Source organism: Hevea brasiliensis, chromosome 4, assembly GCF_030052815.1.
Source record: "Hevea brasiliensis isolate MT/VB/25A 57/8 chromosome 4, ASM3005281v1, whole genome shotgun sequence".
Lineage (NCBI taxonomy): Eukaryota > Viridiplantae > Streptophyta > Magnoliopsida > Malpighiales > Euphorbiaceae > Hevea > Hevea brasiliensis.
This window is the reverse complement of record NC_079496.1, coordinates 245890-382577: the sequence shown is the minus strand read 5'-3', so window position 1 is coordinate 382577 and position 136688 is coordinate 245890. Positions and strand designations below refer to the sequence as shown.

General features: G+C 35.0%; 10 protein-coding genes and 1 non-coding gene across 27 annotated transcripts; 6 read left to right on the top strand and 5 right to left on the bottom strand.

The window, feature by feature from the left end:
* Positions 1 to 15645: 15645 nt before the first annotated feature.
* On the top strand, positions 15646 to 18294 carry LOC110635243 (uncharacterized). The gene is made up of 6 exons (XM_021784490.2): positions 15646 to 15870; positions 15952 to 16060; positions 16962 to 17101; positions 17181 to 17543; positions 17758 to 17820; positions 17953 to 18294. The coding sequence occupies exons 1-6, from the start codon at positions 15793 to 15795 to the stop codon at positions 18187 to 18189; spliced, it is 990 nt and encodes a 329-aa protein (XP_021640182.2). The 5' UTR covers positions 15646 to 15792; the 3' UTR covers positions 18190 to 18294.
* A 463-nt stretch (positions 18295 to 18757) lies between these two features.
* Positions 18758 to 21712, bottom strand: LOC110635272 (protein TRIGALACTOSYLDIACYLGLYCEROL 4, chloroplastic). Its single transcript, XM_021784551.2, has 5 exons — positions 21213 to 21712; positions 20827 to 21073; positions 20379 to 20733; positions 19602 to 19936; positions 18758 to 19108 (listed from the first exon to the last, which is right to left on the bottom strand). Exons 1-5 carry the CDS (start codon positions 21488 to 21490, stop codon positions 18911 to 18913), a joined length of 1413 nt encoding a protein of 470 aa, XP_021640243.2. The 5' UTR covers positions 21491 to 21712; the 3' UTR covers positions 18758 to 18910.
* Positions 21713 to 22145: 433 nt separating this feature from the next.
* Positions 22146 to 26901, bottom strand: LOC110635269 (G-protein coupled receptor 1). Of its 4 annotated transcripts, none has more exons than XM_021784539.2 (9): positions 26472 to 26901; positions 25815 to 25846; positions 25536 to 25705; positions 25206 to 25300; positions 24836 to 24865; positions 24693 to 24749; positions 24031 to 24174; positions 23292 to 23362; positions 22146 to 22684 (listed from the first exon to the last, which is right to left on the bottom strand). In XM_021784539.2, the coding sequence occupies exons 1-9, from the start codon at positions 26649 to 26651 to the stop codon at positions 22579 to 22581; spliced, it is 885 nt and encodes a 294-aa protein (XP_021640231.1). In that variant the 5' UTR covers positions 26652 to 26901; the 3' UTR covers positions 22146 to 22578. The 4 variants fall into 4 exon arrangements, with proteins under 4 accessions (XP_021640231.1, XP_021640229.1, XP_021640233.1 ...); XM_021784537.2 differs by having other exon boundaries at positions 24836 to 24937; positions 26472 to 26900; XM_021784541.2 differs by lacking the exon at positions 24836 to 24865.
* Positions 26902 to 27455: 554 nt separating this feature from the next.
* Positions 27456 to 33964, bottom strand: LOC110635271 (uncharacterized). Its single transcript, XM_021784549.2, has 16 exons — positions 33176 to 33964; positions 32972 to 33069; positions 32142 to 32261; positions 31855 to 32060; positions 31444 to 31543; positions 30906 to 30977; positions 30772 to 30819; positions 30612 to 30689; positions 30412 to 30531; positions 29946 to 30051; positions 29431 to 29594; positions 28911 to 29045; positions 28481 to 28611; positions 27959 to 28021; positions 27764 to 27842; positions 27456 to 27668 (listed from the first exon to the last, which is right to left on the bottom strand). The coding sequence occupies exons 1-16, from the start codon at positions 33471 to 33473 to the stop codon at positions 27591 to 27593; spliced, it is 1896 nt and encodes a 631-aa protein (XP_021640241.1). The 5' UTR covers positions 33474 to 33964; the 3' UTR covers positions 27456 to 27590.
* A 919-nt stretch (positions 33965 to 34883) lies between these two features.
* On the top strand, positions 34884 to 41369 carry LOC110635245 (ABC transporter B family member 21). 2 transcript variants are annotated; one of them, XM_021784492.2, is made up of 13 exons: positions 34884 to 35558; positions 35843 to 35897; positions 36057 to 36232; positions 36359 to 36580; positions 36667 to 36905; positions 37105 to 37630; positions 37747 to 38020; positions 38349 to 39148; positions 39380 to 39646; positions 39752 to 40015; positions 40120 to 40413; positions 40504 to 40875; positions 40969 to 41369. In XM_021784492.2, exons 1-12 carry the CDS (start codon positions 35277 to 35279, stop codon positions 40858 to 40860), a joined length of 3756 nt encoding a protein of 1251 aa, XP_021640184.2. In that variant the 5' UTR covers positions 34884 to 35276; the 3' UTR covers positions 40861 to 40875; positions 40969 to 41369. The 2 variants fall into 2 exon arrangements, with proteins under 2 accessions (XP_021640184.2, XP_058000815.1); XM_058144832.1 differs by having other exon boundaries at positions 39380 to 40015.
* A 2248-nt stretch (positions 41370 to 43617) lies between these two features.
* Positions 43618 to 49554, top strand: LOC110635246 (ABC transporter B family member 11). The gene is made up of 12 exons (XM_021784494.2): positions 43618 to 43935; positions 44165 to 44219; positions 44310 to 44485; positions 44592 to 44813; positions 44899 to 45137; positions 45320 to 45845; positions 46054 to 46327; positions 46705 to 47594; positions 47760 to 48026; positions 48171 to 48434; positions 48538 to 48831; positions 48920 to 49554. The coding sequence occupies exons 1-12, from the start codon at positions 43618 to 43620 to the stop codon at positions 49310 to 49312; spliced, it is 3918 nt and encodes a 1305-aa protein (XP_021640186.2). The 3' UTR covers positions 49313 to 49554.
* Positions 49555 to 50107: 553 nt separating this feature from the next.
* Positions 50108 to 59711, top strand: LOC110635270 (protein CHUP1, chloroplastic). 6 transcript variants are annotated; one of them, XM_021784546.2, is made up of 9 exons: positions 50108 to 50252; positions 52503 to 52661; positions 52828 to 53460; positions 53625 to 54047; positions 54147 to 54278; positions 58445 to 58626; positions 58732 to 58843; positions 59076 to 59219; positions 59298 to 59711. In XM_021784546.2, the coding sequence occupies exons 3-9, from the start codon at positions 52927 to 52929 to the stop codon at positions 59415 to 59417; spliced, it is 1647 nt and encodes a 548-aa protein (XP_021640238.2). In that variant the 5' UTR covers positions 50108 to 50252; positions 52503 to 52661; positions 52828 to 52926; the 3' UTR covers positions 59418 to 59711. The 6 variants fall into 6 exon arrangements, with proteins under 6 accessions (XP_021640238.2, XP_021640234.2, XP_021640240.2 ...); XM_021784547.2 differs by having other exon boundaries at positions 50119 to 50252; positions 52585 to 52661; XM_021784542.2 differs by having other exon boundaries at positions 52503 to 53460.
* A 3527-nt stretch (positions 59712 to 63238) lies between these two features.
* LOC110669091 (diacylglycerol O-acyltransferase 3) lies at positions 63239 to 64870 on the top strand. The gene is made up of 2 exons (XM_021830582.2): positions 63239 to 63690; positions 64093 to 64870. The coding sequence occupies exons 1-2, from the start codon at positions 63364 to 63366 to the stop codon at positions 64753 to 64755; spliced, it is 990 nt and encodes a 329-aa protein (XP_021686274.2). The 5' UTR covers positions 63239 to 63363; the 3' UTR covers positions 64756 to 64870.
* Positions 64871 to 65308: 438 nt separating this feature from the next.
* LOC110669090 (uncharacterized) lies at positions 65309 to 77090 on the bottom strand. 5 transcript variants are annotated; one of them, XM_058144829.1, is made up of 26 exons: positions 76595 to 77083; positions 76295 to 76358; positions 75969 to 76057; positions 75791 to 75846; positions 75585 to 75660; positions 75263 to 75329; positions 74801 to 74867; positions 74589 to 74655; positions 73811 to 73894; positions 73688 to 73729; positions 73465 to 73498; positions 73343 to 73383; positions 72447 to 72524; positions 71957 to 72025; positions 71795 to 71860; positions 71581 to 71709; positions 70961 to 71017; positions 70757 to 70846; positions 70328 to 70393; positions 69526 to 69594; positions 69350 to 69454; positions 69083 to 69208; positions 67220 to 67278; positions 67031 to 67067; positions 66162 to 66339; positions 65309 to 65634 (listed from the first exon to the last, which is right to left on the bottom strand). In XM_058144829.1, exons 1-25 carry the CDS (start codon positions 76775 to 76777, stop codon positions 66187 to 66189), a joined length of 1974 nt encoding a protein of 657 aa, XP_058000812.1. In that variant the 5' UTR covers positions 76778 to 77083; the 3' UTR covers positions 65309 to 65634; positions 66162 to 66186. The 5 variants fall into 5 exon arrangements, 2 of the variants coding, with proteins under 2 accessions (XP_058000812.1, XP_021686271.2); XM_021830579.2 differs by having other exon boundaries at positions 73343 to 73498; positions 76595 to 77080; XR_002497627.2 differs by lacking the exon at positions 65309 to 65634 and adding an exon at positions 68642 to 68809 and having other exon boundaries at positions 66321 to 66339; positions 69083 to 69197; positions 73343 to 73498; positions 76595 to 77090.
* Positions 77091 to 83999: 6909 nt separating this feature from the next.
* LOC110669099 (aspartic proteinase) lies at positions 84000 to 88034 on the top strand. Of its 4 annotated transcripts, none has more exons than XM_021830593.2 (14): positions 84000 to 84391; positions 84620 to 85038; positions 85126 to 85186; positions 85286 to 85380; positions 85470 to 85582; positions 85720 to 85888; positions 85966 to 86005; positions 86427 to 86491; positions 86595 to 86708; positions 86807 to 86865; positions 86941 to 87112; positions 87252 to 87371; positions 87684 to 87772; positions 87857 to 88034. In XM_021830593.2, the coding sequence occupies exons 1-14, from the start codon at positions 84247 to 84249 to the stop codon at positions 87942 to 87944; spliced, it is 1749 nt and encodes a 582-aa protein (XP_021686285.2). In that variant the 5' UTR covers positions 84000 to 84246; the 3' UTR covers positions 87945 to 88034. The 4 variants fall into 4 exon arrangements, with proteins under 4 accessions (XP_021686285.2, XP_021686287.2, XP_021686286.2 ...); XM_021830595.2 differs by having other exon boundaries at positions 84003 to 84391; positions 84620 to 85023; XM_021830594.2 differs by having other exon boundaries at positions 84004 to 84391; positions 86956 to 87112.
* Positions 88035 to 134350: 46316 nt separating this feature from the next.
* LOC131179600 (small nucleolar RNA R71) lies at positions 134351 to 134457 on the bottom strand. Its single transcript, XR_009148491.1, has one exon. It is a non-coding gene; the product is annotated as a small nucleolar RNA R71 (small nucleolar RNA).
* Between the last annotated feature and the right edge of the window lie 2231 nt (positions 134458 to 136688).

Genomic DNA, 136688 nt, shown 5'->3' with positions numbered 1-136688 from the left:
TCTAGGCAAAAGGAGAGATGAGAGAAGATCTGGATGGAAAACCTGAAAAGGCCATTCAGCAGGTTATAAAACTTACTTCTAACTTTGGAAGGTTAGAAATTTAGCAAAACTAAATGTAAGAGGGAGTAATGGTGTACCTGAATAAATAAAGAAGTTTTTATTGCATTAACTAGGAATGGATTTTATTTAATTATGATTGAGCATGTTTGTGTCTTGAGAGATACATCAAATGATTAAGTACTTGAACTGCATTGTTTTTATTTAATCTATGTCTTCTGAGTATGACAAGATAGGTGCTTGATATGAATGCCCTGGCAATTGTCCAATTTCAAAAAAAAAAAAGAGAAAAAAAAAAGAGCTCGCTAGGTGGAAAACCCAAAAGGCCCGCTTAGGCAAAAGTTAGAGCAAGCCCGCTGAGATGAAAATCCAAAAGGACATTTCAGGCAAAAGTTAGGGCACAGAGAATAGAGTTCATGGAAGAGAAATGAGTCAAGGCAGAGCAGAAACCATGGGGGAAGAAAAAAAAAAAAAAAGAGAAAAATCAGAGGGCAATTGTATTGTGACCTTAAGGAAGTCTTTTCGGTGAATAATTTTCCTCAAAAATTTTGAGGCTAAAAGAAAGTTTTTGCAAAAAGAGGTCCCTCAGAGGACTAAGTTTTTTTTTAGAATCTCTAACAAAATCAGCATGCCCATGATAGGAAGTAGCATACAGGAAACATAAAAATCAGAGAGAATTTTGAGACCCAGTCATCCCAATTTTTTCAAATCATGAATTAGATATTTTTTGGTAAGTCCTTAGACGTTGTTTAGGGCGCATGACATAGTTGTGTAAGGCATAGAAGAACATGCATCAACATGTCACCTGTAAGTGTGTAAGGCGTAGCATAACATGCATCACCACAGTTTCAAGTGTCGAACTACGAGGGGGTCTGATTCTTCCTTAGGATAGCGAGGGGGATACGTAGGTAGTTTAGGACTGCGGTCCTAAATACGAACCCACAATATTTCATGACAAATGTTTTTTGGTAAGTCCTTAGACGTTGTTTAGGGCACATGGCATAGTTGTGTAAGGCGTAGAAGAACACGCATCAACATGTCACCTGTAGGTGTGTAAGGCGTAGAAGAACATGCATCACCACAGTTTCAAGTGTCGAACTACGAGTGGATCTGATTCTTCCTCAGGATAATGAGGGGGATACGTAGGTAGTTTAGGACTGCGGTCCTAAATACGAATCCACAACATTTAAAATCACACAGTTGCTATTGTCATGAGACCGTAGCTAGTCTCATGACACAGAGTGTATCGACAGAGCAAGATGCACTCAATTTTTACATGACACAGTTATCACTGTTATGAGACCGTAGCTAGTCTCATGATGCAGAATGTATCGACAGAGCAAGATACACTCATTTTTCACATGACACAGTTATTACTGTTATGAGACTGTAGCTAGTCTCATAACATAGAGTATATCGACCAAGCAAGATATACTTAATCCTCATAGCCAATGTTTCATAGTTATTAGAAATTTGAGTTTCACTTTGACGAAACTTGAGCAATGCTTTCGCATTGATTTCAACTTTTGCCAAAGTGGGGGGCAAACTGTAGACCCTTATTTTGTGATGAGTATGTGCATTGAGGTCGTGGGAAACCCGATGATGAAAAATTATATGACTGTAAGATGTAATTGGAGGCATAGAGCTGAATTATTAATTCCGTGGCATGATCTTGAAAAAATAAAAATAATAATAAAGTTTTGGGGAAATCAATTTAATTAAATTTAAATAAAATTTTATTTTGTTTAAATTTAATATGGGTAGTTCTTAAATGGATCTAATTAAGTTTAATTGGGCTCCATGGGCCTAAGAAAGCCTAGTTAGGAATTTTAAATGGGACACATTTAGTTATTTTCTAAAAATTAAAATAACAAAATATCTCTCTCCTCCTTGGCCCCACTCTCTTCCTCACTCCCTATTGGTGTCACTCCTTTTCCCTCTCTTGCTATTGGTTGGAACACCTCACCCGTATTCCAGTCTCATCCAAATTCATCAATCCTAGTCATTTAAGTTATCTGAACTTTATCACACTAGGACTCCAAACCCTACCACACCTCTTTGTCACTCCCTATTGGTGCCTTCCATTTTTTCCTGTCTTCCTATTGGTTGAAACACCTCACCCATATCCCAGTCTTATTCGAATTTTGCAATCGTAGTTATTTAAGTCATCTAAACTTTATCACCCTAAGACTCCAAACCCTATCACACTTCTCTCCCAAAACCCTAAAAATACCCTACTAGAGAAGGGAAGAAAGAGATGATGGGAGGAAAGAGGTAGAGAAAATTCAGAGCTATAAGAAATGTCGCAAGGGATTTTGCGGTCGCTTGGACGATCACTCACCGAAGTGGGAAAGAGTGAGGAGTCGCCACCTTAGTTTTGAGGGTAACTAAAGAAAACCATTTGTGAAGATGAATTGAAATAAAACCACTTCAAAACAGAGATTCTAGGTTTGGGGTCCGTAAACGGGTGGGGAAGGTGTTAGGCACCCCACCTCGTTCCTTAATAAGGGTAAGTAGATTTAACTTTGCATTAGTTAGAAGGGCTTGAATGGACATGTTGATCCTTTTGACTAAAGGAGCATTTGATTTTTCACTAAATTTGGATCACCCAGATACATAAGTAAATGAGACAACCTTAGTGAGTTACTGTTGCAGGTTAATCTTATCTAAAAGAACTATTTTATTAAAATTTAATTTAAGAGTTGTATAAGAACTCCTCTCCGAACTCTTTAATATTTATTAAAATTTTGAGTTGAGATCGGATAAGAACTCTCCTCCAATCTCTATTAAATCATTATTAAAATTTTGATTTGAGACCGGATAAGAACTCTCCTCCGATCTCTATTAAGTATTTATTTAAAATTTCGTTTTGAGACCGGATAAGAACTCTCCTCCGATCTCTTATTTAATTAAAGTTTTGGCTCAGGGATTGGTAAGAATTTTCCTCCAATTTCTATTTAATATTTATTAAAATTTGGAGTTGAGACTGGATAAGAACTCTCTTCCGATCTCTATTAGGTATTTATTTAAATTTTGATTTGAGACCGGATAAGAACTCTCCTCCAATCTCTTATTTGATTAAAGTTTTGAGTTGAGAATCGGATAAGAACCCTCTTCCGATCTCTTTTTAAATTAACAGGAACCTTAATGGGATTTTTCCGATCTCCAAATTTTAATTTCAACTACATGTCATAAGGTCCTAAAGCTAAGGATTCTGACGTTCTAAGGTGTTGGGGGGGGGGGGGGGGGGTAAGGCTTCCAATTAATAATTTTTGACTGAATAAGAGAAGCTGGACTGAATTTTGCTGACTTCCCCTAAGGTCACTTTACCAGTACCTATTAATGTCCGATCTATTCTGTTTCGTTTACTTTGGTTTTATTCCACTTTATGGCATCTTGCCGGATTGCCATTTACGTCAGCCTAATAGTTTGGCTATTTTTCTGACGTGTTATTCAGGCTCTCTCTCTTAAAAGAGGCCCTTAAGTTGTAGTTACCTACGTTTTACCCAATCACTTATACGCTACTAGGAGATAGAAAACTTGCATTCAGAAATGACGAAGATTAATAAAACGATGGACTGATCACTAAAGAAATAAACTCGAGAGTAACATTCTTTAAGGTTCTTTGGCACTAAATGAACTTGGAGAAAATCACATACATAAAAAGAACAAAGAAAATGCGGAAAGTAAACGTAAATACTTAATAAAACGGCAATATGAGCTCTTACTTGTAAGGAGCCAAATCTATTGAAATAACTACGGGGGGACAAATAGTAATAAGACAGCGGACTGATTAGCTTGAGGGCTGATGTTCGTTGTGAAATGAAGGGTGCTTAGCTAAAATGCAATCAGATTAAGATAAAAACCGAGTGAAATGAAGTTGAGCTTGGACAATGGGAATGAAGACAGAGATGATAAAGGGTTGAAAGTGAGAGTGTGACCAGATAATGAACAAACTGAAAATGTAGAGTTCCAGTATTCAGAATCCTTTTCAAGAAAACACTTCAGAAAACTAGTTTCAAAAGTCTTTCTAATCAAAACTTCAAAGTAGCAGAGTAACAAACTGAATCAAGTTTCAGAGTTCTTCCGCTATAATAACTACCTCTCTTTTTTGCCCCTCCCTTGAACAGTTTTTCATGCAGGTATTTATAGGAATCGGGTGCTCCCCATGAAGGGTCAGGATTTATTTTGAGGGAGATGGAGGGTCAAGATTTCGAAGGACATGATCGGATGTTCAGGAATTAAAGAGAATCAAAATGAATGGCTGAGATCACTCTTCAGAATATTTATCCTTTTCTTCTTTCAATCTGACGGTCCCAAATCTTCTCGTCCGAAACGATCTGAGGGCTAAGAGCGAAAGACGCTGGTATTGTCGTCTTCTCTCTTGATCCAAGGGTTCCGGGTTTGTCCTTACCAGTGAGATCAACGGTGGGGATTGGGATGTACAGGACTGTCATGACATACCGCACTGTCATTGCGAGCGATTCTTAGGCGTGCGGTGGAGATCTCATCTGCAACGCTTTAACTACCTCGGCTCTGATTCTGATGACGGTTATTAGGATTTGTCTTATTCTTTTTGCCTTTCGATCTTCCCTCTTTCTGATCTCTTTTACTTGCTCTTTTCCGATCTTTCATGCTGGTCTCCCATCTTCCGATCTATTATTCCGATCTTTCCCTTTCTCAGGTCCGGTCTGGTCAAAGCATTAATATCCCCTCGATTCGGCGTTAAGCCGTTTTCGATAAATGCCCGTTTTCCCCTATATATACCCCTGACGACAGAGACATTTCCTTCATTTGATTTTCCTCTCTTCCTTCTTTCTTTTCCAGTTCTAGCTGCTCCGGCGGTCGTTCCGGCCATGATTGTGGTTTTTGATCCCTCTCCGATGGACTTCCTTATTCCTCGACTGAAAATTTACGACCCCGGTGATCGCATAACCTTGTCTGATGATGGTGAGAGGACTGGGTTAATTGACCGATCTGGATTGCGGACCTCGACCGCGCCGATCCCGAGTTGTTCAACTGGCATGATCGACAAACTGATTTTGGCTGAGCAAATTGCTGATGCTCCGCTGACCCTTGGCGGTTGCTTCCTCAAGTTCATTCGGCTTCTCACCACATTGAGTGTTCCGACAGCGGTTTCCTTCCACATTGGGTGTTCCGACAGCGGATTAAGCTCCGATCGGCGACACCCTTGGGATCAGTTATAAACCTGGGACTCTTTAGATAGGATGTTCCACCGGTCTCTAGAGATCGCCCAAATGATGTAATCCTTCAATGTAATCAGATCTCTAGAGATCGCCCAAATGATGTAGTTAGACCTTCATTGTAATCCCTAGAGATCGCCCAAATGATGTAATCCGATCTTTTGGAAATAAAAATTTTATTTCGTCAATTATCATTTTATCACATTGATTACTTTCCGAGCTTTGATGTGCTTATCGGATCTGGTTCCTAACTGAACAAACCTTAACTGATCCGCAATTCGAAATATTTATCTTGATAATGCCGATCTCTAGTTAGCCGATCTCTTTATGGAATTTTGGAATATTTGAGAGAAGTGTCAGAACAGCTGGCGAGTCCCACCAATCGATGCGTTGCCTAGAACCTCGTGAGCATTAAATGCTCGGACAAGTATAAATAGGGGTGAGGGGGTTAGCCAGTTGTTCTCTCATTCCATTTTCAGTCTCCTGCTCACAACTTCGAAGTTCTCTCATTTTCTCAAGTTCTTCCGACGCCGATCAGACTCCGGTAAGGGCTTTGATCTTCTTTTTAGTTTAAGTTCTTTATTTCTTTTGAAAATGAGCGGTGCCGAAGGTCAAAGAGCGGCGAGTCCTCCTTCCATTCAGTTCTTGTGGTCGTCTGACGAAGAAGAGGTGGTCGGGCCAAGCGCGCAAACAGAACCTCCTAGGGCCTCTGTTCCAGCTCGGGGGCGGATCGGACCATCAAGGCACGTACCTTCTTCAGGGAGGGAGAATCTCCCTATGGACGAGCTGCCATCGATCTTGCAAGAGTCCGATCTGCAATCGTTCAGCCAGGAGTACAATATTCGTCCCGATTAAATGCGAACTTATCCGGTGTCACGGCGATCACCGAGCCGATCACTTCTTTGAAGAGAATGACCTGGTTATGGTATACGAGGAACAGTTAAAGGCCGGTCTTCGGTTCCCTCTGGATGACTTCTTCAAGGAGGTCCTAAAACTTCACCGGGTGTGCATTACTCAAGTTCACCCTAACTCGTGGCGGATCTTAGTAGCCTTCCGAGGCCTATGCCGAGCTAAGGGAATCAGACCTACGGCTGAGGTGTTCGCCGAATCGCTAACTTCGCCAAAGGACGGCGAGCAGTTCTTTCAGGCGAAGCCTCATTGCGGGCTCTTCACCGATCTGCCCTCCTCCCTTAAAAATTGGAAAAACCGCTTCTTCATTCTGAGGAGCAAAAATCCGACCTGCTTTGAGGACTTCCCCCGTAGCTGGTGGCACCAGGGGCCCTTGCTTCCGAAGCGCATTAACCTGAACCAGGAGGAAAGCTTAATAGTGATGGATCTGAAGAATCAGGCTGCCACTCAAAAGTATTCTTGTTTAGACGCGGTGACCGCCGAGCTGCACCATTGGACCATACAGCTGCTCACCGGCCAAGATCGCGATCTTCCGCTCTCTGACCTCGGCACTGGTATTTTCTACATCTCAGATCTCAGGACCTTAGCGATCTCACTGACCTCTTCTTTGTGCATGTATGGCGGGTGATGAGGGTTCTAGGAAGCGGAAAAAAGAAAGAGAGATCTCCCGGAAAGTAAAGGAGATGAAGCGTTCGGAAAAGCTTCGAACTCCCGGCCATGAACCAGGGGAGACGCAAGGAGGCCCGTCCCGACCTTCGGGTCCGCCGATCAGTCCGATCTCCTCCTCAACAGAAGAGCGGCTCCACCCCTCCAGTTGCTCCAAGCACAGAAAGGGGTCCTTCTCAATCTTCTGTGAGATCCTCTTCTCGTGGCGCTCAAACGTTGATCGAGTCCCTGAAGAATAACCGGACTGTTAGGGAGAACCCCGGTTTTGCCAAAGTCTTGGGGTCTTCCATCTGTCTTTGGGAGGATCGGGACAGGCTATCCCCGGACAGCCTTGACGATATCTTGACTCGCTCCATGAGCCTGAACGTGGAGTGCCTGGTGAACCAGACCATAGTTCGGGAAAAGGCTCATCACCTGGGCAAGGAGGTCGAGAAGAAGAATCAGGAAATGGCTTCCCTCCGATCCCAACTCGCATCTGCTCAGGATTACATATCTCAAGTTGAGGGGCAGGCGAAGTTCTATGAAGACAGAGTGGCCGAACAGAATCATGTTCTGGCTGAAAGGGATCGTGCTCTCAGGGAAGTCGAGGCGCTCCGGGCCAACGAAGCTTCTCAGGTCACCCAACTTATTGAGGAGCTTAAGGCGAAAGACGAAGAAATGGTGACAGGGATAGCTGGTGCCTATGTGAATGCTCACAAGGACCTCTTGGCGAACTCGAGCGTTACCCAGAAGAGGACTTCTCTTGGATGGCCGACCTGGCTCCCGGGGGCGAGGGTAAGGATAGTGAAGAGGAAGGAGAGGATGAGCAAAATGTAGATCAGGCTGGGGGTGATCCCCCAGCCGAATAACTTGTACAAATTTTGCAATGAAAGGAAATAGAATGCCCTTTTGTTTGATGAATGGTTGTGATCGAAAAATTTCTAAACCCTTGTTTGTCTGAGTATATTGAAATAACTGGAAGCGATTATTATCCTAACTGTGAGAGATCGGAAAATACAACATGCATGAGATCGCTAAACGGAACTTAATTGAAAATTTTGGCTTGAACATCTAAGATCGGGATCTTCATTAAACCGGATTAGAACCTTGGCTTGGTTATTTCTAAACTTTTAAAAGAGAGGTCGATTATAAATATTGGCAGCAAGGTTCTGGTGTTAATTCAATCTTGTCTGACAAGAGAGATCGGGAATACAGTTAACTGGTCAGGATATTCGACAATTGGCTTGAGAGATCGGTGAATGATTTGAGAGACCGACAAGGCTTTAACGGATACGAGAGCTTAGCATTGACTCAACTCTCTGTGAAGAGAGATCGGAACTGTGATTAGATGGCAAGAAGAGACTTAGTGCTAGGGATCGGTTTCGAAGTTTATTGATTCTGGGGATCGGTTTCAAGGTTTATTGATTCCGGGGATCGGCCAAAATATGGTGTCGACAAGAAATTTAGAGATATTTAAGACTCTTTGAGTTCTTCCTTATTTTTTTTTCTTCAAGAAGATTTTCATACAAGATTTCTGGAAGGTCAGTTTTTATTGTTTTTTTTTCAAGATCTATGCCACACAATATTTTAATTCTATGCTCTTTGTTTTCAATTTATTTTATATGTTCATATAGATCATGTAATCATGTTTAATTTGAGGGGATACACAACTCTGCACATGTTTAGTTTCTGTCTCTCGTACTTTTATTATTTTTTTTATTTTCTTTATTTTTTATTACAAACAAAATTGGTAAGTAGCCCTAAGGTAAGTACCAAAGAGGGCATTTGCGCGGAGCTTATATGGAGCTAAACGAGAGTAAGTCAGGGATATCATTGCCATACTAGAAGAGAAGACCCTTTTTTATGGGTAGCTTGCCCCAATGGCAACTGCATTTACCAACAGGTAAGTAACTCTAAACTTATCGAATAACCATTGGCATGAAATTGTAGTAATAATAGAACTTTTATTTGGTAAATTAAAATTAACCTTGTTTTTAATTTAACTAACTTTTGCATGTAATTAATTTAAATAAATACTTTGTAAATTAAAATTAATCTTGTTTGTAAATTAAACTAACATTGGCATGTAAATAAATTTAATTTAATATTTGATAATTGTAAAATAAATTTGCATGTTAGAAATCTTTATTAGGTTGTGATTGTTTGGGCCTTATGTGATATTAGAATAACTTACACATGTACATAATTAACTTTGTTCAATCCTTAGGGTAACTTGGTGAAAATTAATTAATTAGATTAAATAGAAACATAGGGTTATTTGAAATTGAATTTATTTGTAAATTAAATTCTCAATAATAAATTAATTTTAGTCATCTGGTAAATATCATTTAAATAATTAGCAACCCCATAGATAGGAATTACTTGTGCATGAAAATTGTGTGTAAACAACAATCCTTTTGTGAATTACTTGTATGTGTAGGATTAGAATTGCATTTTTTAGGATAAAGTTTAATAAAGGAATAATAAACAAGACTTCTAGAAACATTAGTAGAGGACTGGCACTCGAATCAACGAGGTTAGACCAGGCGTAAGGGGTGCCTAACACCTTCCCCTTACATACCCACTATCCCGAATCTAGACATTGGGCTATGGTAATGACGGTTGTGGAAACTCTGCAAGGAGTAAGTTGCCATCCATGACCCTCGGAAGAAACACTGAATATGTCCCGGTTATTACCCGGGTGGCGACTCCTGTCTATTTATGCCTTCGTGGCATAAATCCTTAGTACCGTGGTAGTGTTATGGGAAGACGGTACTTACCAGTGGTTTGATTCTATTAGGATTGTATGAAGTGCATGTCTAGGAAATACTGTCTAAGGAGGTGGTATTTAAGTGAGACCATTGTGACTCCACCATCTTTCCTGGGCATTACCTGGTGCATTTTATATAATTCCAATGGATGATATTTCGCCTCACGCCCCCCTTGCCCTACAATACCAAAATGTTATTTATGAAACAATAACAAAGCGATCCAAGAATGGCCTAAACACCCTATTTATTAGATCCATAAAGGCCGCTGGTGCATTAGTGAGTCCAAAAAGACATCACCAAGAACTCATAATGATCACACCTAGTCCTGAATGCTGTTTTTGGCACATCCTTACTCCTGATCCTCAGTTAGTGATAGCCCAACTGTAAATCTATTTTTGAGAAGTGCCTTGCTCCTTGCAGTTGATCAAATAGGTCATCAATCTGAGGGAGCATATATTTATTCTTAATTATCACATTGTTTAGCTATTTGTAGTCAATACGTAATCTCAATGACCCATATTTCTTCCTCATAAACAAAATGGGAGCACCCCCAAGGTGAAGTACTTCTCTTGCAGCTGCTCCTTTAGTTATTTCAGCTTCGCTGGTGCTATCCTATAGGGTCGTATAGAAATGGACTCTGTATGTAGCACAATATCTATGCAGAACTCTATCTCCCTATCCAGTGGCAACCTAGGAAGCTCCTTAAGAAACACATCCATAAATTCCCTGACAACAGGTACATTTTCTATATCAGTACCTTCAATAGACGTGTCCCTCACTAGTGCCAAATAACCTTGACAACTATGCCTTAACATCTTTCTGGCACTTATGGCTGATACTAGGTTATATGAAGCTATACTTCTATCACCATCAAAGCTGAACTCTTCTATAGTTACAGACAGGGGACACTCTAAAGCCATAGGATTTTTATCCAATCTCAGAGCAAACACAGGGGAAACAAACAAGTGCGTAGCACTCAGGCCTATTAAAACACGTGCCTTAAAAGAGCAGACTAGAAGAATACATGCTACCACTGTATTCGAAGCCTGAGCATCCTGATGTATCAAGGTGAAGACCCGAGCCTGTCCTCTGCCATGAAATGCAGAATCCTGAAACTGATTCCTTCCACTAGATCTGCCTCCAAAACTACGTGCCCCTTGACCACAGTCTTGCTGACCACTAAATTGGCTGCCTGCCATATTAGAAGGACCAAGGAGTAGCTGACGGGGTGTATTGGCAATAAAACCCTGAGACCCCTTCTGATGCTCACTAAACATAGGGCATTCCTTGGTAAAGTGACCAGGCTGGCCACACCTAAAGCATCCTCCTGTACTCATCAAGCAAAGTTCTGAATGCACTCTCCCACATTGAGTGCAGGGTGCAAAAAAGGATGCTGAACTAGATCCAGAACTACTGTAGCCCGAGCTCTGCCCACTGCTGGAACCATAACCTGATCTGAACCCCCTAGATCTGTGTCTGAGGCCACCTTTCTTATTACCTCTGGCTTTACCACTATAGTGACTGTGGTTGCCACCACCCATGGTACTCATATAGGGCGTACCAGATGACCTTTTAGCTTTATTCTTCTTTGTTCTACCTCCATCATCACTCATATAGCTGATCTCCATTTATCGAGCCCTATCTACTACCACATCAAAAGGCTAGTCTGATAACATAGCCAGGTTTGCATATTTATTGTTTAGTCCTTTCAAAAATCTTTTCACCTTCATATTTTCAATGGCCATGACAGTTGGAGCATATTTGCTCAATTCCAAAAACTCAGAGGCATACTCATCTACTGATCTCCCATTCTGTTTTAAAGCCTTAAAGGCCCACTGTTTCTGATCCCTGAACCTCTCTAACACAAACTTGTTTATAAATAGCTTTACAAACTGTGCTCAAGATAGCCTCTCAATCTAAGAGAGCACATAATCAGTCATCCATTGCCCCAGCACAGGTCTCAACACATATTGGACACACTTAATTAGTCTCCTATCTGTCAGTTGTAGCTTCACTGCCTGTTTACAAGAGCCCAAAAACTAATATGCATCCTCTAAAGTATCATAAATTTCAAGCACTTTCTTAAAATTAATTATCTGTTTATATGGTTTGGCTCGCTGAACTATGGGCTACTATTGTAGAGGGTGAATCATATATTAGGCCAACATATCTATGGTCCTTTGCAGACTTGCTAGGGTGGCTGCCATTGGATCTATAAGACCCTGGGCCATAAATGACAATTCTTGAGATTATGGCTACTCTTCCTCCTGAGCAGCCTTGGGTCTCCCACCATGCTTTCTTGAGGCAGGTGCCTCATCTGTGTTGATATCTCATCCAGCACTTCTAACTTTGGTGCCGTGGCGGCTCTTTTACCTCTATGAATTTTTCCTGAAATTCAGCAGTATTAGCCCACAACACCAAACTAGCATACTATACATAACTACATATACATAAACACATATAGGTACACAAGGTAGAAACTAGATGCAAGGATAAACAAATAAGGATGAATAGGGACCCTATACTCTGCATGTGACCTCCTAAAAAAGACTCCCTTTAAAACCTTAGATGTACACTTTCTCATGAATCTGCAGCCTAAGCTCTTATACCATATTATAATGCCCCTCTTAGAACTAGATAGTATTGTTCGCTTTGGCCCAACGGACCTCACGACTTTATCCTTTAGACCTCCTTCTTTGAGGCCCAAAAGCGCTCTATCCAAGTTAGAGGTTTGCCACCTTATAAGGCCCTTCACTTTCCTCTCCCTTTTCGATGCGGGCCTTATCCCTCCTAGAGGATCGCTCCAGCTAAGATCTTCCTTTCCGCACGGGATGTTATAGGCCCACCAGCTTCCACCTAGTTCATCCCTAAACCACACTGTACTAAGGGAGGTCAGCTCTTATACCATACTTTATCACTACTTAAATTCTGGGCTGGACCAGCAGTAGGACTTGGGTCAGCATAAGGCTCCCAGAGCTCATAATAAGCCTAACTATTCCTAACCCAACCATAAAGCCTATAACTATAGTCTAATTTCAAGAAAACAAACGGACATAGTTCGACCATAAATTGGACTATCCAACAGGGAGTTTTAACTCACTCGACTTGTAAACACAAAATAACTCAATTTGGATAACTCATCTCAGTATCACAATCCTTAAACAGATAAATAATTAAATGGCAGCTCAGCTCCCTCATCTAAAGAAAAACTCATCCCATGCATCCAAGCACATCCATATAATAAGTTTACAACACTCAAAAGATTAAGTTATTACAATCTCGGACAAGATTAATATATTACTGGTACATGCAGAGTTCTAGAATATAAATCAAGGAAAATGAAATACAAATAACCTGCTATTGTAAACTTGCGAGAAATGAAGCAAGTTATTCACAAAAATCCACCAGACACTTGAGGAAAAATAGTTAAACAGGAGTGAGCATTCAACTCATAGAGTAAGATATTGATTTTAAATATAATTTCTATAACTATCTAAGCCTAATGCACTCCTATGTATGAAATGCAACATACACATATATTTTTAAACAATTCAAATAATATTTGTACAAAAGATAATTTGAAATACTCACACACCCGTGTATCACATCAAAGTGTACATACATATGGGAGCTGATCTCATATATAACTATCTTAATTCCAACACTTGCCTAATGCACTCCTATGTATGAAATGCAACATACACATATATTTTCAAACAATTCAAACAATATTTGCACAAAAGATAATTTGAAACACTCATACACCCATGTGTCACATCAAAGTGTACATACATATGGGAGCTGATCCCGTATACAACTATCTTCATTCCAACACTTGTCAGCGAGATCAACTCAAGTTGGACTTTCTCTTAAGAATCCAAATGCAAAGGTCAGTGAGATTAACTCAAAATTGTACTCACCCCAACTTATCCCTATATAAGGATTGGGTCTCAGCAAGTCAAGCTCCAGCCGCGACTACTCGTCTTAACCATATCCATAATCACACCACAAATACGCCGACACACGCACACAACTTCAAATTACCTTAAGGCAATATTCACAACAATATTATTAAATAAGAATGCAATACAAGGCGTGCCTATTATTAACTACATAAATATATTAATAAGTGAATGCATGGGCATGCCTTGAATATATAATAATATTGAAATTATAAATAAAATCAATATCTACTCACAGATTATTCAAATGTCACAAGGGCGGCTGAGAGGATGAGGAAGGTTGACTCGGATCGCCTAAACAATCATATTCAAGAAATTTGTCAATATTAACTCCAATCAAAGAACTAAAGAGTCTCAGACACCCTAGGTTTATGCCAGAAATCTGGCAGAGTTTTTCCTGTACCTAGGACCTACCCAACCTGCAAAACAACTCAACAAACACTTCTCAATCCAAAAAGGCCTCAGGCTCATAACACATCAATAATATAATGCCCCTCCTAGACCTGCCAAACCAGTCAAAACCCACATAAAATAATTATTTTAAAATTTGAGACGTTATAAATGCTCATTAGATAAATACATAAAGATGTGATTACATAATTTGCAAAGGCCCAAAACCATCCCTATACAGCAACCCAAAGCCAACCTTAGAAGCACCGCCAACAACCCAATAAACTACCAAAACCATCTGCCCGCAGGAATAAGAAACTGCCATAACCATGACTTAGAATTGCTGGACCCTTATGGCCAAAATTGGTGCAGAGACTAAAGGAGAAAGATTCAGAGGCAACACAGGCAAATTGCAACCTCCAATACTTGAAGATCGAGACAACCCTTGTCACTAGAGGTATACATGGGTGGGTTTGGATGAATTCGATATATTTTGTCAAATCAAATTGAAAAAGTCAATTTTAATAATATTCAAATCAAAATCAATAGATTTAATTACAAAACAACATATATTCAATTTTTACAATAAGTGAGTTGAGTCAATTTGAAATTTTTATTTATTTTAATATTTTTTTTATTTTTATAATTTAACTCTTGTTAAACTTTTTTTCATATACATATTATCATATATTACTTGAAAAATAAAATATTAATTTAACATGTATTATTCAGTAAAAATAAATAAAAAAAATAAAATTATTATATATATATATATAACTTGTATTTAATTTTTATTATGTCAATTCAAAATTTAAATAAAAAATTTAATTTATAATTATTTTTAAACTACAACTAATATTTAAATATATAAAACCACTCATCGATTTGTCGATTTTTTTATACACCCTTACCGGTCACCACCAGATCATCAACCTAGAAGCAGAGGAGAGCAGAGGCAATGGCATTTTAGCCATGGGAAAAACAACAAAGGAATTTTCAAGCACCAGCTTTAAACCCTTAGAATCGCCTTCCTTGAAACCTCCTAATGATTCAATTGCTTGCCATTCCAAAAGAAACAAAAACCATCGACACTAAGAAGAGACAGAATCATGAAAACACGGCTCCCTTAACCATAGAGCCACACTGCAAGACAATAAGAAACCTTCGCGAATATAATCATCCTGCAAGTCAAAACCAAATAAAACTATTCACAGCCTTATCTGGTGATGAGGAGGACAATCCATACTTTAGGGAGGAGATGGAACCATTCCCTGTCTCAAAGGGTATGAGGTGACACTAAATTGCTGAGAAAACTAGGGTAGAAATCTAAGAGAAATAAGACTTTTTGAGAGAAAAATCTCTCTATAAAGGATAAACAGAGAGTGTTTACCCAAGTTGACGACAGGAAATATGCTCCTGCGTTATGCAACATATACATTAAGGAAAAAAAATCAATATTAAAAAATAAAAAATAATATTAAAATAATTATTATGAGCTAGTTTTATTAATTTAAAATAATAATAATAATAATAATAATAATAATAATAATATATAATTATTTTTTTACATTGATATTTTGCATAAATAATATTTTAAAAATAATCATAATTAATTTAAATATTAAAAAACATCTCTTTATTTTTTTTTATAATCTTTATATTACTTTCTCATGAAAACTTTACCTAACTTTCATGCCCTCTTCGCGTAAAACGATGTGTAGTTGACGGCTGTATCATTTTTAAACGATATCTTGTTTTGTACCCTTAGAATTTCTTCCTCTGGGTTTTGCCTTTCTCCCTCCTCCGTCCCGTAAAGAGACTGTTCCTTCTTCAGAAAGGAGGTTTGCTCTGGAGATGATGAAGTATGGGATACTGAGCGTATCCTCTTGTCTACATCCAAGCTTAAGTGTTTCTTCATCCAATAATATCTCGGTAAGGCTATTCCCACACTTTTCCCTAACCCCTGGCGTGGTGGTGAAGGTGACAAGCTTTGTTCTGACCCCGTTGTGACAGGATGTGGGAAATGGTGGCACAGATGAAGCTATCCAGACTGTGAAACACTCAGCCGTTGATGGGTTTAAATGGCGTTTGGTTATTGCTTACGATGGCACCCGTTACGCAGGCAAGGTTCCTCTTTTGCTATTGATTGCCGCTTATTTCTAGTATTTTTCTTCATTTTTCCTTTTTTTATGGAGTTCCTTCAAGGCATCAACTCTGTCATGTTCCATCAAATTATAGCTAGCTTGATTTTAAATTGATCAAAAGGAACAAAATTATCCTTTTTATTTAATTGTCTCTCAAAGTGGAAAGATTAGACAATCAACCCATTTGAAACCTCTACTTTCTTTTAGCATCCCTAGTGCTACATCTCACGATTTCTATTCAGCTTAGTTGAGCCAGCTATGCCTATGGTGGTGATGTATCGGAATTAATATTAGAAGCATGCTCAACAATGCCTAATCTAAGTTTTTCAATCCAAGGCTTGTTACGGAAAATATTTTCTTACAAAACATTTTTCTCATTTTTCTGGCGTTTGGAGGAGCACTAATAAATATTGTCCTGTCAAAGGAAAACTAAGTTTTTTTTTTTTTTTTTTTAAGAAAAGAGGAAGTCATTTTATGGACTTTAATAATCTTATTACTTTAACATTAGTTAATGTTGCAATCAAATAATATAAAATATTTTCTTAGAAAACAATTTCTATGGAAAACACTTCCCATATATTTCCATGAAACAAATGGAGCCTAAACTTTGTCAAATCTTCTAAACTTCATGCTTTTGGCTAGTCAATGATACATTATGTTGTGGATGAGGTAGGTTTTCTTGTTTCATGTAGGAATCTGTGCTACTTTTATCTAAAGATCCCCTATGTCTGGCGTTTGGAGCTCCTGTAATCTAATGACGATGCCTTGAGGCTGTTGATATATTGAACTTCAAGCTTCAAATGCGCCAGCATCCAAAGTCCTTGCCATTGTCAGAACATTTTGTTAAAATTGTGCTATTTTTGTTATTTTTATTGTCAGGTTGGCAATTTCAGCAATCCCCTCCAACTATACAGTGCATTATGGAAAAAACTTTAATTCGAGTTACAAAGCTAGAAAGAAAAGATCTTCTTTTAGTTGGCGCAAGTAGGACAGATGCAGGAGTTCATGCGTGGGGTCAGGTCTGACTTTCTTACTCTTTTGAGGATTCTACAAGCATTAACGGACATGAAACAAACTCACTATCAGTTGAGGTTTCAGGTGGCACACTTTGTTACACCTTTCAATTATGACTGCTTGGATAGCATTCATGCAGCTCTCAACGGTCTTCTTCCTCCTGATGTCCGAGTTAGAGAAATTAGCGCTGCAGTTCCTGAATTCCATGCTCGATTTTTGGCAAAGAGCAAGGTTTATCACTACAAGATATATAATGAGACCATCATGGATCCATTTCAGCGCCAATATGCATACCACATTGCTTATAAACTCGATGTTGATGCCATGAGACAAGCTGCGAAGCATTTTATAGGAATGCATGATTTCTCTGCTTTTGCCAATGCATCTCGCAATGATCGAGTGCCAGATCCAGTGAAGACTATTTTTCGTTTTGATGTCATCGAAAAGGTAATAGAGATTTCTCCTAAAGACAGCTGGTTTCTTTGATTAAACCTCCTGGCTTAAGCTGTTCCTAAATGCATGGAGTGAGTTTCACCCAATATTATATATGGCCTCATTTTACCTTTTTGTTATTTTAGTTTTGCATGAATAAAGAATTTAAAACCGATTATTCAATTATGGAGTAAGGAAAAAACTGAGTTTCAATTGTGTGTACTGTTAGGGGGCTCTACTACAGCTAGAAGTTGAAGGCACGGGCTTCTTGTATAGACAAGTGCGGAACATGGTAAATGAAAGTTAATTTTCTTCTATTAGCCAAGTGATGTCAACAATCTTGACCACGCCACAACAAATTCTGTCAAACATTTGGGTGGTAAGTGAAAGGCATAAGCAAATTCTGTGTCCTTCAATTTTGCAGGTTGCTTTGCTCCTCCAAATTGGGAAGGAAGCAATTCCTCCCGAAATTGTCCCCAAGATTTTGGGGACTCGTGATCGCAAGGAGCTGGCCAAATACACTTTGCCTTCACCACCTCATGGGCTGAGCCTTGTAGCTGTCAACTATAACGAAGAGCACCTTGGGCTTCCCTCAGGTTGCCCCAGAATTAGCTTTGGTAGGCATCGAAGCGTTAGCAAATGCAAGCTTCCTTTGTATTAGATTTAGCCGTTTGGTCATTCCAAATGAAAAGAACCCTTAAACATTCAATATAGTTGAATATGTTGATGAAATTCTAAGTTGAAATCAATTTTGGTTATTGAGAAAGGCTGTAAATTTTGATCATATAACCAAAGAAAAGTTTACCCGCCACACCATCTTTCATTTTGGGAAAAAAACTAATTGCCACTCGCACCCTTGCAAAATGGGCCTGTTCACTCGGGATCATACTTTGCATTGCCCTAATATGAATGCTCTGCCCTATGGATGACTAACATTCATCTGTTTTTTGAGATTGTTCATTTCTTAAGCAGCTGGCTGCATATGACGTGATTTCATTAAAATTCTAAAATTGATCTGACCAGGAAGGCATGAGGATTACGTATCTGTTGGATGCTTCACTTGTTTAAACCAAATGCGAGAATTTATTGGCTGCTGCTGATAGTTGGTTCTCGGTGATTTATTTCCTTAGCGTTGTCACAGGAAATTACAGCTCTACAAACCATTTCCTTCTAACTAATTGCAAGTCGATGTCTATTATTGTATTTTGTCCTTTTCTTTTTGCTCGAGGTATCAAATATCAAATCCATTAAAATAATATGCACATACAAGCAGTAAGTTTATGAAAAGCTGAATGCCAATAGATTTTTCAAGAACAATTTGAGGAACAAAAGGCATCTCCATAAATTACCAAAAAAAAAATTAATTTCTAGACATTCATAATTTAGGTCTCAAAAAACCTAAGTTCCATCATAAATTCTTGTTGCTTTGGGGAATACCAAGCAATAGCTTTCGCTGAACCAAGGACCTGTAATGCATACTCGATCGCAAACACTGGATCATGCATTCGAATATGCCAATCTTTGTTCTGCCAATCAATTACAATTCCAGAATCAACTCTGAAACTGAAGGGTCCGGCAATCTGCAATAAAGCACATGGGAGAATCTTATACATTGCTTCCAGAAATTGTGACCTGGATAAATATCTAAAATATCAAAAAGCATGTAAAATTTGTCATTCATAAAGCTATCGACGATAATGCAGATCTATTATCCCTTGTTTCTGCACAGTTCTTTACATTTCGTTGAAATAACTAATTTCTTCCACAAATAAAGTGTGGTGTCAGAATCAAAAGCCAGAAATGTTCCAAGTAAAATATGGACACAAACTGCTATAAAATAAGAGGTTACTAATTATGCAAGCCAAACATAATAGATTACGAAATAAAACAAAACAATTTCAAACTTTCTAATATAAACAGTAGGTTCAGGCTTAATTTTGACATAATGCAGATAAATAAAAAACAATAATAAATTTGTTGTAACAACTTCATTGGTTTGTATTTCTGTCTGTTTGTATCATACACATTAGACATGAAAACATCTGGCAAAGGTAAACATAAGAGATTACATACCTGCTGTTGAAGAGAAATGGTTGCATTGGGGCAAATTGCTCTCACTGCTTCCACGGATGGCTGTCTAGAATTGAAAAAATCTTGCGCTAATTTAGCAGCACCCGAAACAAACTTGGACCCAGAAGGAAAATCCAAATGAAAATGAAATCGAGTAAGATCTAGAAATAGTCTTTGGAAGTTTCCATGCTGAGCCGTAACTGAAACAGATGAAAATATATCAGCCAACAAGCCAGATCTTACTGCAGGTGTATAAAGACATAAGCCTTTAAAACCCTGAAAATCATCCACTTGCGATCTAACCGAGTTATCTCCAAGACAGGTTGTCATAGCAGCACCTGCATGTGCTCAAGTATTAGCAAGGGTTGAAGATAAATATTTCGAATGAATTAGGAGTTAAATAACCTTCAGAATGTTGAGATAACAAAATAACTATCAGGGGATAGCAGCTACAACTTTTGTAGCATGTCCAAGGCTTGAAGCTACATTTGACTTCATTAATAGACATGTGCAGAACCTGTACATGTATATGTTCCCAAAAGCACCAAAGTTTTCACATTTCTAATGAGGCTATTTGGGGTTTCAAATTTTATTGTGCTCCACCAGAGGGTCACTTGCAAGGTAGATTGAACATTGAAGACAATTTGATAATTTTGAACTAAATGAATGAGCAAACATCTAAATTTCATAGCAACAACCTCATGCCCTCCTCCCTCATCTGGAGTGGACCACAACTAGTATACAGAAATTCTTTCCAAAGTTAAGAGCTTGCATCATTACCAATGATCCCTGATGCAGAAATGTGGGGATTTGAAAGCAACAGATCAAATGGTTGCACCATCTTCAACTTCTGAGCTTTGCTTCTCCAAATATCTATATTTTTCTTAAAGGAAAAAGCACTTTTCACAGAGAAACCAGGAAGCAGTGCTGCAGGAACTCCCAAGGCATGACCACCTTCAAACAGCTTTGGAGATCCCGCATTATGATGCATACACAAATGGTAACTGGCACCAGAGTCAGAAGCAACAGAAGCGAGGTCAAAGGCCATGGAGAAAGGTACATCCCAATAGCTACCAGTCTTGTCAACAAAAAGTCCAGGAGAAACTGCCTCCAGCGTTAAATTGTGATTTGGGAACTACAGGCATAGGAAAAACAAGAACAGCAATAATAATATTTTTCAAGAAAAAAAAGAGTGCCAGTATAAAAAAAAAAGTAAAAAAACACCTGCCTTGTGATGAAGGGTTGCCTTCTTACGGGTTGTCCTATTATGACCGTAAGTTTCAAGGCTGAAGAGAAGCGTATCATCAGGGGTTAATAAGAGCTCTGAACAGAAACCAAGTGCGTATAGGGATTTATCATGAAGATGTCTACAAATGGTATGGAGGCGGGAGGAGTTTGAGGAGTGCCAAGCACCACTCTCATTAATAGAGGACAAAAACTTTTGCAAATTGAATTGACCAAGCAACGTGCCAAACCTGCATTAACTTTAAAACCCTATCAGCCATAATAAAGCAAATCAAGAATGGCCCTTTTTCTTTCAATTTAAATTGAATTCCTTTTATCATTCAAATAAACATGATTGTAAATCCAGAGACACACAAAAAAAAAAAATACCAATTTTGATTGAAAGTGGGAATAGCGAGGACGCTTTGGAGAGAGAAACCATGTCCTCCATGTGGAGGCGTGGGAGGGGAATAGGAAGGGATAAAGGGTGAGGACATGAAACGTTGGAAGAAATGGATCTGCTTGGGCCTGGACAATTTTGTGCCTCTCGAAAGTCCGAGTGGAAGCGGGTCTCCAGGCACCGCCCGAGCTTCTCCTTCCAGAGTTATGGGTGTGGACATGTCCAGCTCCCAAAAGCCTCCGTCCATTGCCCATCTCAGCTTCTTCATTATCGTCTTCAATTTCTCTCTAGTCTTTTGTGGTCACAACCCAGTACTGAGTAAAGAGCGCAAAGACAGACCAATTGACCACTGCAATGAGCGCTTTTGCTGCGACAGCTTGAAAATTTAATTTAGCCACACAGAATGGAGAGAAAAACGATGCGTTTTCCTTCAGCTGGAAGATGGCGCTGGTAGCGAGGAAGTTTATGGAGTGCCCATTGGCATTTTATTACCATAATAAAATGCCCTTCTTTCCTTTTGAAGTGTGATTGATTAAATTAATAATAGTTTTTAATGATGATTTAAAAAAAAATTATAAATTACTTATTATTATTTATTAATGTATTTGTTTTTAAGTATTACCACAACCTTCCTAAAATATAATTACCATAGCCACAACCTTCCTAAAAAATAATTACCATAGCCAAAACATTTTACTTCAACGCTTCCTTCTTCTTTCTCTCTCTCTCTCTATAATATTTTTGTTAAAAAGAATACAGCTAATTCAATGGCTCCTTTTACTTTCACTTGCATTTTGAGAAAGAGGGGACAGTGACAGAACAACATGATGAATTCATCTCTATTTCACACCCATTTCTTCCATTTTGAGCAAAATGATTGAGGATGTCATTACACGATAATAAAAACAATTTTCAGTAATCCCTTTGAAGAAATGATTCCTTCATACGAGGACAAAAACACATCATACACAAAACAATAACAAAATTGGGACACCAACCTATTCCCAAATCCAAAATGCCTACTCAACATCAATTGTCCAAACCTAATGACTAATTTGATGTAATTTCATGTTACTGCCATCACTTCTGCTGTCCTCCTCCACCTTCATGTAATAGCAACTCCAGCAAAAATGGTAACGAATCTAATAATCAAATCTACATTAAGACAGGGATCAGGTGATGTAATATTACTGCCATTACAAATCAGACTGGCTTTGCTTAAAAAAAAAAAAAAAAAAAGAAAGAATCCTTATGGACTTTGCACAAATGCCAGAAACAAATTGAAAGAGTGCAGACACCCTGGCGAAAAGAAGTATAAATTCCCAATCAAAATGAGCAGGTGAACTCTCCAAGCTGTTAATGCTGATCTTGAATTTTCAACGAAACTAGTTCACTCTCTTGCACTTGATTCCTGAATTTAAAACCAGGAGGGAACCATCTTCGCAGCCTGTCTGGCCAGAACCTAGAAAAGAAACGTCAAACCATTAGAATAGATGTATTTTAAAAATCAATAACAATAAAATAAAGCTTCTTTTTTTATTTTTTTTTTCTAAATTAAAAAACAAAACCAAAGATCGTTGCCCATGTGTAATGTAACTTGTATCCTATGCTTCTCAATGTCATGTTCTCATTAGAACTATCACATCTCACTTTTGACACTATCATCAGAATTGTGTTTGAACTGAACAAGGTAGAATTTGGGGAGTTATATTGCAAGTACCATATGGTAGGAACTAAGCAGAAGGTAACTAAATCTCTGTTTCTTTCTTTCTTCCTCAAATAACAACCAAGAAAAGGAATAAAAAGGTGGATTCACATCATGTCTCATATTGCTAGGCTGTCCATCTCCATAACCAAGTGATATTTTATCAACAAATAACTTCAACCAACGTTGTAACATATTTTGATAACTATAGCCACAGGTGCATAACATCATAAGTTTAATGGATAGAAGGCTAGGTTATATTGCATATAGAATTTCCATATATATCACTAACCAGACATTGCAAGGGGCTCACAGCTAATAACTTAAAATTTTGTAACAAGAAGATTAGTTTTCCGTGACTTACAGATCCAATCTTTCACATATTGCCCGACGCACGGAAGAGTTCAGACCATATGCTATCGAGTTGAAGAGTCCCTGAAACATAAGAAAAAGAAAGCTAACTAATTTTCATTTATTGAACTTAAAATCATAAAGCAATCCATTATAGAGACAACATTATCAGTCATACTAACTATAAAATTTTTCCATTTTTCAGGAGCTCCTTTCTTTGTCAATAGTTACCTAGTCCATGAAATCACTTCTGAACAACCAGTAGTCATGCATTAGAGGGCGGGAACTGCGGAATGTTTCAGCAAGGCCATCTAAAACTATAAACCTAAACTAATAATAAATTTGCCTCTAGGATATTCATATCCTGGCTGCATCAAACTCTTCTACTTTAGAAGACATTTTAGCAAATTATCTACTCCCCACCAGCAGTGAAAAAGGGATATCAACATAAATCCTAATCAAGAATCTGATCAGAAGATAAAATGACACTATTATCCAAATTGATAAATTATTTCCATGGAAGGAATTTCCTAGAACTAGTGTCATTTCCCAAATGCAGAAACATGTAAAAATAAAACATTAACTGTCACTGTTCATTTACAATCAAGATAAATAGTTCTTGGATGGTTGGATCTGCAAAATATTTATCAAAATGTGATCAATCAATGTAACCATAAAGATTGTAACCGTTGCTAGGATATTCCAGGAAAAACTTGATTAAAAGAGAATACATTAATGGTCATTGGAATTACCATAAGAGCAGCTGTTCCAACATCAAGAACTGAGAGCCAAAGGATTTTGTGGCCTGGTGCAACAAAATCATGAATGCGGTTGATTGTGCCAAAAGCCCATGATCCTATTAGGATGAGTGGATAGTATCCCCATCGGTTCAAAGCCTATGCAAATAAAGAAATCAGTGCAATGATCCTAAGAGGAAACTTGTTTCCTTTACCTATGATTTAGTCTTCATAAATGAATTAAACACCTTTGAAAAAAAAAAAACAGAGAAGAGACACAACAAGAATGATGGAGGTAAATTGGAAAAAAACTGAAAAGACAATACAACCTTTTGATTTCTAAGAACTGTGGCTTTATCAGGGATATTAGCAGAACAACTTAACAGGTGAAAGAAAAAGGAAAATTCTGAAATACAAAGTTCCATTTCCACAATAAAGTAAAGAAACCGAAAAGTATGGACAATAATCAGGATGTCTCCAGTACATCAGATGTTCTGTTGATATTCTTCAGTCTAAGGAGGATGATACAACAAAAGTCAAACACATAATTTGAATGGTGCATTCTATCAGCAAAAGAAGTATGCACATCTACTGGAATAGAATAAGACATCCAATCTCCTGTTCATATCTTGCCTTGCATCAATTCTAATCCAAGAAACTAGTTGTAAGAAACACACCTTCATGTCTGGTCTTGCATCAAATTGATATGCTCGGTCTGACATGCCTACTGCCATCTGAAATTTCCGATCATGTTGTAAGTGTTGCCTCAACTTGTATACAGTCAAATAGGAAAAGGAAAAGATTAGAGTTCTGTACATACACGTGTTGCATTATTTAGCATGCGTATGACCTGAAAGTATGTAAACCCATTGTAAAGTATTGCACCCCAGAGTGGTGCATAAAATGTTATAAAGTGAATTGCCTGCATATGTAGATAGAAATACATAGGCATGACTAACACATCAGAGATTAAATAAAGGAAACTGAAATTTTGAAGAAATTCATTCTTTGATCGAGGCAACTTCTAACATCCACAATCGTTGACAGGTTTTTGAGTTGGTTTTAAATATGAAAATGGTAAAAGAAATGTCTTGCAGCTTCACTTTCCTGAAGTATCAGAGCTCTAGCTACAAAAGAATCCTCGGGCTTTAAAAATAAAAGTAATATACAGAAAACTATCATGTACTTGCCTTTCTTGTTCTCCCTATTTCTGTCCAACACCATGCACCTAAATGTCCATGATTATTACCAATGGAGCGTATTACAGTCATAACCAATGACGTTCCTGCAGGAAGCAGTCAAACTCTACATCATTTTCCATTACTTGGGAAAAATAAAAGGCCTAACAATATGGAAAAATGTCACAGAAGTCCAAAACATATTTGAAAAGTAAGCAAGCCACAGTAGGATATGTTTCACGTAGGCATCAAGTGCACCAAGTATAACTGGCTCCTTGTTGAAGCCAAAGGTTCATGTGACGTAAAATCTTTTAAACTATTGTGGCATAAATAAATTCATACCCCAAACATACAAATGAAACATGGCCTCCAAGTCTTCAACATCTGTTTTGTGTTTAACAACAGTACGATGAAGAGTAAAAGCAATAGTCGTGGTCCACAGAAAAGATGCTACACAGAAGAAATGTGTGCTGTAGCCCTGAGCAATACAAAAGAATCCTTTGGAAGGATCCCTGCTTACAACAGAAGTTTGTTATGCAAAAGGCAATGACAATGACTTTGATAGTATAGAAGAGTGGAAAAAGAACAAGGAACAGAGTTATTAAGCTGTAGGAAGCATACCCAACTATGCTGAAGAAACTGCAAAGCATGTCCTGCACCCAACAAAATGTAGTAAGTGTTTATAATTCAAAATCGTTTAAGCAAGAGCACAAGAAAGCCAATGACTGGGATCATATTATCAGAAATAAAACAAGTATCTACAACATATATGAGGTAATATGGTCAAATGGTGGGAACTAGCTCCAATTTCCAAGTTGCTAAAATGGAAAATCTAACTTGGTTGGATATAGCATTACAACTTTGAAACTAGTAAATAATACATTCAGTGAATTGATTGAATTAGTACCCAAAACCGAAAAGGGGCCAAAAAAAAGCCACCTTTATTTCTTTAATCGGAAATTAAATTTGAAAATGTGTAAGATTTTCCGGAAGTTAATTCATAAAGAGATTTAAAAAAAAAAAAAAAAAAAAAAAAAACTTAGATCAAATACGCCAGATAACAAGTGAAGTAGTAGGGAGTATAATCAGTGAAAGCAAATTACAAGTAAGATCCACTTGTTAAACAGTTGAAAAAGATTTGCAAATAAAGCAGAAGACGTTATTTCGAAACCAGAAATAGATTTTGAACATAAGATGAAATCAACCATGTTAAAAGATGAAGACAAAGTAGTTAGATCCAAAGTGTGGCAGAGAGAGTGAGAGAGAGAGAAAGCATACGGAGAGGGCGAGATAGAATACAAGCTTGAAGGAGAACTTGCGTAGCTCTTTGAAGAGGACATAACATAGAACTATGAAGCTGGACCCTACAAATGAAAGACTAGATGCCCCTGCGTTCACCGACGTAAGAATCTGCCGATCGTGAGCCGTGAGGTTACCGGCGACCTGCACCATCGCCATTCTCGATCTGTATGTTTCTGATAATTACTCGAGTCTTCAGTTGGCCACTACATAGTAATACGCGCGAAGACGGGGAAGTGGAAGGGAAGAGCCAGGAGGCTATAATTGGTAAAATAAATGCAAATCTACTACAAGTTCCTCGCCTTGGCCGAGTGGCCAATTCATTTGACTACCATGTTAAGAGTGATATTGGCTTCCGCGTTTTAGGTCTAATCTCTTAAGGGGCAAGTTTTTCTTTTCAATATTTCTTTTGCAATTTGATTATTGAATTATGTTTGTGGCCCAAATATCCTTCCTTGTTGATTATTTATTTCCTCATTTATTTTAAAATTATATTTTAAGCAAATAAAAATTATTTTATTCTAATAATTTTTAAAATATCAGTATCATTCTCAATGATATATCCTCTTAGTTATTTTAATAAATTAAATTACTTTTAAAATATTTTTTAGTTAAATATTTAAATTATTTAAAAATTAATTTTAAATAATTTTATTAAATAATTATTTATTTATTTTTAAATTAACTTATAAATTAAAAAATATATTTTAAATCAAAAAATAAATAATCAAATCAAACATCTTTTTAATTATATATCATAAAAAAATAATTAAAAGACAAGAAAAATTATGAATTAAAAAATTTAACCGAAGCAAAATAAAGAAACAAAATCATATAACTTTTAAAATATAAGAAAAAAAGTAATTAATTTTGCCAAAACGTATTTCCCAAAAGAAAATGTAAGGTTTTAATTCTCATCGCAGGTTTGTGCAAGTATTTACCATGGCCACCAACACCTTGCGATTTCTAGCACGACAATTCAATTATGCTAATTTGTTTCAAAAACACCCCATGCACACTTATGTTTCAAAATCTTTATCAATTACATGATACGATTAAATACGACCGTAGTAATTGTTAACAACCTCATTCACACCATCACAATGTAAATTGCTCCTTCTTCGCATGACTGTTAAGCTGTGACTGGCAGTATGAATATGAATCATGAGCTAGCGTCTGCAAAACCGAACAAAATGCTCCATCGCTTCAGTTATCTACCAAAATGCTACACACATATCACCAACAAAAAATGATCAAGAATGCCACACTACCTGTTCCTGGGAATTGAAGTACACAAATGGCGTATAGTTTAGGAAATTTGAGACCCTAGAGGTATATATATCTGCATACCTGCCATTGCAAATTCAAACACATTTAAACATTGAAGAAGAAAGACTTTTAATGCAATCAAATAAAGCTGAGAATTGTATATGTTCAATCTTGGATTAATAGGCAAAAGCACCTACTTCTCAATTTGTCTCATCAAGTGGCTTTTGTCCCACAGGCCTGCACGTGAAAGAAATCCCCACCTAATGCAATATGGCAACAGCATGTTAACTTGATGTTCAAATGTCTTAAAAGAATTGCAGGTACAAAGCAAAATGATCCATTCAATTCCGTGTAATGCCTGATGCAAGACTGCGGTTAAAGATTTTAGGTATAGTGTAATTTAGAAAATAACCATGCTGCATTATTTTGGGCATTTTAGTGATTTAGGGAACTGAATTGTCATTAGGGTTAGGGCTATTCTATCATCCTCTATTACATATTTATGATTTTCATTCATGGTTCTTCACCAATGCCCTAGCCATCTGAAAAAGGATGTTCGTCAACCAACTTACAGGCATACCTACTTATCCAAAGACCACAAAAATCTAATTAAGAAACTGGAACTAAACTTAAAACAAGAGTGCATAACATAATTTGAGACATGAATCGTAGGTAACTAGGGCCACTGCCACATTGCAAAATCTTCTTCCAAGTCTTACCTCCTATTGAAAAGTTCTCCGTCTGCTTCTAGCATGGGAGCAATTTTTTCATCCAGTCTTTGCATGACAATCAATAACTTTTGGATGCTTTCTGTGAGTTCTTGATCATCCATGTTAGTCGCAGCAAGGGTCTGACGGAAACAAGAGAAACATACTACTTGCGTGAATGATATAAATCAACAGATAATCATAGACATAAGCAATAGTTAGGGTACTATGCTAAAACTCCATTTTTTTGCCAGCAGCCCCACATTGTTGACGCGAGAAACTTCTAAACACGTCTAACATTGGATAGTAGGGTGTCAAAAATACAATGCTATAAGCACTGCACCAGACATCACAGACACAAGAAAACTGCATGGAGGATAGAATCATTGAATGCAATTACAAGAATGAGAAAACCAATATATATATATATATATATGCTCACCTGAGCAGGACGCTCTTTATTTCGCCTTTGCAGAGCAAGCCGAAGTTGGTTAAAAAGATCCCCTACAACCTCCTTTTGATTAATAAGTTCGATCAGTGCAGCTCGATGATCCCGACTACGAATTAAAGCAGTGTACTGCAGTTCCAGAATTTAATACACAAGTAAAGAAAACCATGGTCAGAATTCCATACTATCAAACATAAATACAAGATTTTGACCAACTAAAGTGTTGTTTAATATAATATTTCAAGGACCAAAATGCAATTAAATTTAAAAGCGTAGAGAATAAAGTGTGATATAAATTAAAACTTCAATTTTATTATTAAACCAAAAATTTCCCCAATTTTTAAAATAACAAAAAATAACATTAGTTGCACACAAAAATATTTGAGACTGGGCTCTAGAAAATACTTTTTCTAACAGACTTCACAATTCTATTAGTACTTGTTGAGTGAATCATTAAGAAAGTCTAAACTCCAATGCATGTAGAAAAATATAAAGAATGAATCAATTTCCTAACCTCTTCTTCCAATTCTCGACAAATCAATGCTGTTCGCCATCGTAGATGGACTTTTGATTGACTTACATCAGTGTAAATATGATCACCGACATACAATATTTCATCACCATGTATATTTAAGGAGTTCTCAACCATCTGAGCACTCCCACCTGAGTACAAACCTCCTGCAGAAGAAAATAAAACATTAAGATATAAAATTTCATGAAACATGGGCCATCAACTTGTATAATGGTAAATTTCTTGACATTTCAACCAGAGATATGAGATTGCATATTGAAGGTGTAGGATCAGTCAATCCAAGCAACAGTGTTTAAGCATAGCATTGTTTCTAATTCTTTTTTTTAGGTCATTACTTCTTTGAGGCCAAAATGAAGTAATAGCCTTTTTTTTTTGGAGTAGATTGCTGAATCATGCCAACAACAAATAAAACAGGTGTGGGTATGCCACATAATCAAATGTGAAGCTCAAAGCTACAAGAGGCACAAAAACAAACGCAAATATAAAGCATAAATCACCTGTACGAGCTTTGAAACATGGACGCATCAAACCCTCACCCGTCACCACCTCATACAGTGGGTGTGACATTTGAAAGAACTCTGGCTTCCTAGCCGAGACTATCACCTATAGAAGCCAAGGAAAATAATACATCATAATGCAGAGGTATCACTTTCAATCTGTTAGAAGTAGCCAAATATTTCAACAAAATCATGGCAACTTCTATTCTCTAGGTGAAATTGAAATTAAATAAGGTAACTGCTTAGTGGTGTAAGAAAGAAATGAGACTCCAAGTACGCTAAAAGGAAAGAATGGTGCTGGAATGTCTTAACATTGTGGTAGTGATATTTGCAATACGTTTTCAGAAGTAAAGCTTAGACCAAGATTATTCTCTTAAGCTTGTGTGATCACTTTAACAGAAGCACAAATGAAATTATGGGAGACAGCTTGACAAGCAGTAAAATAGCCAAAAGGTTCTCTACTCACCATGTCAAATAGATCACGCCAGTCCATATCATTTGGGAGGAATCTGTTAAAGGAATGCTTCATCATTTTGTCTGTGTAATGATAATCAGAGTTTGTAATAAGCAGAAGCTTTTTACCAGCCTGTCACCAGAAAATTTTAACATCAAATAGATGGCTACAATATGTCACAATTATGTGATATTATAAATTCAGAGCCATACCTCCTTTTGATCTAAAAGTGCTAAAGGCAATTCTGGGTCTGGTTCCACAAACAATTCAGGCTTTGACATTATCTCACTCTGTTGTAGAGAGATTGATCAGCACATTCTTGTGAAACAAACCCTTACACACACAAAATAAAACTCCCTTAGATAAAGTTACCTTAAGCTGGCCTTCTACATGTGCCCGAAACAGAGCCTTCCCAACAGCCTGAAAACCACATCACAAGTCAAAAGACAAACAAATATACTTCATCATAAATCTGTCCTTTTAATAAAATAATCCATAGAGCATGCCTTGTAAAGTCCTTTATAATCAAGCGGACCAAGTTCTGCTGCTATAGCTCCTTCATCCAATCGGTCAACCATCTACGAGTGGAATCCGAAGGCTTTTGAGTATATGGGAGAAAACAAAAGGTAGCATAAATTCACATTGTTGTGATTAGATGGTTTCACCCAAGATAAGAAGATCACAACAATAACACATGCACATAACATTAAAAAAGAATATGGATTTCCCCAGTAGGCTTTATGATGCATGTAATTGCAAACAATGTGAAATTTATTTAAAGGAAACAGGAAAAAGTATACTGCAATTCCGCGCTACAGTTAGAACTTAGATGCTTAAATATCTAAATATTCTTGACTAGTTAATAAGATGGCAGAACATATAGCACATTGAGAACACTACCAATATCAATAATATTCCCTTTGAAAAGAAAAACATATTCTTATCACAATGGAAAGCATGATGCGAAGCAGCCTAACACAAGAAATGATGACACTGAAAATTACCATATTCTACAACTTGTTGCTGACACTATGCATAACCTACCTGCATGTAAGCCACAGCTTCTGAAACGGAGAACAATGTATTCAGGAACTCCCATCGACTCTCCTTCCGCAGGTCTACCAGTTCCCTTCCATACATCTCACTTCCATGCACGTAAAGTTAAACGCCACTATAGAAAATATTACTCCAGTTTTGCAACAAACAGCATATAAAATATAAATTCTGATGAAACTAAGAAGAAGGAACCCAGAAATATGACATCATTCATTTTGTTATTATCATGCATCTGACATGCATGTTTGCATGAGCATGGATATATTCAGTTCAGTCACTTGCTTGTTCATTAATCGAACATTGAACCCACCATTGCCATAGAACAGGCAATGAGATACCCTCTAGATGATAGATGATTATCAATAATCAAAATGAAAAGATTCACAGTTCAACCCATACCTGACAGCTTGAGTAGACAGCATTTTTGTGCCATGCATGGCCCTCTTTACATAACCAAATCGATCGGCTTTAACCAGATTGCCTCTCTCTTTGTCTATGACAAGACCCCTAATTACCAAGTCAGGATCAAATGCAAGTCCATCAACTGGGAAACCCATGTTTCGCAGATTGTCCATGCAGTAATCATAAGCCCGTCCTTCCCAAGCCTGTGATAGTGTAAATCATTGCTCTCATGAATTTTTACTCATGACTAATTTTATTGTAAACAAATATGAACCAATATCTACCATCACATTGTAATGTATCAAAGTGTAGTCCATGTCATATCCAATGGCACTGATGGACCGAAGATTCAAAGTACGGCTACAAAATATACCACGAGGTGAATTCCTTGCTGAAAAAGGACTCTGCACATTAACCATATATGTTGTCAGAACAAAGAGAGCAGCATTGCTGTGTTTAGAACCAAAATCAGTGTGATATTTCCAGCATTTTAGACAAATACAAACTGGTGGCTCCACACTAGTATATCACCTCATGCAGCCAACATCAGAAACAGCATGGACAGTAGGGACCTAAAAGTCTCAAAAGTGCAAATTGCGCTCATTTATTTAGAAAGGCAAAGCTTGTGTAAGTACATGTCAGTAGCATACAAATGGCTGATAAAAAAGCATCTAGTCCATATTCAACAATGTGTGTGCAAAGCAAACCCACAATGTTGAAAGAAAAGTGAATAAGCAAGAATAAGGCTAACGTAAAAAAGAAAAAAAAATTATAGAAAATACAAATAAAAGAACTGGCGATGATTTCATAGACCATCTTCTAAGTCTAGAGCACACTGAGAAGCATCGGCTGTGTTACGATTTGCTTAATGGACTAGCTATTTCAAACCCGCACTGTAGTTTAGCCATCTCAGAGGCATTGCCGGAACCAGGAAGTAACTTGAAAGACAAATAAAAGCCAAGCAGTGGGATATATCTCATAGAGACGTTCATCGCCTAAATAAAAGTGCAACTAGTACAGCTACACTATGCAACTTGAATGTGCACAAAGAGGCTGCTTAGTCAGACAAACAAGAAAAGCAACGAAAAAGGAAATAAGGATGGGCTAACAGCACCAGTATGCCCAAGTCTCTAAGCAAATCCTCAGCTTCTTGAGCTTTCAACCAAGCGACATCCTCAATTGGACCTTCTAAAGTAACCTGCGGATCAATCCCTACGAGGAAAGGAAAGACCAAGAACGAATAGTAATTAAAAACCGAAAACCAAAGAATAATCCCTTAATGAAACACTGAAAAGTGGACACAGTAACAGTAGATTACCAATAGAATCAAGATGATCATAGTTGAGATTCAAATCCCCTTTCGTGCTCTGTCCCAAATAATCAAACCCGTATTTACTGGACGAAGTAACCGAAAACACTTGTTCTCCAACGGTGGAGGGGGACTTGGAATCGAGAGTGCACCGACACATTGACGTCAGAGGTCTGCAGCTGAAATGAGAAATGGGTCTGAGCGGAAGAGGATAGTTGACTGGCGCAGCCATTAGAAGGCCACCAACGGTCTCTCTATGGATGAAAAAGAAGGATCCTTTGCCAAAAAGCTCCGCTGCCATGGGCATATTAGCTTGGCGCTCTGGCGTGCGCAATTATTACGTGCTTGCTGCTTACAGCTTCTGGTAGGAGCAAAAATATCTATCCGAGATTCTGAATTGTAGACAATGGGGATGAGAAACTGAAAGTGAAAGAAGAGTGGTGAGATTAAAAAAAAAAAAGGAGAATTTTGTGGATTGACTCCTTTGTACACTTTTTCTTTGATGTTTGTCTTTGTGCCAGTGTCCGTATGAACAGGAGGCTAACCCTTGTCATCAACGGCTAACAATCCCCTTCACAATTCCCGTGCGAGTCTATGATATGGGCTTTAGCTAACATCAGCAGTGCATAAGAGCCCAGATCCTTGTTTCCCTTGAGCTTGTAAATGCAATTACAGGGCCCAATTAACTATCAGCCTCATGCTGCTGTATCACAGCTTGGAACGCTTAGGCCTTATAGCTCGTTCCAACGTGGGATGTTTTGTTCGTTGTTTTCCAGTGTGCTTGGAGGGAGTTTATAGAGGTTTTTTTAAAGTAAGAAAATGGCGATCTTTCAATCCAGGGTTGAAAACGTGAGATTTTTAAAGTTTTAAAAACTCAAAAAATCTTACCTCTTTCGAAAATAATTTTCCTTCCAAACAAGTAGTTTAAAAACTCATATCTCACACCAAAAACCTTAAGCTTTGGTCAGAAATTAAACTTTAAGACTTTCTGCGGCAGGAGATATCATGCACTCCACCAGGTCAATGGCATCGAACATGGGATGTGATGTGGTCACGGGAGCTGTCACTTGTCTTTTATTTATTATTGTTTTTTCCTTTTACTTTCGAGCAACCAGAGTCCAGACCAGACCCATCCTTGCGTTGCTGATTGCTTCAAGGGTCCGTCCATATCCATAGCAAGGGCAGAAAAATTGGTAACTTCAACTTTAAATATATGCTTTTGAATTCAAATAACAACAAAGAGGCAACAAGAATCACATTGGATGTATCGTAGCTAATTACAAACACGAGAATCCTTTGATGTTATGATGTTATCTTGTCCCTCACTCCCATTGGAAGCATCAACCATTGGCGTTTAACATGTTTGTCTGCGTATAAATCTTTATTTTGGTCTCATCATTTTTACTGTCTTAGTAAGCGACATGCTGCCCTCTTCTCGACATTACCTGTTTTAAGTCCCACACCTAAAATCCAAGTGTGCTTCCTCCACCACTATTTATCCTTGTGTTCCCTTCAAATTTAGTCACATTTATGATAAAAATGTATGATTTTCACTATTCTCTCTTCATTAGTGAATCTTGATACCATATTTTATGTAGCTTCATTTCAATTTGTTGTCTCCTCTTTCTCAAAGTCGATTCAACTTTAGTATTTTTTTCACAATGGTTCCCGTCTGCATGATAATTGATTTTTTCCCCCATTCTTTTTTCTTTGAAAAAAACACATTTCTAGCATCTCTTTCCTGGAATTCCAATGGGACAAGGGCATTGGCTTTGGCGGTTTATGCTTCAAAACTTGCACCTTCATCCTTCCTCTACTTAAGAATTTAAGAATTCAAGACCAAAAACGAAAGTCCCTTCTTTTAAAACTATCTTTATGTGAAGAAAGCCCTTTTAATACTAAAGAGCCTCAATTCCACTGAATACATTTATTTTTCCTGCAAATTAACAGATCAACCTTTAGCTACAAATTATTAACACAAAAAGCTGTATTTCCTTCTCGCAGCTATGATTCAAGTTCTCACAAGGCAGCAACAAGACTACTAGCATCAGCAGCTACAGAGCTATCACATCCATATACACTGGCTGTTGGAAAAAGTTAGAGTAAAGACATGAACAAAGAAGAAGCTGCAGTCAATTCATCAGTGCCAAAGATTAGCAACCAACAAGATTCAGACAGGACCAATGAGAAAAAGAAAGGCATAAACACAGTACCTCATTACAAGTTGTTCTCATTTGCTGACTCCTTGGACATTCTATTAATGTTCATTGGTACAGTTGCTGCTTTTGGGAATGGGATCTGCATGCCGCTTATGACCATACTATTAGGAGAATTAATTGATTCTACTGGCAAAGCTGCGAGCATGACAGTTGTGGCGCATAATGTTTCTGAGGTATCCTTGGACTAGAACTTCAAAACTCTTATTCTTCTCTTTTGCTAAACCTTGAATCATTAATATGAAAAAAATTATTCGTATCATTCTGAAAGTTCTTCCACTGGTTCTCTCTAATCAATTACATTTGTTTCCATGTAGGCACCTTACTGTTCTCAATAAAATAATTCAACTACACCGTCATATGCTAAATTTTCTTGCATTTATATCTTCTAGAAGCTTAGTTATGTTGATTTATAATAACTGGGTTTATGTGGTAATAGCTTGACGAATTGAATCTTCAGGTGTCTCTGAAGTTTGTCTATTTGGCTATGGGGTCTGGTTTTGCTTCATTCTTTCGTAAGTTCACTGGATCCTTGCACTGTTAAAACTTCAACTTTCTGATTGTATAGCATGATGCAGTTTTTAAATTATTGAAAACTAAGCTCTCAGGGAAAAAATTGAGAACTGATATGGCTTCAATCAAAGAAAATAATGGTCCACATGGTTGAATTCCAGAGGTGGCTTGCTGGATGATCACAGGGGAGAGGCAGGTTGCTCGAATAAGAAGTTTATACTTGAAAACAATACTGAGGCAGGAAATTGCTTTCTTTGATAAGGAAACTAATACTGGAGAAGTGGTTGGGAGAATGTCAGGCGATATTGTCCTTATTCAAAATGCTATGGGGGAGAAGGTATTGCTGCCCTGTGCAAAAATTACACAACTATTATCATTTAGTCATTTACTCTGATGATCATTACATTCTTCCACTGGATTGAAGATGTACATACCCTTGTGCATTTTATTTACCTTTTTGCAGGTTGGAAATTCAATTCAGCTGCTAGCTTCTTTTTTGGGAGGCTTCGTAATAGCTTTTATTAAAGGGTGGCTTCTCACACTTGTCATGCTATCTTTAATTCCACCTATTGTCATCTCTGGTGCCATCATGAATAAGCTTGTAAGCAAGTTGGCATCTCGCGGACAAGCTTCCTATTCCCTTGCAGCAAATATTGTTGAGCAAACAATTGGCTCAATCAGAACTGTATGGTACTTTTGGAATTAAAAGGAAAAAAAGGATTTTCTTCTCTTTCTTTTGAAATATGAATATAATGGCCATTTTCCACACAGGTTGCATCTTTTACAGGAGAGAAGGAAGCTATTGCTAAATACAACAAATCCTTGATCAAAGCTTATGAGTCTGGCGTGCAAGAAGGCCTGGCTGCTGGGTTAGGCTTTGGTACTCTAATGTTTATTTTGTTCTGCAGTTATGGATTTGCTGTGTGGCTTGGTGGAAAAATGATACTTGACAAAGGCTACACAGGAGGGAATGTCATCAATGTGATTTTTGCTCTACTGACGGGTTCCTTGTGAGTTGCATGCTGTTCCATGTTTGTGTAACCAACATTGATTTACTGCGTTAAAATAAAGCTTCTATAATTAACAAAAAAATGAAAAAAGTAATTAAAAACGATTGCTCAATTCTTTTCTAGCTTGCTTTTAATAATGTGGAGCTCCATGTCAAGAACAAATATTAGATATATAAAATTTTATTTGGACTTTTTCAAGGTCTCTAGGGCAGGCATCTCCATGCATGAGTGCATTTGCTTCGGGAAGGGCAGCTGCAGTTAAGATGTTTGAGGCAATCAATAGGCAGCCAGAGATTGATGCTTTTGACACCAAAGGACTAAAATTGCAAGACATTCGTGGAGATATTGAATTAAGGGATGTTTATTTCAGTTACCCAACAAGATCTCATGAGCAAATATTCAGTGGTTTCTGTCTTTCAGTACCCAGTGGTACAACCACAGCTTTGGTTGGAGAGAGTGGAAGTGGGAAATCAACAGTGATCAGTTTGATAGAGAGATTTTATGACCCACAAGCTGGTGAAGTCCTAATAGATGGTGTCAATCTTAAAGAGTTTCAACTAAAATGGATCAGAGAGAATATAGGCCTTGTCAGCCAGGAACCTGTGTTGTTTACTTCAAGCATTAGAGACAATATTGCCTATGGGAAGGAAAATGCAACTATTGAAGAAATAAGAGATGCTGCTGAGCTTGCCAATGCAGCCAACTTTATAAATAAGCTGCCCCAGGTTTATATCATTAAACCTTCAGTTCCGAAGATATATACAGTGTTTTATCAACATATGATAGATGATTCCTGTTCAATTAGTGATCTTCTTCACAATGTTGTTCATTGTGGTTTCAGGGATTAGACACAATGGTTGGGGAGCATGGAATTCAACTATCTGGGGGCCAAAAGCAAAGGATTGTCATAGCCAGAGCAGTTCTGAAGGACCCGAGAATTCTACTTCTAGATGAAGCCACTAGTGCTCTAGATGCAGAATCTGAAAGGATTGTGCAAGAGGCATTGGACAGGATTATGATCAACCGAACTACTGTCATGGTAGCCCATCGCTTGACTACAGTGAGAAATGCAGATATGATAGCTGTTATCCAGAAAGGAAAGATTGTTCAAATAGGTGAAGTATTTTTGGTAGCTGAACTCTAGGCAAAATTGACCAACATAAGCTCATATGTTCCTTTAACTTCTGAATCGCTCAATAAATGTTATCAATAATTAGTTTCAAATAACAGATCCTTCCCACCCCCACCCCCCCTACCCTCTCCCCCACCAACCAACAACCCCCTTTCCTTGTCTTCTTTCCAAATAGCCACCCTCTTGTTGTGACACTCACATTTCTTTCAAACTTGCTAATTTGATTTTTTTTTGCATTACTTGTAACTTCAGAATGATGATATGTCCAGTTTACATACATGATTCATCATACTCCTTTTTTAACTGATCAGGTTCACATTTTGAGCTACTCAAGGATCCTGATGGAGCATATGCGCAGCTCATACAGTTGCAAGAATTTGGCAAAGAGCCAGAACAGAATATTGTAAACTATCCAGACAGTAGCCATCATTCGATCTGGGTTCCATTGAGTGCATCCCCCAGAGTTAGCATTTCCGAAAAGGTAGCTGCAAAACCACTTGGCACTACCACTTCAGAGACATCAAAACTGCCTCCAGAAGATCCTCTTCGTCGCTTGGCCTATCTTAATAGGCCAGAGATACCTGTGTTATTGCTTGGTGCTATAGCTGCTGTGGCCAATGGAATAATATTACCAATTTTTGGTCTGCTGCTTGCCAACATAATAAAAACCTATTATGAGAAAGAAGATCAACTCCGGAAAGATTCTAGATTTTGGGCATTTATATTTGTTCTACTTGGTTTTGTGTCTTTACTGGCTATGCCACTAAGCACATACTTTTTTGCTGTTGCGGGTGGTAGATTAATAAAACGGATCCGATCAATGTGCTTTGAGAAAGTGGTAAATATGGAGATAGCTTGGTTTGATGAACCGGAGCATTCAAGTGGAGCAATTGGTGCGAGGCTCTCAGCAGATGCAGCCGCAATGCGAGGTTTAGTTGGAGACGCATTTTCTTTGCTCATTCAAAATAGTGCAACGTGTATTGCTGGTTTGGTCATTGCTTTCCTCTCAAGCTGGCAAGTCGCTCTCGTAGTCCTTGCTTTGTTACCACTGATGGGACTCAGCGGATATGTTCAGTTGAAGTCCATGAAAGGATTCAACGCAAATACAAAGGTTAGCTCCAATCTTCACCATAAAATATAGGTTAATGGTTGCTTTTTGCTTAAAATCCTCAACAGTTGGTGAAAAGGGGATTGTAAATTTTCTTTCACTATCGAAACAACAGTACAAGAATTAATGGAGTGACAGAAGCTAGGAACAATGAATAATAGATATTATAAATGGCTACAGTACAATTGATTTTATCTCTTTTTATTAATAGAATACTTTGTTAAATTTTTACAGAAAATGTATGAGGAAGCAAGTCAAGTTGCTAGTGATGCAGTTAGCAGTATCAGAACAGTTGCTTCTTACTGTGCCGAAGAAAGGGTGATTCAACTGTACCAGAAGAAATGTGATGGCCCTATTAAGGCAGGAATAAGGCGAGGGTTAATTAGCGGGATAGGGTTTGGCCTATCTTTCTTCTTTGTTTTTTTTGTCTATGCAGTTAGTTTTTATGTAGGAGCTCATCTAGTGGATCATGGCAAGACAACATTCACCGATGTTTTCCGGGTAATTTCCTTATGCTATATATACCAAGCCAGATGGTCTAAATTTTGTTTTGTTTGGTTTGGTTTGGTTTTCCATTGTGAATGTGATTTAAGTGCTGTTGTGCAGGTCTTTTTTGCTCTCAGTATGGCAGCCCTTGGGATCTCTCAATCAAACTCTCTCGCGCCTGATGCAAGTAAAGCCAGGAGTTCTGCTACTTCTGTATTTGCCATCCTTGATCAGAAATCTAAAATAGATCCTAGTGACCCTTCTGGAATAATAATAAAAAGGGTGAAGGGAAAAGTTGAGTTTCGCCATATCAGTTTTAAGTATCCAACGAGGCCTGATGTTCAAATATTCCAAGATCTTAGCATTGCTCTTCATTCTGGGATGGTAACTTCGTTATGACTGGATTCCATGTTCAATTCTTTCTGTACTAATTTAATGTCAAGCCACAGTCAACTTTAGATTGCTGAAACTAACAATCTTTATATCAGGTAGTTGCACTGGTTGGAGAAAGTGGGAGTGGGAAATCAACGGTGATCTCATTACTGCAAAGATTTTACGACCCTGATTCTGGCCAAATTACTCTAGATGGAATTGAGATCCGAAAGTTGAACTTAAAATGGTTAAGACGGCAGATGGGTCTGGTGAGTCAGGAACCTGTATTATTTAATGACAGCATTCGAGCCAACATTGCATACGGGAAGGAAGGAAATGCAACAGAGGCAGAAATTATGGCTGCAGCAGAATTAGCCAATGCCCACAACTTCATCAGTGGCCTACAACAGGTTTTATCTGCGTTCTAGAATTAGAAAAATCCATGGAAGAACATAAATGTTGAATGGGATGTGATGCTTTTAAATTTGAAAAAAATGCAGGGGTATGATACTACAGTGGGGGAACGAGGGCTGCAATTGTCTGGTGGACAGAAGCAACGGGTGGCAATTGCACGGGCCATCATAAAGGATCCGAAAATATTACTTCTAGACGAAGCAACCAGTGCTCTGGATGCAGAATCTGAGCGAGTGGTTCAAGATGCATTAGAAAGAGTTACGGTGGGAAGGACCACCCTGGTGATAGCCCATCGCTTATCCACAATTAAGGGTGCAGGCATAATTGCAGTGGTGAAAAATGGAGTTATAGTTGAGAAAGGAAAGCATGATACTTTGATCAACATCAAGAATGGCATTTATGCCTCCTTAATGGCTCCCAAGTCAAATGCTGCTTCAACTTAAGGGAATTCAATTCAGGTATGTGTGTACGTTTAAAAATTTTGATTTTGAGTCACTTTCTTCTTCTAATCATTTTGTTGATCTCTGTAAATTTCCCAATTATGTTAAAAGGTTTTGGGATAAAGAGGGAAATTCTGAAGAGTACAGCTACAAGTATCAGCATATACTGATTGCACAGAGAAAATCAGACCTTGTTGACTTATTGTCATCCATTAATAGAAAAGCCTATCTTTATATTGAAGTAAGAGTAAGAGAAGGGTCTCTTCCCGTCTTCTCCCCCTTCTCGTCATTAAACTTAAAAATATAGCACTTTCAGTAGTTTCTCCATGTTCATGAAGCATGATTGATCTGGTGGCACTGCCTCGCCTTAGAAGGGGATATAATTAAGTAATGTAAATGAGTTGAAACAGTGGATAGGATAATTCCAAATGGTCAATGAGTTGAATTTGGCGGGAGGGATTGACGAATCTTTTGAATGCGTACAATTAATAAATGTCAGTACGTTGGGCAGAGTCCGAATTAGGTAAGTGTCTCTATGCTCCTTATTTATAAATATATTCCATACCCTCTTGCATTATGCAATCTTAAGACCATTATTGTTGTAACAGGTGATAAGAATGGGTAGGAAGAAAAACCTAGCCGGCCAGTGGATGTTTACGTTTTGCTTACTTGAGCAATTTAAATAGAAAATGCGATTGACAATTAAAAATTAATGCAAATGAGGTAATCTAAATTGTCATAATAAACGATTCCTTTTATTGCTCTTCCATTTTCACTGCCTCATCCTATAATAATGCCCCATATTTTATTAGAAATGGCCAACCACAAATACGGACATCAACTGAAGTGCTCCTTCTGACAAGACGCATAAACAAAAACAAAGATGTTAATTGCATTCTAGAAACAAGTCTTGCAGATGACAGGTTTATTTTTGGCTTGACCTATGTTTCCATCAGGGATGACATGGAAACTGTATCTAGATTAAAATTGGATTGATTAAAATCAGTTTTAAACTGGATTATAATTGATCAGCTCATTTCCGGGCCAAATCTAGATTTTTTCCTTTCTTAATAAATGAAAAATTTTGAGAAAAAAAATTTTAACAATTGAATTTGATCGAAATTAAAATGAAACCAATGATCTGTTTGAACTTTGAACGTAGGCTGTCAGTTATATTTTTTTTTTTTATCCAAAGGTATACACGCACACAGGTGATTCAATGACAGGACACAGCTCTTGATAAAATTATAGCAATTTTACCAAAACATGCTAAACTATATAAACCACCAATACACACTATCAACAACTAATTTGGGATCCGAAGGACTAGCCCTCCACACAGCGGATCACGTGCACACGACTCATATGTGGGGGGTTGTCCATGCGCACACCGGCTCATCCTCTCCAGCATTTTGTTTGTTTTAATTCAAAGGTATACACACGCACACAGGTGATTCAGCAACATGATACACCTCTTGATAAAACTATAAAACCATACTAATTTTACCAAGTCATGCTAACCCATATAAATCACCTACACACGCTAACCAACCGGTTACGATTTGAAATCTGGCCCGGACTGGGATTTGACAGGGTCTACACGTATCTATTTTCTCCAACTGATAGTGGCAAATTAAAGCTACTTTTTTCTCCTGTGCTAAAAACAGAAGCAACAGAAAACATTTTGCTGCCCTCATTGCTTGCTCATTAGTTTATGTGCATTTGATATTTATTGTCGCATTTCATTTAGTATCCTCTGTTGGATTTTACAGGAGATAATAACTGGTTACTGGTACAAAAGACAAGTGTTCCTTGCACTCACATATACTTTTACAGATCATGGAAGGTGAATTATATTTATTGCGAGTGGAGAAGAATTCCTCAGTATGTATTCAATAATTTTTCCTTGCAACGCTGGTATATAGAATTTTCATTCCCGAGATGCCCATCATATTCATACCTTTATAAAACAAATACTACATTGCCAAACCAATATGAATTCAGTACAAACCTATTAGTATATGTATATATCGACATCAGGTGATGACAGCAATGGTCCCAACTCCCCATACATTCAGTAAACTCCAAATCAGTTAGGGTATTTGGGAGGCTTCTTATTAGGCAAAACTAAATGGAAAATGCCAATGGTGTACAGGTATAGATTGGCATTTGCTTAAGTTAATATACTCTCAAGGGTCAAGTTCAAAACCTTTGCCAAGCCACTTTCTCATAAATTGGTAATATCGAGTTCCTTTTGTTCTATATTCCAGTGCAGCAACCATGTTTAGCTTTTACAAGTAGTTCATGGGTTTTGATCTTCCCTGTCTTAGAGGGCACTTTGGTTCCCTCCTTTTTCGTTGTTGTTTTGCTATATTTTTTTTTTGGGTGGGTAAACGGTTTGCCAATCTTTCTGTTTGTACAATGTTTTATGATGGACACAGTAATAACCTTTATTGTTTTTTGATTTGATCCTTCTTCAGAATATAATCATGACTCAAAAGAATAATCAACTGGTTCTGTCTGAAAGGAATTCACCTCTTTTCCTTGATGCCATTGTATGCATTTAGATTTCAGAAAACTTAGTAAGAAGAAGAAATTAGAAAACAGATATATTTAAGACCAGAAATTTTATTTCATTATTATCAGTTTATGAGAACTTGTCATAATATGTTGTTTGAATGAAACTGTCTTGGCTTTGATCGTCTGTTGTTAAATGGAACAGTTGATGTTTCTCTCGTAGCAGCAATTACTGTGGATCATATGGCTGAGGAAAAAGGTTTGGAAGGTAAAGTAAACACTGAGCAGGCCACAACATCAATGAGCGAGCCACAAGTCGAGGAGTTAGAGGAAGCTGTGGAGAAAAGCAAGAAGAAAGAGGAAAGCACTAATACATTGCCATTTTACAAGCTTTTCTCCTTTGCTGACTCCATTGACTACCTATTAATGTTTGTGGGCGTAATTGCTGCTGCTGGAAATGGAGTCTGTATGCCCCTCGTGACCGTAGCATTTGGAGATGCAGTAAATGCATTTGGAGATAATAGTGTTAACACCAAAGAAGTGGTTCATGAAGTTTCCAAGGTATTCTGGAACTAAAGCCTGTTAGCCGCTCATTTGTATTGAACTTTTGTCTGAGCTTACTTCCAGTATAGGCAGCCAAGAGAGTTTAATTTTGTTGAATCTCTAGTAAAATGTTCTATTCTAAGCCATTCTTTAACTGTTCCTGCATATTCAATTATAAAATCTGTAACTCCCAACCTCGCCTAAAGCTTGTTTGTACTAATTAGTAGCTTGATCAATCATCTTTCAGGTGTCTCTGAAGTATGTATACTTGGCTTTAGGGTCAACTGTCGCTGGATTTCTTCGTAAGTTCATCAGGCTTCTTTCTCAGACAAAACTCATGGCATAAAAGATATGTTGTGGAAACTGAAAATACCTTGCTTGCTATATACCAGAGGTGGCTTGCTGGATGGTTACCGGAGAGAGACAAGCTGCAAAAATTAGAAGTTTATACTTAAAGACAATTTTGAAGCAAGAAATTGGGTTCTTTGATAAGGAAATTGATACAGGAGAAATTGTTGGGAGAATGTCAGGTGACACAGTTCTTATTCAGGATGCCATGGGTGAGAAGGTATTGACATAATATTTAAAATGCCTAAATCTTTTAACATTTTTCTGCAAAAGTAGGAGTAAAATGGAATTTGTGATACGCTCTCACTTGTTAATTCTCATTGCAGGTTGGAAAATTCCTGCAGCTAATTCTAACGTTTATTTCAGGTTTTGTTATAGCATTTGTCAAGGGATGGAAACTCACCATCGTCATGTTATCTTCTATTCCTCTTCTTGTCCTCTCTGGTGCACTCATGGCTATTTATATATCAAAGCTTGCATCCCGTGGACAAACTGCTTATTCACTTGCAGCAACTGTGGCAGAGCAGACAATTGGTTCAATCAGAACTGTATGCAAAACTGACAAAAGTTTGATTTTCTTTTTGTTCATTTTGGAACTATGATCATGGTGGTTATATCATAAATGCTTTACAGGTTGCATCATTTACTGGGGAGAAACAGGCTATAGCTAAATATCACAAATCTTTGACCAAAGCTTACAAGTCTGGTGTTCAAGAGAGCTTGGCTGCAGGGTTGGGTTTTGGAGTGGTCACATTTATTGTATTCTCCAATTATGCTTTGGCTATATGGTTTGGTGCAAAACTAGTGATAAATGAAGGATATAAAGGAGGAGACATTGTTAGTATTGTTTTTGTGGTGTTGACTGGATCTTTGTAAGTAGCACTCTGCCATTTTTCATTTCCAAAAGATTAGTCTGTTGTGCACAAATTATAAGTAATTTTTAGTGCAAGCTATTAATTAATGTAATATTACATTCTAACAACCAATCAAATCCCAATGAAAAGGCTGTTTTATTTTTTTCCTTTCATGTTCATTCTTCTAATTTGTTCTCCAGGTCTCTAGGACAGGCATCTCCATGCTTGACTGCATTTTCTGCTGGTCAAGCTGCAGCATATAAAATGTTTGATGTAATTGGTAGGAACCCACAAATAGATGCTTGTGACACCTATGGGCGCACATTAGATGATATTCATGGAGATATAGAATTAAAAGATATTTATTTCAGCTATCCTGCTAGACCAGAAGAGCAAATATTCGGTGGATTTTCCATCTCAATACCTAGTGGCTCTACCACAGCTTTGGTTGGAGAGACCGGAAGTGGGAAATCTACAGTTATAAGTTTGATTGAGAGATTTTATGATCCACAAGCTGGAGAAGTTCTAATTGATGGTATTAACATTAAAGAGTTTCAGCTAAAGTGGATTAGACAAAAAATAGGCCTTGTCAGCCAGGAACCTGTGTTGTTCAGTTGTAGCATTAAAGAGAATATTGCCTATGGGAAGGAGAATGCGACTACTGAAGAAATCATGGCTGCTGCAGAGTTTGCCAATGCTGCTAAGTTCATAGATAAACTGCCTCAGGTCTAATTAACACTACCTTTATTGTTGCAATATATCATGTTGTTCTTTTCAGACTTCAAAAGATGAGCAACTTTCTAAAATTTTACGAAACTTGCTTGATTTCATAGTTGTCTCTGCCTCCTATTTTCTGAAATCAATAATATTTCATGCCTACATAATGGGATTTGTTGTTGTTGCTGTCGTCTTTTCCCTTTTTTAATATATTCAGGGATTAGACACGACGGTTGGCGAGCATGGTTCTCAGCTATCTGGGGGCCAAAAGCAGAGAGTTGCCATAGCCAGAGCCATTATTAAAAACCCAAGAATTCTGCTTTTAGACGAAGCTACTAGTGCTCTTGATACAGAATCAGAAAGGATCGTGCAAGAGGCATTGGATAGGGTCATGATCAATAGGACAACCGTTATTGTAGCCCATCGATTGAGTACTGTAAGGAATGCTGATATGGTCGCTGTTATTCACCGGGGGACAATTGTTGAAAGAGGTAACGCGTTTGCTGATAGTGGTTTCTCTTAACTGATTAGTATTGTGTCAAAAGTTCTCCAATTTTTAATGACAATGTCACCCACTGTTGAACAATCCCTGCTTATTTGAGGGTGACAAAAGACCTCTATCCCCATCCCCTCTAACGTATAGATTGCATTGAGTTGAAGTTTTTTCAGATGAATCAGAAAGTAGTGTATGAATTTTCAGTTTTCGCTGTATTTTTTTCAACAAAACCTTTTTTCTGAATGCTTTGCGCAAGAATCCCTTCTAGATTCTAAGCACTACGCCTCCACCTGAGCTCTCAAAAACAATATTATTGTCCTTTCACTTTTCTTAGAAATACATTACTGCATTCTCGTCCATTCAATTGATCAGGTTCGCATTTGGAGCTAACCAAGGATACTGATGGAGCATATTCTCAGCTTATAAGAATGCAGGAAATGAATGCAGTGCCAGAATACAGTGTTCTAAATGACACAGAGAAGCCTGAAATCATTGTGGATTCTGAAAGACATTCTAGTCAACGGTTTTCTTTCTTGCGAACCTTAAGCCAGGGGTCATCTGGAATTGGAAATAGTAGTCGTCATTCATTCTCAGTTCCATTTGGTGTGCCAACTGGAATCAATGTCCCAGAAACAGCATCAACTGAACCATCTACTCTTGGCTCTGCATCATCAGCACCACCTCCAAAAGTGCCACTGCATCGCTTAGCCTATCTTAATAAGCCAGAGATCCCAGTGTTGCTGCTAGGTTTGTTGGCTGCAGCAGCCAATGGTGTAATATTACCTTTCTTTGGAGTATTAGTCTCCAGTATGATCAAAACTTTCTTTAAGCCGGCAGAACAACTCCGAAAGGATGCAAGATTTTGGGCATTCATGTTTCTTGGTCTGGCCTCATTGTCTTTGTTGGTTAATCCGCTGAGGTCATATTTTTTTGCAGTGGGGGGTTGTAAATTGATTAAAAGGATCAGATCAATGTGCTTTGAAAAAGTGGTTTACATGGAAGTAGGCTGGTTTGATGAACCTGAGCACTCAAGTGGTGCAATTGGAGCAAAGCTTTCAGCAGATGCAGCCTCAGTGAGAAGTCTGGTTGGAGATGCACTTGGTCTGCTAGTTCAAAATATTGCAACAGCAGTTGCTGCTTTAGTTATTGCTTTTGAAGCAAGCTGGCAACTGGCCTTAATCATCCTTGTCATGCTACCTCTTCTAGGACTTAATGGATATGTTCAGATGAAATTCATTGAAGGTTTCAGTGCAGACACTAAAGTTAGTTCTGAACTTCTTTCAGCAGCAATCTATTTTTCTACTGTATATCTTTATGATCCATTCTTCTAAACTTCAATCAAATTTTACTTAGCTTTCCATTTGTTTGGTAAAAGACTATCGTTTATACTTAGATTAGAGTTAATAATCAATTTCAAATGGTTGCAGAAAATGTACGAGGAAGCAAGTCAAATTGCAAATGATGCAGTAAGGAGTATTAGAACCGTTGCTTCTTTTTGTGCTGAAGAGAAGGTGATGGAACTTTACAAAAAGAAATGTGAAGGCCCTGTGAAGACAGGAATAAGAGACGGGTTGATATGTGGATTTGGATTTGGACTATCTTTCTTCTTGCTTTACTCTGTCTACGCTGCTAGTTTTTATGCTGGAGCCCGACTTGTTGAGGTTGGCAACACAACATTTGTTGAGGTTTTTCGAGTAAGTCATTTTTTGATCCTTGTCTATGAAGTCAGGCATCGAAAATTTTCTTTTCAAACAGTTCCTGATTGAGCATATATTGTAACAGAAAATATGCTTCTTTAAGTAACCATTTGTCATCAGTTTACATCTGTTTGTTTACAGGCGTTCTGTGCTCTCAGTATGGCAGCTGTTGGAGTTTCTCAATCAAGCTCCTTCGCTCCTGATGCCGGCAAAGCAAAAAGCGCTGCAGCTTCTGTGTTTGCAATTCTTGATCAGAAATCAAAAGTAAATTCCAACGATGATTCTGGTATAGTAATAGAAAATCTTAAAGGAGAAATCGAGTTTCGACATGTGAGTTTTAAATATCCCATAAGACCTGATATTCAAATTTTCAAGGATCTATCCCTGGCTATTCATGCTGGCAAGGTAAAGTGACCGCAGTTTCTTTTAATATATGTCCTTTACTCTAATTCATGCAAATTTCTATGACTATTATCTAGTAATGCATCCTGTGAATTTGTTTTATCAGACAGTTGCACTGGTCGGAGAAAGTGGCAGCGGGAAATCAACAGTGATCTCATTGTTGCAGAGATTTTATGACCCAGATTCAGGTCAAATAACAGTAGATGGAATGGAAATTCAAAAGCTGCAGGTGAGGTGGTTAAGACAGCAGATGGGAATGGTAGGGCAGGAGCCTGTGTTATTCAATGACAGTATCAGAGCCAATATAACATATGGAAAGGAAGGGAATGCAACAGAGACTGAAATTTTAGCTGCATCAGAGTTGGCGAATGCCCACAAGTTCATCAGTAGCTTACAACAGGTTAGTAGCTAGGTCTTTTTGAAAACTTTTGGGATATGGAGCAAACTTCACATGATTTTGAGTTTTAACGTCTTTGAAAATATTGCAGGGTTATGAAACAAGAGTTGGAGAAAGAGGGGTCCAGTTGTCCGGCGGACAGAAGCAACGAGTGGCCATTGCAAGAGCTATAGTGAAGGCACCGAAAATCCTACTTCTAGATGAAGCGACCAGTGCTCTGGATGCAGAATCTGAACGACTAGTTCAAGATGCGCTGGATAGAGTTATGGTGAATAGAACGACGGTGGTGGTAGCCCATCGATTATCTACAATCAAGAATGCTGATATGATTGCTGTGGTAAAAAATGGAGTGATTGCAGAGAAAGGAACGCATGAAACTTTGATAAATAAGGACGGTATTTATGCTTCCATTGTGGCATTACAAACAAGCGCTTCATCCAAAAATTCAAACAATCCAGGCAAAGTTAATAACGTTGGTACATGATCGCCATCTGAAAATCACTTTCAACAACTGCTCTTGTTTCTGAAAACAGGATTGGCGATTATTAAAGATCAGGAATTCAAGCCTGAAGCCAGCAGGTTAAATGTCTGTAACCCCAGACAACAACTATATTACATATATGCAAACTGAGCCCTCCTTTCTTCATTTATTGATGATTGAGCTTATATGCGATGCAATGTCATATGTCCTAGGCAAATGGATTTCTCAAATAAACCATCTTGGCTTCCTAGCTAATATAAATCAGTTTATAAATTTGTGACTTAATTTATTATTTGTTGTCGAGTTTTTAGGTATAAGGATGGCCTCTCAACCACTTGTGGATTTGTTTTAAGAATGCAACCATACAATTTGTTGTTATTTGGCAAGTGAGTATATTTTAATCTTAAAATTTTCACATGATCCAATACCAAAAAGTTTTCCATTTTACCTTTCATCTGGATTATCGACCCACCCATTATTAGTCGAATATATATATATATATATATATATATATATATATATATATATATATATATATATATATATATTCGACTAATAATGAATTCCGTCCCCCTAATCAATCATTGATGAAAAGAAATCTACAACTAACAATAGATACGAGATTTGAAGTGTGTCTTAGCAGGTATGTGAGATTTGGAATTCAAGTTTTTATAATTAAAAAAAAAAAAAACACTTTGATATGATGCAAAGTTGCAACTAACCGACAGAAACGCCTAACCTAAAGCCTTTTTCCTAATCTTCCTATTACTTCAAAGGAAAACTCTCCTCCACCTTTGCACTTCGTCGCTTCCCTTTCCCTCCCTACAACTCTATTATCTATCGCTCTGCCTGCCAATACTATTCCAATTCCAAGTAAATGGATTGATCAATAAGACGAACAACGCATCTGGGAGGAGGAATCATCCATCATCTCCATAATCAGGTAAACATTAATTACATACTTGCTCTTAATTCATTGAATACGCTCTACATGGAGCTTCACTATCATTAACGTTTCCAACATATGTATGTACGTATTAACTTACAGGTCTTCTTTTGATACTTTACATTCTCTTATGAACTCATCTCAAGAAGTAATAAACAATAACTACTTGTAAATTGATCAGTTGCCTCTTCATCATCAAATTAAACGGTACCTATTGCATTTATTCATTCTTTGGTTCATCACACATGACTCGCATTGGACTCTCCACTGCACATACATATCTATATACAGCTATATACTTTTTGATAGAATCCGCCTGCAAAGGTGACTCCTTTCTTTTTGGGTCTTTTTATGCATAAAACCTAAAAACAATATATATCATCAATATTCAATACCTTGTCCGGGACTGGGGTGGTGGCCTCTGCGTTTGGCAACCAGTCTATCTTTTCTCATATATTCTGGCTTTTGAGGATTCTACTTTTTACCTCCTTATTGTTCTGGCCGCTCAGTGTCAGTGGCGGACGATTCTCTTCTTCTTCTTCTTCCTAATTTTTTTGTTCTTTCACATCAAATTAGGGTAAGTACTGTCCGATTGACATGGATGGTTCATTTAATTATTACTGTAGGTATTGATTCATATGAATGCTAACCAACCATCAAAATACATACCAAACCAAATTTGCTGTCTGTCACCCCATGTAGGATGTAACAAACAAACTGAACTCGTTGAGTCGTTGAGGTGTATACAATCCTAGGTTCCTACAAACCTGCTTTCATGTGCTGCTTCTTGGACGATCCATAGACTAACCAAGGGTGAGCACGGTTTTTTTTTGGACCCAAACCGAGTAAAAAGATTTGTACCAAACGAGTCAAAATTATATTAAATCAAATTTATTTTGTTCTTTTGATTTAATTCTAATTTTTTCACTAAAAATTAAATTGAAATTATAACAAAGTGTCCCAAATTAAAACTAAATAAAAAAACTAATGTTATATATTTTTTCATATATTTTTTAAAATACATTATATACTTTTAATATATATATATATATATATATATATATATTAATTATCTTTCATTTATCTATGCATTTTTTAATAATTATAATTATAAATCTATTAAATCATCTTATAATTCTTAATTATAAAAATATTTATTCTTAAATTATATATGTGCCATAATAATTACATGAAATTATTTAAAAAATCAAAACCTAGACTTAAACTATATTAAATTAAATTAAAATCGAATTATTGAGAACCAACCCAAAACAGTCGAAACATCGAAAAATGAAACTGAAGCTATGGGAGTATGCATACTTCTGAATTCTTTAATTTCCATCTTTCGCTTGAAATTTTCATCTTTATTGCGGGCCATTAGTTTCACACAAGAAATACAAATTCTCCATTTAATCTGCTTTTGAGAACCCGGAATATGGACGGGAGGGACCCATTTGCTGTATGAAATTATTTGGAGATTACTGTTTATCCACATTCTTCTTAATTAAATGCAAATTTGGTATCACGAAATGCCAGTTGAGATATGATAAGGTTAACAGGTAAAACAAAGTGCAACCAACCTAAAATGCTTTCCGGAATAATAATTTTATAGCTGAATGAGATTTACCAACTAAGCAAGAGTAATGAGTTTTTGTTACTAATTTGCTAGCTAAAGCCTAAAGGCAGCTACAAAGGAAACGAGTAACGTGACTTAGAACCAACACTTGGGCTGAGTGCATTAGTTAGTTGAAATCGAAATCTATTTATTTAGAGCACCAATACTCCTTAAAAAGATTCCAACACAGTGAGCCTGTGTCATTTTCTAACGATTTTCCGTCCCACGATAAACCTTGTGCTTGTCCGAATATACAGCAACACAAAGTCCCCCTTCTCCTTAATCATTACTTGGTTGGCGGACCACCGCATGATTGATTAACATTTAAGAGAAATATACTACAGTTGCAAGTCTTCGTTTGCGTCGAAATTAATTACCCTTGTAGATGACCTATAACCCACCTTAGAATTTAGAGACCTATATGTCTATTGCAGGAATCTGGATCTGTTAGATGGAGTCTTCATCTTGAACACAAACGACAAAGGGCAAGAAAAAATCAAACAAAGAATAAAAGAAAATTAAATAATAAATAGAACTACAGTATAGAACTTGTACTTTCCTGTAGCTGTTCTGTTGTCTTTAACTAATTACCATTTACCAAAGCTAATAGCCATTCAATCTGTAATTGTTAGGTGGGGGTGCTTGACCCAGCGATCCTTTGTGGGTTAGCATGAGAAAGATGATATAAGTTCTGTATTTTTCTTCCATGGACAGATAAAGCAGCAGGCAGTCAATGCTCAAACACAGTGCCCCACGGGTTTCTCTAGTCAGTCAGAGGATTGTCAGAAAATGTGAGCTCCATTATAAATTTATCGTGTGAAGTCTACTGTCCACCGCACTGAGCCGGCCATATGTTGTAATTTAACGATCACTTTTTTATTCTACTTTTGATTCTTGAGACGACACAAAATCCACTAGAAATGCAAATTTCCAATCTTTCTCCTCATTCTTGCCCAGATTAATGGCGCGGCTTTGTTATCCTCATTGAAGCCATGCTCCTCTCAGAGACGCCACCAACAGGCAACAGCTACAAAATTAGACTTCAAACGCACCGTCATGTCACACCCCACCACTACCCCATCTCGCTTCAGAGTCAATTCTAAAGCCAAGGACTCGCCAAAACCAGAGCTCGCTAATGGGTCACTGTCACCAGCCAATCAAGCAAGAGCAAAATCTGTACCCCCAGATGTAAAGAAACACTCCAAGATGAAGAGGTCTCTGCTGCTGAACAAACCCAAATCTGGAGAGGATGTGATAGGATCTCAAAAGGCTAGGGACAACGAGGATGTTAGAGTGGTGGCTCGCTCTGTGAATCGCCCAGTTGTCGAGCAATTTGCTAGGCCAAGGCGGCAGCGGCCTGTGGATTCTACTGCTACTAGAAATGAACAAGAGACCACAAAGGAATTGCGGGAGAGGCTTGAATTGAAAGAGAGTTTGGTTAAGGATTTGCAGTCAGAAGTTTCGGCTTTGAAGGTGGAGCTGGATAAGGCGCATAGCTTGAATAAAGAGCTAGAGTGGCAGAACAAGAAGCTGGCGCTGGATCTTTCGGCTGCTGAGGCCAAGATTGCAGCTTTTAACACTCGTGACCAGGTGACGGGGATTTTCTTTTTCTTGTTTTTCTTTTTTTCAGTAATGCTTAAGAGGAAGAGAGTTGTGTTCTTCATAATACATTCAACAAATGGACGATAATTTTTTGTTTCTAGACTCGATAATCATTAATATGAATATGATTTCCTATTATTATTTGAATCAAGGAGTCAAATGGAGAGTACAAGAGCCCTAAATTTAAGGACATTCAGAAACTCATTGCAAACAAATTGGAACATTCAACAGCTAAAAAGGAGGCATACAATGAGCCAACGGCACTCAAAGCGCCGGTTCCACCACCACCACCACCACCTGTCAATCTGCTTCCCAAAGCTGCCAATGCTGAAAGAAAGTCTCCATGTTGTCCTTCCTTGCCGCCGCCACCACCACCACCACTCCCAATGCGGCCACTAGTCAGAGCGGCCTCTGCTCCAAAAACTTCTGTAATTGTAGAATTCTATCACTCCTTGAGAAAGCAAGAGGAGAAGAGAGATATTCCAGGACCAGGGAATCAGTATAAACCGGCCGTGACAAGTGCACACAGGAGCATAGTTGGAGAGATTCAAAATCGTTCAGCTCATCTGTTAGCTGTAAGCACTTTAATATTTTAATTTCTTTCCACAGGATCTGTTTTCTTTTCTCTTTTTCCCCACTTCCCTTAACCATAATTTGCTATTGAACTTTTGCAGATAAAAGCTGATGTCCAAACAAAAGGTAATTTCATCAATGGACTTATCCAAAAAGTATTAGCTGTGGCATATACAGATATTGAAGATGTCCTTAAATTTGTGGATTGGCTTGACGGTGAACTCTCAACATTGGTATTTCCAAATCATTTCCATCCTTCTTTTCCCCCTTTTTGTTAGCTTTGGATTTAGTTTCTGGTAGAAGGTTGTTAGTTGTCCCAAAATTTATTACTGTTCTATGGCATGTAAAATATACACCCTATTCAACTGTAACAGTTAAAACTGGTAGTCCAAAGTCTATCCCAAACCTAAAGCATTAAGGAAATCGTGTCTCAGACTAAGACCGTAAATCAACTTCTCCTATTCTATTTATTGAACTTATTTCGTCACACCCTATGATATGGATTCAAATGATATAAACGTTGGGGCGTCCTCTACTAACGACGCGCTACATCGGAGCCCGGGTGTAGTGATAAATATGCAAGGGTGTAGGGCGTTCACCGAAAGCGACGCGCCATGCCGGCGCCCGGTTGTGGTGTTAAGTGAGTAAGGTTTCCCACATCATGGACGGGTGTGGGTAAAGAAGTTAGTCCATAGGACAGATAGTAGAACAAATAGTGGAACAAAACACAAGATAGATATAGAAAACAATAGAAGATATCATAGAAGGAGACCAATTAGGAAGGAGCAGGATAGGAGGAGGATCAGGGTTGGTACTTGGAATGTTGGATCACTTACAGGAAAATTAATGGAGCTTGTGGATACCTTGGAAAGGAGAAGGGTGAATATTGCTTGCATTCAGGAGACTAAATGGGTAGGAGAGAAAAGTAAGGAAGTGGGTAATTCATGGCACAAACTGTGGTTTACCGGAAAGGAAAGAAACAAGAACGGAGTGGGTATAATCATAGACAGAACATTGAAAGACGCAGTAGTAGCTGTGAAAAGAGTAGGAGATAGAATTATACTAGTAAAGCTAGTACTAGAAAGAGAAACAATAAATATAGTTAGTGCTTATGCCCCACAAATAGGACTAGACAGTGAGAGTAAACAAAGGTTTTGAGAAGATATGGATGATTTAATGCAAAGCATACCGAATGAAGAGAATGTTTTCATTGGTGGAGATTTGAATGGACATGTAGGAAGTGATAGGCAAGGTTATGAGAATGTTCATGGAGGTTTTGGTTTTGGCAGTCGAAATGAGGAGGGAAAAAGCATCCTGGATTTTGCTATGGCATACGACCTAATACTAGCAAATACCTACTTTATAAAAAGAGATTCACATTTAGTGACTTTCAAAAGTGGGCAACATAGAAACCAAATCGACTTCCTCTTAACCAGGAAGACAAATAGAGCTCTATGCAAGGATTGCAAGGTCATTCCAGGAGAGGCTTTAACAAGTCAACATAGGTTGGTGGTCTTGGATGTCAAGTTTAGGAACAATTCAAGTAAGGTTAGAAGAAATAGTGTAGCTCGAACAAAGTGGTGGGAGTTCAAAGGAGTAAAGCAAGTGAAGTTCAAAAGTGAGCTTCTCGAGTCTGAAGTATGGAAGCTAGATATGGAGGCCAATGATATGTGGATACAGATGGCATCAAAGATTAGAGAAGTAGCTAGAAAAGTACTTGGAGAGTCTAAAGAACATGGACCACCTTCAAAAGAGAGATGGTGGTGGAATGAGGAAGTACAAAAGGCAGTGAAGAGAAAAAGGGAATGGTATAAGAAATTACCTAAATGTGATAATAATGAGGCATATGAACAGTACAAGATAGCAAAGAAAGAGGCAAAAAAGGCAGTTAGTCAAACAAGAGCACAGGCTTTTGAAAAGTTATATGAGAAACTTGGAACTAAAGAAGGGGAGAAAGATATTTATAGATTAGCAAGGAGTAGAGAAAGGAAATGTCAAGATCTCAATCAAGTTAGGTGCATTAAGGATAAAGAAGGAAAAGTGTTGGTGAAAGATGAGGACATTAAAGAAAGATGGAGAAATTATTTTAATGATATCTTTAATAATAGTCAAAATGGTAATAGCGTGAATATAGATTTTAGAACAATAGAAAAGAATGTAAATTATACTAGAAGGATTCGATCTTTAGAAGTAAAGGAAGCACTTAAGAGAATGAAAGTGGGTAAAGCCTGTGGACCTAATGAAATACCAATTGAAGTGTGGAAGTATTTGGGAGATATGGGAGTGGCATGGTTAACTAAATTATTTAATAAGATTCTAAACTCAAAGAAAATGCCTGATGAATGGAGGAAGAGTATTTTAGTACCTATTTTTAAAAATAAGGGAGACATACAGAGTTGCTCAAACTATAGGGGAATTAAACTCATGAGCCATACTATGAAGTTGTGGGAGAGAGTTGTGGAGCATCGACTACGTCATAATACTTCTATCTCTCTCAATCAATTTGGTTTCATGCCCGGTCGTTCAATTATGGAAGCGATCTTTCTCATTAGAAGCTTGATGGAGAAATATAGAGATGCGAAGAAAGATCTACACATGGTTTTTATTGATTTGGAGAAGGCTTATGATAGTGTTCCAAGAGAGGTCTTATGGAATGTGTTAGAACAAAAGAGGGTATCTATTAGGTACATACAAGTATTGAAAGATATGTATGAAGGAGCAACTACTATTGTGCGCACAGTGGGAGGGGACACAAGTGATTTTCCGATCTCAATTGGATTACACCAAGAATCAGCCATAAGCCCTTACCTTTTTTCATTAGTTTTAGATGAACTGACGAAACATATACAAGAGAGTATTCCTTGGTGCATGATGTTTGCGGATGATATTGTTCTGATAGATGAGACACGAGAAGGAGTCAATAGGAAGCTAGAACTTTGGAGAAGTACTCTAGAATCGAAGGGTTTTAAGTTAAGTAGAACGAAGATAGAATACATGCATTGCAAGTTCAGTGAAGGCCAAACTGATGATAGGGAAGAAGTTAGTTTGAATGGAGTGGTACTGTCCCAAAGTAATCACTTTAAATATCTAGGCTCAGTCCTTCAAGTAGATGGGGGATGTGAGGAGGATGTTAGTCATAGGATTAAAGCCGGATGGTTGAAGTGGAGACGTGCCACGGGAGTTTTATGTGATCGTAAGATTTCCAATAAATTAAAAGGAAAATTTTACCGTACAGTCATACGACCGGCTATGTTATATGGTAGTGAGTCTTGGGCACTGAAAGAGTCGTATGCATCTAAGATAAGAGTTGCAGAGATGAGAATGTTAAGGTGGATGAGTGGCCATACTAGACTAGATAAAGTCCGTAATGAGAATGTCAGAGAAAAGATAGGAGTGGTGCCAATTGAAGATAAGTTGAGAGAAGGGAGATTGAGGTGGTTTGGTCATGTGAAGCGTAGACATACAGAGTCTCCAGTTAGACAAGTAGAGCACATTAGGTTAGAGGATAGAAAGAAAAAAAGGGGTAGACCTAAATTGACTTGGAGGAGAGTAGTACAACAGAACTTAGAAGCATTACACATTTCTGAGGATTTAACCCAAAATCGTTCAGAGTGGAAAAAGCGAATCCATATAGCCGACCCCAAATTTTTGGGATAAATGCTTAGTTGAGTTGAGTTGAGTATTCTAAATTTGCATTCACAATGAACTTTTCCATTGAGTTTGTCCCGCAAACAACTTTCCAATTTCTTTATAATTTGCATTATTAGATATCATAGAAAGCTAGCTAACCCTTCTCTTGTAGACTGTGAAACGTAAAATCACTAGAGTCAATCAGCAAGTACTTGCTGACAGATGTGGCTCCTTCAATTTTTCAGTTGAACTTTTTATTGGCTTAGTGCAGATAAATTAAACTCACATCCCTTGTAAGAAACCTGTTTTAGGATGCATTGAGTGTGATTTATTTTGCTATTTTTATTTTCCACCAAATAATTAATGATGGCCCAGGAAAAAATTCTCTCTCTAGAAAAGTTTTTCATGAGAGTCTCCTGATATGACCTGAGCTAATTAGGCATATCGGCAATGAGAAGGAGATATAACAAAGAGAAGAGGAAAAAAACATTGAGATAAAAGAGGGAGAATAGAAATTGAGGAGATTTTAGAAAAATCTTTGTAATTGATCAATGCCCTTACAAGTGGTACACATTCTATTTTATGGCTAGTACTCAGAGTCACTACATCTCCGATGAATATTATTGGAGTTATGTTTGTACAAGATACAACAAAATAAGGTTTTGGTTAGGTTTGGAATGGGAGAGTTATAAAATGGTGACACAGAATGCTCTAGAACGTCCCCTTTTTTTTTCCTCAGTATTTAGCCTGTATTCTGTTTTTCCTGCAGGCTGATGAGCGGGCTGTGTTAAAGCATTTCAATTGGCCAGAGAAGAAAGCTGATGCCATTAGAGAAGCGGCTATTGAGTATCGTGCACTGAAACTATTAGAAAGTGAGATATGTTCCTTTAAAGATGATACTGACATTCCATGTGGAACTGCCTTGAAAAAGATGGCTGTCTTGCTTGACAAGTAAGAATATTATGCTGCAATGAATTTAATTGTTTGTGCATTCAAGCATAAGCCCTTTAAACTGTCATTTTGTTGACTTTCTGGCCTGTCTTCTGATCATATAAGGTCTGAGCGAAGCATTGGAAGGCTGACCAAACTTCGAAACTCAGTTTTGCGTTCTTATGAGGATTGGAAAATTCCAACAAATTGGATGCTTGATTCTGGAATAGTGAGCAAGGTATGCTTTTCTACATGGTTTTCCTGTTGAATGAATTCAACCAAGTTGTTTAGCATGTTATATTTGAAGTTCTATGTTTGTGTTGGGAGATCTTAATTCTTTAGAACTTGTAGTTATGTCTTTATTCTGATCAACTTGTAATTGTTTTTAAACAATGGTCATCTCTGCTTCAGCATTGCACATCATAGTGTGCATTTATGATGAATTAATAGTTACTGATGATGCCATACAGATCAAGCATGCTTCTATGAAGCTGGCGAAGATGTACATGAGGAGAGTGATAATGGAGCTTGAATTGGCCCGAAATTCAGATAGGGAATCCAATCAAGAAGCATTGGTCCTTCAAGGTGTGCACTTTGCATATAGGGCACATCAGGTAATGCTTGGGTCATGTGTTCAGATGATATATATGTGATGCTCTATGTATATTTATCACGTTGTCTAACATATTTAGGTGCAGTTTGCTGGGGGTCTTGATTCAGAAACGTTATGCGCTTTTGAAGAGATAAGAAGGCGAGTTCCAGGACACCTAGGAGGATCTCGAGAGCTATTATCTGCTGTAGCATCATCATGACAAGGCAGATAGCAGATAAGATGAACTTCTTTTAGAGGCAGTTTAGATTTTTGTAAGGATGTCTGTGATTAAGCATTTGTTTAATTATTTCATTGTTTTTTTCCTCTTTTTTTTTTTTTTGAATGGCTGTGTGGGGATAGAGATGTAGGTGATATTGCTACGTGCATTTACGTTGATGTAATAAAAACTGTAGATTGAAAGAGAATGTAGAATACTAGTCAGAATTTGGAAGTCTTTGTTTAGCTGTACAAGATTTCATGCAATGATTTATAATAAGCTGAAGCTTGAAACAAAGGTTGGTTTAGTTTGGGGTGCTACCCATCAAGGAATCATTCAGAATTTAGAAGAACCAAGTTTTTATTTGCGTACCTCATCAAGTTGATCCATAGACGCAAGTTGAGCGCATTAAATGTCAAACACTTGCCCCTGTTTCTTTTTCTTCTAGTTGTTTAGTTATCTCCTATTATTAACTGCTATTATAGCTGAAATTAGAGTTAGTTTTGAGCTAAAAAGAGGGACAGATGATGGATTTTGGTTGATGAATAGATGGAGGGGTAAAATGTTGTTGTTTTGATGGGTATAGCCATAGGAGAAAAACGAAAGATACATTTGCTTGGGCCAAGATTCAAATAAGATATTGAAATTTTATGTTCATAAGTAAATCATAGTATGCGATATATTTGAATGAATTGTTTAATTTACACAAAAATATAGCAAAAAAATACTCTCATTTGAGAACTAGAACTTGAAATGGATGTCATGACCTAGTTGCTCTCCCCCGTCCTGATCTGACTGTGTTCCTCCCTTGCCTCTCATTGCTATGGTGTCGCATATTCCTTACTTTTGATGTTTGGTGAACATCGCATATATGTAATTTAGCATGCAAAATTTATGATTTCATCAGGGGCAGAACTAGAGCTAAAAATATTAAGAAATTAAAATTAAATGATATAAAGGCATGAATGAAATTTACATAAAAATAAAAACATTGAAATGGCAAACTATAGTTTTTTTTTTTTAATTATACTAAAATTTATTGATAAATTTTTAATTTTAAAAATTTTAAGGAGAGCAAACAGTAATTTTTTTTTTTTTGAAAAATTATATTAAAATTATGGTTTAAATTTTAATTTTAAAAATTTGTGGGAGTGCCCCGAGTAGTGCTGTCACCGGATTTCATAATGGTTGATTATGGATATTCAATTTTGGTTTATTAAGTTCGAAATTATTGTGATTTTGATTTATTGTTGGATTTTGGATTCTAGGTTTGAATTCTATTGAGTTATTAATTTTTTATTGGGGATGTTTATTCAATTTATAGTTATGCTAATTGCATTTGTTGTTTTTTTTTTTTTTTTCCTTATTTTTGCCTTCTACATAATTTATGTTTTTGGATGGGCTTTTTAGAGCTTTGTGATGTTGGGAGGATGAAATGAGGAGAGAGAAAGAGAGAACAATGAGACACAGGAAGCGAGACAATTTGGGGAGGGAGAGGGAGAGGGAGAGGGAGAGGGAGAGTAAAAAGAGGGTGGGAGCACATATAGAATAGAGAGAAGGAACAAAGAAAGTAGAATAGTAGGGAGGGAGAGAGAGAAATAGAGAAAAGTGCAAGAGATTTCACTCCAGGAAAGAAAAAAAAAATTGATAAATTTTATAAATTTGAAGTGATTATAAAGGTAATTAAAGAAAAATTAAAAATTATATATTCTAACCAATCTCTAAACGCCCGTATTATTAGAGGTGTGCAAACGATCTGTTCGGTTTCGAACCGATAAAATCGAAAATCGAAAATTTTAAAAACCGAACCGATTGATAAGAGAAAATTGAACCGAATCAAACCGATAAGTATCGGTTCGGTTCGATTTTAAATCGATCAAACCGAAATTTATAAAATTTCATTTTTTTAACATTAAATCTAAATAATAAAAACATAAAAACAGAAAAAATTAGAAATCAAAACTAAAAAATCTTAAGGTTCGGCTCGGTTTTCTTTGATTTCGGTTCGGTTTGATTCGGTTCGATTCAATTTGATTCGATTTTTTTTTTATTTCCTATATATATTAATAATTTCGGTTCGGTTCGATTTTTTTGATTTTTTTATGAAAATAATCAAACCGAACCGATTAACCGAAATTATCAAAATTATAAACCGAACCGAACCGATTAAATTTTAAAACCGAACCAATTGAACCGAATTAATCAGTTCGGTTTGGTTTTTCGGTTTAAACCGAAAACTGCTCTCCCCTACGTATTATTAACATTAGACACATAACTACATAAAAAAAAAAACTATGAATTATATATCATATATCCATAATTTAAATTGTGTACCTTATTTTTGCAGAATATATAAGTTGAATTTGATAAGTGTCAAAAGAGGAATAACCAAATAACACCAACTTCCCTTTTGTACCAACTCAGTAATGTGTTTATAAGGTTTTATTGTAGTGCAATTACGTAACCTTCTTGTTACAATCACATCTCATACAGATGAAGAAGAAAGTTGGCTTTTTATACACATAAGACATAAAAGCCAACCATCATGTTCATTTGCAACGCAATACAGCCGCCATTCGGTTACTTGGTTTTCAAATATATGTTTTGCTCCTCTTTTTTATATGTTAATTAATTCTATAAATATTATACAAAAGATTATGCATTCAAATTGATCCACTTGAGTAATCCAAATTCAAATTCTTTTAATGATAATTTTTTTTTAAGTATTTTTATCTATGAACTTAGATAAAATGATTAATTAAGTAATAAAAATAAAATATAAAGACTAACTAGCTCAAACTATAAAGATCGAATAAATAAATTTACACCTAAATTAAAAAAAAAAAAAAAAAAAAGATACTGATGCTGCCATCCACCACTTCCCATTTATAGCACTTCCTAAACACTCCAAAGCAAGAAGATACTGATGCTGCCATGGTCGACTCATCAATGTAATTTGCCAAACATGATTTTGTTCAACTCTTCATTCTCCCTCTTAACCTTCCTTGGAGATTTGGAAGTCTTTTTGTTAGGTAGCATCACCTTGGCATCTTCTTTATCGTTTACCCCACCGTGACTTTGCAGCCTCGGAACCAACAGGTGACATTGGGAGAGTTTCGTTTGTCAGTATTTCCTTAATACCATATTAAGCTTCATTTGAGACGGCACATGATGAACATGCTACAATGAGTGGTTGCATTTGCTTCACCCCACGTGCATTGTGATGATAGTTTCTTCCTTATTGAAATGGGTTTGGGGAGAGAGAGTGAGGATTATGTGCATTGTTGGTTTTTTTTTTTTTTTTTAAGTTATGTCAACGATGCCTCAGTATACGCACATTGTTGATTCGGATAATAAGTGTTTAGTAATATCAAAAATTAAAAATAGAAGTATGTGATGAACATTCGAGGCGTTACGACTTTTTTTTTTTTTTTTATAAAGTTTGGAGATGAATTTATATATTTGGTTAAATTATAAATTATAAGGACTAATTATTAATTATGATAAAGTATGGGGATTACATGATTATTTATCATGACTGATATTATAATCCAGGTGGCAATACAATAGTATCAGTGGTAATCCACGTGGCTCCACTTGGCTTAATTTTGATCGTACAATTCTCATTTGACGTATCCAACCGCAGAAATGGAATGGATGCTGATGCCTTGAGGAGTCGAAAACCTGCACACCTAAATCGGTCACGAGCCTCCACGTGACACACCCGACAAACAGCCACGTCAGATTGGTCCAATGGTAGATGGCCACGTAGACAAAAGCAGGTGCGAAGCCACCAATTATGTTCCTTAGCTCCTTCGTCCTTCCTTCCTTGAGCTAATCTTCTCCTTGTGTGAATTAAAAAGAAAGCGCAAGATATCGTACTCCTAAAGTTTTTACGAAGGATCCAATCCGTGTCGCTTACTCATACCCAGAGAGATTCCAGGCAGGCATGGAGGTCTCCGGCTTCGCTTTACGCCAGCCATCCTGCTTTCCCTTCGGTGCGGACGTTGGAACTTGTAATGCCCAATCTTCTTCAAGGCCATCTTTTTGCGGTGTTTCTTTGAAACCCAGAAAAGCATGTAGGGTTTTGAATTCTTCAGAGTTTAGAGATAACGGGCATCTGCAGCATTACCATGGAGGAGAGAATAAGATGGAGAAAAAATCTGTTAAGAAAAAGTTGAAATTACTAAAAGGCTTATATAAGGACTTGTCCATGTTTTCTCGGCTGGGTGTTGATGATGCTTTGGTAGATCAAGGTCAGGCCGAGTTGCTTTCGGTATGTTTCTCTTATCTTTCATTGAAATTCCATTTGAAGTTCGTTACTATATCTTTTTAATTTTTCGTTCCAAAATAAGGTTACTGTCTCCGGGATTGGTTTGTTATGAGTATTCCTCTGGCAAACATGAAATGAATTTACTAGAATATGAAATTATGAGCACTAGTAGAATTATGGGAAGTTGATGTGGAAATTTCTGCTACCACTGAAACTGTATTAACACTGGTATAATTTCCTCAGGCTCTTGAAATTTGTACGAAAGGATCTTGATTCCTTAGATTTCAAGTCAGGAGTCTGAAATTCTCAATTCTCAATCTTTTATTTGTCCAGTTGATATATTTTGGTAGGGAATACAAATACGTAAGTTATTGTTAACGGAGTTAATTTTCTTGCATGACGCAGGAAGCAGCACAAGGATTAATGAAACAGCTGCAAGAGTTGAGAGCAAAGGAGAAGGAATTGAAGAGGAAGAAGAAAGAAGAGAAGGCGAAGCTTAAAGCCAAAAGGATTGATTGTGAATCATCCACATCTGAATCCAGTGACAGCGAATGTGGCGAGTTGATCGACATGAGCCGCTTGAGAAGTGAAGCTTTTCCGGTTGCACAACCGATGCTAGCTGATTTCCAGCAGCAAGAAGTAACTTCAACCCTCACGATCTTGCCAGCCCAAAAATTGAAAGCAATTGGCGCGTCACCAAATCTTGAAAAAGAATGGTGCGTTGAGCCAAGTGTTTGTTGCGATGACAGGAATAGCTCAGCAAAGAGAATTGAGGTATGCATGGGTAACAAGTGCAAGAAGGCTGGGGGCGCGGCATTGTTGGAGGAATTAGAGAGGGTCGTGGGTGTAGAGGGGGCAGTCGTCGGCTGCAAGTGTATGGGCAAGTGCAGGGACGGGCCTAATGTGAGGGTCCGAAATTCCATTGACGAGAGAAATATAGGTGATTCTGTTAGAACTCCGGCCAACCCTCTCTGCATTGGTGTTGGTTTGGAGGATGTAGGTGTTATCGTGGCCCATTTCTCTGGGGAGGATAAACAGTTGGGGCTGGCCCATGCATCTCATACTTAAAGGAGTGCGTTTTCGGCTTGCTTTGTAGGGTTAATCCTCCGTTTTACTACAAGTGTGAAATGTAGATGTGGATTGGCAAATATAATAGATTTTTATTTGTCATGATTTTGCCTAATTCCTCGTGTAGTATTAATTCTTTTGAGAATTTGTTTCCCAAATTCATCAAACCAAAACTGAAAAAAGATTTTACAAATTTGTGCTGAAGTAGTCAGTGGAGAAATGGTCTTTGAGGATGAGCATTATCATTGATTAGGAAATGCAAAGAACAGGATAGAGATAAGTTAATAGTCTACTACATATTTATACAAATTGTTATGGATTATTCGATGAAGATGCTAGGTTTTGAAGAGAAAATTGATATTCTCGTCTAATTTAAACAAGACAATATTCTTAATGGTTACATTTTCAAACATCCTGTACTAACTTGTTTATTTTTGTTAATTGTTATTTTTGTACTCATGAATTATACCCTTTTTAGTTTATATCACAAGAGAGTACATTCAAAACAACAAAATAATAATAATAATAATAATAATAATAAAGAACACAAAAATAAATAAATATAAAGTAAATTTGCGCCCACTGCATTAATTTAATATACACTTATAACATGCATTTTTCTCAAACAGCTACTTGGAGTTTCAGATGCCCTTTACAAACTCTTCATTCCTACTGAAGACTTGCACAACTGAATGACTTACAAGTGGTAAAAGATCCACCTTAAATGGCCCGTGAACTTCCAAAACTTGCCTACATTTCCAGCACTCGCATCTCTATTTGGAATATCCATATACGAAAAACCATATTCAGATCAAAAACTGATTCACATTAGTGATTGTGCTATTTCAGAACATGAAATTTCCATGTGCCTGCCCACACCTGCACAGCAATTTTTTCTCAGAAAATCCAATTGTAGGATTTATTTGATTGTGAATACTGAGTCATCAGATTGGGATTGGGTTGGATTTGGATCAAATATCTAGTTTGGGAATCTTAAAAAAATATGAATTTGGAAGTCAGTAAAATCCAAGATAAATATAATGAACCAAAAAAAAATGTAAGGATTTGAAATAACTATATTAAATATGTTATTTAAAATTCAAATTCAATCCAATATATTCACCTTCATTTCAAATTCAAAATGTGAAATTATTGTTGTAGCTATACCAGATATTTTCTAAATTTTTATGAATTTTAAATTCAAAATTTGAAATCTAAACTTCAAAATTCAAATCCAAATTGATGAACCCAAACGCAGCCTAAAGGAAAATTTAACATGTTCAATTCAAAAAAAAAAAAAAAGAAAAAAAAACTCCAAGTCAATTAACTGAAGCTGCAAACTGAGCGTTCAAACACCTAAAAGGGTGCTTTTTGAAACATCCATTTTCAACTTCAATACCAAATACCTGTAACTGTAAGAGAGAAAGTCCCTCAGTGCCTGGGGTATTTGAACTTGGACTGATGTTCCAAGTCATCCCCACCACTACAGCGCTTCAGAAAAGAGTCCAGTGTTTTCTGCTTTGCAGGGCTGCTTCTCTCCTGGCTGGCTGAAACTTCTAGGGTATTCTCATGGCCATCAAGCATCTAATTCGGCAACAAGTAGAGTCCATTACCCTTCTAATTTGGCAGTAATCCCCAAATGCAAAGTACCTCTAAAATAAGATATGCCTAAAGTTTGCTGTTGCGCATTCATGGATACAAAGTTTTTCCTTCTCTTTCCCCTTTCTACATGTATGTAAACACTAAGCGCAGAAACACGTGCACCCACCATGCATGTGTGTGTGTGCATTAAAGGTATTTCAGCAGTATTTATTTTCAAGTCTTATTTTATGAGTTATGCATGTTTTCATAGAGCTGAACTGCATTTTCTGTAAGTAAAGCAATGTAAAAGTATTTCAGCAATCTATCAGTTTTTTAGGTTTATTTTCTTTAAATCGAAGTTAGCTTATCAATTTCTCAAATCCTATTAGGACATGATATGGGTAATGAATCCCTTAGCTAATTTTCTTGTACTCCCAAATCACACCCCAATCACTACACTTCTACATGGTACATATTTCATTTGAGAGTTACAATCCCTCGTTTACTGCCATCAAATAGCCTCCAAAACAAGCCTAAAAACCCTAACTATATTACTGGCAGAAATGACACTATTGTTTTCACTTTCAGCTACTACATAACTATTAAACAAAACAGCCATACCTAGACCTTACACCTTTTCTCTAAATATTGTGAAAGATTACATCCCTAATTTACAAAGAGAAAATGGAATTACCTGTCCCAAGTTTTCCAACTTGCTCTGAACAACATCCCTGTAGGGAAATAACAGATCCAAGTTATTAACTGATTGATGCCATTGCCATCATCAAAACATCATGAAAAATGCTCACAGCCTTCTTCAAAGAACTCATTTCAGGACTTAGGTCCTATGCAGCTAAAGATATTAGGAGCCAAACAGACGTACCATATAATGTCATCAACAGTGTCATTTGCTAGCAGGTAATAAATATTGACCGAAGAAACCTAAAAGGAAAGAACAACCCCGTCAAGATGTAAGCTAACGGCTATTTGCTCAAAAAATAAAACAGATGAGAATTTAATACTTCAGGAAAGTTAAAACCAGATTCCAGTATTTGCAACTCAATTAAGCCTTAAATTGGGATCATATAAAAACACTCAAATAAACAAGGACAACTAGGGTATGCATTATTCAGCTATAACTTAATAACATGACCAAACTGATGAAATTAAATTATTTTGGTGAGATAATGTTTGGTTTTCGCTTTGGTTCAACTAGTAATCTCTAAAATTTTCATTTATCAATTCGGCTACCTCTAATTTAATAACTGAATTAATTAAACTAACTAAATTTTTATTAATTAATATATACATTTTAATTTTATTATCATTTATTATTATTATTATTTAATAAATTTATTACTATTATTTGATTTATAATTATTCTTTTATTAAAATATATTAGATTATTTACTTTTATAAATAAAATATAATTATAAATATATTTTATTAATATTTTATTAATTAATAATTAACTTTTTTCAATTAGTTCAGTTATAACAGACAAAAGAAAACAGACCAAATATTTTCAGTTTTGGTTATGTTCAGTTTTCTTTTGATTTCTGATTGATTCCGTTATTATTTAGATATTAAATAATTTGGTTAGCTGGAATTTGGTTCGGTGAAACTGAATGCTCATCCCTAAGGACAAGATGTCATGTAACAATCATAGGGAAAATTTCAACCAAAGAGGGGTCAGCAAGTACTTCATGTCAGCTTTATATGTGAAGTTCTTTGGGAGATTTCTACTCAAAACAGTGTACCCTAGCAAAATAGAGGGTCAAAATGGTAATAAAGCTTGCTTGTATCCTTGGGTGTGGAGGTCTCTTTCTGACATCTAAAGATGAGAATTCAATGTTCTTTACAGATCAGACAATCTAATGAATCTTCAATAGATTGATTCACCAAGTAATGACAAGGGGTGAAGGGCCTCTCGTTTTTAGTAGTTTCATGGGGTTGTAAACATGTAGTTGAGTTTTGGGGTTGTGTCTCGGAGTAGAATACAAGACTCAGGAATGACAGCAGTGACTGTTGTCATCCTGGATTCTTAATCACTGGAGCCAGTATATTCATACATGCAACACCACAATTCCCAAGTAAATTTAAAAATAAAAATCATAAAAAAAAAATTCAACAGTAATAACAAGCATATGAAGGAAACTTAGATATAATCCAAATCCTTAGTGTGGGAGCAAATCAAATCAAGTTTCCAGTGAGATTGCTTTAGTTTCGGATAAAAATATAGTGCCTGCACATCATTCAAATACATATCTGATTATCTGTGCATGCAATGATGCCAAGGCCTCACCTACGGTCCTAAAACCTCATATGCCATGCCTTAACAAGTTACAAACACAAAATCTTATCAACATGCCTCCACACACATTTGTTTGTGGTTCCACAAGTACTGCTCGACATGGATCCCAATTCATGAGCAAGCTACCACCCATTACAGACCACCACTTGGCAAAAAGCACTGCAATCATCATCTTTAGAGAGTACGAATATTTCTGATAGCTCAGTGAAACAATTAATGTGACAAACAACAAAAATGAAGATCCTATAGTGTAAAACTGCTATTAGGGCTAAATACTAAGCTAAACCAAACCTTAGTCATGCTAAATTCAGGGCTTCTCATCCTTGTAGAGAGTATCCCAATCATACCCTTTCTAGAAATGAAACATCAATATGATTGACAACTTCTATTCAATATTCTAGAATTCCATATCTCTAATTGCTAATAGTTTACCTGGCCAATCCTGTGAGCCCTATCTTCAGCTTGTATTAGGTCGCCAGGAGTCCAAGACAACTCAGCAAAGATAACAGTGCTTGCAGCCGTTAAAGTTAACCCAACACCTCCAGCTCTGATAGAAAGCTTCAAGATTACATTTCAACAAACCAAACTTAAGAGTTAAATAATGAATTGAATAATAGTCATTTTAAACGTGATATATATGGTATGAACAATGACAAAAAAAAAATTGAACAAAGAAATAAAACAATCAAATTGGCATACCACTGCTGCCTTTATAGCATCCTTTTCCTGGAAATCAGTAACTAATGCTTGCCTTGATGCCGGAGGAGTGCTGCCATCAATGCGAATGCAACCCACTTTCTTTTTCTGGAGATTTTGAAGGTTCCATTATGAGCAAATCTAAAGGAATTATCAAAAAAAAAATTAAGTGGTCTTACAATAAGAAACTCGTGTATTGAATCAATCATGGGTTGATGATGAGCAAATATTAGAAATTTACAGCCTGCCTGCAAGGAGCCATTCAACAACAATCGTTCATCCATTATAAAACAATAATATGCATAATCAAATAAAAAAATTAAATAAAACCACAAGGCAATATTAACCAAAAAAAAAAAGGAAAAATGTTATTTGTGATGACTGCTGTCTATATAGAGCACAGGTGATGAGTTCGACCTATACAACCTAGTTCAGTTTTCAGTACATAGCATACTAGGTATAAGAAATCTATAAATGCTTGTTAATACTTTAATTGAATAATATATTACATAAATGATACATCAATACTAACAATTTAGACCATGAAACCTTAAATGGCTTTCAAAACGAAATCTGGGCATCGTAAGCCATAAATCTATCACATTTTCATGATTGAATACTGAATAGAACCCCACAATTGGCACTAAAATTCGAAGTAGGAATATTCATAATCTCAGTTTTTGCATGTCAGAACACAAAGTACACGTATGACCACAAACCCACCTTTTGTGCTGATAAGCAATAAGCAAAATCCAGAATACATTAGAAAATGTGCTTATGAGTTCAAGCACATGCAAAGATGCCTTTAATCAATCTTTTGATAAACAAAGGGTTACTAAGGAGGAGTCTTTAAAGGAGACTGCCTAAATCCTATTTTCGCACTTGTGCACTTAAAAATTGAGGAAAATGAAAGAGAGTAAAGTTTATGAAAAGGGAAGGAAAATTTTTTTTACATAAAGTAATTAAAGACCATGAAAGTACCTCGATGACAGTTCCCAGATAATCTATGACCCCAGGGATCTTGGCTTCAGCAGAGTCAGTATATATCTGAAATTAAATAGAGTTGGCAACAAAATGAGGCGGGGAAATATTGAATTGGGGAGAAACATGATCTCAAAATTTCAGTCGAAGCCCGCTTGTTAATCTAACAATGAAATTAAAAAAAGGATGCCAGTAACACTATTATGTATTCCACAATATGCATACACAAAGGGGAAATATGCATGTATTGCTCCTAACTTTAATAAAATAATATATATAAAATCAACAATAGTAATGACATTTTAAGCATATTATGGCCCATAAGGGCTTGAGATCTCAAAGAAGAAGACTTAAGTACAAATAATAGACCCCCTCCCTCCACACACACACAAAAAAAAAAGCCATAGCCCACTATTTCTAAGCAAATACCTTATTAATAAGATTCTTCTCGGAAAACTTTAGTGATTCAACCTCCTCAGCAGATAAGCATGCCTTAATTTTTCCTTTTACAAACTCCAACTACAAAACAGATCAATAATACTATCTTACATTATTTTTTTTCATACTACCCGATTGATTTTACACTTTATAGAGCTAGTTTAACAAAAGATAACCATCAATTAGTTAAGTTACCTCACGGAATAAAGCGTTGATTTTTTTCATGTCCTTCTCCACCAAATCTAAGAAAACCTAAGAATCAAGAGATTGTAAAATGTCCATAAGTCATATTCCAAAATTTCATCTTGTATGTGTATAATATAACAGAGCCATGTGTGCATGTAGAAATTCACACGCATATACACAAACAAAGACATGAGTACTGCACGCACAGAGCGAGTACGACAGACATACAAGACAAGCATTTTTCAGTGTTAAGTTAAAGATGATAGCAAACATTCATGCAGTTGACTGCATGCTACAGTATGACAAAATCCAAAAATACTACTTAGGAAAATATTACTTCCAGTCCCCATGAGAATTTTTCCAGTAGATAGCTATTTAATGCCAAAGGAACTGTATAAAGCCAGTCCATCATAGATCTCAAGGAGCTGGACTGCAAAACACTTCCCGAAAGGGGGCTTAAAAAATAATGTCTAGCATTTGAAAATTATTTTGATGTCTCTGATAATTAATGGCTATACTATTCAGCTATTTCACAGCATATATATATTATGTTCGCTAGTAGCATGCGCAAAGCACAAACACCTGCTGAAATCCAACCAGCAAATATTAGAACCAAATAGTGTATTTACTTGCTGTCGACGCTTTACAGGAAGTTCAGAAAGAACATCCTTTTTAAGTCTGCGAATCATAACTGTTGCCTTCATCAAGTTGTGCAATTCTTCATGGTTACTTGCACCTTGATAAACTCCAAAAATTCCCTAGCCAAACAATATTAGACGAAAAATTTTGCTTACTTTCAAAAGAATTTTTAATATAGTAGGTTTTTTAAAATTAAAAACTTACCCCCTTGCAATATCGGTTACCATATTCATGAACATTCTTGTACACACCAGGATACAAAGCTTCCAGCTGCAATGGATAAACACTTTATATAGAATCAATAGACAAAAACCACAAAACACTTCAAATGTCAACAGGCTATCCAGGCTCTAGAATGATAAGTACCTGTTTGAATAGCTCTATTGGTCTGGATAAAGCAGGAGTTCCACTAAGCAGTATTGCATATTGAGCTTTCTGAAATATGAAACCAGTGTCAGTTTCAATCATCAAGAAAAGTGTCCATGATGCAGTCTTCCTATGAAATTGGAACTGAGCTTAGACAAACATCCATAGTAAGTTTAATGCATTCTCTTTAGATTGTCTTGTAGCATCTCTCTCTCTCTCTCTCTCATAGGTTCACTATGCATAATTCCATACTCAACTGAGGCATGACAAATGTCATCAGAACTGATTCTTAATTGAAAACTTGCTTCAGGATATGCATTATTTCTTCCGTGTTACACCAACAGAAACTAATAGTAATAAAGCAACTAACACAAAGGGTTACAATGATTCATGTATTCTGCACACAAACACATATTTTACTAATATGTGGACAAGACAAAGAATAAAGTTAACATATGCAAGCATGTAGTTGTTTGTCAAGAGGAAAGACCTTTATAACCGGAAGAGAGGCAGTTGTCCTCTTTGCTTGAGCATTTTTCATGAAGTGCGACTCATCTGCAATCACAACCTATATAAAATATAACATAAGCATAGATACACAGAATAGGAATTTTTCAATCACCACGCAAGTCAGACAAAGTAACAAGCATAAACACATACTTGCACAGAAATGGACATCTAGATTCAATATTTAATTCAATAAGCAGTTCAATTGTTTAGTCCTTCTTGCACAATATGTTAAACACTTTTAAGACCTATTATCTAGTGTTGATCCAGAGTACTAGCCGAATATCACTTACTTCCTCTCTTTTGGACATTTCAATAGATACTAGGACACCAGTCAAACATCTATGTTTTGATTAGTGAAATCATACTTGATAAAATAATACCTAAAACTAGTAATACTATCAACATTTATGTGTAATTGTGCGTATCATCATCAAAAGATAAATTAGTAAACTACCCAATAAATTTTTGTGTTTGAAAATTTATCCATTAAGAAACAAAAGTGTTCCAATCTTTTCTTGTATTGCAGTATGCTGAACACAGTATAGCCTCATCTCTCTTGGACTAAGCTTCTTTCACATGTTTTTGAACATCCTAACATTTTGCACACTAATGACAGTCTTCTACATGACCTTCATAACAAAATTCTCTTTATCTAATAGGTACATGATAAGTGCACAAACTCTAGTGTTACTTCCTCAGTTCATTGTCCATCATGCATTACTTCTTCACCAAACCCTCTATAATGGATACATTATCTAAGAAAAAGGAAATGCAAAAAACTAGAGTTGCCTTATGAAGACAAAAGACAAAAAAAAAAAAAAAAAAAAAAAAAAAAAAAAAAACACACAATAGAAAGTTCAAACTTTTAATTTTTACCTTAAATTCTGATGCCATTAGAACATTCTGCAACTTAGGGACTACATCATAAGAGATTATGTTGAATAGACCATCAAGATGAATATTGTGCTTGATATTCGATGATACTAATGAGAATCCACCTCTGTTTGATCCACTCCATTGTGATAAAACAACCTATCAATGTTAATTTGTTAGGGAAAGGGGGAAAAACAAACACATGAATAATGCAGTCCCTAGAAAAGAATTCAAAAAGAAACAAAAGCAGAAGAGAGAAAGGCATGAAGCAATGAGACAATATTCTACATCTGACCATGGAAAGATAACATAAACATAGAAGTTTAAAACAGACTACATAAAACATACAAGTATATCTGATGAAGGAATATTCAGCCATTGTTGAATCATCTGCAACAAAACAGAAGTATACAGCCTACTTCAGAAAATGGCTTCTTAAATACTGAAATAAGTATGTAGCAAGAGACTTACTGAAGCCCAATGCAAACGCAGGGAAGATGGTGTGAGTATTAGAACAGGCCAGAAATCACGAAGGCATGAAGTTACAGCAATAGCCTGAAAAACATGAAAAATTCCATTGGCACATGTGAAACAATATTGTATTAAAAAGGGAAAAAGAATGACCTAATTGCCATTTAAAAGACTATTGCCTATCAGGCCTTTTTACATTAAGTTGAATCTAACCGCTCCAAAAATTAATTTAGCCAAATATGATCTTTCCCATCCTTTATCGGATTCAGAACATCAATGCCTAAGAGCAGAAATTGCTTTGAGGAAACCAAAGTATCAAAACACCAAGGTACCTGCCTCTTAACTTATTATCCAAATGCAAGCACAAAAGGATGACGTGTAAAATGTAAAAAATAAAATAATCATAAAATCTAACCGTGGTTTCACAGGAATAACAATCTCACAGCATAATCAGAACATGTTATGCAACACAGTGAGTTGTGTGCATATTAGATGTACATCCTTATGTGCAGAGTGCAGACAAGATGCTAAAGCTGATTATTTTTTATCCTATGTCAAGGCATGACAACAAACAAGGATTATTTATTGAGGCCCTAAGTGTCAACCATATACATCACTAAAACTATCACGCAACTCAGAGAATGCTAGCAGCCCAGCAAGCAGTCATCCCGCATAAAGCTATCACTGAGATTATTACTACAATATTATATCCTCGTGGAAACACTAGTTTTCCACATAAAATAGTAAAAGAAAAGAAAACAAATAAATAACAAATTGCCTGTAAAGTCTTTCCTAGTCCCATTTCATCGGCTAAGAGTGCACGCCCTCCATGCTGCAACACAAACCTGAAGAAGAAGAGGTAAAAACAATTAAACATAAAAGATGAATGATTGAATTATACAAATTATATTTTTATGTTCTCAGAGAAATAATTTATACATTTCAAGTAAAAATGTTTTTAAGAGGAAAAATCCCAAAAACAATACATACCTAACACCATCCCGCTGAAAAGGCAGAAGCTTTGACTCGACATAATTAGGTATCTTGTCATACCAGTCTTTGAGGTGGAAAAAAAAATAATTGAAGACAGCATTCAAAAAAATAAATTAAAAAAAAAGGGTTAAAACATGCTTATATATGGTTACCCTAGAAGAAATTAGAATTGCATTCATCAATGACACATGAAGCCTCAAAGGTTCTGGGTTTTCATCAATTTTACTATGCTATTTAAAGGATTTGAAGACATAGTTGCACCAAAAATTATAATTTACCAAAACTCAATTATTAGAAGTGCTCCAACAAATTCAACATTTGAGAAATAAATACCTTGTTGTAGACAGAGTATATTATAAAAACTTAAAACCCATTAGTAAATAGGTCATTCGCAATTTCATCTATCACAGGCTCAACAATGTAATTGCCTAATTTCATTTTTCTACGTTTAGCATTTACCTCGAAGATCTGGAACAGCAGAAGCAGCAGTAATAGCACGTTGCACCAAGGGATCTAAGTTTTCTACCTTGAAACATTACAAAAAACAACAGAGCAAGCTTAACACATATGGCCAATAAATATGAGAAATTGTTACTTTCAAGTTAAGCAGGAACCCTTTTATTAAAACAAAAGTACCTACTAAACAATCAATAAGGTTAAACACAACCAAAAACTGGAGAGATTATCCCAATGTGTACCATCAATGCAACAACCCAACTATAATCATAAAGAAAAGAACAAGGAAAACAGAAAAAAAGGTCAAGAAAGGTCAAGTTACCACCTCAACATTAGAACTAGATATTTCACTGAAAACTTTTTCAGCTGACAACAAAGAGGACATTGGGAAAATCCATAGTCTGCAAGGTCAACAGTAATGAATCAAGATAAGGAGCAATTTCATAATGATTCCCATACGGGACATGCACTGATGGGCGCACCACTTCAAACTATTTAAAGGAGTTAATACATAAAAAAAAAGAATAGGACCTCTCTTTCGCATTCCAAGTGGCTCTAGCGATCTTGTGGATAGCAGCTACTAATACCTAGTGTAATATAAAGCATAACAAATGATAAAAATTAAATTAAATAAAATAAAATAAAACAAAAATTTATTTTCACAAATAACTCAAACAAGCAAAGACATACAAGCAATGGGAGTTATTACCGGGTCATATGAAAATTTAGCAGCAATATTTCCACTGGCATGAAGAATAAATTTGACAGAGAGCTTTGGTAAACCCTTTGAGCTTTCATCTTCTCAAGCACAAGGCCACAAAAGCAGATAAGAGTCACTATATAGCTAGATAACAATGAAACCGGTGCAAAGACAGTTACAACGGCAGGAAAGCAAAAGACTAGTCAATTTATCTTAGAACCATAATTTGAGACAATTCTAAAGAAAGAGGTATCTTTGTTTTTTAAAAGAAGCAATCTCCATATAAACGTACAAGGCCATGTAGAGCAGATAACACATAACAGAAAGAAACTGACCAGACTTTACTTTGGGTATAACCGAAGTGGGTAGTAATCTGGTTACAGCAGGCGAAGATTCCACCTAAAATAGGATGAAGGAAAATTAAGGCAGTAATCCCAATAATTCAAATTCATTAGGCTATGTATTGGGAAGGAATTGTTATTGTGAAGCCAATACGAACATTGCTTGCAGGAATGATGCGAATTCAACATCAAAAACAATCTATATACTACGGAATAGATTCAAATGGGAAAGAAATAAAAGAGGTACTAGTAAGTCAAGACATGAGAAAAGAAAATAAAAGGGGAGAACTTTACCTTTTTAGTAGGAGACTCAAAGATGGCTTTGGTGTTGTTACAATGTAACTGTAGGGTTTTATTAGAAGAAGAAGAAGAAGAGTAGTGTTGTTGCTGCTGTTGAGCGATCTTCCGGTAAGCGTCTTTCTCAAGGGAATCGAGTTGTTCTGCGCTTAAACCCCAGTCGTCATCGTCGAAGTCCATTCTTTTTGTTTCTTTGGAGCGCTCTTTCCTGCCAATCTTGTTTCAATTTTTCAAGTTGCAATTGACCATTTGTCGGGTTTCGTTGTAGGCGATTTCCAATAGATGAAGAGAGGTTTTAGGAATTTAAAAAGTTTAATCGAAGCTAAACGAGTTCCCAGTTGTCCTTGGGAGCCCCAAATTTTGTTTCTTTATTTCCTGCCAATGCCATCACCATTCACCTGCTCTCGCTGTTTCTCTGTAAAACTCGCAACGAAGTAACAGAACTCCAGACTCCGAAAATAATTTCAAAATTAATTTTGTGGGCAAATTAGTTAGTAAATTTTATTTTTTAAAACAATTCAATTTTAAAAATTTGATTAAAAGTTAAAAACAATACGTTCAATCCATAATTAATTTTGAAGCTATACTAAAAGAAAACGGAGATTTCTTTAATAATAAATTCAGAAATTAAGATTTAATTATTTCAACATTAAACATTAAATTTATTCACGAAATTAATTTTAAAACAATTGAAAATTAAATGTTTATTTTTTATATTCATTAAAAATTTGTGAATTATGAAAAAAAACTATTGCTAATACAGAATAACCATCTAACGAAACTACTATATTTTTTCTTTATAGTTGATTCTTAAATTTTATGTCATGTTTTATTTATTCTTTAATTTTAATTTATTATTAAAAAAATTTTAAACTTTAATTTTGTTTAAAAGAAATCCTTTAACTAATAATAATAAGTTTTCATATTAAAAAATCTCTCTAAGTTATTGTGTAATATTTACGAATATAGTTTCAGCACTTTCCAATCAAAGGTAAATCTTTCTATGGCATTGATATTTTTGTGATTAATTGAAATGGCTAGTATTTTTTTTTTTTTTTAGTGTGTGATGAAATGAGTAAAAATATAATTTAATTATTTTTTAATCTGAAAACTTATTATATATAAATTTTTATATATTGGATTAACTTTTTAAAGGATAGACTATAAAATTTACCCTCAATATTTATATATAATTTTTTTAGTATTGCATTAATATTATGAAATACAATGAAAACAATAAAATATCACTATTTTAAATATGATAATTATTGTTTTGTTAGACTATGTTTGAAAGAACTCCACCTAAATAGTTTGTTCTTAGCCGATCCCAAGCCCGTATAAAGGAGGAGGGTTGCAGTAAGTGACAACCAGCGTAAAAATTTCGTCACACCTCGTGATATGAATTCAAATGATATAAACGTTAGGGCATTCTCTACTTACGACGCGCTACATCGAAATCCGGATGTATTGAAGAATATGCAAAGGTGCAGGACGTTCACCAAAAGTGACATGCTACGCCACTCCGGTGCTAGGGTGTGGTGTTAAATGAGCAAGGGTTTCCACATAATGGACGGGTATGGGTATAAAAGTTAGTCTATAGAGCAAATAGAAGAACAAATAGTGGAACAGAACACAAGATAGGCATAGAGAACAATAAAAGATATCATAGAAGGAGATCAATTAGGAAGGAACAAGATAGGAGGAGAATCAGGGTTTGTGGATACCTTGGAAAGGAGAAGGGTGAATATTGCTTGCATTCAGGAGACTAAATGGGTAGGAGAGAAAAGCAAGAAAGTTGGTAATTCAGGGTACAAACTGTGATTTATCGGAAATGAGAGGAACAAGAACGGAGTGGGCATAATCATAGACAGGACATTGAAAGATGTTGTAATAGCTGTGAAAAGCGTAGGAGATAGATTTATACTAGTAAAGCTAGTACTAAAAGGAAAAACGATAAATGTAGTTAGTGCTTATGCCCCACAAATAGGACTAGATAGTGAGAGTAAACAAAGGTTTTTGAAAGATATGGATGATCTAATACAAAGCATATCGAATGAATAGAATATTTTCATCAGTGGAGATTTGAATGGACATGTAGAAAATGATAGACAAAGTTATGAGAATGTCTATGGAGGTTTTGGTTTTGGCAGCCGAAAATGAGGAGGAAAAAAGTATCATAGAATTTGCTATGGCATACGACCTAATGCTACCAAATACCTACTTTATAAAAAGAGAGTCACATTTAATGACTTTTAAAAGCGAGCAATATAAAAGTTAAATTGACTCTCTCTTAACCATAAAGACAAATAGAGCTCTATGCAATAATTGCAAGGTCATTCCAGGAGAGGCTTTAACAAGTCAACATCAGTTAGTGGTATTGGATGTCAAGTTAGGAACAATTCAAATAAGGTTAGAAGAAATAGTGTAGCTCGAACAAAGTGGCAGGAGTTCAAAGGAGTAAAGCAAGTGAATTTCAAAAATGAGCTTCTTGAGTCCGAAGCATGAAAGCTGGATATGGAGGCCAATGATATGTGGATACAAATGGCATCAAAGATTAGAGAAGTAGCTAGAAAAGTACTTGGACAGTCTAAAGGACATGGACCACCCTCAAAAGAGAGATGTTGGTGGAATGAGGAAGTACAAAAGGTAGTGAAGAGAAAGAGGGAATGGTATGGGAAATTACTAACTGTGATAATAATGAGGCATATGAACTGTATAAGATAGTAAAGAAAGAGGCAAAAAAGACAGTTAGTCAAGCAAGAGCTCAGGCCTTTGAAAAGTTATATGAAAAACTTGAAACTAAAGAAAGGGAGAAAGATATTTATAGATTAGCAAGGAGGAGAGAAAAGAAATGTCAAGATCTCAATCAAGTTAGGTGCATTAAGGATAAATAAGGAAAAGTATTGGTGAAAGATGAGGACATTAAAGAAAGATGGCTAAATTATTTTGATGATATCTTTAACAATAGTCAAAGTGATAATAGTGCGAATATAGACTACATAGTAGTAGAAAAGAATGTGAATTATACTATAATGATTAGATTTTTAGAAGTAAATGAAGCAGTTAAGAGAATGAAAATGAGTAAAGCCTATAGACCCGATGGAATACAAATTGAAGTGTGGAAGTGTTTGGGAGATAAGGGAGTGACATGATTAACTAAATTATTTAATAAGATTCTAAACTCAAAGAAAATGCCTGATGAATGGAGGAGAAGTATTTTAGTACCTATTTTTAAAAACAAGGGAGACATACAGAGTTACTTAAACTATAGGAAAATTAAACTCATGAGCCATACTATGAAGTTGTGGGAGAGAGTTGTGGAACATCGATTACGTCATGACACTTCTATCTCTCCCAATCAATTTGATTTCATGCCCGGTCGTTCAATTATGGAAGCGATCTTTCTCATTAAAAGCTTGATAGAAAAATATAGATATGTGAATAAAGATCTACACATGGTTTTTATCGATTTGAAGAAGGCTTATAATAGTATTCCAAGAGATGTCTTATGGAGAGTGTTAGAACAAAATAGGGTATCTATTATATACATACAAGTGTTGAAAGATATGTATAAAGAAACAACTACTTTTGTGTGCACAGTGAGAGGGGACACAAGAGATTTTTTTATTTCAATTGGATTACACCAAGATTCAGCTGTAAGCCCTTACCTTTTTACATTAGTTTTAGATGAATTGATGAAACATATACAAGAGAGTATCCCTTAGTGCATGATGTTTGCAGATGATATAGTTCTGATAGATGAGACGCGAGAATGAGTCAATAGAAAGCTAGAGCTTTGGAGAAGTACTCTAGAGTCAAAGGGTTTTAAGTTAAGTAGAACGAAGACAGAATACATGCATTGCAAGTTCAGTGAAGGCCGAACTGGTGATATGGAAGAAGTTAGTTTGGATGGAGTGGTACTGCCCCAAAGTAATCACTTTAAATATCTCGACTCAATCCTTCAAGTAGATGGGGGATGTGAGGAGGATGTTAGTCATAGGATTAAAGCTGGATAGTTGAAATGGAGAAGTGCCACGGGAGTTTTATATGATTGCAAGATTCCCAATAAGTTGAAAGGAAAATTTTACCGTACAACTATACGACCGGCTATGTTATATGGTAGTGAGTGTTGGGCACTGAATGAGTCGTATGTGTCTAAGATAAGAGTTGCGGAGATGATAATGTTAAGGTGGATGAGTGGTTATACTAGACTAGATAAGTCTGTAGTGAAAGCGTTAGAGAAAAGGTAAGAGTGGTGCCAATTGAGGATAAGTTGATAGAAGGGAGATTGAGGTGGTTTGGTCATGTGAAGCGTAGACATACGGAGGCTCCAGTTAGATAAGTAGAGCACATTAGGTTAGGAGATAGAAAGAAAAGAAGGGTTAGACCTAAACTGACTTGGAGGAGAGTAGTATAACACGACCTATAAGTATTACACATTTCCGAGGATTTAACCCAAAATCATTTAAAATGAAGAAAGATAATTTATATAGCGGACCACAAATTCTTGGGATAAAAACTTAGTTGAGTTGATTTGAAACTATATTTGAAAGGGAAACTTCAGAGATACAGTATGAGTTTTAAAGCAATAGGATTGCTTGAGAATAAAATTTTTTAAGAAATAAGATATTTAAGGTATTTTAGCCTTAAATTTTTATTTTTAAAACTAATTAAATTAATAAATTAGGTAAGTTTATTGTCTCATTTTAATTTAGGGTAATTGAATATATATATATATATATATATATATATATATATATATATATATATATATATATATATATATATGACTTGAGCAAACTTCTTCTTCTTAAACTAATTTTTGGAGTGGAAGTAAATTCGGTCTATTTTTCTATCTGGTATCAGAGTTTGTCCTGCTCTAATATTGAGCCACAAATTTCATGCTCCAATATTTATGCCTCCCCTTTAGTTAGCTTTTGAAGTAGAGTTAAATCTAATTCATTTTTTCTTTACTTTATTTCTATAGTTTTTGCCTTATTTTATATACTCTATGCAAATATACTATAACATTTTGTTTGTATCCTTAATTGTGAAAATGAGAAATGAAGAGAAAATGAATGAAAAAAAGTTCAATTTCCTTTATTTTATTTAGATAGATTATTATAATATGAGATCAATACAAATTTTCTCTTAAAAGAGATAAAATAACTATTATACATTTATTTTCTTCATACATTTAACGGCATCTAATGGTCTAATCCTTTGCTTGGACCCTTAATTGTGTAAAGGAAATTAAGAGAAATTAAATGGGATAAATGAGAAGAAATTAAATGAAATATAATTTCTTTAATTTATTTAAATAAATTATTAAAATGTAAGAGAAAAACAATTTATCTCTTAAAAAAATAACTATTATATTTTTATATCTAAATTAATTATATAAGAATAAATATATAGCAATTAATTTTATCCTTTAGATTTAATAATAGTTTTTGTTAATACCATAGCAAATTCACTGGACTGAATTTTTTGCATAATAATATTATCGTGCATAACAATTGGCTATAGATGAATGATCGAAATAATATATTATAAAAGAGTATTTAAGTAATTTTAATATAAATAACATATATTTCTCTCTACTTCTCTTTAATTCAGGGGAAAACATTTTAAAAAGTTTGTAAAAATTTAAGAAATATATTTTCTCATCCTTTATTTTTTTATTTTTTCTTTACTCTATTTAATATCCAAATAAGAGAATTTAGAAAGTTTTTTTTTTCGTCTATCAATTTTCTCTCAAATAAAATAAAAGGTAAATAATTTTTATATAAATAATGCATTTATTTTCACATTTCTGTCTATTTATTTCCATCTCACCATAATTTAAAAAGAAAAATTTTGAGCCAATTAAGCGAATTTGGAAAGTGAAATTTCTTCTATGTTGTCCTTCTCTCTCATCCTTTTTATCTCGTCTATTTACATAGTATTTGATTCAATTCAACTATAAATTTAGATTTTCTTTTTCAAATGAATTCTAATTAGAACCATTTGATATAGCATCACTTAAAATGTATGGTTCATTTGAATTCCATGTAGTTCATGTTTAGTGTATGTTCATAATTAAAATTTATTTATTCACTTTCTAAACTATTCACCATAATAAAATTAACAAAATTATATGTTTATCCTCTATGAAAAAAATTTACGCCTAATAAGTTTATAATAATTAACAAATGTATAAATTAATTAATAATATATTAACAAATATAAAATAAATTTATATGTCATATTACAAAAGATTTTTAGAAAGTATAAAGTGACTTGGTATGGGAAAATTAGAATGTGAAATAAGTAAAAAGATGGACAGTCGAGTGAATTTTTTAATATGAACATTTTAATTTAAAAGGTGGTTTTATGCTAATTTTATGAAATTAATTTTAAATTCTATAAGAATTAGTTTTAGTTATATAAATTCTATGAAATTGAATTTTTGGATTAATTTTCTTAAAAAAATTGAAAAAAAAAACACAAAATTCAATTAATTTTATAAAATTAAATTAAACATAATTTTAATATCCAAATAATAAAAATTAATTTTTTTTTATTTTCTCGTTATTTCACACTATTCAAACAAAAGTTAAAAGTTATCACTTCTGGTATATTTACTTTCTGAGACGATAACACTAATATAATCTATTAAGGATAAGCTTATCATTTTATTCAAAATTCTGAATCCTATTTTAATTAAATCTCCTTTAATGGGATATCAACAAAATTCTATCAATGCTTGTACAAGAAGCTTAAACCTATAGCCATTTTGATACACTAGTCCACTTATTCTCTACTAGTCCATACCGGAGAGTTTAATAATTTGATCTTTTAACTTTTTTTAATCCTTAATTGAGCACAGAAAATAAAAAGAAAATAAAAATAAAAAAATAAATAAATAATATAAAAAAATTTAAATTTAATTTTTTATTATTTAAATACTTTACTAAAATAAGAAAGAAATGAAATTGTCTTCCTATTAAAAATACTTAATTGCTACGAGTTTATAATTTTATTATTATATCACATTAAGGATATATAAATAACTTTAATATAAATGATATTTAATTTTCTCTATTTCACTCTAAAATAGGGAAAAATATTTTTAGGTATAGAAGAAAAATTAAAAAATATAATTTTTTTTTCTTTTATGTTTTATTTATTTTTTTCTCTATTTATTATAAAAAAAAATTAAAAAAATTATATTTATTTTCTTTTCCCATTTTCTCCGCTCCCTTCTATCCAAACAAAGGGGTAAAGAAATTTCCTATGCCAATGGACAATGAGGAATGGATAAGTAAGCGCGAAATTCCATCTGTCAGCATGGATGATAAACAAGACACTCTCCATCCAAAATATCTTACACAATTCCGCACGGTAGTAATAATTGTAATATTATCCGCCTCCCGAGCAAAAAAGAAAAAGAAGTGTATTCTGTTATGTATAACTATAACAGCATCCTCAGTAATTAATTAACAAAACCCATCTTCTTGAAGGAAAAAAAAAAGGCCGGTCGCAGTACTACTGATTGGTAAGTTTGTATCCTAATCCCATTCCATGGCCATGATCACGAATGCCTCTTTGCAGATGATGAAATACAGGTTCTAGCCGGGGAAATAACGCGGTGGCTTCGTCTACGGATGAAGCCACCAAAGTGTATGAAACCCAAGATGGTACGGCCGTCCCCAGAGTTGTGGACAAATGAAGTCTTGTACTTTTTAACGGGCAATAACTTCACTCACCCAACTTATTCTTTCTTCATGAAGTCTGGAACTTTTTATGCAGGTTTGTATTATTTTACCATTTTCCATGTACCCGTTAACGCCTTTTTCTTTAAGCTCTTCAATTAACCATCTACTTGAGCAATCGGAAATTTTGGTTAACTAAGAGAGAGGTGGAATGAGTGAAATTGCCTCCTAATATTTATTTTCACTTGTACCCCTTTAATGTTCTTCTGCCATTTGCATATCAGCCTTGGCCAAATTTTATAAAATTGCCATAAACTTTATGCAGAAACTTCCTTCATCATGTCAAACCAGCCTACTGTTACTGTTCTGAGAGTCTGGTTCAGATTTCTTCTATTTGCAGTCTGTTTAGGGGCATGGTTGGGTGGTTCCTGGGCTTTTACAGCTTCCTCTAATGGACTAGTGAAAATTGGTCTAAAGAAGCGGCGTTTAGACCTTTACAGCATTAATGCTGCAAAGATCACTAGAGCTGATACTTCCTATGATACGGGTATTGGAGATACTGATGCTAGCTTCGAAAGGCCAAAAGCTGATCTAGTATACCTAAAGAATTATCTTGATACCCAATATTATGGAGAGGTTGCCATTGGATCACCACCACAGAGTTTCACTGTCGTCTTTGATACTGGCAGCTCCAATCTTTGGGTTCCATCTTCAAAATGCGTTTTGTCTGTTAGTCCTACATTGGTTGACTAATATTGATTATCAAATGTTCTAAATTCTAATGTTTCGGCATTGCATCTGATTATTTTGTAAAACATCACTCTGTTGCAGATTACTTGCTATTTCCATTCCAAGTTCAGAGCAAGGATGTCCCGAACTTATACCAAGATTGGTAATTTTGCCCTTGAACTACTTTTGAATGTCTCTTGATTGTTGAACTAGAACATAGTGACAACACATTTGGAATCCATTTTGTGAATTCCTTATTTAGGAATACCTTGCAAAATTCACTATGGTTCTGGATCCATTTCTGGTTTCTTCGGCCAAGATCATGTCAAACTTGGGGATGGTACCATTAGAGATCAGGTGCATGAGTTTTTCTTCAATAAAAATATATCCTTTAGACGTGATTGTATTTCTGCTGAAACGGTGTTATGACCTTTACCATCATTCAGGAGTTTGTCGAGGTTACAAGACAAGGATTTTTAGCATTCTTAGGTACACAGTTTGATGGGATACTTGGGCTTGGTTTTCAGGATATTGCTGTCGGGCAAGCTGCACCACTGTGGTACGGTTCTGGCAGAACCATAATAGTTTAATTATTTGACTGTATAATCTTCCATCAATAAAGGAAGAGCGAGAGATAGTTTTAAAGGATGTTTCTCTTTGTAGTATTGTTCTTGATGCTTAATGCTCCATGTTCAGGTTTAATATGGTACAACAGGGTCATGTCAGCCAGAAAATTTTCTCTCTTTGGCTAAATCGCGATCCAACAGCAGGATTGGGAGGTGAGATTGTCTTTGGAGGTCTTGACTGGAGGCACTTCAGAGGTGACCATACATATGTCCCAGTAACTGAAAGGGGTTACTGGCAGGTAGCTGGAGTTGAAAATTTGTTGATTTCTTCCAGATTTTTCCATAATCCAAAACTAACCAATGTTCAACTTCCCAGATTGCGGTGGGAGATATATTCATTGCAAACAATTCAACAGGTGATGTTATAGTATATTGACAAAGTATTGTTGGGTTATAGCTTATATTTATCTACAAATTTCTTACTTTTGGTTACTTTTAGATGAAATTTTATTCCAAAACATAATGTTACAGAAGATCACACAAGGTCTATAAAAACTATGATTCATTTTTTTTTGTTTTGCTCGCAATGAATGGTCCCTATGCTCTTTAATCAAGACTGGCTGATTGTATTACGCAAGACAAACTTTATATTGACAGAAATTTGTTCGAAGTTATTCTTGTCTTAGGTGTTTTCAATGCAACTTCACTTCTTTAATATTTAACTGGACGTTTAAACTAATATTTGCTCATTGAGTAGAATATGCAATTCTAGAATTATGTTCCCATGTTAGATGTAGATAGGCTAACAATCTCTAAACCAATGTTTGAAATTCCTAGGACTGTGTGAACACGGATGTGCTGCCATTGTGGACTCAGGAACCTCCTTTCTTGCTGGTCCAACTGTAAACTTTTTCTACCTAAAGATCTGCTAGTTCTTAACTACTGTAGTTTTTTTTTCCCTCTAAATTTTTCTTTTGAGCTACTCTTACCAGTTCCTATTTTCAGACTATTGTGACTCAAATTAACCATGCCATTGGTGCGCAAGGAATTGTGAGCTTAGAATGTAAAACTGTCGTCTCTAACTATGGAAATTTGATATGGGAAACATTAATATCTGGGGTTTGTTCTTTCTTTCTTTCTTTTTTCCAAAATTTGTATTTCAACTCTCTTAGTTTAACCATTAGTCTTACTTCTTACACTTAGTGGCATCTTTGCAGTTACGGCCTGAAATCATATGTGTGGATATTGGACTTTGTGTATATAATAATGGTTCTAGGTATGTGAATGCAAGTTTATTTTATTTATTTTTAACTTTTTTCTCTTGCTTTGTTTATTTTCAATTACAAACCAGTATTGAAACCTACAGGACTGTTCTGGAGACTTTGGTAGATGATCAAGTTGCGAATAAATCAACTGTTGATGAGAGTGCCCTATGTACTTTCTGTGAGATGATTGTTTTCTGGATTCAAGTACAACTTAAACAACAGAAAGCAAAAGAAAAAATATTCAAATATGTGGATGAGGTGATTTCTTTTCATGCAATGACACTCTATTCTTTTACCTGAAATATCACAATAATGATGAATTTGTGCATGGTAAAATTAACATTCTATTGTTTCTTGATTTCTTAATTTTAAATTTGAATCTATATTTTTGTTAAAGCTGTGCGAGAGGCTTCCAGATCCAATGGGAAAATCATTCCTTGATTGCAATGACATCACGGGCATGCCACATGTTTCATTCACCATTGCAAATAAATCCTTTCCGCTGTCTCCAGAACAGGTTTTGCTATTGGTGTGATTTATTTTTTTCACTACTGATAAATCATAAGCAACATGATATTCTGCTTTGTTTCACAAGTTGCAACAATGCTTTCAATAAAGTTAAATGGGAACAACAAATTAGAAATGTAAGCTTGCGTTTTGACACTGATCATCACAGTGCAGATATCTTTGGCACTGTGAAAGCATGCATTAACTTGGTTGAAACTCAATTTTCATGCTCATTTCCTGAAAATTATTGCTTTTATACATATGTCAGCTTTCCTTATAGATTATTGGTTTCCCTCGTGAGAGTAAAACTCTGTTTGTTCAGTATGTTGTTAGAGTGGAGCAGAAGTATGCTACAATCTGCCTGAGTGGTTTCACTGCATTGGATGTGCCTCCTCCACAAGGTCCCCTTTGGTATGTCACAGCTCATTCATTTATGACTTTGATTGTGATTTAAGCAGTGTACATTGGGAAGTTTTATACCCATATTGGTTGCAGGATTCTTGGGGATGTCTTCTTGGGAGCATATCACACTGTGTTTGACTTTGGTAATCTTCGGGTGGGCTTTGCAAAAGCGGCCTGGTAGTCCACTTGAGTTTTTTTTGGCTCTATTCTCCATGTTTGAAACGATTATGATGCATACATAGATAAGCCTACTTTATTATTATTATTATTATTGTTATTATTATTATTATTATTTTGCTCTATTCTCTATGTTAAAAACGGTTATGATGCATACATGGATAAGTTTTGCCTTCATTTAGGCAAAAAAAAAAAAATTGCTGCGTGGTAGTCTACTTGATTTTTTTTTTGCTCTATTATCCATGTTTAAAACGATTATGATGCATATATAGATAACCTTACTTTATTATTAGTATTTTGCTCTATCCTCTATGTTAAAAAGGGTTATGATGCATACATAGATAAGTTTTGCCTTCATTTAGGCAAAAAAAAAAAAACAAGAAAAAAAAAAAAAATCCTTTTAAAACATCAACTTTCACTAGCTGAGAATAGAACCCGGCGTCCGTGCTGTGGCAGGGTACCATTCGGCCACTGGACCGCTGGAGCTGGTTCTAAAGAATATAGAGTAAAAATAATATAGAAAAGATGGTTCTCTTTCATGAGACTACATTTCTATAATAATTTTTAGAATTTTATTATGTAATACTTAAGAATACGTTGGATATGAGGTTAAAAAATTAGGGGGGGAGGGGTTAAATGTTATTATGATAAATTTTAACTCTAACAGGGTAATTATTAATCTAATCCCTTCAAAAGTTAGTATTTAACCCATAAATAGGGTAAATGTTAGCTAGGCTAAAAATTAATTTAATTTCATTTAAATAATATTAACAATGGATTAAAAGTTATAAGAGTAATAATTATTTTTTATTAATCTCATACTAATATCAAAAGTAAAGATATTTATAAAAAAAATTTTAAAGAAGTATAGTAATTGGCCTTTCAAATAATCTATTAATCCTTTAAAATGTTATTTCTACGATATTATATATAGTCTTTAATAATTTTTAGAGATAAAATATTTATCATTAAATATATAATAATTTAATTTTTTTAATATTATAATAATTAATATAAATTAAAATTTTAATATTATTTTAATAATAATTATACTTATACTAAAAAATGTATTATATTCTGTAATATAATAATTCTATAATTATAATCTTATTAAAATTTTTAATTTATTAAAAATTTTTAATTTTTTTAATAAAATTATTAAGTATATATATATAATTAAATAAAAATTTAGCGTTAATTACATATTAAAATTAAGAATTTAAATTTTTAAACGAATTCAAATAGATGAATCATAAATTTGTAATATTTTTTAAATTATTTATATTGATAAAAATATAACTTTAATCAAACTTAAAATTTATTTTTATATATAAATAAATTTTATTTATTTTATTTTTTTATAAAAATAAAAAATAATTTTATATTCTAAAATTATTGTTCAATATAAGAAATTATAAAATAATTTGAATTAAAAACTTTAATGAAATTATTATAATTACATTTTAATTTTGACTAATTGAGGTAAATAGAATAAAATTATCATTAATTTTATAATTTTAATAAAACCGAATAAAACTTAAGTAAAATTAAAAAAGTGCTTAGAATTTTTTTTTATTAATTAGTCTTATTTTTAAATTAATTTTATTCTTTATTTTAATAAAATATTATAATTTATAAATATATTAAAAGTTTTTAAAAAAGATACTATTTATAAAATTATTTAGTCTTTTTTTAGATAATTAATTATTTAAAATAAAAATAAATTTTAATTTTATATTAAATATAATAAAAAATCATAATATCAAATTTAAGTGTTTATTCATTTTAAATTTTTATCTATTTATATAAATTTTATGTTATTATTTAATGACTAAAAAAATCAAAACCTTTATAAAAATATAAATTTTTAAAATTCTTAATTCTACTTATACTTAATTTCAATTAAATATAAAATTTTATAAAAAATAATTAATTAAAATGAGAAATTAAAAAATAAAAAATATTAATTTACCTATTAATTACAATTGTATTTTATTGTTTAAATTAATTTTAAAGTTTATATAATTTTAAAATTTTAAATCCTATTTATATTTAAATTCAATTAAATATAAAATTTTATAAAAAGTAATTAATTAAAATAAGAAATTAATAAATAAAAAATATTATTAATATACTCATAATTTTTTATTATAATATATATAATATATAAATGTGGGAGGAGAACATTAACATTACCAAAAACACCCTTTTATGATTTATGTTATTTACCAGTATTTTTTTATTATTTAAATTAATAAAAAATTAAATTTAATTATCTATTAAAATTCAATATATTTTAAAAAATAGTTAAAATCTCAATTCTAATTCAATTATAACTCAAAAGCAATATTAAAATTTTAAATATCAAAATTAATATTTTATAAAAAATAACATAAAAGAGAAATTTTTTTAATAATTCTATTATTACAAATAAATATCAAAAGCAATATTTTATAAAAAAAATAACGTAAAGAGAAAAAAAACCTTTATTTTTCAATAAATTTTCCTAAAAACAAAGTCTAAAATAAATCAGTAAAAGAAAGGAGTTAGAAAATAAAAGAAAATAAAACAGGTAGAAAATAGAATTTTTTTTTCTTTCCTATTTTATCTAGAAAATCTTTTAAACTTAAATTAATTTAGAAAAAAAAATGCTTAAAATAAATCATTTTTAAATTAAAATTTTATTTGAAAAGACATTTACTATATTATTCAAAAAAATAATTTAAATTTTGTTGTTAAATGGATTTTATTTATTTATTTATTATCATAGTTAATAAAAAAAAGGAGAAAAAAGTTTTTTCCCACAATTTACATTCTTATCTTAATATTTAAAAATAATTACTAAAAAAATTGTCTTCTTTAATAAAAGATTGTCTACTTATCCATTATATACTACTATTATTTAATATTAAAAATAAATTCTTGTTATATAATAATAATATTATTAAAATTAATGAAGACTTAAATTTAATTGATTATTGACAATTAATATATCTTAAATAAAATAAAAATATCATCTAATAAAAAAAATAAAGAAAATAATTACAAAAACTCTCTATATAATATTAGGAGTTTAATAGAATAGGAGTTTAATAGAATTCTCTTGTAGTAGTGTTTAAATGGGATTATAAGTGTTTGATCTTTAGGTTGTATAACATTATGGGCAATAAAATTACATAAATATAATGAAGATGTAGGAGCGATGAATATTATTTGATGGATAATTTAAAAAAAAATATAACATTGATTAATGTTACTAAAACTCAAAATTAGAGGTGTAATACGAGTAAGGTTTTTTTTTTTTTTTCTTATTAATGACAATGTTTCGATATTCTAGATGGTAAAAGTCAAGCTTCTCAAATTTTAATTGGAGTGTTGGATAAAATTTCTTCTATTATAAAAATTTTAATTTAGTTGTCTAAAATTAAAAGATTTGGATAAAATAAGCAATCAATGCATATGTCTAGATTTTTTTTACCAATAATCCTTAAATAAATTATATTTTAATTTAATATTAATTTCATAATTAATTAATTAATTATTATTATGATAATATTATATTATATATGAAAAATTATCAGAAAATTACTAATAATGGGTGTAAACGCGATACACATTTTAAAATAACTAGTTATTTATAAATTTACATTAATTTTATCTATTTATAATTTTATAATAATAAAAATTAAATAAATAAACGCTTAAAATTCTTTTTCTAATTATATATACTTTATAGAAATTATAAAATCTAAAAGCTAAGTGTGGCTAAACTCAATACTCCATTATTGAAGAATTTTAACATGAAAATATATTAAATAATAAAATAAGAAATAATTACATTTACATATTTATAAACACTTACAATTATAAAATCATATTATAAATTTAAAATTTTCATAATAAACTTCACCTATTATCATATTCATTCATAAATTTATCATTTCTTATTTTTATTAATATATTTTTAATTTCATTAACTTAAGTCCGACAATGATAAAATGCATATACAACACATATATTATAAAAAAAAATTATTATATTATCATAATAATAATCAATATATTATAATAATATTATATTATATATAAAAATAATAAAAAATTATATATAAAAAATTAATATTAAATCAAAAGTATGTACAATGAATATAGAAAACATATAATGATATCATTATATCGATTTTTATAAAAATAATTAATATATATATGTGTGTGAATATTTTATTGATGTATTATTAATATGTATCCGCAAGTATATGAAATCGCACAAGTTATATAGAATGAGCAAAGTATCGTTTCTACAATCATTGCTTTTAATTATAAAAATTTATATTAATTTTATTAATACGACCAATATGAATTAAATTTAAGAAATTAAAATTTAACTAAAATTGAAAATTAACTAATAAGAGTTTGGAAATAAAACCATGTAAAAAGTAGTTAGGGATATTGATTTCCCTTGACCTAAGAGTTAATCTCAATTAATTTTGTCTAATAATTAAATTTAACTACTCTTGCAAGGGTTAATAATCAAAACACATTTAATAATCCCTTTTAAGCATCATCAAACTTTCTAATTAATATATTAACCCTTATTTAAGTTATTTTATCAATCAGAGCATTGAGATTTAAGATTATTTTTCAAAAATCTCATAAAATTATAAATATAAAGATCAATTAAATATTTAATTAAGATACCTAAAAGCATTAAATATAAAATAGCAACTAATAAAAATAAAGGAAAAGAGATAAAAACTTTAGATAATTACAAGTAAGGTGAATCTTCTCTCCACTCCCCGGTCCTTTTTGCTTCAAACCAGTGGCAATTGATGTCCAGAATTTTGCGCCGTCTCCCAAATTAGATGAAAATATCGTCTTTTATGGTACTAGGTCTCTCCTTGAAAGAAAAGAAATGAACGACGCATTAGTTTAAAAAAATGAACGGCTTACGCTTAGCACATATGCGTGGCTCCAAAATCACGATCTGGTTGTCATTGATTTGGCAGGTCCTAACTTCTTATTGATCACGTCCCCAAAATCATTCAATTGCTGTTTCTTTTAATCTCTTCTTCGTTTCATGCCGTAAGTCAAAATGTAGCCGCATATTGCTTCATCATCATGCTCCCAAATGCGATTGGCTATATCAATAAATTGGATGAATGTTTAATTTTTCTAAGTGCTCATAAATACCTAAAATACATCAAACACGTGGGAGCAAATATAATAAAGCTTATCATGCTATTCATGTGAAGACAAAATAACAGATAAATTTATTAGAATATCAAAAACTTATTAAAATTAATAAAAGTAACTTATTAATATAAAACACTAAAAAAATATATAAAACTACACATAATACCATAAAATATTTTATAAAATTTCATTAATTTTTGATGCAATTTTCACCCGCAAATTGATAAAGCCTCCACGATGTTATCATTAGGGGGGGGGTGGGGGGGTGGTGTGGGTGCTTGTCACAGGGATCTGGCTCGAGTCTAAGAGCTTCAATGACGCGGGCATGTCTCAAATCCTAACTCGGTGAAAGGCTGAGTGTGAGGATGGCACGGATTTCGGTCATGTTTGATGGAATTGATGTGTTGAATATAATTATAAGTTAATTTACTTTTATTTAAATTGAAAGGCATAATCATAATAAGCAATTCAATGAAATATTATAATATGGCTAATAAGCATCGTTTTCTATAAAAATGAGTGCAATATTTCCATAGAGAATGAGTTTTATGGGCAATGGCGAACCTGAATTTAAATGAAAATATTAATTATTAAAGAGTTTTCATTGTTAATAATTGTACCACCTTAAATTTTTCAATTTGTTTGAATACAAATTTTCAACTAATTATTTGTATTTCGTTAAAAAGTTAATTAAGAATTCAAATTTTTATTGGGCATTTTATGCTCGGTGTTATCCCATCGGTTTCTTACAAGGTGTGATGGCTTTGGACTTGCAAAATTGTATGACTTGAACCGCTATCTTAAAAACCGGAGCAATTGTAATTGTCATAAAAAGAATCTGAATTGTGGGAACATTGATTCCTCTTATATTGCCCTATAGAGAAATTTCGGGTTGGTACCCTCCAAATTCTCTGATACTCCTGAAAGTCAAAGTTGGCTCCTTCAATTTAAGAAATTGGTCATTAAAAGCTGCAAGAACTTAAAGACCAAATTTTATCTCACCTATAAGATTATCGGCTTGTCCAGAGTCTTATCAATTGGAATTATGATATTAGAAACCTGGACCACAGGTGCTGGTACCTAGGACATTGCTGCAATTGGCAGAAGTACCTGCACTATAGATATATTAGTTCCTTTATGATTGTTGCCCCCCGAGCCAAAGATCACCTAATGCATCTGCACCTGCTGAGGCACAAGTGCATCTTGAGAACTTACAATTGGCTCTGCATCATAAATTATCAAATGAGTCACAAGATTAGAATTGCTAAGAATTTAGGTAGGAGCACTGGTCCTAGCACTAAGACAATTGATTTGGGCTAATGTTCGGGGGTGGTTAGCCACCTGTTCATCTCTCTTGTGGAGTGGCTGGTAATTTATGTCGCTTTGAACTCAGCTTCCATCAAAACTACCCAGGGGAGTCTGTGGCAAAGCTTGTCCCTCGAGTTCCCTGGTGCTCTTGGATGCCAAATCAAATTCCTCTAGCCTAGAAGTTTGGCCATCAAGAAGCACTAGAACTAGTGAATTAAGTTTATCAACTGCCTTCTTCATACTTAAATCAATTATTTCCACTGGCTGGTTAAGAGTTCCTAAACATTGTTTCATGTCTTTCATCAAGATTCAAGACACTAATAATGGTCAATGCAAGAGTTTTTAATGAATTAAGAATTTGTTTACAAATTTCATCTTGCTTCTGAGCTCGGTTAGTAGACAAGGTTCATACAGTTTCTGTAGTAACTAGATTTTGAATTTCTTCTTCTTGAGGGCCTGATCTCCCTTTAAGGCATTCAACCATGAGAGAAACTTACACATTTAGGTCTTCTGTAGTAGGACTTCCTTCCGTGTCTTGAGACCCGATAGTTTCTTTGCCAAGAACGTTTCTAGCTTTTGGAGGCATGATGTTGCCCGTAAAAACAAAAAGAAAACAGTAATGTCGAATGAAATGAAACTGTGGTCTCACTGGGCATGCCAAAAATTGTTTGCTAATTTTTTATGAAGAACAGTGGTGATGTGTGCTGAGATGAAACTTTGATCTCATTGGACATGCCAAAAATTATTTACTAATTTTTAGCAAAAAATAGTGGTAATTGGTGTAGAACGATATTTTGACATTGTAGGAGATTTGTCCCATCGAACGTGCGGAAAAATTATTTCCTTAGAAAACAATTTGGCTGGCTAATGGATTAAGAATTGCAGACATGTCAGATACTATTTGTATCAACTGTGCGCTTTTTTGACTTCTCTCAAACGGTTGTGGGAACCTAACTAGACTGAATGCAGTTTCATCAAAATCTCACTTAAACTGAATAATTAAAGTAACTAAAAATTGTATTGATTATTGAAAATTTAAGTACAAAGCTTGAAAAATAAGTATAAGGCTGGAAAAATAAAAAGATAGATAAAATTAAAAATAAATAGACTGCTGAAGTCTATTATTGTTGATTGATTGAGTGGTTTGTGGTTTTCACGTTGCAGCACATCTAACTCTTATAGCTTTCTTATAGGAATTTGAAAGACTCCTGGAAGATTTTGGAACCCTCTTTGTAATGTTCTACAGTTACTTGAAGTCACTTATCCACTCTTTGGAGTTGTTGTCAACTTCCTTATCTCAGTTGGATTACACCAAGGTTCAGCTGTAAGCCCTTAACTTTTTACATTAGTTTTAGATGAATTAACGAAACATATACAAGAGAGTATCTATTTGTGCATGATGTTTGCGGATGATATAGTTCTGATAGATGAGACATAAGAAGGAGTTAATAGAAAGCTAGAGCTTTGGAGAAGTACTCTAGAGTCAAAGGGTTTTAAGTTAAGTAGAACGAAGACAGAATACGTGCATTGCAAGTTTAGTGAAGGCCGAACTGGTGATAGGAAATGAGTTAGTTTGGATGGAGTGATATTGTCCCAAAGTAATTACTTTAAATATCTCGGCTCAGTCCTTTAAGTAGATGGGGGATGTGAGGAGGATGTTTGTCATAGAATTAAAGCCAGATGGTTGAAGTGGAGACGTGCCATTGGAGTTTTATGTGATCGTAAGATTCCCAATAAGTTGAAAGGAAAATTGTACCATACAGCCATACGACCGGCTATGTTATATGGTAGTGAGTGTTGGGCACTGAAGGAGTCATATGTGTCTAAGATAAGAGTTGCAGAGATGAGAATGTTAAGGTGAATGAGTGGCCATACAAGACTAGATAAAGTCCGTAATGAGAGTATTAGAAAAAAGGTAGGAGTAGTACTAATTTAGAATAAGTTGAGAGAAGGGAGATTGAGGTGGTTTGGTCATATGAAGCATAGACATACGGAGGCTCTAGTTAGACAAGTAGAGCACATTAGGGTAGAGGATAGAAAGAAAAGAAGGGGTAGACCTAAACTGACTTTGAGGAGAGTAGTACAACATGACCTAGAAGCATTACACATTTCTGAGGATTTAACCCAAAATCGTTTAGAGTAAATAAAGATAATTCATATAACTGACCTCAAATTTTTGGGATAAAGGCTTAGTTGAGTTAAATTGAGTTGAGTTTTAATTTCATAAAAAGTTAATTTAATTAATTCTTATGTCTAAAAATAATTAATAAATAAAATAATTATTTTTTGTGTAAGCAGTTATTTTGTATTATAATAATAAAGGATTAAATTGATTATTGAAAATTAATATATTTTAAGTAAAATAATAATAAAATTATTACTTCTAAAATTCTTATTACATTAGGATAAATTTGAGCAATGAATGTTGAAGTATTTAAATGGGGAAAGATATATAATTATAAAATTATCAAATTTTAATTATTAATTGATTATTGAAAATCAATATATTTCAAACATGATAGGACTATAATAAATTAAAAAAGAAACCCTAAATTAATAGATCATCATATTAAAGGATTAATAGAAAATTATATATAAAAATAATAAAATTATAAATACGTATAACGAGTATAAATAACGTGTAATGCACGTTAAAAAAAATTAAAAAATATCTATAATAATTTTATATTATGACAATGAATAATTTAATTTTTTATTAAAAATTAACATATTTTAAATAAATTAAAAGTGTTTTAAAATTAAAAAAATTATGAAAAGTTAAACTAATTAAAGTTGATAATATTAAAAGATTAAAGTGAAAACTTAAAATCTAATTAATATTGATCATTTGAGAAATTATGTTATTTTTTTTAATTAATAACGTGCAATGTACATTGTATACTAAATATGTCCTAAATTTTTTTAATTACAATTCTTTTAATAAGAAAAGATTAAGGTAAAATTATGAATTGGGTGTGCCATCAATATCATGAGTAGGTTCATCCGAAATGAATTTCTCTTTTTTAATAAGCTTATTTAGATCTTTAGATTTAATTTTATTTAGCTTGTCAAAGTTTAGAAAAAAAAATATTTTTTTTTAATTTTATCTCCTTTTACTAAATATATATTTTATGTGTAATGACTCAAATCAGGGGTTGTTACTGCGCTATGGATCGAGTCAACTTAAGGCTGCCGGAATCGGTAGCAAACCTAAAACCTGAGAAACATACATACACTCCTGCATCTCACCATTTAAATATATTTCAAACCATTACATCTCAGTCTTTTCATCCATATATAAACATTCATAACATAATAATGGTTTATAATTTAAACCTCAACACACAAAAGATCTTAAGTGTAATGATTTAACATGCATACCCTTAAAAAGGTTAATACAACATATACATCATCATACTTAAACAATTTTTTATATATTTTCAATTTTCTTTAATCACCAGCACAGTACTATCCATTCATAAATTACATATCCATATACCCATACATCATACATAAAGGAAAAGGTTAAAGCTACCCCTGATGCTTTCTCTTCAAATTACTCTTTTTGTCCTACAACCCTGAACTTGGGGGTTAGGGGAATATGGTAAGCTTACACAAGCTCAGTGAGTAAACTAACCATCATTAGTTGTATCATTCATTCATACATATGCAATGCATCATTCATATGTAATTTCATATCACAAACATTTCACGTAAGATGGATATTATCACCAGTAACTCCTCAAACTTTCCTTTTAAACATGACCTGTGTCATGTACCATGAGGCAACTTACAGATCTCCCTTGAAGGGTAACTTACAGATCTCTCCATGGGATTTACTTATACATCTATAACATACGTAACGTAACATAATCATAACATGGGGGGATTAGTGGGTCATCCAACATCCATCAATGCACCAATAACAAATTATGCAATAATGCAATGTCTTTGTGCTCTAGATAGATACATCCTAAATAAATATGACATGATGCACGAGGATGTTCATCAATTACCTGTAAATAGTTTTTATTCTATTAAGGTTAGAGTTATTTACCTCTTGCAGCCTATCAACCACCTTACTCGAATGGGAGCTATCCTCGGATCCTTACTCTTCCGAGTCCCTCAAGTTCGATCCTATAAAATTAGACCCTAGAGTGTTATAAAAGGTTTTAGAAATCTATACATATCATAAACATCTTATTCTAGGCCCTTAAGAACTATGAAATTAGGTTTTGGAACCTTGAAATCGAAGGAGAAATAAGTTCGGCTACCAGATTCTTGGGCTTTAGCTGCTGAACCTTGAAATATTAGGTACCCAATTTTTGGTAGTAGCCACTGCGACTGTCAAAGTTTGGGACTTCGGCTATCGAACTTAGAAAATTTTTAGATTTTCTAAGAAACTGCATGCTTCGGCTACCAAACTTTAGCTTTTGGCAGCCGAACCTAGGAATTTTCAGAATTCCCAAGTAAACCTACAGATTCCTTCTCCTAAGACCTCATAACTCATTTCAAAATTCCAAAACACAATTCCATCATATATATACACCTCTTTAGGACCTAAAACAACTTGAAAACATACTTAAAACCCACAAACATTAATAAAAAACTCAAATCCTAGGTTTTCTCCAAACCCAACTTAGTATATACATAGATTTCTTCAAATCCAACAAGGGAAACTAACCATTTAAGGCCCATAATACTTAAACATAACTATTCTAACCATAAAACATACAACTTTAATAGAAGATCACAAAACCCTAACCCTAATATGCATAAATTTCCCCAAAAACTTGACTTAAAACCACTTTTTATGAAATTGAAGCTATAGAAACCTAATTCCTTATCAACTCTCTAAGATTTATCTATTAGATTAAGAAGAAAAGAAAGTTACCTCTTTTCTTGGAGCTTAGAGGTGAGAGAACCAAACTTCAAAGCTTCAATTTACCCTTCCATACTTCTAAATGGAAGAATCCCCTTCTAGATCTTTAAAAATCTAAGGGAATTTCTTCAAAGAGCTCTTTGTATGTCCCAGTAGTTGAGAGAGAGAGAAAAGAAGGAAAACCCAAGTGTTTTAGGCATAAAACGAGCTTTAAACCGTTTTTATACCCTATTTATCAAGGAACTTTTGGTTACAAGAGTCATTTCTGTCCAAGAGAGCTTTTGGGCAAGAAAAAATGGCTTTAGTTGCCGAAAATCTATACTTTAGCTATCGAAACTCCTTCTGCTGTAAACACTTACTTAAAATTTTTTTAGAAATAAAACCTTTAAAATATTTTTCTCTCTTAAATTCATTTTGAACACAACACACATACATAAGTATACTTTCACGTCTTACCGCCACTCTCTTGTTAGTGAAGTTTTACTTTTCACCAGAATATTTCTTCAAGGATGGATATTCTGACATTGGAAAATGGTGGGTATAATATTATGTTCTGTTGAACCCATGAGCTCAAAAGAGCATAGATTTTGATGATAATAAAACTCAACTAGAATCACACTAACCTTGTTTTAAGTGTTTTGCTTCTCTAAGGATAAAGAAAAAGATTCATGGAGTTGATGATGAACTTATGTTTTAAAGAAAGTTTGACATCCTAAGATAACACAAGATGAATCAAAGACAAAGAAGAAAAAAATGTTACCTTCCAAGCTGCATTGAAGATCAAAATTGAAGGTACATAGTTTAGAAGTTAGTTTAAACTTTAAGGATTGCTTATAAAAAGATTTAAGGAGTAGAAGCCAATGATACTTATTTTTAATCCCTCAAATTCTTATCCTAAGTTTTCAAAACTTGTTTTTGAATCATCAATGGTCTAAAAGTATTTTATTATAATTTGGTATAAAGTTTTGAAGTTTTCAAAGTTATACAGAAAAGTTTTCCTGGTATGTTAACTGGTTTGCTACTAGTTTTGGCATGCTAACTGTCTCAACTTTGCACAATATCGCAGAAAATGACAAAATAATGGCTATTTTCTTGAAATTTGAAATTATAACATTCAAATGAGTTCTTAAACTATAAAAAATGATCCAAAGTTATAAATACACTTACCCTTGGCCATTTTGCACTTAATGAAAGTCTCTTTACTATTCCTAACCTTTTAAGATCATTAAAGCTTTCATTTAAAGTGCTCAAATTGTTTTTATTGCTCATCGTTAGCTTACCTACTCATCTCTTCTTTATATATTCTGTTGTATTGAGTGAGATTGAGTTTTAAACACCTTTTTAGCATTTATGAGAGGTCATACAAGCACTTATTGAAGCTTGATTGTGAAAGGTGTTTGGGATAACACTTGGTAGAAGTGTGAAGCTACTTGTAAAAGCTTTGGTGTGAAGATTTGTAAAGAGTTTTTGTCTCTTCCCTTTAAAAGAGAAGATTAGTGAAGTGAAAACTCAAAGTGGGATCTTTAAGAGAGTGGATGTAGGCTTGTTAGGCCGAACCACTATAAAAATTCAGTGTTCAATTCTCTCAATTCTTACTCTTTAAATTTATGGACTTTAATTTTCTGGTTGAAGTATTTTTATTGAGTTGAAAAGTGATACTGTTTACTGTTAAATCTACTGTAAACTGAGATAATTTGTTTACTGTTGAATCTGCTAATATCTGATATAATTTGCCTGCTGCTATATCTACTATCAACTGATATATTCTATTTACTACTCTGTTTGTTGTGCTGTGATTTTATTCAGATTACTAGAATTTTTACTGAGTATAAATATATTCTGTCATATCAGTATACTGCATGTTTTTAAGCCAACTTTGTATCAACTAATTATTTGAGCAGTATCACACATAATTCACAGTAGAAAATTAAGTTGAACTAAGCTACAATTTTTCAAAGGTTTTGAGCAAGAACCGAAAAATTGTTTTAGTCCAATTCACCCTCTTCTTGGACATATTTTGGGACATCAATTTGGTATCAGAGCCTGTCTCTCTTACTTGAGGATTAAACACCTTAGATTGATCCATACACGTGGCTGGTTCATCCAGTAACTCTGCTGGTGTACCTGCTCCCTTAGCAGAAGTTTATTTAATCACTAGACCACCACTTTTTAATGGCACAAATTACTCTTTTTGGAAAACTAGAATGAGAAACTTTATACAATCTGTTGATATTGATGCTTGGAGAATAATTAAAGATGGTCCTTATATTACTTATAAAACTAGTGAAGTAACTATGCAAATTCCTAAAGCTGAAGTTGAATTTAATGACAATGATTAGAAGAAAATTTCTACAAATGTCAAAGCTATTAACATTCTTCATTGTGCTTTTGATATTAATGAGTATAATCGTATTTCAGGTTGTCAAACTACAAAAGAAATATTGGACAAACTGGAAGTCACATATGAAAGAACAGATGTAGTGAAAGAATCAAAGGTAAACCTCCTCATCCGTGATTATGAGTTATTTGAGATGAAACCTGGTGAAACTATTGTTGAAATGAGCACTAGATTCACAGATCCTGTCAATCTTCTTAAGGCTCTTGGAAAGAAATTTGAGGAACAAGAACTTGTAAAGAAAATTTTGAGATCTCTTCCAGAGTCATGGGAAGCAAACACCACTGCTATTTAAGACACCAAGGATTTTAGCAAGTACACCTATGATGAGCTAATTGGTTCTCTCATTGCACATGAGATGATCTACAAAAAAGATGGAAATGAAGGTGATCATAAGAAAAAGAAAGGTATAGCCTTCATATCCAAAAAAGGTTGATGAGAAAAAGAAAAGTATTGCTTTCAAAGCTAGTTCAAGTGATGACTCAAGTGCTTCAAGTGATGATGATGAAGATATGGCTATGATAGCCAAGAGGTTCAAAAAGGCATTTAGAAAAGGTGGAAGCAAATACAAGAAGTTAACAAAGAAATATGCTCCAAAAACTCTAAATCACTCAAGTGAAATTGTTTTTTATGAGTGTAACAACCAGGCCACATCAAGCCAAAGTACCCTACATTGAAGAAGAAAAATAAGTTTAGAAAGGATAAAAGTAAAAAGGCAATGGTGGCAACATGGAGTGATAGTGACTCTTCATCAAATAACGACACAAGTGACAAAGATGTTGCAAACACTTGTATGATGGCAATTGAAGAAAAAGGTGAAAGCTCACACATTGAAAATAGTGATAATGAGGTAAATCTTGAACCTTCTAATGTTGATGAGTTAGACCTTAAATTTGCAAAGACATATGACAAATATAGATCTTTTAAAAAGAAATGCGAAATTTTGATACATGAAAATTATGCTTTAAGATCAGAAAATATTTCTTTGAGTATGGTTTTAAAGGAAAATAAATTTTACAAATCTCAAATGAAGCTGCTTAAAGAAGTTAATGATGAGCTTCAAAGATCAAAAGAAGTTTGTGAACAACTTCTTGAGAAAAATAGAATTTTTGAAGCAAAAGTTGAATCTTTGATAAGAGATTTAACTAAATTTACGAAAGGAAAAGAAACACTTGATGTACTTCTTGGGAATCAAAGATCCACAAATGAAAAATTTAGAATTGGTTATGATGGATTTATGAAATATGGAAAATACAAACATTATTTTGTTAAAGCTTCATCTTCTTCTCAACCAAATATTATATGCTTTTATTACAATCATAAAGGTCATATGATTAATGCTTGTCCTATTAGGAAAGGAACCTTCAAGGCAAAGAAAGTGTTGGTGCCTAAAGGAACCCCACCTAATATTACTAACATACAAGGACCCAAAGTTGCTTGGGTACCTAAGGACAGTTAACTGATTTCAAGTCTACCTAAGGAGTATGCTAGAAACAGAACACTAGTACATAGATAGTGGCTGCTCTAGGGCCATGACAGAAAATAAAGGCAAATTCTCCTCTCTTACTTTGAAAGAAGAAGGTTATGTCAAATTTGGTGATAAAAGTAAAGCTAAAATCATTAGATGTGGAACTATTAGTAAAAATCCTTGCATTGAGAATGTTGTATTAGTACAAGGTTTAAAATATAATCTTTTAAGTGTTAGTCAACTTTGTGATAATGGTTTTAAAGTCATTTTTACTCCTACACACTGTGAGATTCATGGGAATAATGTTATGTTTGCTGGTGCTAGAATAGATAATATTTACCTACTTGATTTAACAAGTTTTGAAGAAAATTGTGAAACATGATTTATGACTCTTGATGATAGTGCATGGTTGTGGCATAGAAAATTAGGACATGCGAGCATGAGCACACTCACTAAACTTTTCAGAAGAAATCTTGTTAGAGGCCTTCCAAAGTTAAGTTTTGAAAAAGAATTTCAATACAAAGCATGTACACTTGGTAAACATATAAAATCATCTTTTAAATAAACAAATATTGTAACTACGTCTAGACCATTGGAGGTATTGCATCTTGATCTTTTTGGTCCAATCACACCTAGAAGTTTAGGAGGGAAGGCATATACATTTATAATTGTTGATGATTTTTCAAGATTCACATGGACTTTCTTTCTTGCTCATAAAGATGAAACCTTTAATGTATTTGAATCTTTTTGCAAAAGAATTCAAAATGAAAAAGGTTATTGTATTACATTTTTTAGGAGTGATCATGGAAAGGAATTTGAAAATAGTTTGTTTGAAAATTTCTGTTTTCAAAATGATATTTATCATACTTTTTTAGCTCCTAGAACTCCACAACAAAATGGAGTTGTTAAAAGGAAAAACAGATCTTTGCAAGAAATGGCAAGAATAATGCTGAATGAAAACAGTTTACTAAAATATTTCTGGGCAGAGGCTATAAATATAGCATGCTACATTCTAAACAGAGTTTCCATTAGAGTTATTTTAAAGAAAACTCCTTATGATCTTTGAAAAGGAAGAAAACCTAATATTGCATATTTTCATGTCTTTGGTTGCAAATGTTACATTTTGAATAACAAAGACAGCAATCTCAAGAAATTTGATGCTAAATCTTGTGAAGGAATATTTATTGATTATTCAACAAATAGCAAAGCATATAGGATTTTCAATAGAAAAACCTTGACCATGGAGGAATCAATGCATGTACTTTTTGACAATGCTAACACTTCCTTGCAAAGGAAAGATTCTTATAATGATGAAAATGAGCATATTCTAAATTTCAAGAATTCAAATAAAGATGAGCTTGATCCAAAACAATTAGTAGAGGATGATCAAAATGACAAAGAAGAAGTGTAACACCCTCACTGTATCCATTCCGTACATTCTACTGTTCCGATGACCGGTGTCAGTCCGGACAGCTAGAATGCCTAGAAAAATATTTAAACTAAAGTGAGGAACCATAATTAACTCAAATATTAATAAGAAAAATTTAAGAAAAATTTTAGAAATAAAATACAATCAAGTTAAATGAACCGGTGCCCAAGTGATAAGTAACCTAGTGGGAAGTTGCGGATCTCGCAACTAAGAGCCCTAGACCGGAGAGAAAATTCATAAAATAATTTTTGGGACTCCAAAGAAGGGTCATTGAGGTTTCTATGGCATTAGAATGCCAAGAAAATGCTTAGAAAAATTTTTCAATCGGTACAGACAATTTTGGTCTGTTAAGTCAAACGGAGGGCATTTTGGTCATTTCGCCTTCAGAGGTGATTTTTGGCTGACCTGTCCAGTTAATTAAATAATTATTATGACATAAAATGTGAATAAATATTTCTAAAAATTAAATTGAAAATGAGTAGAGAAGAAAAGAAAAGAAAATGAAAGAAAATGTCAATTATGACATCACATTATGTCACTAAAGCACTCCTACCCAATCACATTGTGACACATGTCCATAAACCACTTAAAAAGCATAAAATGGGCTGAAAAATTGAAGAAACCAATCTTTTTAATCCCTTTCCCATTTCCAGTCATGACTCTTATCTTCCCTCTCCTTAACCCATTCCTCCATGAAAGCTTAAGGTAAGCTTGAGACAACCCACTAAATCACCTCTAAACTCTAGTTTCTCTTCATGAAAAATTGTCCCTACTACTAGAGCAAGCCTTGGACAGCAATTTGAAGAGGAAAAAGAAAGGTTTTGGCAAGCTTTGGAGTAGCTCCAACAAGGTTAGTGACCAATCTCCTTCCATTCTTGTTTAATTCATGTTTATTAACATGAGATAAATGGAAAGTGTAAGAAAAATAAAATAAAATTTTGTATATTCATCCCTACAATTTGGGCAGCCTAGGAATGGTTAGGGTTTGATGAATTTACTTGAAGTAAAGTGTTTATGAGCTGCCCATAGCATGAGATGAGTGATTGAACATGTAAGAGTAAGTGAAATGCAAGTGTGATGCATGAATGAACCTTGAAAATGTGGACACTTGAACAATATTAGGGTTTGCTTATGTGATGGTTCATTAACCTTGTAATGGTAAATTAGTAACCATTTGAATACGTATGATGAGGAAATGAAGTGAGTTGAGGCTTGGCATTTGTGTATGGGTGAGCTGCCTTGGCTGACCTGCATGACTGAGCATGAGTCCAGCAGGTTCGGGCAGTTATAAATGGAGTTATAGAGGTTAAATTGGTGCAAGTCCAATTGGACATGAAGCTAGACACATAATGGCACAACTTTGGTGAAGAAACCCTGCCCAGAAAACCAAACCAAGTTGACCTAAAAATTGCCCTAATCCGGGTGCTTGCATTCTGCCTGGGCATAATGACTAAATGAACAGTGTTTATTCATTTAGTCATAACTCAGTGTAGAAAGGTCCAATTGACCTGAACTTTTACCAATAAAAAGCTGAGACATAGATCTACAACTTTTATGAAGAACACAAATCCAAATTCTGATCATAATCTAGTCAAATTTCCAACCAAACTTAGGTTACCAAATCTAGCAGAACCAGTTTTGCCCAGAATTTTGGATTCTGTCCAATCTGGCCAGTTATGGTGTTTAGGCCATAACTTGAGTTACAAAACTCTAAATGGAGTGATTCAAAAAAGGAAATGTAACTAGACACAATAAGGAACAACTTTCATAAAGATAATTTTGCCAAATTCCTATTGTACAAATGACCAATGAAATAGTAAACATGAGGCTTAAAATCTGAAAATTGTGAATAACTAACACTAAGCTTTGAAATGGAATTGGCAACTAATGCCAACAACTTTAGAATGCAAAATGTGGTATGTTGATGATATTTGAACCAATATACCTATTATCTATGAAAAATTCAGCATTTTAGTTGACTAATAAAATGAATAGTAACATTACACATAAAGTACAAATATTCAAGAAATGACTTTGCAATATGCCTAGTAGGCCTAATGTGATTGGTTTGGATAGGTTGGCATACCAATAGGGTTCTGATAGCAGTACTGCGTATGATGTATGGCTTCATTACCATTCTGTGATGTAATAGCCTATGGCTATACTGATTATGATATTTTACTTGGCTTTATGCCTTATTGCTTTTATGGCTTATTAGCCATTCTGTTTGCACACCGGGAGACACATTGTGACCAATGGTGTGATGGCCCGAGGTACCTGGTACCCAGTACTAATTTACCCGTTTATCTAGTCCGGTCAACTTGTATAGGTTACTTGGGCATGGAAAAGTATAACTGTAATTGAACTGATTATTAAAGAAAATACGGAAATTAAATATTAAGAATGATTACAATAAAATACAAAGAAGCTCAAAATCATCAAGAAAATAATTAACAAAATGCATGAAGAAGTTAATATCATAAAATGTAATTAGCCCTCGACTAAATAATAAGTTAGTAATTATTCATTTCTTATGAACACAATAACTAGGAAATTATTACTTTTATTTGCATAATATATTTTCTTGTATTATTGGCACCACTAAGCTTTATGCTTAGCGCGTTGCTTTTGCAATGCGTAGGTACTGAAGATTTGGACAGAGGGCCCAGTAGGCCATAGATTGGGTAAGGCCGTTCACAGTTCTGCATAGTGTCCATGTCACCTCACAAGCTACAGTGTATTGGTAGGACACTAGATCCCATTTTGTATTTTGTGATTTTCGTAAGTTTTGTAATTAAACTTTTATTTTATTATGTATATTTGAAACCTATGTAATATAATTTTATATTAATGTAAGTATTTGTAACTTTGTGTTTATAAATAACATATGAGAATTTATTTATGATTTGAGCCTGATGATGATGTGAAATGAATGAATGACAAATGGAGGAATTGTTAAGAAATTATTGTAAATTGATGTGATATAAATGGAGTTTGAGAATAATTGGAAATTATTGGAAATGTTTTTCACAGGTTCCAAAGAACTGTTTTCTCCATTTTTAGCCGGCACTCTGCCGGATTTTCTATAAAATTTTTGGAGCCACAAATTAATTTATAATTTCAATAAATGATCTAAAAGGGATCAATTTCATAAATTTCACTTAATAACTATAATAAATAAATTAGGAACTGATAAATATCAATGAGATAAATTATGATGTTTCGATACACTGTGTGGCATATCTTGCTCGACTACACTGTAGACGGGTAAGAGGTGTCACATTTAGTGGTATCAAAGCACAGTTTAGGCGTTTTTGGGTCTAGATAGAGTCCATAACATGTATTGCACTTGTAAGAGTCGAGGTGACACTAATACAGATCTGTTTGTCTTTCTTATTTTGATTAGGATATGGACCCCACGTCACAGAGAGCACTAGATGAGGAAGTGGAGAGTTGTGCTCCACCTGCACCTGAGACTGGGGGCTAGGGAGAACCTGCTCCACTAGTACCAGCAGTGCCTGCACAGCCTCCACTGGCTATGTTTCAGCAAATGGCAAAATCTTCAAACAGATGGCTAGGGTTATGCCACCACCACCACCTCCACAGTAGAAATCCCATCTGGAAAAACTGAGAAAATTTGGGACTGTGGACTTCATTGGTAAGAAAGAAGATGACTCGGTGGTGGCTGAGAATTGGCTATACCGTACCATAAGGGTATTGAAGCAACTGCATTGCACCCCATAGCAGAACTTGGAGGGTGCTGTGTCCCTACTTCAAGATGATGCCTATCAGTGGTGGGACACTATATCTAGTGAGGTCCGGCCAGAGTTGATAACTTGAGATTTCTTCCTCGCTAAATTTAAGAAGAAGTATGTGAGAAGTGTGTACCTAGAAGACAGAAGAAGAGAGTTTATTAATCTGAGGCAGAGGTAGCAATCAATAGCGGAGTATAAGAAGGAGTTTGTTAGACTAAGCCGCTACGAAAGAGAGATAGTCCCCACAAAAGCAGAGAGGTGCAGAAGGTTTAAAGAGGGGCTAAATGACAACATTAAAATAATGATCACTACCTTAGGGATTACGAACTTCACAAAATTAGTTGAAGCTGCATTGAAAGTGGAAAGGGTCAGAGTAAGTGAACAGAATAGGAAAGATAGGCAGCGTAAGAGGAAATTTGGACTAGGGCAGTCAAGTATACCGACTGATAGTAAGAAGTTTAAAGGTTCTAGTTCACAAGATCATACACAGGGCCAGAGAGGCCAAATTGAGATATCTATAGCTAGTTCCCTGGGCACAGTAACAAGGGGATTTGCCCCAGTGTCTGAATGTATGCACTGTGGTAGGAGACACAGAGGGGAGTGTTGACTGTTAACTGGAGAGTGTTTCAAGTGTGGGGCTACAGATCATTTCATAAGAGATTGCCCTCAGAGGAGTGGTTCAATAGCTCTAGTATAAGTTGATAGACCTGCCCCTACAGTTCAAAGGGGTAAAAGATCGAGTAGAGCAAAAACGGCTGACATCTCATAGAAGATTATTTCTGAGACAGTTTAAAGGCCCGAAGTCAGGGTGGCACCACAGGTATATGCTATGGAAGCTCAGGAGGAGCCAAACCCAGACATTGATGAGGCAATACAAGGAACTGAAGAAGCAAGGAGGTTGCAATTGCACAATTACTTAAGTTAGGTAAATTTCAAGGATGAAATTTAAATTAGAGGGGAAGAGTTGTAACACCCTCAATGTATCCATTCCGTACATTCTACTGTTCCGGTAATTAGTGTCAGTCCGGATAGCTAGAACGTCTGGAAAAATATTTAAACTAAAGTTAGAAACTATAATTAACTCAAATATTAATAAGAAAAATTTAGGAAAAATTTTAGAAATAAAATACAACCAAGTTAAATGAGCCGGTGCCCTAGCGATGGATAACCTAGTGGGAAGTTGCGGTTCTCGAACTAGGAGCCCTATACTCGAGAGAAAATTCATAAAATAATTTTTGGGACTCTAGAGAAGAGTCATTGAGGTTCCTATGGCATTAGACTGCCAAAAAAATGCTTAGAAAAAATTTTAATCGGTACAGACAATTTTGGTCTGTTAAGCCAAACGAAGTGCATTTTGGTCATTTCGCCTTCAGAGGTGATTTTTGGCCAACTTGTCTAGTTAAGTAAATAATTATTATGACATAAAATGTGAATAAATATTGTTAAAAATTAAATTGAAAACGAGTAGAGAAGAAAAGAAAAGAAAATGAAAGAAAATGTTAATTATGACATCACATGATGTCACTAAAGCACTCACACTCAATCACATTGTGAAACATGTCCATAAACCACTTAAAAAGCATAAAATGGGTTGAAAAATTGAAGAAACTAATCTGTTTCTTCCCTTTCCCATTTCCAGCCGTGACTCTCATCTTCCCTCTCCCTAACCCATTCCTCCATGAAAGCTTAAGGTAAGCTTGAGACAACCCACCAAATCACCTTTAAACCCTAACTTCTCTTTATGAAAAATTGTCCCTACCACTAGAGCAAGCCTCGGACAGCAATTTGAAGAGGAAAAAGAAAGGTTTTGGCAAGCTTTGGAGTAGCTCCAACAAGGTTAGTGACCAATCTCCTTCCATTCTTGTTTAATTCATGTTTATTAGCATGAGATAAATGGAAAGTGTAAGAAAAAAAAAATTATGTATATTCATCCCTACAATTTGGGTAGCTTAGGGATAGTTAGGGTTTGATGAATTTACTTGAAGTAAAGTGTTTATGAGCTGCCCATAGCATGAGATGAGTGATTGAACATGTAAGAGTAAGTGAAATGCAAGTGTGATGCATGAATGAACCTTGAAAATGTGGACACTTGAACAACATTAGAGTTTGCTTATCTGATGGTTCATTAACCTTGTAATGGTCAATTAGTGACCATTTGAATGTGTATGATGAGGAAATGAAGTGAGTTGAGGCTTGGCATTTGTGTATTGGTGAGCTGCCTTGGCTGACCTGCATGACTGAGCATGAGTCCAGCAGGTTTGGGCAGTTATAAATGGAGTTGTAGAGGTTCAATTGGTGCAAGGCCAATTGTACATGAAACTAGGCACATAATGGCACAACTTTGGTGAAGAAACCCTGCCTAGAAAACCAAACCAAGTTGACCTAAAAATTGCCCTAATCTGGGTGACTTGCATTCTGCCTGGGCATAGTGACTAAATGAATAGTATTTATTCATTTAGTCATAACTCAGTGTAGAAAGGTCCAATTGATCTGAAATTTTATTAGTAGAAATTTGAGACATAGATCTACAACTTTCATGAAGAACACAAATCCAAATTCTAACCATAAGCTAGTCAAATTTCCAACCAAACTTAGGTTACCAAATCTGGCAGAACCAATTTTGCCCAGAATTTTAGATTCTGTCTAATCCGGCCAGTTATGGTGTTTAGGTCATAACTTGAGCTACAAAACTCCAAATGGAGTGATTCAAAAAAAGAAATGTAACTAGACACAATAAGGAACAACTTTCGTGAAGACAATTTTGCCAAATTCCTACTGTACAAATGACCAATGAAATAGTAAACATGAGGCTTGAAATCTAAAAATTGTGAATAATTAACACTAAGCTTTGAAATGGAATTGGCAACTAATGCCAACAACTTTAGAATGCAAAATGTGGTATGTTGATGATATTTGAACCAATATACCTATTATCTATGAAAAAGTCAGCATTTTAGTTGACTAATAAAATAAATAGTAACCTTACACATAAAGTACAAATATTCAAGAAATGACTTTGTAATATGCCCTAGTAGGCTTAATGTGATTGATTTGGATAGGTTGGCATGCCAATAGGGTTCTGATAGCAGTACTGCGTATGATGTATGGCTTTATTGCCATTCTGTGATGTGATAGCCTATGGATATACTGATTATGATGTTTTACTTGGCTTTATGCCTTATTGCTTTTATGGCTTATTAGCCATTCTGTTTGCACACCGGGAGACACATTATGACCGATGGTGTGACGGCCCGAGGTACCTGGTATCCAGTGCTAGTTTACCCGTTTATCCAGTCCGGTCAACTTATATAGGTTACTTGGGCATAGAAAAGTATAACTGTAATTGAACTGATTATTAAAAAAAATACGGAAATTAAATATCAAGAATGATTACAATAAAATACAAAGAAGCTCAAAATCATCAAGAAAATAATTAACAAAATGCATGAAGAAGTTAATATCATAAAATGTAATTAGCCCTCGACTAAATAATAAGTTAGTAATTATTCATTTCTTATGAACACAATAACTAGAAAATTATTACTTTTATTTGCATATTATATTTTCTTGTATTATTGGCACCACTAAGCTTTATGCTTAGCGCGTTGCTTTTGCAACGCGTAGGTACTGAAGATTTGGACAGAGGGCCCAGTAGACCACAGATTGGGTAACCGTTCACAGTTCTGCATAGTGTCCGTGTCACCTCACAAGCTACAGTGCATTGGTAGGACAGTAGGTCCCATTTTGTATTTTGTGATTTTTGTAAATTTTATAATTAAACTTTTATTTTATCATGTATATTTGAAACCTATGTAATATAATTTTATATCAATGTAAGTATTTGTAACTTTGTGTTTATAAATAACATATGAGAATTTATTTATGATTTGAGCTTGATGATGATGTGAAATGAATGAATGACAAATGGAGGAATTGTTAAGAAATTATTGTAAATTGATGTGATACAAATGAAGTTTGAGAATGATTGGAAATTATTGGAAGTATTTTTCACAGGTTCCGAAGAACTGTTTTCTCCATTTTTAGCCGGCACTTTGTCGGATTTTCTATAAAATTTTTGGAGCCACAAATTAATTTATAATTTCAATAAATGATCTAAATGGGATCAATTTCATAAATTTCACTCAATAACTATAATAAATAAATTAAGAACTGATAAATATCAATGAGATAAATTATGGTGTTATGGTACACTGTGTGACATATCTTGCTCGACTACACTGTAGATGGGTAAGGGGTGTCAGAAGAAGAACTTCCTTGTTCTACAAATGTTGAAATTCAAGAAGACTCCCAACCAAATGTGGAAGAACTATAAATTGAGGAACCTCAACATTAGGACATTCCACAAGAATGGAGGTACCATAGAAATCATTCCAAAGATGACATTCTTGATAGTCCATCACAAATGATGATGACAAGAGCTCAACTTAGAAGATATTTTGGTAATATTGCTTTTATCTCTCAATTTGAACCAAAAAAATATGATGATGCTCAAAATGATGAGAATTGGCTTCTTGCTATGCAAGAGGAACTAAATCAATTTGAAAGAAATAAAGTGAGGACACTAATTCCCAAACCTAAAAAACATTCTATTATTATAACTAAATGGGTATTTAGAAATAAGATGGATGAAAAAGGGCATGTAATTAGAAATAAAGCTAGACTAGTAGCTCAATGATACAACCAAGAAGAAGGTATTGATTTTGATGAAACCTTTGCTCCGGTTGCTAGAATTGAAGCTATTAGAATGTTGTGTACATTTGCTTATTTTAAGAATTTCATGCTTTATCAAATGGATGTTAAAAGTGCATTCTTAAATAGATATATTAATGAAGAAGTTTATGTGGCTCAACCTCCTGGTTTTGAAGACCTTCATTTTTCAAATCATGTTTACAAGCTTACTAAAGCTCTCTATGGTTTAAAGCAAACTCCTAGAGCATGGTATGAGAGACTTAGTAAATTTTTACTTCAAAATGATTTTAAAAGAGAAAAAGTAGGTACTACTCTTTTCATTAAGAAACTAGGAAAAGACATGCTTATTGTGCAAATCTATGTAAATGATATCATTTTTGGTGCTACTAACCATTCTCTTTGCAAGAAATTCTCCAACATGATGAAAAGTGAATTTGAAATGAGTATGATGGGTGAACTTACTTTCTTCCTTGGATTGCAAATTAAATAAATGAAAGATGGAATTTTTATAAATCAGTCTAAGTACATAAGGGACATGCTAAAGAAATTCAAAATGGAGGATTTGAAAAGCATTAGAACTCCCATAAGCTCAACAATCAAATTAGAAAAAGATGAAAAAGGTAAGGAGATAGATAATAAACTCTATAGAGGTATGATCGGTTCTTTACTCTACTTGACAGCATCTAGACCAAACATTCATTTTAGTGTATGTTTATATGCAAGATTTCAATCATGTCCAAAAGAATCTCATCTTGTAGCTGTTAAAAGAATTTTTAAGTACCTCATTGACACACACAACATTGGCTTGTGGTATCCAAAATGTGAATCATTTGATCTTATTGGTTATAGTGATTCAGATTTTGCTGGTAGTAGATTAGACAGAAAAAGCACTTCTAGAACTTGTCAATTTTTAGGCCATGCATTAGTTTCATGGCACAGTAAAAAGCAAACTTCTGTTGCACTTTCTACAGCAGAAGCTGAATATATTGCAGCTGGAAGTTGTGTTGCAAAAATTTTATGGATGAAGCAATAGCTTGAAGATTTTGAAATTAAGTTTGATCACATTCCCATAAAATGTGACAACACTAGTGCTATAAACTTGGCAAAAAATCCTGTTCAGTACTCTAGAAGCAAACATATTGAAATTAAACATCATTTTATTTGGGACTATGTTCAAAATGGTGATATTCAAATTGAATTTGTCCCTTCTAAAAAACAACTTGCTGATATTTTTACAAAACCACTTAATGAGGAAATTTTTTGTAAAATAAGAAGAGAACTTGGTATGACTAATGCTCTTGCTTGATATTTGATGCATATTCATGTTCCTATATGAAAATGAAGTGATATATGTTGATTTGTGGTGTTGATAATGTGTTCTGAAATTTCTAGTGTAATTTGAAAATTTTTGGGTCTGATCTGACATTAACAGTATTTTGCAGAATTTGATCAAAATGACATACTAATCTGTTTGCTAATTTTCTTGTTTGCTAAGTGCTTTACCACTGCTCCTAATTCTTCATTGGCAAACTGGTAGTCAGGTCTGATTGTACTGAAATTCTAAGATAATTTTTATTTTCTGAGTGCCTGTTCTGTATTTTTAAAAGTCATATTACTTAAATACCCCTTTTATTTAAATCTATGTTTCTTTATGTGTTTAGGGGACAAAATAGACCTTTCATATATTAATGAACATAATTTCTAGCGTGGGACTAAAAAATTTGTAGAACCATTAGTCTTCTCTACTTTTCCACTGATACACAATATCAATCTCTCTGCAAAACTTCCATTTCTGTCTTTTCAAGTTTAAATGTCAAATTTTCTTTCTCTTCCAACATGTTTCTTCCCAAAACTTGATTAAAATCAAACCATTTTTTTTGTTAACCCGTTTCACTCTCAACTCTCTTAATCGTCATCTCTCTTTACTTTCTTTAAAACTTCTGAAGCCCATCTGCTCTGTAACAAAGCCCTCATTCTGCACTCTCCAAAATAGAAATCCCTAAATCCTTCTTGCTTATTCCCTGATATCTCTCTCTCTCTCTCTCTCTGCCGAAGGAAATCACTCAAGATTAGTTCTTTTTGGGTTAAGTTTTTCGACGCATTCTCTGTCTCTCTCTCTCTCTCTCTCTCTCTCTCTCTCTCTCTCTCTCTCTCTCGCTTTTACTGACTTTCGTCCACTCTAAAAATATCAGGTATTTTATTTTTTGTTGCGACATTGTTGTGGTATTCATCTTTTTATATACATCTTCAATTTTTCTTGAAATTAGTTGATGGGTTTTTTTATTTTGAGCATTTTCACAACAATAAAATGCATTATATGTCAAAATTATAAATTTGTTGTTGATATTCACAAACCCTGATATTTCTTATTGTCTGTGTAACACCCTCACTCGACTACAGTGTAGCCGAGCAAAGCATGTCACACTCGGTGCCGGAGCACTCTAATATATTTTTTCTTAATTTTTTTATACTTATTTGAATTATTTATGACTCCTCACTCTAGTTTAAATATAGTTCCATACATTCTATCCGAACTGACACCGGTCACTGGAATAGTAGAATGTACGAACTTGCTAAAGTGAAGGTGTTACCATTCTTCCCCTCTAACAAAAATTTCATCCTCAAAATTTACCGAGTATAGGTATCTGAAATAATTCCTTTACCTTTCTATTGCTCCCTCTGTCTACTCCTTTTATATATGGTATTATTTAGTCTTTTTGAATCTATCATTATACACTTAGGCATATCATAAAGAACGGATACTTTACCTCAAATTCACATTTGGGGCATCTTTCTCCTCTCCGGCTTGGGTGACATTTCCAAGTGGTGTTACTGTTGCACCTGGTCCTTCCATGACCTCTGTCTGGGTCCGCGGTAAATTCCTCTTAGGACAATCTTTCAGACAATGGTTCATAGCCCCACATCTATAACAGGCTCCAGTCAATCCCCTACATTCACCTTTATGCCACTTGTTATAATAGCCATATTTTCTTGCTAGTCTTAGTGCACTCACTACTAGTATCTCTGGTTGACCTCTTATGGGTATAGGCTTGGGTCTAGGTCTCCTACTTTGATCAAATGTCTGACTTAACTGTTCTCTCGGCCTCTTATTACTAGACTGTCCAAATTTCCTCTTTTGCTGATCACCACTCCTCTTCTATTCCTCTTCATGAACACAGCTAATATATTTCTTTCTAAACTCTATCAGAAAGAATTCCCAAGTCACATCGGCTGGTGGCACTACCTTGGTTACGACATCCCACCATCGATATGCACTTCTTGTAGCAATGAAACTGCACACTCCAAACTCTGTTCTGGTATGCAATGGAGTTACTGCAGGACTCTTTTAGTCCTTTCTAACTAATACTCCGCAGCTGAAGAATCATCTTCCTTTCTACTATTGAAATCTACAGCTCTATACTTCCTAATTTTTCCCAAAGGTAATTTTTGCTGAGGCGGTGGTGGAATAGCCTCAGTCATCTGTAGAAAGAATTCAATCGTTTGCTCAAATAAGGCCTGTTGGGGTTGTACAGGCACCTCTTACACTTGTGGAGCAGGATCTCCCCGATTTCTAACATCACTCCCAGTTGAGATACGGCTTACTGCTTCTTCCTCTACTGCCTTCTGCGATTCTGGGTCCATACCTTAACCTAAAATAACCAAAGAAAACAGATCTGCATTAGTGTCACCTCAAATCATATGAATGCAATGCATGTTATGCACATAATTTTATTCTATCTATCAATACCTAGGAATGCCTAAACCGTGCTCTGACACCAATAAATGTGACACCCCTCACCCGACTACAGTGTAGCCGAGCAAGGCATGTCACACTCGGTGCCGGAGCACCATATTTTATCTTACTTTATTCTTTTAAAAATTTTATTCTTGTTATATTTTAATATCAATTATTTTTCTATGGAGAAACCAGCGGAGTTTCCCCTGTTTCTATTACCATTTGGCATATTTTACTATTCACCTGCTTGAAATTTCAACAATATTTTCACAATAAAATCTCATCGGTTATTTTCATAATCATCTCATCACACATTCAATTCTTGCAACTCATTTGCATACAAATCCATTCATACTCAATTTATGTATCAAAATTCTCAAACTTCATAATTTACATGATTTACAAGCTAATTTTATAAATTCATAATTTACATGATGTGCAAATTAATTACAATATCATAATTTACATTACAATAAATAACTAATTATAAATATATAAAATAACTTTTGTGAGCCCTATCTACATGCATTGCTGAGGAGTTGACAACTTGAACACTTCTGACACGTCTGCAGATTCGGACTCCAAAATCCCAGTTTAATATCCACTGGGCTTTATCTTCAGTACCTGCGCGAAGGAAACAAATCCATCGCGCTAAGCATTTCTGCTTAATGGTGCAATAATATAATAAGAAAATAATATATACAAATAAGAAGATTGAAGTATAATTCTAAAATATAATTTAAATCCTCGGATATCAATTATGTTTCATGTGGTATTTCTAATATCAACTATCTTATATTCTATTTTGTCCATCTTTGGAAGTGTTGAGTTTATACAGTAATAATATTCGATATACAAATTAATTCTAAGAATATTGTATTTTCAGTTCCTACAATTCTAAAAATTTCATTTGTACTACTTGATTTAGTTATGTTTTCATTGCTAATCTTTTTCCTCATTTCATTCAATACTAATGTTCTTAAATAATTTCAATAATTTACATTGCCCAGGTAACCTATGACAGGCTGACTAAATTGTATAACGGGTCGTTGGCACTAGACACCGTGGTGCCTCGGGCCGTCATACCATAAAACGTGAAACGTCTACCACGTATGCAGTCAGTATGGCTAAAAAGCCATGATAACATACAATCAGGCATAAAAGCTATGAGTGCGGGTATAAAGCCATGTGTGCGGGTATAAAACCATGAATACGAGCATAAAGCCATGAATACAGGCATAAAGCCTTACGCAGTACTGCTAAAATAATACCCTATTGGCATACCAATCTATCCAATCTGACACGCGTATTTAGGCAATACATGGGCGCATTAGTATCATTAAATGTTAATATATTGTGTTTTATAACTTCATTATTTCATGACAAATTTCAATTATAATTTATAACATTTCAATTATATTCCTAACAGAAGTATAAATTTTTAAAATACATTTCTACATAAATTTTACCTTTATCATAATTCATGTATTTATTCATTATATCATTTGTGTCTATCACAATTCACAATAATGGTTCTCATATACCATTGTACTCAAAGTACTTTTCCTTTCTACAATAATAAAAACTAATGTCTCATTCATACATTAACATAATTCATTTATTCATTCATTATGTCATTCATATGATCACAATTTATAACAATTATTTCATTATATATTCCATTATATATATTTGTTGTAATATTCTAAATTTTATTTCCTAGTGGAAGTACAATATCTAGACTTATGTTTATCTAATGCATATATTCATGAATATCATTTATATAATTTACAATTTATCAATTACATCATCTATTTTTCCTTTTTAATTCATTATCTAATTTATTACATCATTTTACATGTCCCTAGGTTTAACATTTTCATTTATATTGATTTCCAAATCACATTTCAAATTATATTAACAATGTCTCCTAAGTTCTATTTGTGATGAGAACACAAACCTTGTAACACCCCTCACCCGTCTACAGTGTAGCCAAGCAAGGCGTGCTGGAGTACCTAGTATGTGATTATCTTATTTTCTGAATACTCAATTTGATTTAGGAAACGTTGTGTGAAATTTACATAATGATTATTTATTATTTTATGCTTTTATAAAACTGAGTGTTGCAAAATTTTTAACAAAAATTCGGCAAAGTGCTGTCTGTAAATTGGACAAACAGTCCTTTTGCACCTGTTAAAAACAGTCTCAATATAGTATTCTCAAAATCACAATTTCATTCATAGTCTCAATTTCTCAGTAAAGTCAATAGACTTTTACAGTCATTAAACAGTTCCATAATACAGTTCATAATAATTCAAATACATCCAGAAAATCTCCATTTTATTTAATATGTACAAATTATTATAAACTTTAAAGCTTTCATAATATTACAAAATACAGGGCCAAATTTCAAAATAAAAGAGAAAGAAAAAACATAAAAATCACTAAGTCCTACCATGAATGCAATGCAGTGTAAATGACTCTGGACTCCTGTGCAGATCTGATCCCTCACTCGGTCGTAGATCGACTGGGCTCCCCAGCTGTGTCTCCAATACCTACGCGTTACAAAAGCAACGCGCTAAGCAATTTTTCTTAGTGGTGCCAATTATAAAGAGAAATAAACTAAAATAAAATAAATGAATTATTTATGATTTTCGATGCTTATAGTCTTTGCAGACTAATTCTTCAGTAATCTTTAATAAGATTGTTCTTCTAAAGCTTTTCATATTTTTATTGAGCATATTTCATTTATACTTAATTTAGTTGTACTGCATGTCAATACACTTAGTTTAACTGTCTGAATTTAATAATACTTAAATTAACTGCCCGTGTAGCCTACACACTGACTAGACTGGATAAACGGATATACTAGTATACTAGTACTAGGTACTTAGTACCTCGGGCCATCACACCATCGGTCACAAAGTATCTCCCGGTGTGCAAACAGTGTGGCTAAAAAGCCATATGATCAATCAAGCATTAAGCCAAGTATAATAACACAATCCGTATAGCCATAGGTTATTAAAATATATTCGTATAGCCATAGGCTATTAAAATCATAGTATTGCATAATAAGAGAGAAAACACAGTACGGCGTGAAGCCATTTACAGAATAGCTGTCAGAATCCTATTGGCATGCCAACCTATCCAAACTAATCAACTAGGCAAACTAGGGCATATTACAAGATTAAATATTTATTTCTTTATTTTTAGGGTTTATTGGTCATTATATAATTCACTGGTCAATGAAAATATTGACCTTTTTATACATCATGGATAAGTTGATTCTAGTATCAACGTGTCACAATTTGTATTTCAATATGCTGCCAGTATAATGCAATTTACAATTTTCACAGTTGACATTTATTGCCAAATTATTTCTAGGCTTCATTGCATATTATTGTCAATTTTTTAATTTTAGTATGCTAGATTGATCTAGCTAAATGTCCTGTTTTCATTGGTTTTTAGCTTTTGGTCAAAGAAGCAAATTGGTAGCTCTATGTCTTATTGAACTTTTAACACAGATTTCAGGTCATTCTGAGTTGTATAGACCAAGATATGGTCAATTTACTAAAGCTGGACAGATTGCATTTTTAATGCAACTTTAGGTCATTTTTAGGTCAAGTTCAATTCTGCAGATTTCGTAGCCTAATTTGGGCAATCAATTTGAATTGGTTCTGGTCATTTTTGGGCTTTGGTTTCTCCATAAGAGTTATAGCTTTATGTCTAAGCTTTCCATTGATATAAATTTCAGGTCATTTGGATCTATTTTGAGTGAGTTATGGCCAATTGAATGGCTACCATTCATATGGTCAAATTCTGGGTTACAATGGTTCTGGACAGTTTTGATACCTCAACTTGTGCAAGCAATTTGACTTAGTAAATGGCATTTCTGGATTTTGTGATCTTCATCAAAGTTGTAGCACTATGTCTAAGCTTTCCATAGGTATAAATTTCAGGTCATTTGGACCTGTCTAGAGGGAGTTATGGCTAATTACGTGATTACTGTTCATATAGTCAGATTTTTGGTTTTACACATTACCAAATCCAGATTAGGGCAAGTTGATGGTCACCTTCCGGACAGAATTTGGTCAACATTTCTACATGAAAGTTGGCCTATTTTATATCTAATTTCACATCCAATTAGCTTCATACCAATTGGGGTCACAAATTTGAACTTATAACTCAATTTAGCTACTGCCAACAATAACACAACTTGCACATGAAAATTACACTCCCAATTTGGCAATTCTCCTCCTCCCAATACTATAATATTACATTCATGGCACTTCTATACTATTCAATACAACTCAATTAAGGCAATTTGGGCATAATACACAAGTGCTCAATGCACACATTACACCCTTAATTCTCAAAGTTTAATTTAACCCAATATCAATACATATAATCTCTTAATTTATACATACACTTCCTCTAACATTCACATATACACTGCCCTCAATTCATCATCACAATAATTCATCAATGAATTTCATGAAATCAAACATTAATTCATGAATTTAAAGGCTATCAAAAGTGGTAGTTTGCTAAGGTATCAAGTTTTCCTTTCAAACCCCTAAATTCAAGTGCTAACATACACATACATGGAAATTAATTTGCTACAACTTCAAATTGAGTTAATCAACCCTAATTTCCATCCATTAGGGGTAAGAAAAGCTCAAGAAATTCATGCTTTCATGGCTGCCGAAAATGGCTCAATTCCAATACTCAACAATTCATTAAATTTTCCTCACCAAACAATATCCTTTAACTCAAGCATCACTTTTACTAAAGAAAGGAAGAGAAATTGGACACTTACCTATTAAGAGCTTTTCCCAAACCTCACCAAATCCTTCCTTTCTTGCTCCCAAAAGCTTCCTCAAGGTGAGTGTGCAAGCTTTAATAAAGAAATCAAATGGAAATAATGGCTAAATCAATGGTGCATGGTGATGGAACTCATTCGGCCATGGTGGACTTCAATGGGGTTTCTCTTAGCTGGTTATTTCTCAAGGTTGAAGATGAGTATTCTGCTATCCCAAAGTCTTATATATGTGTCCCAATTTATGAGTTAGTGGAGCACTTAAGTTAATTTTATTGTTTAATTATTCAAAGTTTCATAAATTGTACATTTGCCTCCATTCTTCCACTATTCATATAATGTACCACATTTTTATTTTTCATGACATTTTCAAAGTGTAATATCACTTATTTTTAATGGACATTGAGGTTAAAAGGCAACTCTAGGTGTCAAATGACCAAAATATCCCTCTTTGGATTGTATTCCTGATTTTTCGATAACATCGATTTTTGTCGTTTTCTTGATTTTTTGTTTTTCTTTGTACTAATTCATTAATTTTTCTTTGACATTTCTAATGTTAATTATACCTCAATAAGCCTTTATTTATATCTCAAAATTTAATTCTGAGGGTTCCCTGCGATCTTGGGGTCGGCAATTGCCTTCGCTGTAACTTTCCAGTGCGGTCACCCATTGCTACAGTGCCGGCTCGTTTAACCTAGTTTTATTTCCTCTCTTTTATTTTTTTTTATACTTTTTTTTGTATTTTCTTTTTATTTATTTCATCATTTTATGCCTATTTACTATCACTGAAATGAAGTTCCAAACATTCTGACTTGTCCGGACAGACATTAGGTCACCGGAGCAACAGAATGTACAGACTACGTATAGGGAGGATGTTACAACTCTTCCCCTCTAAATTAAAATTTTGTCCTTAAAATTTATTCAGTGTAAATAATCGAGGAACAACTATCTCTTTGTCTTTTCGCGTTTTTGTATATTATAATACTTTACTTCCTCTTTAATCTATCTTACTAATCTTAGTTTTAAAATTTTATCCTTATCTTGATTTACTATCGAAAATACATAGCTCTACATAATAGTCCCAAATCGGTACTATAATCTGCAGCTTATAGCACAGACATCTAGAATATTGCGTAGTTACCATGGTATATCCCAATAGATCAGATTTTCTAACATCTTATCTTTCTTGACTTCACTTTTTAGAACTGACTTACCTTTTTAAATTTTTACTATTCCACTCAACTTAATATTTGTAAGTGATTTTCATTCTACTATGGTTACTATCATCTTAAAATCCACTCTAATTCTATCAGTTAATAATAACACCTCCCATCTCGGGTCAATTTTTCAGAAACCAGATCCTATTTCCCATCATACTGTGGTCTAATGGTTAATAACTAGAATATCTTGTTCAGATTTATCCATTTGAATTTGAATTTGAATTTCTTTCTTTACAGATAATATAGTATATTTACCTGATGTGTCTGTTATTTCCTTGCTTCTTCATTTCCTTGTGTTGTTTCATCAATTTCTAGGTCCAGCTCCTCTCTAGCTTCCATGGCATACACTCTTGGTGTCACTCTGACTTTGGGTCTTTCGACCGTCTCAGAAATAGCCTTCTGTGAAATTTCAGTCGTCTCTATTTTACCATATCTTCTACTCTTTTGCATTATGGGGGTAGGTCCATCAGTTTGTACTGGAGCTGTTAAGTCACTCCTCTGGAGGCAATCTCTTATAAAATGATCCATAGCCCCACACTTGAAACACTCTCCCTTTAACAGTCGACATTATCCTCTGTCCCTTACCACAGTGCATACATTCTAGCATTGAGGCTGATCTCCTTGTTACTATACCCAGAGAGCTAGCTACAGATATTCCAAACTGACTTCTCTGACTCTGTATCTGGTTCGATAAACCTTTAAACTTTTTATTATCAGTTGATATACTGGACTGCCCTGGTCTAACTTCCCTCTTACGCTGCTTATCTTTCCTGCTCTGTTCGCTTACTCTGACTCTCTCTGTCACACCTTACCCCTTTGTAAGGCATAACATGATCCCGTAGAATACTTAATGAACTACCGAACTTCACCTACCGATAACTCATTAAGCACCCTACAAGGGATTTTAAAACAAATTTCTTACTTTTGGTAATTGGTGAGCATTTTCTAATAAGTACTTAAAACATTTTGTTAAAATTAAACTAGTTAATATTTTTGGCCCATTTTATTTTTACGCAAATTTTATAAAAATTTTGACAGAGTTCCCTCTGTATTTTGAGAAAACAGTTCTTCAAATACCTGTAAAAAGCACTTCTAAAAATTTTCCTCAACAACTGCTTCAATTTCATACTCAAACTCAATCAATTTCTCAACACATTTATCAACTTTCAAATTTCAAATCCACTATCCAATGATCATCAAAATACTAGCAATCCATTTCATTCAAATTAAATAAAATAGTTCCATTCATAATTCATTAGAAACAAAACAATTTAGATACATCATTACAAAATTTACATTAAGAGAATTTCAAACTACAATATATATTCTAACTTTATACAAATTTTATACAAACTGCTCAAGACCCATTTTTACATGTCCATACATTTATGTGCAATATATACATCAAAAGAATTATTTACAGTTAGGGTATAAATTATACCCGAAGACTTTAAGCTGATAGCTCCTTACACCTCAAAGAAATCAATCTGCTGCTCCTCTAGTCTCGATTCATGACAAAGAATAGAAGCTATCGCTGAGTACTAGGACTCAGTGGTGCACAACATACTAAAATAATCTTTATGCAGAATATAAATCACATTTATTCAAAAATTTGACTAAACATGAGCATTAAACACAAAACATGAATTATGAAATTTTAATGCAAACCAAGTTCATTTCGAAGTATCAAAACACATTTCATGAAACCCACAATTAGATCATGCCATTTGAAACAAATAGAATCTCAATAGCCAGAGGCTAAAGAGAAATCACATCACAAGGCTAGCTAGCTCAAATATATGGATATCCATTCACATCCTCTTCTACTGGCACACCTCAACACTTCTCCAGAGAAGGAATCAAAATTCGAAACTAATTACCCCCACTAGTCATGCTAGTGAGGTGTTCAAATATATGGTCATGACACTGTGGTTTCAAAACTTATCTTAACAATTTGCTAAATATTATCATTTCAAATATACACAATAACTTTCAACAATTTAAGTCAAAACAACATAACTAATGTCACAAATAAATTTTCAACAATTCAAAGCAAATGTAAAATACATATTTCATTCACTTTATCACTACATTTTAAAGCATAGTGATGTTGTGCACAAACCTCAAGCGAGTCGCCCCTTAGCCTCGACTCGGTTCCTCGGGTTCCTTCCCAATATTCTTTTCAACTGAAACACACAATTTTACAATGTTTCAGTACTAGAACTTAACATAAATCCAAAATAAATTTAGCCTCATTTTTACCTAGCTCTAACGTGCTAAACTCGACGTTCTTGAAATTTTGTGTTTCGGGTTACTATTCACTGCACTATTCAAGTCAAATTATTGACTTTCTAAGGCTTAATAGGTATGGAAACTCCAACTTCACCCACATACCACATTTTGGTCACTAAACTTGTTGGTCTTGGTTGTTTACTCAAATCCTAAGTCTTTTAGGCAAATTTGGTAAATTTCAGTTTTGGAGTCCTAAGTTGCACTGTTCCATTGATCACTTTATTGTTGGAATTCGGCAAAACTTTCTTCATAGAAAATGTTCCCCATTGTCTTAAGTTTATTCTCCTTTTTGAATCACCCCAATTGGAGTTTTGTAGCTCAAGTTATAGCCAAAATACTGTTACTGTTCACGTGCACTGTTCATGCTGCAATTTTGGTTCTGGCAGATTTTTGATCCAACTTCGTTCAATAATTTGATCAAGTTAAGTCCGTAATTTGGTCTAATTTCCTTCATACGAAATGTTCTACTATGTCTTAGATTTCCATCGGTTTAAGATTCACCTAAATCGGAATTTTCTAAAGAGAGTTATAGCCATTAAAACTTTACTGTTCAAATGGCAATTCTGCAGTTTTGCAGGTTCAGTAACTCAACTTTGCTCAATAATTTGATTAGGTTAATGGCATAATTTGGGTTGGTGTTCTTCATGAAAGTTTTAGGTATATATCTTATCTAATTACTGGTAAAATTTCAGGTCATTTTGACCTTCCTAGCTCGAGTTATGACCAAATGAACAAATACTGTTCATTTGGTCAGTTTGTGCAGTGACAGCCTGCACTTAACCAACTTTGGTCAATTGGTTCACTAGGTTTTGGTCAGTTTTTGGGCATGGTTCCTTAATGAAAATTGTGTCATTTTATGTCTATTTTCATCCCCAATTGGTGGCATATCAATTGGACTTGTAAAATTTTCGTTTTGGTCCTTCAAAGTTGGCTTGGTCATGCTGCCAGCAGCATGACCATTTACCCTACGAATTTGACTTTCATTCTTACAATTCCCACACATCTCCTTTGGTCATTATTGACCATTTTTCTCTTCATAATAGGTCAAAGTCATCATTTATGCATTTCTCCAAAATTTGCCTCAAACCCTAGGCCTCCAAACCCTAATCTCACTACTTAATTACCATTAGCAATTTCAAAGTTCTAATCTATAATCATTCAACTAATTAAGACTTTTAAACTCATTCTAATGCATCAAATCACCCATTTCAAACATAAACCCTATCTGGTTGAACTCATATATAGTCCCTCAATAATTGTTTTCTTTTCATTTAAAGTTAATTTCTAACTTATATCAATTACTTAAATAAAAATTCAATAGACAATTTGAAGAATTTGTCACTAACCTCTTGTGAAGTTTCCCCAAGCTTCAATTTCCCTTTTATTTTCCTTCAAATTTCCTTCTCAATAGGCTTGCCAAGATCTAAGAACAAGTTTTATTTAGGAAAATTATGAGATTTATGGGGTTGATTCAAGCTTTAAAAGCTTGAAATTAAGTAGCCATGGAGGATTTAGTGAGAAAAGGGGGAGGGATGAGGAGCTATGGGAAAGAGAGAAAAAAAAGAAGAAGAAGAGATAAAATTTGGCTTTTCAATTTTTGTTTTTTATGCCCATAATTGACTTGGTCAAAAAAGGTTGGAAAATTAAAATTAATTTTGACATCTTATATGATGTCATCATCATGATGTAATAAATATCATTTTTATTCTTTTTCTTTTTCTTTAATTCTTCAATAGTTCTTTAATTTAATTCTCGATCCCGAAATTTTCTTTTCTCCGATTTTATTTGATAGTTAGGTCAGGAGTCAGCTCTCGGCGTCAATTGACCAAATTGCCCCTCACCGGTTCATCCCGGTTTGCAAATAATTCCATATTTCTTTTGGCTCCCTGACCTAATTATTTGACTGGCTTAACAGTTCTTTTTCGTGATTTTCTCTTTTCCACTATGTTCATAAGGGTCCTAAAGACCGCAGCGTCACATTTTGCGGTTCGAAATTTGAGTTTAAAATGACTTCGCAGTCCTTCCCGAGAAGGTCATCCATCGCTGTGACTCTCGGCTCGTTTAACTTCTTATGTTCTGTTTTTCTTATTTATACTTAACTAATTGAATATTACTAATTATTTGTGTTTATGGTTTCTCTAGTTTTTTTAAGTATGGTTTTAATCCCCTTAATTATCCGGACCGACACCGGTCACCGGAACAGTGAAATATACCAGGCTATACAAATAGGGGTATTACAATTCTCCCCCCCTTAAATAAATTTCGTCTCGAAATTTTACCTGGTATCAATCTCTGAACAGCTGTGGGTGCTGTCTCCTCATATCCTCTTCTCGTTCCCAAGTAGCCTCCTGGCCCGAATGATGGTTCCACAGCACTTTTACCAACGGTATCTGCTTGTTTCGTAGCTGCTTCACCTCATAAGCCAGAATCTCTATGGGTTCTTCTTCATATGTGAGGTCTGGATTTACTTCAATTTCCTCTACTGGTAGTACATGAGATGGGTCTGACCGATACCTCCTCAACATAGACACATGGAAGACATTACGTATCTTCTCCAACTTTGGAGGTAGTGTCAACCGATATGCCAAAGGACCCGCCCTTTCCAGAACCTCATATGGCCCAATGAAACGAGGACTCAGTTTCCCCTTTCTGCCGAATCTCATAATTCTTTTCCAAGGAGAAACCTTGAGGAATACTTTTTCACCCACTGCATACTCAATATCCCTTCTTTTAAAATCAATATAGGACTTCTGACGGTCCGATGCAGTCTTAAGTCGATCTCAGATCACCCTGATCTTCTCCTCAGTTTGCTGAACAATTTCGGATCCAATCATCTTTCTTTCACCCACATCATCCCAACACAATGGGGTTCTACATTTTCTGCCATACAAAGCTTCATATGGAGGCATCCCAATGCTTGATTGGTAGCTGTTGTTTTAAGCAAACTCAATCAAAGGCAAGTGTGTATCCCAACTACCCTCAAACTCAATCACACAAGCCCGTAGCATGTCCTCCAAGATCTGAATTACCCTCTCAGACTGGCCATCTGTCTGTGGATGGAATGCAGTACTGAAGTTCAATCTAGTTCCTAGGGCTCTCTGAAGACTACCCCAGAATCTAGAAGTGAACCTAGGATCTCTGTCTGATACAATGGATACTGGCACTCCATGCAGTCTCACAATCTCATTGATGTATAACTTGGCCAATCTTTCTAAACTGTAGTCCATCCGAACTGGCAGAAAATGAGCAGATTTAGTCAGTCTGTCAACAATGACCCAAACTGCATCATGACTCTTCTGTGTCCTCGGAAGTCCCATCACAAAATCTATCGTTATTCTCTCCCATTTCCACTCTGGTACTGGTAGTGGATGTAACAACCCAGTGGGTACTTGATGCTCTGCCTTTACTTGCTGACAAGTTAGGCATTTGGATACAAACTCTGCCACATCTCTTTTCATACCCATCCACCAGTAATGCTCCTTTAGCCCCCTATACATTTTTGTGCCACCAGGGTGCATGGCAAAAAGAGACTCATGTGCTTCCTTCAAAATGATCTTCCTCAATTCAACATCATTAGGAACACATATTCTGCCCTAGTGTAGCAGTAGACCATCATCTCTGATTGAGAATTCTGGTTTCTTGCCCTGTCGGACTTCTTCCAACAGCTTCTGATACTTCTGATCATTCTGAGCGGCCATTCTAATCTGATCAATCAACACTGGCTGTACATGCCATGCAACTGCTATCTGCCCATCATCATTAATCTCTAAGCTGGCATGTAATGATCTCAACTCATGTACCAAAGACAAAGGAGTAACCCGTAGACTTGCCATAGTCTTGCGACTTAAGGCATCAGCCACAACATTAGCTTTCCCTGGCTGATAGTCTATCAGACAATCATAGTATTTTATTAACTCTAACCATCTCCTCTGTCTCAAGTTCAGCTCTTTCTGGGTGCCCAAATACTTCAAACTCTTATGATCTGTGTAGATGTAGCACTTCTCCCCATACAAATAATGTCTCCAGATCTTAAGAGCAAACACAATAGCTGCAAGCTCCAAATCATGTGTCGGATAATTCCTCTCATGCGGTTTTAGCTGGCGTGATGCATAGGCAATGACATTTTGATCTTACATCAACACACAACCTAACCCATTGTGAGAAGCATCACTATATATTGTATATTCTTTACCCGGAGTAGGTAAAGTCAGGACTGGAGCTTCAGTCAAACATCTCTTCAATTTATCAAAAATCTGCTGGCATTTGTCTGTCCACTGAAATTTTACATCTTTTCTAAGCAGCTTGGTCAATGGAGATGCCAACATGGAGAATCCCTTCACAAATCTACGGTAGTATCCAGCTAAACCTAGAAAACTGCGAATCTCTGTGACATTTCTGGGTGGCCTCCAATTAAGGACAGCTTCAATCTTACTTGGATCTACCTTGATGCCCTCTTCTGATACTATATGCCCCAAGAAAGATATTTCTTTCAGCCAAAATTCACACTTCGACAATTTGGCATATAGCTGTTTCTCCCTCAAAGTCTACAGTACAATCCGCAGATGTCTATCATGCTCTTCTGCATTCCTCGAATAGACCAATATATCATCAATGAATACCACAACAAACTGGTCGAGGTATGGTCTGAAGATAGTGTTCATCAGATCCATAAAAGCAGCTGGAGCTTTAGTTAACCCGAATGGCATAACCAAAAACTCATAATGGCCATAGCGGGTTCTAAAGGCAGTTTTAGGAATACTCTGCTCTTGTACTTTCAGCTGATAATAACCTGATCTCAGGTCAATTTTGGAGAACACAGCTGCACCCCTCAACTGATCAAATAAGTCATCAATGCGGGGCAATGGATATCTGTTCTTTATAGTCACCTTATTCAACTGTCGATAATCGATACACAAGCGGAGAGTGCCATCCTTCTTCTTTACAAACAATACTGGCGCTCCCCAAGGCGACACACTAGGGCGGATAAAGCCCTTATCAAGCAGTTCTTGCAACTGTACTTTCAACTCTTTCAATTCTGCAGGTGCCATTCTATATGGCGTTATGGAGATTGGATCCACACCAGGCATAACATCAATCTCAAACTGCACCTCTCTTTCTGGAGGTAATCCTGGCAATTCATCAAGAAACACATCCGGAAAGTCACATACCGTAGGGATGTCCCTCAGTGCTGGACTCCCCACTTGGGTGTCTATCACATGTGCCAAGTATGCTTCACACCCCTTTCTGATCATCCTTTTGGCTAGTGTAGCCGAAATGATGTTTGATGGCAGTAAATGCCTCTCCCTGTGTATTACCACATCACCGTACAATGGGAGACCAAAAGTGACTGTCTTCAGTCTATAGTCAATCATGGCGTGATGCCTGGCTAACCAATCCATGCCCAAGATAATATCATACTCTCTAAAGGGCCTTTCAATCAAGTCTGATAGGAAAACATGTCCTTGGATCACCAAAGGACAGTCTTTATAGATTCTGTTGACCCGGACCTCTTGTCCTAATGGACTAGTTACTAGCACTTCAAAATCTATTTGCACACATGGAACAGCAAGTGAACTGACTATGCTAGCACTAACATATGAATGGGTTGAACCCAGATCAAACAACACAAATACTTCTTGATCAGAGATAGAGAATGTACCAGCTACCACATCAGAAGTCTCAGCCTTTTCTCGCTGTCTCATTGTGTAGATTCTGGTTGAAGCACTTCCTTGTCTCCGATCGACCAATCGTGCTCGATCAAGCAAAGGCCTCTACCTCTGCTCTTCCTCCGCTAACCGATCGTGAATATCCGGGAGCAGACTCAATAGATCCTCGATGCAGTAGGAGCTGGACCATATCTTGAAGATGGAGCACTAGTGCAGTCTCTTGCTAAATGACCCTTGCCTCCGCAGTTAAAGCAGGCTCTAGTGGCCCAATAGCATTCCCCCCCCATGAATCTTGCTACAAGTCTCACGGTGGGCGAGAATGTGAACCCTCGCCGATCACGACTGCACCTAGGGGGTCTCTGTCCAAAAAATCTGCCTCTACCAAATCTTCCACCTCGACCCCTGCTGGGTCCACTAAACTTCTTTCTCTTTCCAGAGGTAGCACCAGAATTCTGTTCAACTGATTTTTCCCCCTTGTCTTTTTCTGATTTCTCAGCTCTCTCTGATTTTTCTTTTATTGGGATTGCTTCTGATTCAATTCTCTCCAGCTCAAGTGCTTGAGACATGAGCTCTGAGAAGTTGTTGTGTCGAAATCCCACAACTTGCATCCTTATGTTAGGCTTCAAACCCGTCTCAAATCTCTTACATCTTGCCTTGCTGGTAGTAAGGAGACTCCCAACATAATGACTTAAGCGGGAGAACTCCCTCTCATACTCTGCCACCGATCAGTTCCCTTATTTCAGACTAAAAAATTCTTGTAGCTTCTGATCAACATATGCATCTGGGATGTATTTCTGTCTGAACTCTCTGATGAAGTCATCCTGTGTCAAGATCGCGCTCAATTTAAGCTGTGGGGGATGGTCTTCCACCAATCATATGCATCCCCTTGCAGTAGCGACACAGAATACTCAAACTTCAACTCATCTTGGCAGTGCAGCTTCTTAAATACTCTGTCCATTCTTTCAAGCCATTGCTCTGCCTCTAAAGGGTCTACTATACCCTTAAATTCTGCAGCCCCATACTTTAGTAGTTTATCATATTGTCTGGCTGGAGGCAGTGGTTGTGCCACAGGTGGTTGTGGTGGAGTTTGAATAGGCATACCCCCAGCCATTTGTTGAAACATTGCCTCCATCTGCTGTGCAAACTGTGCAGGAAACTGCGGCATTTCCGGGGCTGGTGCTACTGACCCACTGACATTCGGTAAAGCTGGTGATGCATACATTTTGCATAGTCATTTAGGTCTAATTTCGTAGCCATTTTATTTTATTATTTGTTATTTTTAGCTAATTTCATTAGTTATTTAGTTAGTTTTTCATAATTATCAATTTTGGATTAATTTGTAATTTTTACTTTGTTTTGTAGGAAAAATGGTGTTTGTGAAGGACTGAAAAGAAATTTTGCCATTGAGGAGTGACTTCCACAGCCAAAGATGTCAAAAACAAGTTTTCAAGCTGAAATATGCATTGACCAAAATTGTGCATAACTTGCCGCATAAGCTATGCGGATCTGCATAAGGAGAAAAATCACTGTTCCAATACCTGCCGAAATGTGCATAAGGAGACTGCATAGCTTATGCACATTCACGCCTCCCTTATGCACTTTCACGGAATTGTGCATAACCTATGCACCAAGTCATGCAGTTTCGCATAAGTGAACCAGAACTAGCGAAATCGCATAAGGGACTGCATGACTTATGCAGTCCACTTATGCAGTCCCATAAAGAGTTCATTAATGAGCTGGCAGAAGATTCCCTCAGAAAATCCCTCCTCAAACACACCATTTTAGGGCTCCATGTCAGAAAATGCTATAAATAGTCCCATTTCCCATTTTAGAGGGGACAAGAAGGAGGAGAGCAGAAAAAGGAAGAGGTGTAGGCAGCAGCTAAAGAGTCACTTTCACCTTCCACACCATTTTCAACCAGGATTTGCAGATTTCTTTCTTTCCTTACATTTTTTCTACATTTCTAGTGTTTAGTTTATTGTTTCCTAGCTTAGATTAAAGCTTTATTTCCATACAAACTAAGAATTTCTTGTAAACATTATGGGTAGTGAGTAGTTTTATTTTGATTCTGGAGTAAGGGTTGTAATATTTGAGATATTTTGTGGATTTTGATTGGGTAATCCATATTTTGTGGTCTTAATGAGTTTTATTCATTTCTTGTGTGCTTAATGACATGCTTAGTGTAGGATCCCATTAAGTGATGTTCTTAATCCATGGTTGAGGCACCGAAAGGAGAAGGCCTTGTGATAGATAATCAAGAAATTTGACTTAATTAACTTAGATCTAGAAATAGACTAAGGATTAAGAGGATTCACAGATTAATTAAAGAACCTAATGGGTCTTAATTAACTCTAACTCCACGAAAGTAGGATTAGATTGATTAAGGCACTCTTTGTCTCACTCGAAAGGGTATTCAAAGGATTTAAGAATTAATCTCCTTAAAACCCGTAAGTTCCGCAAGATTGGATAACCAATTCAAAATCCCAAAATAGCTCGAATATGAAATCCCGAACTCCGGAATCGCCTTTTTATTATTGTTAATTTATAATTGAATTTAATTACTTGCCATTTTAAATCTTGCAATATTTGAATTTGCTTATTTCAATTTGATGCAATTTTAGTTTAATTAATACATTGTTGGATATATTATTAATTTTGCACATATAGATTTCATACTCCAATACCCATCAATTTGTTACTTTAATTTCAAAGATAGTTCAATTTAGTCAACTTTTTATATCAAAAATTCAATCATTAACACAACTCCTCGTGGGAACAATATTTTTTCTATACTACTTGTACGACCCGTGCACTTGCGGTAGGGACACATCAAGTTTTTGGCGCCGTTGCCGGGGAGTTGTTTGTTTAAGATTGAATTCTTGATTATTGTAGTTGTTTATAGTTTTATCTTTGTTATCTTTTCATTTTTTGTGTTTGTTTGTTCTTTTTCAGGTACTTTTAATCTTTTATGAGAAGAGCTAGAAGCACAAGTGACACATCCTTATTGTTCAATCCTGAAATTGAGAAATTTTGTAAAGCCAACAAGAAAGAAACCAGGAAAAGAAAAGAAGCTTTGAGAGAAACTGAATTAGAAGAAGTCATGGCTGATGAAAGAATAAGAATTGGTGTTAATGCAGCCCAAGGTGAAGAAGTTATTAATGCTAATGTGCCTAGGGGAAGTATGATGGATCATGCTTTTCCTCGTTTTGATGACTTGAGGGAAAGCATAGCAAGACCAAGAATTGATGCAAATAGCTACAAGATGGATTTTGGAGTTCTTCAAATGATTCAAAATTCTCAATTTGGAGGACATCCTTCTGAAAATCCACGCACACATCTGAAGAAGTTTGCTATGATCTGTGACATGCAAAAACAACCTGGAGTATCTGATGATGCAGCAAGATTGAAGCTATTCCCATTCTCTTTGAAAGATAGAGCATTGGATTGGCTTGATTCTTTACCTCACAACTCCATCACAAATTGGGAGAAACTCACTGATGCATTTCTTGCACAATATTTTCCACCTGGAAAAACTCAAGAATTGAGGAACCAAATGACAGCTTTTAGACCAAGAGAAGATGAAACTCTCTATGAGTCATGGATGAGATGGAAGGAATTAGAGAGACAATGCCCACATCATGCCATTCCGAAATGGATGATAAATCAGAATTTTTACACAAATGTTACTCCTGCGATCAGAGGGATTATTGATGCTCAAACAGGAGGAGAATTTATTATGAAGCATGAAGATGAAGCTTATGAGCTATTGGAGAAAATTGCAAAGAATACTCATCTTTGGAGTAGTCCAAGAGGACCAGCTCCAACTCAAAAAAGGCAAGCTGCTGGAATGTATGATCTTGACCCATTCAACATGATTAATGCAAAGTTTGATGCACTTACAAATGTCTTGGCTAAGAAGATGGAAGATTTAAGTATGTTGGTTAGTTCATCATCATCATCTGGAAGTTCACAACAAGTTGCTTATGCAGAGGGAACTACCAGCTGTGGAGTAGACTATGGAGAGCAAGCAGCATATGTTGGTAATTATGGAAACAAGCAAATGGGGAATTCTTACTCTCAAACTTATAATCCAACTTGGAGGAATCATCCCAACTTTTCATGGGGAAATCAGCAAAATCAAGTCCAAAATCAGAATTTTCAACCACAACAGCAATAAGGAATTCCATATCAGCAAAATAGGCAACCATTGCCTAATTTTCAGCAGAAAAATATGAATCTTCCACCAAAACAGCAAGAACAAAGTTCCACCACAGAAGCTTTATTACAACAGATTCTTGCTAACCAAAATAAGCATGATGAGGAGATGAGAGAGATGAAAGCAAGGCTAGAACAGATGCAAACACATAACAGAATGCTGGAAAATCAGATTGCACAACAAGCATCTTCCTCAAGTACCAAGTCTTTTGGAAAGCTTCCAAGTCAACCAGAAAACCCAAGAGAGCAGTGTCAAGCTATTACTTTAAGAAGTGGGAAAGTTGTAAATAATGAGAAGAGTGAAAAAAATGAGAAAAGTGAAAATAGTGAGAGGAGAGAAAATGAGAAAGAAATTGATGAGAATGAAAAACAAGAGAGTGAAAAACAAGAGAGTGCAGAAAAATGTAAAGAGAAAATTGAAGAGAAGGAAGAGAAGTATATACCTCCAGAGCCCTACAAGCCACAACTTCCCTTTCCACAAAGATTTCAAAAAGCCAAGCTTGATAAGCAATTTGGGAAGTTTTTAGAGGTTTTGAAGAAGCTATACATAAATGTGCCTTTTATTGATGCTCTTTCACAAATGCCCTCTTATGCAAAATTCTTAAAAGAAATTCTCTCAAACAAGAGGAGAATTGAAGACCATGAAACTGTAGCTTTGACAGAAGAATGTAGTGCTATCCTCCAAAGGAAACTTCCTCCAAAGCTCAAAGATCCAGGGAGTTTTTCAATTCCATGCCACATTGGGGAATCATGTTCGACAAAAGCTTTATGTGATTTAGGGGCTAGTGTTAGCCTTATGCCCCTCTCCATCTATGAGAAGCTCAACATGGGAGATCTTAAGCCAACCCACATTTCTCTTCAGTTAGCTGACAGATCAATTAAGTATCCTGAAGGGATTTTGGAGAACGTGCCTCTGAAGGTTGGGAAGTTCTATATACCTGTTGACTTTGTCATCTTGGACATGGAAGAGGATTCTAATATCCCAATTATCTTGGGAAGACCCTTTCTAGCTACAGCAGGAGCATTGATTGATGTTAAGGGAGAAAAATTGACTCTTAGAGTTGGTGAAGATCAATTGGTTTTCAATATTAATAACACTATGAAGAAGCATCATTCTGAAGCTGATACTTGCTTGAGAGTTGATATTATTGATGAGTTGGTTGAAGAACATTTCAGAAAGAAATATCCGGAAGATCCACTTGAAAATTGTTTGGTTCATGGAGGAGGCATAGACTATGACAACCCTCATGTGGTTGCATATGCTCAACATTTAGAGGGTAGTCCACCATTCATTTTTGCTCCAGTTTTTCAACTTACACAAAAGGAAAAAGTGGAATCTAAGCAATCATCATTCAAGGAAGAAGATGCACCTAAGGTAGAACTTAAGCAACTTCCTTCTCAGCTTAGGTATGAATTTCTTGGCACCAATAACACTTATCCAGTAATTGTAAATGCAAACTTGAGTACCTTAGAGGCTGATAAGTTGTTAAGAGTGTTGAGGCAATTCAGAAAAGTTTTAGGGTACACCATAGATGACATTAAGGGAATAAGCCCACACTTTTGCATGCATAGAATTATTTTGGAAGAAAATTGTAAGCCATCTATTGAACATCAGAGGAGGTTGAACCCAAATATGAAAGAAGTTGTTAAAAAGGAAATTT

Bases quoted from the DNA above. Each gene is read 5' to 3' on its own strand.
- LOC110635243 (XM_021784490.2), top strand. From the start codon at position 15,793: ATGATGAAGTATGGGATACTGAGCGTATCCTCTTGTCTACATCCAAGC. The intron at 15,871-15,951 runs GTAAGGCTATTC...CCGTTGTGACAG, and splicing joins CTTCATCCAATAATATCTCG to GATGTGGGAAATGGTGGCAC. The intron at 16,061-16,961 runs GCAAGGTTCCTC...TTTTATTGTCAG, and splicing joins CGATGGCACCCGTTACGCAG to GTTGGCAATTTCAGCAATCC.
- LOC110635272 (XM_021784551.2), bottom strand. From the start codon at position 21,490: ATGAAGAAGCTGAGATGGGCAATGGACGGAGGCTTTTGGGAGCTGGAC. The intron at 21,074-21,212 runs GTATTTTTTTTT...AAGTTAATGCAG, and splicing joins CCCACTTTCAATCAAAATTG to GTTTGGCACGTTGCTTGGTC. The intron at 19,937-20,378 runs GTAATGATGCAA...GAGCACATGCAG, and splicing joins TTCTGCATCAGGGATCATTG to GTGCTGCTATGACAACCTGT.
- LOC110635269 (XM_021784537.2), bottom strand. From the start codon at position 26,651: ATGGCGATGGTGCAGGTCGCCGGTAACCTCACGGCTCACGATCGGCAG. The intron at 24,750-24,835 runs GTATGTACAGAA...CGGAAATTTCAG, and splicing joins TGCTAAATAATGCAACACGT to ATGGCAGTAGGCATGTCAGA. The intron at 22,685-23,291 runs GTAAGTCACGGA...TTTCTTTTCTAG, and splicing joins ATATGTGAAAGATTGGATCT to GTTCTGGCCAGACAGGCTGC.
- LOC110635271 (XM_021784549.2), bottom strand. From the start codon at position 33,473: ATGCCCATGGCAGCGGAGCTTTTTGGCAAAGGATCCTTCTTTTTCATC. The intron at 32,262-32,971 runs GTGCTGTTAGCC...GTTAATGTGCAG, and splicing joins TTAGAGACTTGGGCATACTG to AGTCCTTTTTCAGCAAGGAA. The intron at 30,820-30,905 runs GCATGCTCTATG...TGTGGTTTTCAG, and splicing joins ATTATAAAGGACTTTACAAG to GCTGTTGGGAAGGCTCTGTT.
- LOC110635245 (XM_058144832.1), top strand. From the start codon at position 35,277: ATGAACAAAGAAGAAGCTGCAGTCAATTCATCAGTGCCAAAGATTAGC. The intron at 39,149-39,379 runs GTTAGCTCCAAT...AAATTTTTACAG, and splicing joins GATTCAACGCAAATACAAAG to AAAATGTATGAGGAAGCAAG. The intron at 40,414-40,503 runs GTTTTATCTGCG...AAAAAAATGCAG, and splicing joins TCATCAGTGGCCTACAACAG to GGGTATGATACTACAGTGGG.
- LOC110635246 (XM_021784494.2), top strand. From the start codon at position 43,618: ATGGCTGAGGAAAAAGGTTTGGAAGGTAAAGTAAACACTGAGCAGGCC. The intron at 48,027-48,170 runs GTAAGTCATTTT...GTTTGTTTACAG, and splicing joins CATTTGTTGAGGTTTTTCGA to GCGTTCTGTGCTCTCAGTAT. The intron at 48,832-48,919 runs GTTAGTAGCTAG...AAAATATTGCAG, and splicing joins TCATCAGTAGCTTACAACAG to GGTTATGAAACAAGAGTTGG.
- LOC110635270 (XM_021784546.2), top strand. From the start codon at position 52,927: ATGTCACACCCCACCACTACCCCATCTCGCTTCAGAGTCAATTCTAAA. The intron at 53,461-53,624 runs GTGACGGGGATT...ATTTGAATCAAG, and splicing joins CTTTTAACACTCGTGACCAG to GAGTCAAATGGAGAGTACAA. The intron at 59,220-59,297 runs GTAATGCTTGGG...TAACATATTTAG, and splicing joins TTGCATATAGGGCACATCAG to GTGCAGTTTGCTGGGGGTCT.
- LOC110669091 (XM_021830582.2), top strand. From the start codon at position 63,364: ATGGAGGTCTCCGGCTTCGCTTTACGCCAGCCATCCTGCTTTCCCTTC. The intron at 63,691-64,092 runs GTATGTTTCTCT...TGCATGACGCAG, and splicing joins GTCAGGCCGAGTTGCTTTCG to GAAGCAGCACAAGGATTAAT.
- LOC110669090 (XM_021830579.2), bottom strand. From the start codon at position 76,777: ATGGACTTCGACGATGACGACTGGGGTTTAAGCGCAGAACAACTCGAT. The intron at 74,656-74,800 runs GTATGTATTGTT...CTTCTTCTTCAG, and splicing joins TTTCAGCGGGATGGTGTTAG to GTTTGTGTTGCAGCATGGAG. The intron at 69,209-69,349 runs GTATGCCAATTT...GTAATCTTGAAG, and splicing joins ATGCTATAAAGGCAGCAGTG to CTTTCTATCAGAGCTGGAGG.
- LOC110669099 (XM_021830593.2), top strand. From the start codon at position 84,247: ATGAAGCCACCAAAGTGTATGAAACCCAAGATGGTACGGCCGTCCCCA. The intron at 86,866-86,940 runs GTATGTGAATGC...ATTACAAACCAG, and splicing joins GTATATAATAATGGTTCTAG to TATTGAAACCTACAGGACTG. The intron at 87,773-87,856 runs GTATGTCACAGC...TATTGGTTGCAG, and splicing joins CCTCCACAAGGTCCCCTTTG to GATTCTTGGGGATGTCTTCT.